At 44.2% G+C, this 144179-nt stretch overlaps 2 protein-coding genes across 2 annotated transcripts in view; one reads left to right on the top strand and one right to left on the bottom strand.

The window, feature by feature from the left end:
* The first annotated feature begins 18201 nt into the window (after positions 1–18201).
* On the top strand, positions 18202–87590 carry TNFRSF25 (TNF receptor superfamily member 25). The gene is made up of 10 exons (XM_075327295.1): positions 18202–18477; positions 34457–34646; positions 44311–44439; positions 48596–48727; positions 62685–62766; positions 68315–68379; positions 70915–71019; positions 74225–74244; positions 84050–84122; positions 86406–87590. Exons 1-10 carry the CDS (start codon positions 18202–18204, stop codon positions 86687–86689), a joined length of 1356 nt encoding a protein of 451 aa, XP_075183410.1. The 3' UTR covers positions 86690–87590.
* Positions 87591–101284: 13694 nt separating this feature from the next.
* The window catches only part of ESPN (espin), a 304695-nt gene continuing 261800 nt past the window's right edge, over positions 101285–144179 (bottom strand). The window contains exons 11-15 of the mRNA XM_075328416.1: positions 135724–135869; positions 127695–127973; positions 107099–107178; positions 106969–106980; positions 101285–103678 (exon numbers count right to left, since the gene is read on the bottom strand). Of these exons, the coding sequence (XP_075184531.1) occupies positions 103531–103678; positions 106969–106980; positions 107099–107178; positions 127695–127973; positions 135724–135869 (665 nt within the window). The 3' untranslated portion in view covers positions 101285–103530. The remainder of the gene's footprint in view (positions 103679–106968; positions 106981–107098; positions 107179–127694; positions 127974–135723; positions 135870–144179) is intronic.

Genomic DNA, 144179 nt, shown 5'->3' on the forward strand with positions numbered 1-144179 from the left:
CAGCAGCAGCACTGATCTAAACCCCGTGCCCCCTGCACACTATACGCTGAATTTTGATAATATCATGATTCACAGTGACTCACACTATTACAGTGAAAAGCCAGCTAGTAACTAGCTAGGCTTTTTGTTGATCAAACCGTTCTCGAACGTAACTCGAACTATCGAACTTTTACCAAATCGTTCGAGTTCGTTGAACGACTCGAACACCCCCCAAAATCACTCGAAGATGAAATTGGCGAACCTCGAACATCGGTCATCTCTAGTAGTTATATATTTTGCTGTTCTCCACGTCAGGTGTTGCAGATGGACCTGCTTGATCCTATGTGATTATCTACACCTGGACCTATACAAAGCTCACCCACACACACCTGTGTTATGTAATTATGACTGTAGTGTTCTTGATTCCTGTCTGCCTGTAGCTTCCAGTACCTCTGCTACCTGTCAGTGGTCTCCAAAACCCTTGTTACCTGTCTGCAGTCCCATACTACCTATCTACAGTACCTCTGCTACCTGCCTGCGATCTCCAGGACCCATACTACCTGGCTGCAGTCTCTGGGAGCTCTGCTACTTGTCTGTGGTCTCCAGGACCCATACCACCTATCTATGGTCTCCAGGACCTCTGCTACCCGTCAGTGGTCTCCAGAACCTTTGTTATCTGTCTGCGGTCTCCAGGACCCATACTACCTATCTGTGGTCTCCAGAACTTCTGTTACCTGTCTGAGGTCTCCAGGACCCATACTACATATCTGCAGTCTCCAGAACCTGTGTTATCTGTCTGAGGTCTTCAGGTCCCATACTACCTGTCTGCAGTCTCTGGAACCTCTGTTGCCTGTCTGAGGTCTCGAGGATCCATACTACCTATCTGAGGTCTCCAGAACCTCTGTTACCTGTCTAAGGTTTCCAGGATCCATACTACCTATCTGCCGTCTCCAGAACCTTTGTTACCTGCCTGAGATCTCCACGACCCATACTACCTATCTACCGTCTCCAGGACCTCTGCTACGTTCCTGTGGCTTCAATTACCTCTGCTACCTGCCTGTGACCTCTAGTACATCTGCTACCTGTCTGCGGTCTCCAGCACATCTCGTGTCTGCATGCGGCTTCTGGTACCTCTGATACCAGCCTCCTGCCTGTCTGCGGTTTTTAGTATCTCTTCTACTGGCCTCCTTCCTGCCTGCACTTCCAGTACCATTACTCCCCAATTCCAATATGCCTCACGTGCCAACTGCACCAATGCCCATGACCCATGCGCCCACGCGGACCTTGTGCTCGGTAGATCCACCTTACCAGGTGCAACTAACATATTTATTATCTCTAATATGATGAGATGATCCAAAACTACTTGAGAGAAGGGAATTTGCCTCTTAGAGGGATGTTTTAGCCCAAACGGGCAATTTAAATGAAGCACATAGCCTTGTACGGGATATAGCCACTTTATGAATGCCTTGAAGGCTGTAAGTTTATACTGTAAGGCTGCGTTGCGTTTTTATGTGCAGATAATCTACACATACAAAACGCATGGTTTGGTAGGAAAAGAAGACCTGAAAACAACGTGCATTTTTTATTGCGTTTGTGCGTTTTTTCAAATGCTTTTTTCAGTGTGTTTTTTATTCATGGCGATCGCGCGGGTTCAGGTGATATACCCCCACAGTCGCTGCCGGGCCACCAGGGACCTGGCTCTCGCTGCCAGAAGCAGTGCCTACGCTGCTACCGGCAGTTTAACCCCCTAAATGCTGCGATCAGTGCGATCGCAGCATTTAGAGGCAGGGAGAGGAATCGCTTACCACTCCCTGGTGATCAGGTGCTGTAATGCGATTACAAGGACCCGATCGCTCTCATGGTAACCCTGGGTCGTCATCATGATGACCCCAGGTTACTAATGTATGGATCGCCTCACAGACCAGGGCACCTATGTCACCGGATTTCCCTGCAGCAAGCTCCCGCGGTAATGTCCGCAAGATGAGGAAATGGCTACAGGGAGCCCCAGTGACATCAAAAGTGCACATAAAAACACAAAAATAAAGCAACGTGTTGTTTCCTGCGTTTTTCACTGACTCCATTGAAGTCAATGGGTGAAAAAAGCAGGAAAAAACCACAGAAACAATTGACACGCTGCTTCTTTTTTTCAGCAAAAAAACAGCAAGGAAAAAAGAAGCAACGTGTGCACAGCAAGTCAGGATTCTCATTGACTTTGGTGGGATGATTTTTTGTTGCTTTTGTTGATTTGATTAAAAGAAGCAAGGAAAAAAGCAGGAAAAAAGCAATGTGGGCACAAGGCCTTTGTTTGGTCTGACAGTTTCCATTTAAATGATTCAGATCCTGCTAAAATCTTGAATTCTGGTCAAATTCTTCTATGTCATGCTGATTTTTATTAATCGCTTTGTATTGTGAGTAGATTCTGCAGTGACTCACAGGGCACGTCAGCGTGTGTTTGCATCGATGAGAGCCTCAGTCAGTTCCATAGGCAATACTTGAATAACATTGTGTGCATCTTTCTCTGTCTGGCACACAGAAGACAGCAGCTTCAGTATGGAAGACATTATATAGCACTACTGAGCTCTGTGGCTGTGAATCCAGCTCTGGAATAATCTAAACTACTTAGGCCTCTTCCACACATCAGTTTTTTGCCATCAGGCACAATCCGACGAATTGTGAATAAAATGGATCTGGCGTCTGATGCTGCCGATCTGTTTTTTCCCTCATTATAATAATATTTATTCATTTATATAGCGCTATTAATTCCACAGCGCTTTACATACATTGGCAATACTGTCCCCATTGGGGCTCACAATCTAAATTCCCTATCAGTATGTCTTTGGTGTGTGGCAGGAAACCCACGCAAACACGGGGAGAACATACAAACTCCTTGCAGATAGTGTCCTTGGTGGGATTTGAACACAGGACCCCAGCGCTGCAAGACTGCAGTGCTAACCACTGAGCCACCGTGCTGCCACTATTGACTTATATTAGCGGCGGATTGTGCCACATAGCCTCGCGTTTCATCTGGCATGTGCCGGATCCGGCAAAATGTGTGTGTGCGGCTGCCGGAAGGAACGTTTAAAGGAACTTTTTTTGTGACCGGAGAAAAACCGGAAGGCAACGGATCCGGTGCCGTCCGTCTTTTTTTAGAATGAAAGCCTATGGTCACTGGATCTGTCATCATCCGGCAAATGACGAAATCAGGCGACGGATCCGTTTTTGTTTCTGGGCATGGCCAGACGTTGTATGAACTTACTTCTGGTCACAAAAAATCTCTCTCTCTCTCCTCCATAGCAAATAACCTTCGGCCTGAAGGGAAAAAATGACACGGATCCGTTTTTTTACCGGATCCGTCGCATCAGTTTTCACACTATCTCTGACGGATCCATTGCATCAGGCACAAACCGGATTGTGCCTAATGGCAAAAAACTGATGTGTAAAAGAGGCCTTAGTAGAAGCTGCAGAAGGAATATTTTTCTATGTCTTTGTAAGTGCAGAGATCTTGACACTGGTAGGAAGTGAAAAACAAAGTTAATAAAACAAAGTAAAAAAAAGTTACAAAATTTTAACTTTTCTGTTGTCCATGTTTTAGGCTTGTTTGCACAAAAAACACACCTTCCATAGCGTGTAACATTAAAACAGAGGCTGACATGTCAATGGGTTGTATAGTTAATTTATATCTCTATGCTGTAAGATTTTCAGAAGGATTTGCTATACAGGGTTCTGTCTCCAGAATTATGGCTCAAGCAGATCAAAAACTGACAAGAAGGTCACTTACGTTCCTTGGGGGAGGAGCCATGTGAGTGTGAGTAACTAACACCTTTCTTAACCACTAAAAGGAAAAACAAAGACAACCCCTGGCAGAGCCATGAGCGTAATGACCCATGACTCAACGTTGTAGAGAAAGCAGGGGTTACATTAATAAATGGTAAAGAGTGGGTTTTGTGGGGTCGAAAGATTAAGGGAGTTGGGACAAAGTGGGTGTGGTTGATTGTTTGTGCAGACTTATATACAGAGACAAGCTAAGGGTAACAATGTTTGTAACTTGAAGAGCAGTGAGGCTATGGAAGTCTCTGTAATGGTTGATTCATTACTAAAATTTAAGAAAGGCCTGGATGTCTTTCTGGAAAAATATAATATTACTGGTTATTGTCTCTGGATTCTGTGATGGGGCGTTGATCCAGGGAACTCGTCTGATTGCCGTACGTGGAGTTGGGAAGTGTGGAGTGGTAATTTTCTTCTAATATGGTGTTTATAGTTTCTGCCCCATGGGGTTTTTGCCTTGCTCTGGATCAATATGTTAGGCCTAAAACACACTTCCGCAAAAAAAATGTCCGTGTGACACGGTCTGTTTTTCGGGTCCGTGTTCCGTTTTTTTGGGGCGTTTCTCCGGTACGTATGGCATCCGTGTGATGGCGTATGCGAGCCATGTGTACGTGTAAAATGTCCGTGTTTGTGTGTAAAATGCCCGTGTATGTGTACATGGAATGTCCGTGTGGAATGTCCGTTTGTGTGTTGCACAATGTCGTTGATACATGTCGGCTGACAGCAGACAGAGTTGCGCGATGAGAATGAACTCGGGTGAACTTCACCCGACTTCATTGTCATGCCGCGGCTCTGTCTGTGTGCCGCGTACTGATTAGCAGTCACCTGTGAAGGATTCACCAGTGACCGCTAATCCCCCGAGTGACTGAAGTGAGCAGCCCTCTCTCATACTTACCACTCCCCGATCACCAGTGTCGCGGGCAGAGGAGGGGACGCTACGCTCTCCCACTGCTCGGGTCCGGCTGCCGCTGCTGCTGCGGCTGCTACTTCTGCTCGGTGGTGGCTCGAGCGGTGGGCCGGATCCCGGGGACTCGAGCGGCGCTCCTCACCCGTGAGTGAAAAGGGGGGATGATTGGTTGTGGGGGTGTTGATTATGGATATTGTCCGTGACGCCACCCACGGTTGTGGTGATTTTGGTGACACCACCGCTGCTCTGAATGGGGATCCCGGGAGCGGTGACAGGGAGCAGCTGAGTTGTTATTTCTCCCCTCCGTGGGTAGGGGGTTGGTTGTCCCAGGGCCCGGTGATGGGGTAGGGCTGGATGGCAGGCGGGTTGCGGGGCCTGGTGAGGTTCAGGGTCGCAGGGGCAGCGCTGTGCCGTACGGCACGGGGGTACTCACTCAGCCTGAGACGATGACACAGTTCTCGGTAAAACACACGGCTGGATGGACGGGTCCCCCAGACGGCTGCGGTTGTTTCTTCCCCGTAGGTTAGTGATGACTGTCTCTCCCTGCACCTATGTTCTATGTTGATTCCGATGGGTTCCCACCGGTAACCTGCTCCCCGACTTGGATATGGGCCGGAGGAGCCCCTTTTGCCCGCAGGCGCCGGCCCTGGGAAACGGTTGCCCTTGGCGGTGGCGGTGTCTCCCCTTCACGGTTGGACGGTTGCCTTCTGTCGTGACTTGACTGTTTGGAAACCCAGGAGGTCCCCTTCACTAACGGATTTGGCAAATTCACGGCGACTCCTAGCCTTGCCGGGGTCCGAAAAGCCCCTGCCAATGGTGCTGGCTTCTCCTTGTGTAACGGTCCGGTACCGCCGGGCCACCGCCCGTCCACGGTCCTTACGGCAAACTCCGATAGGCCACTCCTGCAGACGGTCACCACCGTCTGCCAACCTTGCTGCTCCGTCCGGGCCACACACCCGGACTCACTTCAGTCTGCTCTCTTGCCACTTCACTACTGATCACTTTTCCTCCTTCCACTTTCACTGTCCAAGCTAATCTGCTCCTTTTCCCTCCTCCAGGACTGTGAACTCCTTGGTGGGTGGAGACCAACCGCCTGGCTCCACCCCCTGGTGTGAATATCAGCCCCTGGGGAAGGCAACAAGGGTTTTGTGTCTGGCTTAGATGTGCCTAATCGGGGTGTAGGGTGTGGTGGTGTAGTTACCTGTGGCCCCTGGCTTGTCCAGGGCGCCACACCAGCGCGGCGAGGAACAGCTGTGCAGAGAATACGCGGCAACAATTCATTTGAATATGCCGGCCGCTCATTAATCAATCTCGTATTCCCTGCTTTCCCCACCCACAGGCGCCTGTGATTGGTTGCAGTCAAACACGCCCCCCACGCTGAGTGACAGCTGTCTCACTGCAACCAATTACAGCAGCTGGTGGGCGTGTCTATATTGTGCAGTAAAATAAATAAATAAATAATTTAAAAAAACGGCGTGCGGTCCCCCCCAATTTTAATACCAGCCAGATAAAGCCATACGGCTGATGACTGGTATTCTCAGCATGGGGAGCTCCACGTTATGGGGAGCCCCCCAGCCTAACAATATCAGTCAGCAGCCGCCCAGAATTGCCGCATACATTATATGCGACAGTTCTGGGACTGTACCCGGCTCTTCCCGATTTGCCCTGGTGCGTTGGCAAATCGGGGTAATAAGGAGTTTTTGGCAGCCCATAGCTGCCAATAACTCCTAGATTAATCATGTCAGGCGTCTCCCCGAGATACCTTCCATGATTAATCTGTAAATTACAGTAAATAAACACACACACACCTGAAAAAATCCTTTATTAGAAATAAAAAACACTAACAAATTCCCTCATCATGACCAATTTAATAAGCCCGAAAAAGCCCTCAATGTCCGGCGTACTCCAGGATGGTCTAGCGTCGCATCCAGCTCTGCTGCATAAAGGTGACCGGAGCTGCAGAAGACACCGCGGCTCCTGACAGCTCCACGCAGCTAATGAAGGGAATAGCGCGATCAGCTGTATTCAGCGTTGGCTGCGAGTAACCTCAGTGACAGCTCAGCTGATCGCGCTATTCCCTTCATTAGCTGCGTGGAGCTGACAGGAGCGGCGGTGTCTTCTGCAGCTCCGGTCACCTTCATGCAGCACAGCTGGATGCGATGCTGGACCATCCTGGAGTACGCCGGACATGGAGGGCTTTTTCGGGCTTATTAAATTGGTGAACAAGGCAATTTGTTAGTGTTTTTTTTTTCTAATATTGTTCGGGTGTGTGTGTGTTTATTTACTGTAATTTACAGATTAATCATGGAAGGTTTCTCGGGGAGACGCCTGACATGATTAATCTAGGACTTATTGGCAGCTATGGGCTGCCAAAAACTCCTTATTACCCCGATTTGCCAATGCACCAGGGCAAATCGGGAAGAGCTGGGTACAGTCCCAGAACTGTCGCATATAATGTATGCGGCAATTCTGGGCGGCTGCTGACTGATATTGTTAGGCTGGGGGGCTCCCCATAACGTGGAGCTCCCCATCCTGAGAATACCAGCCTTCAGCCGTATGGCTTTATCTGGCTGGTATTAAAATTGGGGGGGGACCGCACGCCGTTTTTTTTATTTATTTATTTATTTTACTGCACATTATAGACACGCCCACCGGCTGCTGTGATTGGGTGCAGTGAGACACCTGTCACTCAGCGTGGGGGGCGTGTCTGACTGCAACCAATCACAGGCGCCTGTGGGTGGGGAAAGCAGGGAATACGAGATTGATTAATGAGCGGCCGGCATATTCAAAGTAATTGTTGCCACGTATTCTCTGCACAGCTGTTCCTCGCAGCGCTGGTGATCGGGGAGCGGTATGAGCCGGGGGAAGAAAAAAAACGAGCGCCAATGTAAGTATGACTGAGAACAGCAGAAAAAAAAAGGTAAGTGTACTGAATTTAATTTAAAAAACCCAAAAAATAAGATCGCTAGTGTGAAAACGCACACGCACGAAACGTGCTGAACACGGACATACTCCGTGTGCGGTACATGCAGGCACGGACCCATAGACTAAAGCGGGTCCGTGCCTGCGTGCTGCCGGCCAAAAACGGACATGTTGTCCGTGCAGAAAAGCGCACACACGTACTTACCACATGGACACACGTTCCGTGTGATTTTACGTGTGTGTGCCATCTACCGTAGAATAACATGGGTCTCCGTGTGTATGAGTCTCTGGTACGTGCAAATACGTACCGCACACGTACAAATAAAACGGATGTGTGTTGCGGGTCTTAGGCAATGGACTTAAGTCTAGCTTCAACCTTAAAAACTATGAAACTTTTGACTTTCAGGCTTCATATCTCACCATCCAATACAGCTGTGAACATGAGACGACCTTCATTTTATAGACAATCATCTTGGCTATCCCATACATAAATTTGACATGTAACTATTTTAGCATATGATTAGTTCTGCAGATTCTTGTCATGTCCCTGCATTGTTACTGTTTTGGCTCCTAAAAATAAAAAAGTTAATTTTTATTACTATATTAGTATTTTTTAAATCCACCTTTGGCTTTCAAAATTGCCTGATCCTTCTGGGCATGTTCTTAATCAGCTTCAGTTACAAGAGAAAAAGTTTTGATACTGTGTTAGCCAGTTGAAAAATGACTGATTGTTCTCAGCGAAACAAAATTATAATTTTGTAGTTGTAATACCTTTTAATGGCTAACTAAAATAAAATATGATAATGATGCAAAGCAAGCTTTTGAGACATCTCAGGTCCCTTCATCAGGCATGGTATGACAAAATATCTGAAGAAACACAAATATATACACAGAGCAGAGGGATGGCATAATAAAAGGACATTTAAATAAACAAACACTGAGCTTAGAGAGTGAATCCTTAATTAGCTTTGATTAGTGGTGTGAAAGGTTTATTGTCCCAATATCCATGTAGGATCAGAGGCATGGTGCCCTAGCAGTCTCTGGAACAGACTCCTCAGATTTTGTAGTGGGTCATAAATCCTCTTGACAGGGTGAGTCCTGTGTCCACAGAGTTAAACATTTTAATTAATTTGTATTCCCAGACCCTTAATCTCCTTACTCCAAGTCACCCGTTTCCAATCTTCCATTTTTCGTACTTTTTTTGCAAACCCGAGCCAGTGCTTCTTATGATGATATTGAAGGTAAGGCTTGTTCGCTTTTTTTCGAGACACCATTCCAGACTTGTGTAACGTGCATCGCATGGTGCTTGCATGGACTTCTGTGATCTCACTATTATGAAGCATACAAGCCGCCTCTACTGCCGTGTTTGTCACTCCAGAGATAGATCTTGTGAAGAGCCAACTTGTTGACTCCGATATATTTCCTGGGCATCCAACTCTTGGGTTTTGAATGGACGGACTTAATTTCATATTCTTCCAACTATCATGGTCTCACATGATGTAGTTTGGCAATTTTCTTGAGGAGAGACCACTATCGATGAGCTGGATGATGCTATTTCTCTTTTTTTGGGAAATCTTCTTCATGGCTGCTCCTTGATTTGAACCAGTGACCTTTTGGGTTTTACCATTAATACTGTGGGTTTGGAGTGCAGGTTACCCGAGCTAAAAATTGTGGCTTTGCGCCCAGATGTTTGAAGGGTGGCCTGGGTTAGAAAAATCCAGTTGAAGGAACTTCAGTCATTGCTAGGGAAGCTTAATTTTGCTTATCGGTTTATGCCCAGGGGCCGAGTTTTTTGCTTGCATTGCTTGGCGGCATCAACAGCAGTGGGATTGTTTCTGTTTTTTTGGAGTCAGAGGTACAGTCCATGGGCTGCAACTGGCCAGAGGAGCTCTTAGGAGCTGGGATTTGAGAGCTGGGTTCTCCTGGTAGACAGTAAATTGGTAGTATATGAAGCAGCTTGGAAAGAGTGGGAGGACTGGAGACAGGAATTCGACAAAGTGGGGACAGAGGAGGAACTTATAGGTGCATTGCTTTGCTTGTCAAGTCAGGTGGCGGCTAAAAGGTTAATCGTTTTATGGTGAGGATAGCATTTGGTTGTAAGATTAGGGGGTTCCCAGATATTACGAAGCATTTCCTGTTGGGTCAAGCACTGAATGTTTTTTAGGAAAGGGCTCACCCGTACAGATACTCGTAGGTCAGGTTAATTAAACTTTTGGAGGAATTGGGGGCACGGGTGGTGCATGCGTGGAATTCTCAGTTCGAGTAGACATTATGGCTGTTTTTATCATAGTCATTTTTTGGGGGGGGCATGAGAATAGGGGAATTACTGTCTCCATCATCAGTAAAAGAGGGTGGTGTATTGGGTCAGGATCAGGAGCCTGTCAATTTTTTTGGGAACATCGGTCCAAAACACATCTAGTTAGAAGAGGGAAAGGGGTTATATTGGAGGCATAGAAGGGGTCCCTAATATGTTCGGTGGAGTGTTTTAAAAGATATTTAGGCTTGGGGGGGTGGATCATTTGGGCCCATTGTTAAAGCCAATGAAGGGTCTATCTTTCTCGGTATCAGTTGGTGGCAGTTTTAAGCAATTGCCTGGAATCTTTGGGGTTGGAGGCGGAAAGGTTCTCCTCTTAATCCTTCAGAATCAACTACAGCAGAAAAATGGGAACTTCCAGATGAGGTGATTAAAAAAAATAGGAGGATCACAGCTAGTGTGAATTTTGGGGCATTCTTTGGAGTATTGGAGGCGTTGAGGTTTAATGGGGAAAAAATGGGCATCAGTTGGGTTTTTCTTTTCCGAAGACTGAAGTAGTAGGGAGGTGGATTGCGGTTTGAGGCATGAATTGGTGATGGGTTGCCAGATTTTCACCATTTTGATTGGTTAGATTGTTCCCTCTATGTACTGGTGCTGCACTTGGAGGAAAATGATCCTGGGATTTGCCCATGTAGTGATTTGATTAGGGACATCTGCCACCGTTTTTTGCGTTTATGGACAGCTTATCCAATAGACTAGTATGGTCAGATATTGTGCCAGAAAAACTAGTTGCGCTGCTTGGTCAGTGGACAGGATTAATAAGATCAAGATAAAAGTGAATAGGGGGAAAAACTGTGGTGAGAGGTTGTTCATTGGGTGAATGGTAACCCCCTCCTTTATGTTTTTGGATTTTGGCTAATTGCCTGGCAGATTTTGGGACTCTTCATGGTGGGATCCCTGGGGGTCGGTGAAATAGAGGCGCCCCCGAGCCTGTGGTCGCAGCTGGGAGTAATGCTGGATGGCTTACTTATTATTGTATTGGTTTCGACCAGGTTTTGGAATTCCAAGAATATCCTTACGTTCCAATTATTTATTATTGGTATTGTTGTTTGTACTGTATAATAAAGGCCGATTTGGTAATTTGATCCAAAAATGGTGGTATGTGTAGTTATTGGTAAGGGATCAGTGGGTGATGGGGAATGGTGTGAAATAGTTTGGGGGGGTAGAAGGGTCAGTTGGAGGGGAAGCCGGTACCTATCAGGAGCCATTCATTTTAATTTTTTTATATTCAAATAGCCAAAATAAATAACAAAACTGAATATGAAACATAGTAACAAAAAAGAGACAGTTGAACTCTACAGCACTTCAGAGCTGCACTCACTATTCTGTTGGTGCAGTCACTGTGTACATACAATACATTACTTATCCTGTACTGATCCTGAGTTACATCCTGTATTAAACTCCAGAGCTGCACTCACCAGGGCCGGCGTCAGCACCCGGCATACCCGGGCAAATGCCGGGGCCCTGGAGAGCCGGGGGGGCCCACTCGGCCTCGTCAGCTCTGGTGCACCTTGGCCGGGGCCCACTCTCCTTAGTTCTGCGGTCCCCGAGCCGAGTTCCGGGGACCTCAGTCCTCGGCAGGAATCTGCGGCGCCATCTCTTTAAGGCGCGCAGACTTCCTGGTTTGAACTTCATCTGTGGGCGGAGCTACAGACCGGCATCCTGCTCAGTCCCACAGATGAGAGTTGCAGTGCCAGCCAGCGACCCCCAGCACAGCGTGTCCCTCCGGCGCTGTGTGGGCCCCCTCTCCACCGTGACCTGAGCGGTATGTGCCCTCCCCAACCCCGATTTATGCCCCCCCCCGGAGCCGCGCATGTCTGTCTCTGTCTGTATGTAGCAGAGCTAGGTGTGTATGTATATAGCAGAGCTAGGTGTGTATGTATATAGCAGAGCTAGGTGTGTATGTATATAGCAGAGCTAGGTGTGTATGTATATAGCAGAGCTATGTGTGTATGTATATAGCAGAGCTATGTGTGCATGTATATAGCAGAGCTAGGTGTGTATGTATATAGCAGAGCTATGTGTGTCTGTATATAGCAGAGCTAGGTGTGTATGTATATAGCAGAGCTATGTGTGTATGTATATAGCAGAGCTATGTGTGTATGTATATAGCAGAGCTATGTGTGCATGTATATAGCAGAGCTAGGTGTGTATGTATATAGCAGAGCTATGTGTGTCTGTATATAGCAGAGCTATGTGTGTATGTATATAGCAGAGCTATGTGTGTCTGTATATAGCAGAGCTATGTGTGTATGTATATAGCAGAGCTAGGTGTGTATGTATATAGCAGAGCTATGTGTGTATGTATATAGCAGAGCTATGTGTGTATGTATATAGCAGAGCTAGGTGTGTATGTATATAGCAGAGCTATGTGTGTATGTATATAGCAGAGCTATGTGTGTCTGTATATAGCAGAGCTATGTGTGTATGTATATAGCAGAGCTAGGTGTGTATGTATATAGCAGAGCTATGTGTGTATGTATATAGCAGAGCTAGGTGTGTATGTATATAGCAGAGCTATGTGTGTATGTATATAGCAGAGCTAGGTGTGTATGTATATAGCAGAGCTATGTGTGTATGTATATAGCAGAGCTATGTGTGTATGTATATAGCAGAGCTATGTGTGTATGTATATAGCAGAGCTAGGTGTGTATGTATATAGCAGAGCTAGGTGTGTATGTATATAGCAGAGCTATGTGTGTATGTATATAGCAGAGCTATGTGTGTATGTATATAGCAGAGCTATGTGTGTATGTATATAGCAGAGTTATGTGTGTATGTATATAGCAGAGCTAGGTGTGTATGTATATAGCAGAGCTATGTGTGCATGTATATAGCAGAGCTATGTGTGCATGTATATAGCAGAGCTATGTGTGTATGTATATAGCAGAGCTAGGTGTGTATGTATATAGCAGAGCTATGTGTGTATGTATATAGCAGAGCTAGGTGTGTATGTATATAGCAGAGCTATGTGTGCATGTATATAGCAGAGCTATGTGTGTATGTATATAGCAGAGCTATGTGTGTATGTATATAGCAGAGCTATGTGTGCATGTATATAGCAGAGCTATGTGTGTATGTATGTGGCAGAGCTATGTGTGTATGTATATAGCAGAGCTATGTGTGTATGTATATAGCAGAGCTATGTGTGTATGTATATAGCAGAGCTATGTGTGTATGTATATAGCAGAGCTATGTGTGTATGTATATAGCAGAGCTATGTGTGCATGTATATAGCAGAGCTATGTGTGCATGTATATAGCAGAGCTATGTGTGTATGTATATAGCAGAGCTATGTGTGCATGTATATAGCAGAGCTATGTGTGTATGTATATAGCAGAGCTATGTGTGTATGTATATAGCAGAGCTATGTGTGCATGTGGCAGAGCTATGTGTGCATGTATATAGCAGAGCTATGTGTGTATGTATATAGCAGAGCTATGTGTGTATGTATATAGCAGAGCTAGGTGTGTATGTATATAGCAGAGCTATGTGTGCATGTATATAGCAGAGCTATGTGTGTATGTATATAGCAGAGCTATGTGTGTATGTAGCAGAGCTAGGTGTGTATGTATATAGCAGAGCTATGTGTGTATGTATATAGCAGAGCTAGGTGTGTATGTATATAGCAGAGCTATGTGTGTATGTAGCAGAGCTATGTGTGTATGTATATAGCAGAGCTATGTGTGTATGTATATAGCAGAGCTATGTGTGTATGTATATAGCAGAGCTATGTGTGTATGTACATAGCAGAGCTATGTGTGTATGTAGCAGAGCTATGTGTGTATGTATGTGGCAGAGCTATGTGTGTATGTAGCAGAGCTATGTGTGTATGTATATAGCAGAGCTATGTATGTAGCAGAGCTATGTGTGCATGTATATAGCAGAGCTATGTATATAGCAGAGCTATGTATGTAGCAGAGCTATGTGTGTATGTATGTGGCAGAGCTATGTGTGTATGTATGTAGCAGCGCTGTGTCTGTATGTATGTATCCAGCAGAGCTGTGTGTGTTTGTCTGTATGCATGTATGATGTGTATCTATGTATGTCAGTGTATATGACTGTATAGATGTGTCAGTTCTATATGTATTTTTGTGAGTTTGTCGTTAAATATGTATGTGTACGTATGTGTGTCTGCGTGTGGATGGGGCCCACTGGGACTCTTCCGCCCGGGGCCCACAAAAACCTGGAGCCGGCCCTGGCACTCACTATTCTGTTGGTGCAGTCACTGTGTACATATATTACATTACTTATCCTGTACTGATCCTGAGTTACATCCTGTATTAAACTCCAGAGCTGCACTCACTATTCTGTTGGTGCAGTCACTGTGTACATACATTACATTACTTATCCTGTACTGATCCTGAGTTACATCCTGTATTAAACTCCAGAGCTGCACTCACTATTCTGTTGGTGCAGTCACTGTGTACATATATTACATTACTTATCCTGTACTGATCCTGAGTTACATCCTGTATTAAACTCCAGAGCTGCACTCACTATTCTGTTGGTGCAGTCACTGTGTACATACATTACATTACTTATCCTGTACTGATCCTGAGAGTTACATCCTGTATTATATACTCCAGAGCTGCACTCACTATTCTGTTGGTGCAGTCACTGTGTACATACATTACATTACTTATCCTGTACTGATCCTGAGTTACATCCTGTATTATACTCTAGAGCTGCACTCACTATTCTGTATTCTGCTGGTGGAGTCGCTGTGTACATACATGACATTACTTATCCTGTACTGATCCTGAGTTACATCCTGTATTATACTCTAGAGCTGCACTCACTATTCTGTATTCTGCTGGTGGAGTCGCTGTGTACATACATTACATTACTTATCCTGTACTGATCCTGAGTTACATCCTGTATTATTCTCCAGAGCTGCACTCACTATTCTGCTGGTGCAGTCACTGTGTACATATGTGCCGGCCCCGTGCCAGCAGCTGGCGCTGCTCGGATCCAGACCTGCTGGGGTAGTGGCTTGAGGGTCTCCGGACCCGGGGGTCTCGCGGACGCGCCGAATAAAATGGGGGGACGTAGATGTACAGGCTAGGCCGTATTAAGTTAGTGTCGCCACCCACGGTGTGTGGTGTCCAAACTCACCACCGCTGCTGTGATGTGGCACCCGGGGGAGATGTAGCGGCAGCTGGATGTTAACTCCTCTGTGGGTAGGGATGGTCGCCCCGGGGCCCAGTGTCTGCTGCAGGTTATAGCGACGGCAAGGGGGAGGTTTGATTACTCACAGTCAATAAATCACACAAGTCTCTGGTAAACCAAGGTGTTGGTGGCCCGTGCCGCGGCCGGTTGCATTCGGGTCCCCCACCCGACTGGTGGTTTCTATCCTTTTACTCTGCACTGTTTTGTGTAAGGTGGACTTCCTAGTCTGAAACTCAGGAGTCCGCTCCCAGCTGGATGTGGCCTAAGGAGCCGTGCCCGCAGACGCTGGCCCGTAGGATCTATGGGCCCTGGCGGTGACCTCCCATCCCTATCGGTGGGCTGTTGTCTTCTATGAGGGACTTTGGGTGGGACAGGACCTCTAGTCCTGGCCTCAATCGGTGAATTAAGCAGTCCACTTGCTTCCGGTTCTGGCTTCAGGGTCCGAGTACCCCCCTTTGTGCTCCGGTTTCCAGGTCGGTTCCCCGTGTCGGTACCGGCGGACTACAACCCTGTCCCGGTCCACCTCGGTTCTGTTGAGCCGTCTTCCTGTCTCCTGCTGATGGAGACCACCGTCTACCTCCTGGCCAGTGGCACCAGGGCTCCTACCCTGGTACCGTTCAACTTGAACTTTCCTGCTGGAGCTACATTTAGCTCCAGCCCACACTCCTCTCCAAACTGAACTTCAAACTACTCTGCTTGTTTTCCCGCCCCGGGCTGTCTGGACCCCTGGATGGGCGTGTCCAACCACCTGGTCACGCCCACTGGTGTGTCTATCTTTCCCTAAGGGGGGGTGACTAGGGATTTTAGTTGGCTGTGTGTTTCCTAAGTGAGGGTTGGTGTTGTGTAGGGGCCTATCTGTGACTACCTGGTTTTGCCATTGCATCACATTCCCCCTTGGTTTAATACAGACCGTCCGCGGGCTGTTCGACCACCAACTTTTATTGAACTGGAAAAGATAAAAAAGGTAAAACAGATTACAAGGATACTAACATATTTACATTCAAGCATATTTGTGGTTTCTTCCCTTACGGGAGGCATTTTTCTTAAAAATTGCACATATAAAAACCGGGACGGGACGGACCAGATCCTTCTCACCTCACCCACCCAAAACAACCTGCCCCCTGGTGCCACCGCTAAGCACTGGTGCTCACCCCTTGCCCAAGTCCAGGACAGGGCCGGGTGTTGCCCAAACGGGCTGGGTAAAAAGTTCCTTACCCGGCAGTCCTTTTTCAAGGGCTCCACGTCCAGGGGACCCCTGACCCGGAGGGTAGTCACCGTTTTTTCTGGTGACAGGGCCTCGGCCGACTCTACCGCAGGCCCGTCCTCCAATCAGCCTCTCCAGAGACTGCGGCACGGTGAGAAGGTTGATCAGGGATTATTTACAAGACTCAAAAGTTTATGTGTTGGCCTGCAGGTTCACGGCCATTGTCTTTTTAACTGCAAAATGGGAACTGTAAACTAATGGGATCAACAGACGGTCCCAACGGGGACTTTACAGGGGAGATAGCCGGGGACCGTTTCCTAAACATCATCATCTTCGGGACTGGAGAGTGGTGGAGAGGGGGGGAGGTAGCGCTTTTCTCCCTCACTCATCCAATGCTTCACATCCAGGGCGAACAACCCCCTCTCCCCGCAGTGCGGGTGTATGTTACCAACTCTCCAGGCTCCAGGTCCTGGTCTGGGTGGCCGGCAGGCAGATGCGGGGCCACGTCCCTCCGGTTACACAAAGATTTCGGTATCCAGGCCCGGCTCGTATATGAAGCCCCACCCCTTTTGGGGGTTAAAGTGCCGGACCTGGCCTTGGTATGACGGGCCCAGCACCCGGAAAGTGGCATTCCTCAAATGGTCCTTCTCTGTGTAGGTCCGGGACAGGACCTCCGCCTTCCATTTCTCCTGGGCGGCAATCTCTTTACCCAGCTGGCGCCGCTGCCAGTACGGAGCATCTGCTGGCGGCTCCGTCTCCACTTGCACGGGGGCCGGGCCCAGCCGAAGTCCCTTTGTGCCCGCTACGACCGGCACCTTTGGCAATGGAGGGCCCCGCTGGGATGTGGCAGGCTCTGCTGCCCGGCAGCTACATCCCCGCTGTGCCTCAGCCGAGGCCGAAGTTTGGGAGCGGCCAGCATTGCTTGCGGTGCTATCTTCCGGTCGGGGACCGCCTCTGCTATGGCTGGGCGGATGGCCGGGGCCGCCGTCATCCGGGATCCAGGATCCGGGATCGGGATCGATGTAAGGTTCAGGACCGGACGGGGCACCTTCCGGGCGCTGGTCTGGTGGGGAGCCGGTATGGGTGCCAGGGCGGTGATGGGCTCGTTGCTGGCGGCTACACTTAGCTCCAGCCCACACTCCTCTCCAAACTGAACTTCAAACCACTCTGCTTGTTTTCCCGCCCCAGGCTGTCTGGACCCCTGGGTGGGCGTGTCCAACCGCCTGGTCACGCCCACTGGTGTGTCTATCTTTCCCTAAGGGGGGTGACTAGGGTTTTTGGTTGGCTGTGTGTTTCCTAAGTGAGGGTTGGTGCTGTGTAGGGGCCTATCTGTGACTACCTGGTTTTGCTAGGGCGTCACACATACATTACATTACTTATCCTGTACTGATCCTGAGTTACATCCTGTATTATACTCCAGAGCTGCACTCACTATTCTGCTGGTGCAGTCACTGTGTACATACATTACATTACTTATACTGATCCTGAGTTACGGCCTAGGATTGGTCTCTGCTTCCCGCTTCCTGCAGAAGTCACTTGCTGCAGATTTACAATTTGCATAGTTGTGGTCCTGTGGTGTCTAGAGCCTCAGCTGACTTTCCAAATGACATACTTGCGGTCATGTGTGTGTACAGTTGGCTCTTGTGCTATGAAAGGGGTTTTTCCACTTTAAGGAAAGTGGTCCCCAAAAGCTCTAACAGATACTCGCCCTCCTTGGGTCCAGCGCCAGCTCCCCGCCTGCCTGTGTGTTGGTGTTTTGCCTGCAGCGGTGACATCACACCGGCAGTGCCCATCACTTCTCACTTCAGTATTTGCAATATTTTTACAAAGTAACTCACCATATTATATAGAAACACTTTATGTGTAAACTCGTCATAGATGAATTTGCCCTTTAGAATTTTCCATAAGCTGCTGCGCCGTGTTATTGTACATCTCTCCGCTCTTAAGTATCTAATTACTCAGGAGCTCGGCGGCTTCTACGTTATTGTAGAGACTTTTACCAGAAACAGCTTTGTGTGCTGTGTGGTTTTCCGGTTATCTGTTCTACTTTCTATCTTGTGCCTTACTCAGCTTTTCCTGTCGGTCTCCTTCCCTGAACTCCTTATGCAAAGCATGTCATTGTGGCTCATCTCTGAGAAGACACTTCACAATCCAGTGGGTGTAGTAAATAAATAAAACTGCCTGGAGATTCCGCCAGAACATGGTGGGGTACAGTATTGTTCGGAACATCACCAGATAAATTAGGGGAAACTGTGACAGATATACAAGAGTTTAGAGGAATATCTGCCAGCTAAAGGAGTGTTCACTGGTCACAGGGTGTGTACAGATGGAATAGGGGTTCCTAAGCAGACCCTAAGACTGGGGCCCTGCTGCTGTCCCTTATCTCAAAGGTAGGTTTGATGGTAGCCAGGTTCGAGCCCCCAGCGTGACCCTGTCTCCTGTCCGAGTTCTAATACTACTCCCTCACCAAGGGAGTGGGCCGGAAACCCAGAAACCAAAAATCCCACAAAAAGGCACAGACAAGGGTAACTGAAGACTCGCACACCACACTTAAACATGAAGGAGAGACAGTATGTGAACTGGGGAGTAAAACAAAAGGGGTAGGAAATAAATACACAACTGGAGGACTCACACACCACGCGAATCCGCAACTTGTAGACCACCAAATGATAGGATAACTAGTGGAACCGAGGAAGCAAAGCTATATCCGACACTCAGCCCCAGAATCCAGAACCTTGTAAAGGCGAAGTTAAGCAAGAACCAGTGGATGCCCAAGACAGGCTGTGCACCTTAGTGATCCCAGGCTGTTTGTGAGACTGCAGTGTAAACAGAGTTCGACGCCACCATGACACCCAATGAGTGCCACGCTGAACATCAGATAGCATCACTCTAGAGCTTCTGTTTCCTTAAAGCACCACTCCTGCTTTTTTTATTGCACCGCTGGAATGCTGCTTTAAGTCTTTAAGTGTAAGCCCCCTGTCTGATACTCACCTTCTGGCAGCTTCAGCTTCTTTTCCACCAGTCCGGTCGGTCTTGGTGATTTGCGACCTGCCCGCTCCTCCAGTGTTTCCTGGAGCACACTGGAGGTTACAACTCTATACAAGTCTATGAGAACCTTGTTCTGACCTCATTCTGGCTCTCATAGACTTTTATTGAAAGCTTGTGACTTAACTTCTGATTTCTAGCCAATTAGAAATTACGAGCACAAGATGGCACAGTGGGACTGTAGCAGTGTCAATAGAAGGTGAAGCCCCCCGTAGGTGAGGCAGGGGGCTTACATTTAAAGTGCTACTCCAATGGTGAAAAGAAATACTAAAAAAACGCTGGAGTGGTACTTTAAAGGGAATCAAATCTGTCAGCAGGCTTTTGCTATGTAATCTGAAGATAAGCTGCTATAGGGATAAAACACCAATTGCAGTGATGCATCTCTTATCAAGCTCCATGTCATTGTTTACTTGCAGTAATTGTTTTAATACTAGGAGATTATCATTGGCAGGCAAGCCCTGGTCCAACCCATGTGATAAGCAGCTCCCTGTCTATAGACATTGTACATAGAGAGCTGTGGTATGGGCAAGGTTAGCTTTCCCAACTCGGGTGCATGATGAAGTTAAAATTTAGGGTCGGTTTGCCTAATCATGTTCCTCTCTTTAAGAGATCTTCCTTTAAGAGGTCTAATTATAAGGAGAGACACTGAGGTACAGACATGAATTGCAGTTATGAACAGTATTGGGGAGTAGGCAGATTGAGTCAGCCATGCCGCCAGATTTACAATCAACATTTTAATTAAGCAGAAATCTTGGAGACAGAGGAGCAATGCACTTCTGAAAATAAGAACTGGAGAACACCCCTTTAATTTAATAGAGGGGTCCCTATATTCAGCATTCTCACTTTTTGCCTAAAGTGAAGATCAGCTATAAGGCCCTGTCCTTTCTTAAGAAAATTCCGCAGGCACTGAAAGATTTCCGCACCCGCGGAAAAAAAACGCCAAAAAAAACGCACCGAAATCCGCATGCATTTTGTTGCGGTTTCGTTGCGGTTTTGGTGTGGTTTTTCCGCAGGTTGGTACATGTGTTTTAATGCATTCAATGCAATAAAGCACATTGAAAAAAAAAAGTCATTTCCTTTTGAGATAGATAGATAGATAAATAGATAATGGATAGATAGATAATGGATAGAAGAATAAATAGAGGGATAGATAGATAGATAGTCAATAGATAGAGGACAGTTCAAACAATAGAGTCAGTTCTCCCGAGCGGTAGTGTGTCACATTACCGACCGTGAGAAATGACCTGTAGTTACCTCTCTGCAGTCTCGTTACGAGGCTGCATTGAGCGCTGTGTCAGTCACGGATGGATGCAAGCGCCATGGGACCTGCGAGGATTACGCCGGAGCTGTGTGTTGGGAGGGGTTAATAAAGGGGTAAAAGAGGTGGGCGTTTTTTGTGTTTTATTTAAAATAAAGGATTTTTCGTGGTGAGTGTTTATTCACTTTACTTACGGGTTAATCATGAAAGCTGTCTCATAGACGCTGCCATGATTAAACTATGACTTAGTGGCAGTGATCCGCTGACCGTTAACTCATTATTACCTGGATTGCCACCGCATCACGGCAATCTGGAAAAGCCGGGGACACTCCGGTACTGCCGCATAATGGATGTGACAGTCCCGGGGCAGCTGCGGGCTGATATTCTCAGCTGTGGGGGGGGGCATTAACAATGGCCCTCGCTCTCCCCAGCCTGAGAATACCAGGCTGCCGCTGTGTGTTTACCTCGGCTGGATGATAAAAATACAGCGGAGCCCGCATTGTTTTTTTTTGTTCTTTTATTTTTATATGTACGTTTGATTTCTATGTGTATCCTATATGTCTGTGTGTGTGTGTGATGTGTGTGTGTTCTATGTCTGTGATCTCTGTGTGTTTACTCTCTGCTCCGCTTCCTCTTCCTGTCACAATGACATCATTTCCCTGCAAACCGCAGGGCAGTGATGAACATTATGTCCTGAAACCGCGAAATACCGCAGGGAATAACGCAGGAAAACGCAATGAACCGCACAGAATTTGCTGCCTGCGTTATTCCCTGCAGGATTTCACGATTACATGGCAGTCAATGGAGTGAAATCCCGCAGCGACGTGCGGAAAAGAATTGACATGCAATTGTTTTTGCTGCGGGAATCCCGCAGCAAAACATTCAGCTGTCAAATTCCGCCTAGTGCGCACAGGATTTTTTTTTCCATAGGTTTTGCTGGTGAATCACTGCAGAGATGTTATGAACATCTTCTGCAGCGAAACATGCAGCAAAACCGCAGGAAATCCGCGGCAAAAAACGGCAAGTGCTCACAGGGCCTAAAGCGGGCTTTACACGCTACGATATCGTTAATTAATTATTCTCGGGGTCATGTTGTTTGTGATGCACATCCGGCTTCATTAACGAGATCGCAGCGTGTGACAATTTTGAGCGACCTTAAACGATTGCAAAAACGCTCAAAATCGTTTGCCGCGGAGAGGTCGTCCTGAAACAAAAAATCATTTTAATATTTTTAGCGATGTTGTTCCTCGTTTCTGCGGCAGCACATAACGCTGTGTGTGACACCGCAGGAGCGACGAACATCTCCTTACCTGCGTCCACCGGCAATGAGGAAGGAAGGAGGTGGGCGGGATGTTTACGCTTCTATTGGACGCCTGCCGTGTGACGTTGCTGTGACGCCGATTGAACCGCCCCCTTAGACAGGAGGCGGGTCGCCGGCCAGAGCGGCGTCGCAGAGCAGGTAAGTGCATGTGAAGCTGCTGTAGCGATAATGTTCGCTACTGCAGCTATCACACAATATCGCACGTACGACGGGGGCGGGTGCTATCGCGCTCGACATCGCTAGCATTGGCTAGCGATGTCACAGCGTGTAAAGCCCACTTAAAGGGGGCTTTACACGCTGCAACATCGCTACCGATATATCGTCGGGGTCACGTCGTTAGTGACGCACATCCGGCGCCGGTAGCGACATCGCAGCGTGTGACATCAATGAGTGACGATCAACGAGTGCAAAAACGTGCAAAATCGTTGCTCGTTGACACGTCGTTCATTTCCATAATATTGTTGCTGCTGCAGTAACGATGTTGTTCGTAGTTCCTGCAGCACCACACATCACTGTGTGTGACGCCGCTGGAACGACTAACATCTCCTTACCTGCGTCCCGCCTGCAATGCGGAAGGAGGGAGGTGGGCGGGATGTTCCAGACGCTCATCTCCGCCCCTCCTCTGCTATTGGGCGGCCGCTTAGTGACACCTCAGTGACATCGCTATGACGCTGAACGCACCTTCCCCTTGAAGGAGGGATTGTTCGGCGGTCACAGCGACGTCGGACACAAGGTATGTGCGTGGGACATTGCCGTAGCGATAATGTTCTCTACGGCAACGATCACTAAATGTCATACATACGACGGGGGCGGGCTGCTAGCGCTATCGATGTCGCAACGTGTAAAGCCCCCTTAAGAGTCTCTTGATCTGGATGACTTGTGCTTTCCTGAATCACACTTATATATTTGCAATTCCATATTTCACCAAAGGTGGCGCTGCAGGGAAAATGAACACTTGCTGAAAGCTGATTACTGCGGGCAAAAGGAGAAAACTTTGTGATTTCCTTATTGTCAAGGAACCCCTCTAAGGCTATGTCCGCACGTTGCTTTTTACCTGCTTTTTACCTGCTTTTTTGCTGCTTTTTTGCTGCTTTTTCAACTGCAGCGTTTAATGCCAAAATGGTTGTGTTCTTCTATTCAAGCAAAGTCTATGGGAATTTGGGTTTCTTGTGCGCACTATGCAGTTCAAACTGCAGCCTTTTTGTTGCAGAACTTTGGTCAAAAACTCAGCTTTGCAGTGCAAAGCCCAAATGGCAAAAACAATTGACATGTCAGTTGTTTTTGCCATTTGGGCTTTGCACTGCAAAGCTGAGTGAGGGGCACTGCAGCCAGAAACTTGAGATGCTGCCCCCTGACTGCTGGCCCCTATGCATGTTTAAATAGAGGTCTCCCCCTAGAAAGACACTGACCTGCCGCCCCCGCCTCCTGTGGTGTGACTGGCCTAAGCCCCGCCTCCTGGATACATATCACTGTGCTGCCCTGCTTCCGGCCTCTCTGCTGCAGGACCCGGACCTGTTTGGACAGCCGGACACAGGGACCCGCTCCTGGAGGCGGAATGAGAGCTATCAGCAGGGAGGTAAGCGTTTCAGCTCACAGCACTGTTAGCTGTGAGCAGCTCCCTCTCTGCTGAGGCACAAGCGATGTGTGCCGGTGAGCGCGGCGTTCTATGGGAACGACCCGCCCGCTGGTCCGCTTGTGCTCGTCATTCTTTGAACACCCTTAACCCCCTCCCTCCCTCCAGCCTCCCCAAAAATCAGCATGGAGGAAAGCGTCCTGCTCACGGCGTTTTTAGCTGTGAGCGGCTCCCTCCATGCTGAGGCTCAAGCTATGTGCGCCGGCGAGCGGCGTTCTGAGGGAACTACCCGCCCGCCGGTCAGTTTGAGCCGCCATTAAGTTTTAAAAAAGAGCGCTTCGCGCTTTTTGTCTTTGGCCCCGCCTACCTGCCGCCCAGCCACCGCCGCCCAGCCACCGCCGCCAGTACTGAGAAGGAGCAGGGTAGGGCTGTGTGCGCTCTGCACGGCACCTAAAAGGTGTGCCTCAGAGTGCAGCTGAAAAGCTCCGTTCTGAGGCGCATTGGTGCCGGCAGAGAACGTGCGCTCAGCCTGCAGCTCCTGCCATAGACAGAGCAGGGGCTGCCGGCGGAGCGCACGGAAGAAGTGACATGTCACTTCTTAGAACACAGGGATTCGGGCAACAGCTGAATCGCTGCGTTCTACTATGCAACGTGCGTACGGCCTCTGCACAGTCTCCATAGACTGTGCAGGGGACGCAGGACGCATGAATTAGGCACACAGCCTAATTGAAGTGCAGACTCAGTGCAGTCCCTGTCACAGCGCAGGTTGGAGGCACGGTGGGGGGGAATGTAGTATGCAGGCACTAACCTGCAAGAGTTCAAATCACCCCATCCCACACGCACTGAACTTCCCCTCCCCTCCGTTTGTATGCCCGGGAATGCCAAGGGGGCTAGCCTGGGAATGAACCAGGGACCATGTGGGTCTCCCAGTGAGCGGGCGGGTTAAGGGATTCTGTTAGGACTTCATTGTTCAAATTGAGGGGGGCTGGTAGTGAACAGGGGCAAGAAGCAACAGTCAGCAGGTGGCATGTTTTCCCTCCTGCTGATACCACACCTACACCAAGCCCCCTCCCAGGCCAAAACACACCCCATTTGACATTATGACAATGGTGACTGTTAACAGCCCCTCCCCGTTGTCACACAGTGGATTTTAGCATGTTATGGCGGCGGTGGGTGCGGTGCCGACTATCGCGTTGTACGGTCATGTGCAGGGGTCACGGTAGCAAGCTTTGGCATGGGTAGCCACCATGTCCAGAGTCTGTCATCTTAACCCTTGGATACGTGTGAGCGTCGTTTTAGCAGGCGTTACGTGGGTAGAGCTAGATCCAGTCGTCTTGCCATTTCTTGAATCACCAGGTGAGTACCCTGATGGGGAATGCGGGGTGGGATAAGTCCCCCTAGGGAGGATAACGTGATGTCACAGGTAACAGGCTTCCCGCCCAGCTCTACATGTTGTCACTAAGTTAGTTATAACAATCAATGTTATTGGTGCTGAGGGAATCGCCCTTCCCCCGTTTCCGTTAAAAGCTGTGATGGTATCTAGCATTCCTACCCCTTTTAGACAGCATTCCACAATCTACCTGCTCTAACTGTAAAGAAGCCTTCCCTATTTCGGAGGATTAAGTTTGGTGACAGTTTATTTATATTGACCACGAGGGTATTTATACAAATTATTATTATTTATTACAGGGCCATATAATTCATGGCGCTGTACATGTGAAAGGGGTTTTACATAATACGTACCAGTATAATAATCATAGACCATACAAGGCACAGTCTGGTACAGGAGGAGAGAGGACCCTGCCCGCGAGGGCTCACAGTCTACAAGGGATAGGTGAGGATACAGTAGATGAGGGCAGAGCTGATTGTGCGGCGCTGTATCAGACTGAGGGTTACGGCAGCTTGTAGGCTTGTCGGACGAGGTACGAATGAGATCTCCTCTGAGACGTCTTTCCAAAATTAAACATATCTTAATTTTTCAACCTTAGTTTAATACAGGCGGCCTCCATTCCTTGTAATAATCTTGTTGCCACCGGTTAACTGACCCTTCAAGTGATTTAGTGATTAGTGACAATATTATGGGATCACGGGATCTAACACCCCTGTTTTACCCCTAATTTCATGCTGTAATTGAAAGAAGGGATCGATATTGGCCACAGATAGTTTTATCGAAGTGTGAGAAGTATATTTCTGTACAGTTGCATGGTTTGATTGTTTTTCAAAAATTGCTTCTCTTTTGTAGTGAAGTAGTTTTCATCCTTTTGTACTAGATTTTCCCTCTTTGGTTACTTACGTATGTTTTAATTGGTTTTCCTTACCGTAGGAACCGAAAATAAACAAGTGAGATGGGAAAACCGGCAAGGTTAGCTATTCACAGAATAATTAGGCTCGCTAATATTTTCTGGACAATTACTTCCACATAAATATTCTAAAAGGTATAAATTCACTTTTGGTTTTTGTGTGCGTTGCATGGATTGGGGACGCTGCCCCATCGAGGCTTACGGTCTGGATTCCCTATCTGTATGTTTATGGGGGTGTGGGAGGAGGCTAGAGTGCCCGGAGTAGACCCACGCAGTCACGGGGAGAAAGTACAGGCTCCTTGCGGATGGTGTCCTTGGCGGGATTTGGGCCCAGGACCCCAGGGCTGCAGCTAGCCATTGAGCCACCGTGCCATGCCATAATAGTTTCAAGAGCAGGAACAGACAGAGTTGTAGATGGAGTATTACGGCGTTGCAGGGCCAGCTGTTTGGGATCATTTGCGATACAAAGTGTTTATATAGTTATATATAAAAAAAAAAAAAAAAAAAAAAAAAAAAAAAAAAAATGCTCCTTATGCTGGGCCCGGGGGGGGGGGCATGGTCCATTAACCTAACCTTGATTGCGCCTTTCCCCCTATTTCGGTTCCAGCTACACAAAAAGGGGGGTTGACTGGGAAATAGGAGAATGACCAGTGGTCCGACGATGCCGGTGGGTAAAAGCCTTAACCAACTACAGCCCTTTCCTCGAATAAGTAATCAGGCTGATTAGGTTTTTGTGGCTTGGAATTCTTATGGGTCAACGCAGGGTTGAAGGCAAAACAGGCATCTGGGTTCCGGGTTAGTATCGGGCACCTTATTGCAATCCCAATTCCAGGTATTTTGGTAACTCAACCCACCAGCAGGATCAAGGTTTGCAGTTCTCAGCTAGATGGTGGGGTGTTTGGTGAAGTTAGGCCTATGATCCGGGCCTCCATTTTGCATTTACTTGACGGTTCTATGGTACGTTATTCAGCGGGTGTTGCTCTGGTGGTTGAGGTGCGTGACGATTTTACAAGCCACCCTCTAGTAATACACGCCCTGCAGTATTCAGCGAATGTGCACCATTTTCGGTTGCAAGCAAACTGTTACGAGGTCGGTCTTCCCATTTTTAAATTGCGGAACGGTACTGAAGCGATGAGGGTCTTGTGGGGTGAAAGGTATTGAAGGGTTGGATGATTATGGTGAGCGAGTGGAGCACAGTAGGCCTATTCTTTTTTAGCCGAAGATTGTTTGTTTTGTTTTAAAAAAAAAAAAAAAAAAGAAAAAAGTGGGGGTTTGGATTGTTCGCCCCATTGCAAATCTATACATTGATATTTTGGATCTTTTTTCCCTCACTCGGCGGGTGTCCCGACGTTGTCGTTTATGTCTCTTAGGCGAGCGGGTGTATGGGGCCAGTTTTTACCCATGACGACGGCCCTTCATTTTAGCGTCACGTAGTTGGTCCTCCAATTTGTGGGCTGGTTTTTGGTTGGTAATGCGACGGTTACTCGTTATTTTGGTGTTTGCCAGCCGTGGTCCCCGGCACGTACTCTCCCAGAGTTGGGGTGCTACAAGGCTTAAGGAGCCAGCATATATGAGCACAGTTTCAGGGGATCAGGTGACGACAATGGAAATGCATTATGAGGGACGTCAGGTCGGAGTTGGTTTTTTCTTTTGAAATCGGGTTTTTATTCGACACGTAAGGAGATTCAGAACAGCGTACAGGGCTAATGTAAAATGACATGATTGTGATTTGTTTATCCAAAAAAAAAAAAAAAGTTTTGTGGGTTTTGTCAGTACCGCCTTGGAGAGAAGAGGTGTTTGATGGTTACGAGAATTCTCTGTTCTGACAGTGTTTTCCTTTCAGATCTAAGTCGGCCTAGTGATTGGGTCCGAGGTTACTTCCATGTATGTTGTCTGCGAGGAGAGCGGATCTTCGCCTCTTCGCCTTGGTGGTCGGTTCTTTGTTCCTGTTACAGTGAAAGTAATTGGAAAGGTTGCCGGAGCTTGGCTCAGCTGTGGGTTTATCAGAGGCGATCAAGATTGCGTGAGCTCTCTTTTCTACAACTGACTTGGTGATACACATAGGCTTCAAGTATCTGGTCCAAGGCCGTCTAGCTAGGCCTCTTACCCTTATCCGGTCGGAGAGGTACAAGTTTCCCTGTTTTAGTGCGGAGTGTTACAACGATCCAGCCGAAGGTTACCCTCTGGCCCAGGGGGCTGGGAGCTATGGAAGAATGTGATAAGGATCTCTCCTGGCGCATGGTCGATCAGGGCCTACCCAAGTTGTGCTGTTAATAAAGTGTTTTTAAAAAAAAACAAAAAAAACAAGAGGTTGTTGGTCTGGCACCGCCAGCTGGAAGGCAATATTTGGCTGTCCTTAAGCTCGGATGGGTACACCCCAAATGATGATGATGTGGATATGGTGGTTTCGGAAATGCCTGGGACGGCTCAGGTATTTCAGTTTTTGGGGGGGGTCGCAGCTTGCTGGCGCGGTGCTGCTCCTTGGCGGAAGGGGTAGAAAAAGTGGTGGTGAAATACCCGCGCCGGACGGCCGGAAGGCGGTACATTTACCTGAACCCCGTGATGTTGGCAAGTTAATGCCTGGTTTAAAGCTGCGACCAAATTTTATGCCAAAAGATGAGAGTGGTTTTTTCTCCATGCCTCTCTCCAAAAATGGAAAATTCAAATAAAAGTATTTTAATTTATAAGAGAACGGTGTCGTGCTTTCTAGGGGGGAAAATGGTGGTTGTTGGGTCCTGGCAGTCTGAGGGGCACTGCAGCCAGAAACTTGAGATGCTGCCCCCTGACTGCTGGCCCCTATGCATGTTTAAATAGAGGTCTCCCCCTAGAAAGACACTGACCTGCCGCCCCCGCCTCCTGTGGTGTGACTGGCCTAAGCCCCGCCTCCTGGATACATATCACTGTGCTGCCCTGCTTCCGGCCTCTCTGCTGCAGGACCCGAACCTGTTTCCCACCCTCCCTCCCTTTTTGTTTTCCAAGTTGATGGAGTTTTTCTGTGTTTAAGTCGCAGCAGCGGAAGGGGTAGAAAAAGTGGTGGTGAAATACCCGCGCCGGACGGCCGGAAGGCGGTACATTTACCTGAACCCCGTGATGTTGGCAAGTTAATGCCTGGTTTAAAGCTGCGACCAAATTTTATGCCAAAAGATGAGAGTGGTTTTTTCTCCATGCCTCTCTCCAAAAATGGAAAATTCAAATAAAAGTATTTTAATTTATAAGAGAACGGTGTCGTGCTTTCTAGGGGGGAAAATGGTGGTTGTTGGGTCCTGGCAGTCTTTTTGACCAAAGTTCTGCAACAAAAAGGCTGCAGTTTGAACTGCATAGTGCGGACAAGAAACCCAAATTCCCATAGACTTTGCTTGAAAAGCAGAACACAACCATTTTGGCATTAAACGCTGCAGTTGAAAAAGCAGCAAAAAAGCAGGTAAAAAGCAGGTAAAAAGCAACGTGCGGACATAGCCTAACAGTCAACTCCGATTATTCTAATACATAGTAAACGGCCCCGTAAGCAAAAGCAGCTGAATCCCATTATCCAGATGTGATATGAATATAAAAAACATAGCAAAAAAATAAAAGTTTTAAAAAGTGTAAAAAAATTAACAATTAATAAAATTGAAATAAAACAAACAAACAAAACAAAAAACATCTGGTATAGCTGCATCCGTAAAAGTCCAGCCTACTAAAATATTAATATAATTAACCATATGCCATAAGGAGAAAAAAATAAATTTGCATTTTTTTATCAAACTTTTGATTATTTTTTCTTGTCACGACTTAACTAATAAAAAAAAAAATCTTGTGTGTTTGGTATCTCTGTATTTGTCCTGACCTGGAGAATCAGATTGCCAGGTAATGTTTCTGTACAATGAACACTAAAAAAAAGCAAAAAAGCCCCAAATAGTTGCAGTATTATATTATTTACACATACGGTAGCACTTGATATTTTTTTCCCTTTTTTCCAGTACATATTGAATATTGAAGTGAATTACAGGTGCATCTCAATAAATTATAACTCAATACAAAAAGGGAAACACATATTATATAGAGTCATTACACACAGAGAGATCTATTCCTATATATTATATAGAGTCATTACACACAGAGGGATCTATTCCTATATATTATGTAAAGTCATTACACACAGAGGGATCTATTTCTATATATTATGTAAAGTCATTACACACAGAGGGATCTATTTCTATATATTATATATAGTCATTACACACAGAGAGATCTATTCCTATATATTATATAGAGTCATTACACACAGAGAGATCTATTTCTATATATTATATAGAGTCATTACACACAGAGGGATCTATTCCTATATATTATGTAAAGTCATTACACACAGAGGGATCTATTTCTATATATTATGTAAAGTCATTACACACAGAGGGATCTATTTCTATATATTATGTAAAGTCATTACACACAGAGGGATCTATTTCTATATATTATATAGAGTCATTACACACAGAGAGATCTATTTCTATATAAAATATAGAGTCATTACACACAGAGAGATCTATTTCTATATATTATATAGAGTCATTACACACAGAGAGATCTATTCCTATTTATTATAAGAGTCATTACACACAGAGGGATCTATTTCAATATCTTATATAGAGTCATTACACACAGAGAGATCTATTTCAATATATTATATAGAGTCATTACACCCAGAGGGATCTATTTCTATATATTATATAGAGTCATTACACACAGAGAGATCTATTTCTATATATTATATAGAGTCATTACACACAGAGAGATCTATTCCTATATATTATATAGAGTCATTACACACAGAGAGATCTATTTCTATATATTATATAGAGTCATTACACACAGAGAGATCTATTCCTATATATTATATAGAGTCATTACACACAGAGCGATCTATTTCATGTGTTTAGTTCTGTTAATGTTGATGGTTATGGCTTACAGCCAATGAAAACTCAAAAGTCGTTATCTCAGAAAATTAGAATAATTACCAGAAAACACCTGCAAAGGCTTCCTAAAATAGTCCATTAGTCTGGTTCAGTAGGCTACACAATTATGGGGAAGACTTTTGACTTGACAGATGTCCAGAAGGCAGTCACTGGCACACACCACAAGGAGGGTAAGCCACAAAAGGTCATTGCTAAAGAAGCTGGCTGTTCACAGAGTGCTGTATGCAAGCATATTAATGGAAAGTTGAGTGGAAGGAAAAAGTGTGGTAGAAAAAAGTGCACAAACATTTCTTCCAGAAAATTATTGCAATTACACATCTTTTGTTATGGACATGTTTATTTCTTTTGTTTGTATTGGAACAACACAAAAAAAACAAAGATAAAAAGGCAAATTGAACATAATTCTACACAAAACCTTAAAAATGGTCCAAACAAAATTGTTGTCCCCCTCAACTTAATATTTGGTTGCACACTCTTTGGAATAAATAACTGCAATCAATCGCTTCCTATAACCATCCACAAGCTTCTTACTGCTCTCACCTTGTATCTTTGATTCTTCTTTTCAGTCCTCTCATATGACATAGGCTAAATTTTTTTTTTTTTTGTCTGGAGAGACCCCTTTAAGGTTCTGATCATACACAGTATGTGCACAGTGCGTGTTAAAGTCCAGTCACACTAAGCAACTTACCAGCGATCCCAACAACGATAGGGATCGCTGGTAAGTTGCTAGGAGGTTGCTGGTGAGATGTCACACTGCGACGCTCCAGCGATCCCACCAGCAACCTGACCTGGCAGGAATCGCTGGAGCGTGGCTACACGAGTTGCTGGTGAGCTCACCAGCAACCAGTGACCAGCCCCCAGCGCCGCGTGGAAGATGCTGCGCTTGGTAACTAAGGTAAATATCGGGTAACCAACCCGATATTTACCTTGGTTACCACCGCACGGAGCTACACGTGCAGAGAGCAGGGAGCAGCGCACACTGAGCGCTGGCTCCTTGCTCTCCTAGTTACAGCACACATCGGGTTAATTAACCCGATGTGTGCTGCAGCTAAATGTGCACAGAGCAGGGAGCAGCGCACAATGCTTAGCGCTGGCTCCTTGCTCTCCTAGTTACAGCACACATCGGGTTAATTAACCCGATGTGTGCTGCAGCTACATGTGCACAGAGCAGGAGCCGGCACTGACAGTGAGAGCGGCGGAGGCTGGTAACAAAGGTAAATATCGGGTAACCAAGGACAGGGCTTCTTGGTTACCCGATGTTTACATTGGTTACCAGCCTCCGCAGAAGCCGGCTCCTGCTGCCTGCACATTTAGTTGTTGCTGTCTCGCTGTCACACACAGCGATCTGTGCTTCACAGCGGGACAGCAACAACTAAAAAATGGCCCAGGACATTCAGCAACAACCAACGACCTCACAGCAGGGGCCAGGTTGTTGCTGGATGTCACACACAGCAACATCGCTAGCAACGTCACAAAAGTTGTTCGTTAGCAGCGATGTTGCTAGCGATGTTGCTTAGTGTGACGGGGCCTTTACTCACTTGTTACATTATCCATGGAGACCTTAGATTTCAAAAATGTCCCTGAGTTGTCACTGTAAAATGGTGGTTTCTTCCTAAAACGAAGGTGCTTACGTTGTCTCATGGACAGTGCCGCCTCTTGGGGCACACCGTTATGATGGTGTATAATGTCCATGATGCACATTCTGTCATAACACAGAGAGATTGCTGATTGGGTTTCAATGAAGATTTTCTGTTCTAGTCTCTACTCCTGCACAGTAGAGCTGTGGACATGCACAGAACAGTGGTGAACCTGACACAAAGGTCAGGCACGAGACACCTATGGTGTCTGTGGCGAGGATAAGATTAGCACAAGGGATTGCTCACATGGCTAAAGATTCTCTAATGTGAATGAACAGTGGCGTAACTAGAGTTCGATGGGCCCCGGTGCAAGATTTGAACCTGGGCCTCCCCATCCCTGCATGTTGGTCAGATGTATGTATATTTATGGATACATTTAGCCTTTCAAATCCTATAAAGATATACGAATTGCCCTCTCCCCATTATGTAGTAATGTCCCTCATCCTGTTCTAATGTACCCCATCCCGGGCTACTTCCTGGTGTATATATACCCCTCAGTTTGGGTTACTTCCTGGTATATATACCCCTCATCCTGAGTTACTTCCTGGTATATATGCCCCTCATCCGATGCTACTTCCTGGTAAATATGTTTCCATCCTGGTATATCCCCATCCTACTAAATATCTCCCCCATCCTGGTATATACTACCCCCCTCCAGATATATATGTTCCTTTCCTGGGGCTCTCCTGGCATATACTGTCCCTTTCCTAGTATATACTGTCCCCCTCTTGGTATATATGTTCCTCTCCTGGGCCCTTCCTAGTATATCCTGTCCCCCTCCCGGTACTCACTCGCACCGGCTCCCGACTCCCATGTTGCGCGGCATCCTACTCTGTAGCGGATCCGCAGTGGCTGGTAACGCGAGCTTTACACATTGCGATATCGGTCCCGATATCGCTAGTGTGGGTACCCGCCCCCATCTGTTGCGCGACACGGGCAAATCGCTGCCCGTGCCGCACAACATCGCCCAGACCCGTCACACATACTTACTTGCCCGGCGACGTCGCTGTGACCGGCAAACCGCCTCCTTTCTAAGGGGGCGGTCCGTGCGGCGTCACAGCGACGTCACTGAGCGGCCGCCCAATAGAAGCGGAGGGGCGGAGATGAGCGGGACGTAACATCCCGCCCACCTCCTTCCTTCCGCATAGCGGAGTCACACGTTTCTGCGGTGTCACACGGAGCGATGTGTGCTGCCGCAGGAATGAGGAACAACCTCGTTACTGCTGCAGTAACGATTTTTGAGAATGGACCCCCATGTCACCGATGAGCGATTTTGCACGTTTTTGCAACGATGCAAAATCGCTCATCGGTGTCACACGCAACGGCATCGCTAATGCGGCCGGATGTGCGTCACCAATTCCGTGACCCCAACGAGTTCGCATTAGCGATGTCGTAGCGTGTAAAGCCCCCTTTACTGTCATCGGTATTAGTGCTATGGTAACACATGATGTCATGGCCCGCATCAGTCACGGGAACACCGCTGAAAGCTGCAGGCGTCTGTTTTGTTGTCAGTGTGTATCGCAGTGCAGGGACCTGATTAGTCTCTGCACCGTGATCCATTTCAGCTGGATGTGCAGCCGCAGACGCACATCCAGCTGAAGCAGTGGCTGGAGTCGGCAGGCCCCCTGCACTCCTGGGCCTGGTCGCAATCACGATCTCTGCAACTGCGATCGTTCCGCCCCTGCAAGCGAATCAGGTCGGTTATCCAAATAACACTCTGATCAAACTCACGAGTACCCCATAACCCTGGGCGTCACACTAACAATGCATTCCCTGCTTGCAATGACACTAACACCTCTTGTCGTCACTGGGGTCAGGGCATAAAGATTTATAAAGCTCCCATTCAGGTCAATGCTGCATTTATAAATTAATATACATTTAACTCCACCTACTGGTGACTACTGGAAGCCAAAATTATACCATCTATCACTTTTCATTTTTTCCACATATAGGACCATGCTAAAATTGGCCATGGTTTCAGTAGAATAAAGTAGACGTTAACCAAATCTAAACCATTATGTACAATTTTCTATTTCTTTCCTAGGTTTATTACACAGAATCTGTTAATTATAGAAGCAAAAATACACTAGAAAAACGCAGAACATTTAACTCCAGTAATGATGAAATAGAGCAACCAATCAAGAGATCCCGACGCTACAAACGGTCAAACTGCGGAAGTGACGATATGGTTTATGATGATGGCGAAAAACATTGTTGCATGAAATGTCGTGAAGGTGAGCTCCCTGTCAGTATTATAGTCATTATATACTTATAGATCTGGGGAAGATTTGTAGTACGGTAGTTATACAGTTAGGTCCAGAAATATTTGGACAGTGACACAAGTTTTGTTATTTTAGCTGTTTACAAAAACATGTTCAGAAATACAATTATATATATAATATGGGCTGAAAGTGCACACTCCCAGCTGCAATATGAGAGTTTTTGACTCGCCCACCCCAGGGCTATGGGACACCCGGTGCCGGGCCGGACTAGTCCGGTGGTAGTCAGTGGTGGCTGGGCCCGGCTCCGTGGCCCTGGTGGGTGTCAGTAGAATATGTGGCTTGCTGAATAAAGGTTGTGTTCGTGACGCCACCTGTGATATGCGGCTATTAGGCCGCCGCTGCTATGTGAGGCCTCCGGGATGATGTTATGGCAGCAATGGTGGTACTGCTCCCCACAGGTGGAGCAATGCCCGGGGCACAGTTGGTGCTTGTGAATGTCTATGCAGCTGAAATAACAGAGACCACTCCGAGGGTGCAGTTCAAGTTCTTTACTCACACTTCTTGTCACAGCGCTGTAGGGACCCTTGGACTGCTGGGACCACTGTCAGGGACCTCCGCCGTTTCTGGGTGATTCTGAGAGTGAAAGCCGGTACCCTTCTCTTAGTGTCTCTTTCTTCTGCTGTCTTCCTTAGCCTTGCCTTTGATAGGATAAACCTGGCTTGGCCTCCACTACAGCCTCCAGGCTGGGGGGTCACCTGTCGGCTGATTACCCCTTTTCTGGAAGTTCTGCTATGGGTTCTGGCCCTGGGAGTCTACAACGTTCCCTGGGCCTCGGTTTTTACTGTTTGGAGATGATCTTTGCACTCCTCCAGTCTCTAGGGACCGTCCCCTGTCGCAGCTTGATCCTTCCACCGATGTTACTGTGGAACAGGCCACCGTAGCTCTAAACTGCCCCGACAGCTATACAGACTACCCGTGGCCCTGTGACTCCTTCTGTCTTCTACGTGGTGTCACCTGGACCTCTGGGTCCCAGGATCTTCACCAGGAAGCGTCTCCTTCTGTTTCTCTGCTCCTGTCTGACTTGGAGCTTTCTTTCTTTCTTTCTTTCTTTCTCCTTGCCTGCCTCCAGCAGGCCTCCTCCTCCCTCCTTTCTCTCGTTCTTCTTCCCCAACTAAATGCTGGCTCCTCACACTCTCCCTCCCTGAGGTAGACTCGCTAAACTTGACCTTCCTTTCTGTGTCTGCTCTCAGATGGCTCCTCCCACCTCCCCAGTTGCTAAGCTGTACCCTATAGGAGCAGGGATGGGTCTTACGGCCCCTCCCAGCATGCAGCATGGGGGGTAACTGCCACTTTCCCTGGTCCCAGTATGTACCTAACAATGGGTGTAGTGTAGATTTACCAGGGGACCGGAGTTCACTCTCTTCCTCTCCCAGAATGGGGCATCACACCGCTGGATGGGGTGCAATGACCTGTGGCGACGGAAGCCTCAGCGGCGCCACACTCCCCCACAGCAAATCCCAGCACGTCCTCGGGCTGAAAAACAACAAAAACATGTGGAAGAACTGCAAAACATTTTGTTATGAACAACATAAAACAATAAAACATTTCTTCCCTTTATGGGAGGCACAATGATTCGAACGTTACGAACTTCTTATAAAGAAAACTATGTGTGCACTTCCAGTTCATTGCACGGTTTGGGCACATCCCCCCTAATTCTAGTAGGGGGCACAACGGGTGCAACTATATACATTTCTTTGCTACAACAAGTCCAGTAGCCTGGCAGTTCGTTTCTTTTCAAACAACAATGGGGCTAATACTCAACCAGCCACTAAGTCCAGTGGCCTGGTTACACAGGACACAAGACATCACATTTACCAGGGACCACATTCCAGTCTAGTGGCCCGGTACACATAAACATGGGGGTGACATCTTCGAAAAGCATGAGGGTCAGTACAGCAGAAAAGGGTGTCATCTTCGAAAAGAACATTGGGGCAGAACACAAGGGACTTCTTCAAAAAGAATGAGGGGCGGACAGGGGTTATGTACAGTTCAGCTGCTTCTTACTTCTTTACATGTAGGGATTCTTCTCTGGCTTCCCACCTGGCAGCAGGTAGACAGCAGTCAGCACAGTCTGCGTCTGCTGGTCTTGGCGGGCCGCGCCTGGCATGGCGGCGGCCTGTATTGGAGTCGCTGCTGTGACCGATTCTTGACGGGCCGCACCTGGCGTGGCTGCGGCCTGGGCTTGGCGGGCCGCATCTGCGGCGTGGATTAATGTCGCCGCTGCGACGGAATCTTGCTTGTCCGAGCGGGGTATCGCTGCTGGGGCCTGAGCTGGACGGGCCGGGCTTGGCATCGCTGCTGCGGTGTGGATGGGCGTCGCTCCGGCGGCGAAATCTTGGCGGGCCGCACCTGGCGTGGCTGCGGCCCGGATCGGCGTCGCCATGCCGGGCATCTCTCCAGGGACCGCGGGCATGGTAGCGGGGGTTGGGGCACTCGCGCCGGCAGGGGCATTAAATGACTCACCCCTCAGTAGCATCTCCGGTGTTCTGGCGGTCGCTGCTCCGCGCGTCGCTTGCCGGATCTGCTGCATCACCTCCGCCTGCAGCCTTTCACACCACTGGTCCATCTCCCAGCCCCACCAGTCAGCGGAGTCTAGCTCTGGATCGCTGCGTGTGGACGCCATTCTCTCTGCGTCTCCTTCTGCACGATCTCCCAGCAGCAGGCTCGTCGCTTCTTCTAGTAGCAGACTTTTGATGTTGCTCAGCAGCAGGCTGGTAACTTCCCGCTCCTTCATCCTGTCAGCCATCCTCCCGACCTCAGCCTTCAGCTCAGCGGCGGTCACAGGCCTGATCCAGGTGAGCTCTTCCTGGCCTCCGCTTACAGGAGGCATTTTCTCTCTCTGCTGGTCTGGCATTTTGACTTGTTCTGCCAGCCGGCCAGCTTTTCTAGGCGCCATTTCTTCTTCTTCCGCCTTCCATGGCGGGCACCGCTTCGCGCTCTTTTCTTGGACAAGGGGGCGGGGCTTCTCTTCGCGCCCTTTCTTCTTTCACGCCCCCCTTCTTCCCGCGCTCAGTGGCTTCAATGGCGACAGTTTCTCACAGTAGACACAGGCTATTTCACGATTCTTCAGGCGCACAGTACCCGGTGTGACCGGGCACGAAATCCTGTTCGTGACGCCAAAGTTGACTCGCCCACCCCAGGGCTATGGGGCACCCGGTGCCGGGCCGGACTAGTCCGGTGGTAGTCAGTGGTGGCTGGGCCCGGCTCCGTGGCCCTGGTGGGTGTCAGTAGACTATGTGGCTTGCTGAATAAAGGTTGTGTTCGTGACGCCACCTGTGGTATGCGGCTATTAAGCCGCCGCTGCTGTGTGAGGCCACCGGGGTGATGTTATAGCAGCAATGGTGGTACTGCTCCCCACAGGTGGAGCAATGCCCCGGGGCACAGTTGGTGCTTGGGAATGTCTATGCAGCTGAAATAACAGAGACCACTCCAAGGGTGCAGTTCAAGTTCTTTACTCACAATTCTTGTCGGGGCCCAGGGGCCCTTGGACTGCTGGGACCACTGTCAGGGACCTCCGCCGTTTCTGGGTGATTCTGAGAGTAAAGGCCGGTACCCTTCTCTTAGTGTCTCTTTCTTCTGCTGTCTTCCTTAGCCTTGCCTTTGATAGGATAAACCTGGCTTGGCCTCCACTACAGCCTCCAGGCTGGGGGGTCACCTGTCGGCTGATTACCCCTTTTCTGGAAGTTCTGCTATGGGTTCTGGCCCGGGGAGTCTACAACATTCCCTGGGCCTCGGTTTTTACTGTTTGGAGATGATCTTTGCACTCCTCCAGTCTCTAGGGACCGTCCCCTGTCGCAGCTTGATCCCTCCACCGATGTTACTGTGGAACAGGCCACCGTAGCTCTAAACTGCCCCGACAGCTATACAGACTACCCGTGGCCCTGCGACTCCTTCTGTCTTCTACGTGGTGTCACCTGGACCTCTGGGTCCCAGGATCTTCACCAGGAAGCGTCTCCTTCTGTTTCTCTGCTCCTGTCTGACTTGGAGCTTTCTTTCCTTCTTTCTTTCTTTCTCTTTCTTTCTTTCTTTCTTTCTTTCCTTCTCCTTGCCTGCCTCCAGCAGGCCTCCTCCTCCATCCTTTCTCTCGTTCTTCTTCCCCAACTACATGCTGGCTCCTCACACTCTCCGTCCCTGAGGTAGACTCGCTAAACTTGACCTTCCTTTCTGTGTCTGCTCTCAGATGGCTCCTCCCACCTCCCCAGTTGCTAAGCTGTACCCTATAGGAGCAGGGATGGGTCTTACGGCCCCTCCCAGCATGCAGCATGGGGGGTAACTGCCACTTTCCCTGGTCCCAGTATGTACCTAACAATGGGTGTAGTGTGGATTTACCAGGGGACCGGAGTTCACTCTCTTCCTCTCCCAGAATGGGGCATCACACCGCTGGATGGGGTACAATGACCTGTGGCGACGGAAGCCTCAGGGGCGCCACATTTTCACATCCAAATCGGAGAAAGGGTTTAGGAATCATAGCTCTGTAATGCATAGCCTCCTCTTTTTCAAGGGAACAAAAGTAATTGGACAAGGGACTCTAAGGGCTGCAATTAACTCTGAAGGCGTCTCCCTCGTTAACCTGTAATCAATGAAGTAGTTAAAAGGTCTGGGGTCGATTACAGGTGTGTGGTTTTGCATTTGGAAGCTGTTGCTGTGACCAGACAACATGCGGTCTAAGGAACTCTCAATTGAGGTGAAGCAGAACATCCTGAGGCTGAAAAAAAAGAAAAAATCCATCAGAGAGATAGCAGACATGCTTGGAGTAGCAAAATCAACAATCGGGTACATTCTGAGAAAAAAGGAATTGACTGGTGAGCTTGGGAACTCAAAAAGGCCTGGGCGTCCACGGATGACAACAGTGGTGGATGATCGCCGCATACTTTCTTTGGTGAAGAAGAACCCGTTCACAACATCAACTGAAGTCCAGAACACTCTCAGTGAAGTAGGTGTATCTGTCTCTAAGTCAACAGTAAAGAGAAGACTCAATGAAAGTAAATACAAAGGGTTCACATCTAGATGCAAACCATTCATCAATTCCAAAAATAGACAGGCCAGAGTTAAATTTGCTGAAAAACACCTCATGAGGCCAGCTCAGTTCTGGAAAAGTATTCTATGGACAGATGAGACCAAGATCAACCTGTACCAGAAAGATGGGAAGAAAAAAGTTTGGAGAAGAAAGGGAACGGCACATGATCCAAGGCACACCACATCCTCTGTAAAACATGGTGGAGGCAATGTGGTGGCATGGGCATGCATGGCTTTCAATGGCACTGGATCACTTGTGTTTATTGATGACATAACAGCAGACAAGAGTAGCCGGATGAATTCTGAAGTGTACCGGGATATACTTTCAGCCCAGATTCAGCCAAATGCCGCAAAGTTGATCGGACGGCGCTTCATAGTACAGATGGACAATGACCCCAAGCATACAGCCAAAGCTACCCAGGAGTTCATGAGTGCAAAAAAGTGGAACATTCTGCAATGGCCAAGTCAATCACCAGATCTTAACCCAATTGAGCATGCATTTCACTTGCTCAAATCCAGACTTAAGACAGAAAGACCCACAAACAAGCAAGACCTGAAGGCTGCGGCTGTAAAGGCCTGGCAAAGCATTAAGAAGGAGGAAACCCAGCGTTTGGTGATGTCCATGGGTTCCAGACTTAAGGCAGTGATTGCCTCCAAAGGATTCGCAACAAAATATTGAAAATAAAAATATTTTGTTTGGGTTTGGTGTATTTGTCCAATTACTTTTGACCTCCTAAAATGTGGAGTGTTTGTAAAGAAATGTGTACAATTCCTACAATTTCTATCAGATATTTTTGTTCAAACCTTCAAATTAAACGTTACAATCTGCATTTGAATTCTGTTGTAGAGGTTTCAATTAAAATCCAATGTGGTGGCATGCAGAGCCCAACTCGCGAAAATTGTGTCACTGTCCAAATATTTCTGGACCTAACTGTATTCTTGTACAAAGGAGCAGTATTATAGTACTTATATTCTTGTACATAGGAGCAGTATTATAGTAGTTATATTCTTGTACATATGAGCAGTATTATAGTAGTTATATTCTTGTACATAGGAGCAGTATTATAGTAGTTATATTCTTTTACATAACAGCAGTATTATAGTAGTTATATTCTTGTACATAGGGGCAGTATTATAGTAGTTATATTCTTGTACATATGAGCAGTATTATAGTAGTTATATTCTTGTACATAACAGCAGTATTATAGTAGTTATATTCTTGTACATAGGGGCAGTATTATAGTAGTTATATTCTTGTACATAGGAGCAGTATTATAGTAGTTATATTCTTGTACAAAGGAGCAGTATTATAGTACTTATATTCTTGTACATAGGAGCAGTATTATAGTAGTTATATTCTTGCACAAAGGAGCAGTATTATAGTAGTTATATTCTTGTACATAGGAGCAGTATTATAGTAGTTATATTCTTGTACAAAGGAGAAGTATTATAGTACTTATATTCTTGTACATAGGGGCAGTATTATAGTAGTTATATTCTTGTACATAGGAGCAGTATTATAGTAGTTATATTCTTGTACATAAGAGCAGTATTATAGTAGTTATATTCTTATACATAGGGGCAGTATTATAGTAGTTATATTCTTGTACAAAGGAGCAGTATTATAGTAGTTATATTCTTATACATAGGAGCAGTATTATAGTAGTTATATTCTTGTACAAAGGAGCAGTATTATAGTAGTTATATTCTTATACATAGGGGCAGTATTATAGTAGTTAAATTCTTGACCATATGATGCAGTGTTATAGTAGTTATATTCTTGTACATAGGGGGCAGTATTATAGTAGCTATATTGTTGTACATAGGAGCAGTATTATAGTAGTTATATTCTTGTACATAGGGGGCAGTGTTATAGTAGTTATATTCTTGCCCATATGATGGAGTATTATAGCAGTTATATTCTTGTACATAGGAGCAGTATTATAGTAGTGATATTCTTGTACATAGGGGCAGTATTATAGTAGTTATATTCTTGTACATAGGGACAGTATTATAGTAGTTATATTCTTGTACATAGGGGGCAGTATTATAGTAGTTATATTCTTGTACATAGGGGGCCGTATTATAGTAGTTATATTCTTGTACATAAGGGTAGTATTATAGTAGTTATATTCTTGTACATAGGGACAGTATTATAGTAGTTATATTCTTGTACATAGGAGCAGTATTATAGTAGTTATATTCTTGTACATAGGAGCAGTATTATAGTAGTTATATTCTTGTACATAGGGGCAGAATTATAGTAGTTATATTCTTGTATAGGAGCAGTATTATAGTAGTTATATTCTTGTACATAGGGGCAGTATTATAGTAGTTATATTCTTGTACATAGGGGCAGTATTATAGTAGTTATATTCTTGTACATAGGGGCAGTATTATAGTAGTTATATTCTTGTACATATGAGCAGTATTATAGTAGTTATATTCTTGTACATAGGGGCAGTATTATAGTAGTTATATTCTTGTACATAGGGGCAGTATTATAGTAGTTATATTCTTGTATAGGAGCAGTATTATAGTAGTGATATTCTTGTACATAGGGGGCGGTATTATAGTAGTTATATTCTTGTACATAGGGGCAGTATTATAGTAGTTATATTCTTGTACATAGGGGCAGTATTATAGTAGTTATATTCTTGTATAGGAGCAGTATTATAGTAGTGATATTCTTGTACATAGGGGGCGGTATTATAGTAGTTATATTCTTGTACATAGGGGGCAGTATTAAAGTAGTTATATTCTTGTACATAGGGGGCAGTATTATAGTAGTTATATTCTTGTACATAGGAGCAGTATTATAGTAGTTATATTCTTGTACATAGGGGCAGTATTATAGTAGTTATATTCTTGTATAGGAGCAGTATTATAGTAGTTATATTCTTGTACATAGGGGGCAGTATTATAGTAGTTATATTCTTGTACATAGAGGGCAGTATTATAGTAGTTATATTCTTGTACATAGGGGCAGTATTATAGTAGTTATATTCTTGTACATAGGGGCAGTATTGTAGTAGTTATATTCTTGTATAGGAGCAGTATTATAGTAGTTATATTCTTGTACATAGGGGCAGTATTATAGTAGTTATATTCTTGTACATAGGAGCAGTATTATAGTAGTTATATTCTTGTACTTAGGGGGCAGTTTTATAGTAATTATATTCTTGTATAGAAGCAGTATTATAGTAGTTATATTCTTGTACATAGGAGCAGTATTATAGTAGTTATATTCTTGTTCATAGGGGCAGTATTATAGTAGTTATATTCTTGTATAGGAGCAGTATTATAGTAGTTATATTCTTGTACATAGGGGGCAGTATTATAGTAGTTATATTCTTGTACATAGAGGGCAGTATTATAGTAGTTATATTCTTGTACATAAGAGCAGTATTATAGTAGTTATATTCTTGGACATGGGGCAGTATTATAGTAGCTATATTCTTGTACATAGGAGCAGTATTATAGTAGTTATATTCTTGTACATAGGAGCAGTACTATAGTAGTTATATTCTTGTACATAGAGGGCAGTATTATAGTAGTTATATTCTTGTACATAGGAGCAGTATTATAGTAGTTATATTCCTGTACATAGGGGCAGTACTATAGTAGTTATATTCTTGTACATAGGGGCAGTACTATAGTAGTTATATTCTTGTACATAGAGGGCAGTATTATAGTAGTTATATTCTTGTACATAAGGGTAGTATTATGTACATAGTGGCAGTTGTTAGGGCCAGGTGGACGGGCAGACCCAGAAGGTGAATCCACTGGGCTGAACACCTCACCGAGGGCAAGGTGCCCGGTAGCCGGGGCACTAGCAGGACAGTCCGTTTAGAGGAGTGGAGTAAAGAAGTCCCTGGGACCACGGGGTCTCTGAAGGTAGTCCGGGTGACGGAGCTCAGGTTCGGAGGCCGAGATGTCGTCAGGCAGAGTCCGGAACCAATGGAGCGAGAAGACGGGTCACCACAGGGATCGGAGATGGCAGTAGCTGACTGGATGGCAGGCCGTGACCGTTCGGGGTTCGGGTATTGTCAGGACCAGTTGGCGAGGCAGGATCGGCTCTACGAGAGAGATAGGTGAGTATATCACAGACACAAGGAGACCTGACTCCTAGCTTAGAAAACACGAAGAACAGGCCCCGCCCACTTGGAAAGGATCCCCCTATATACCCAGTACCTGATCCTTCAATATCCTGTTGGAGGACACTGGCCCTTTAAGAAAGGGTCAATGACCGTGCGCGCGCCCTAATGCGCATGCGCGAGGCCCGGGTGCCAGAAGCCAGGGCAGAGAGCGGTGAACAGGAGGCAGGGGAGCCGGCCTGGAGCAGAGCTGCCGACGGGCGCCGGGAGCGGGGACCGAGCCGCCTGGGGAGCGCAGGTGATGGGGGCTGGAGGCTGTGGAGCGGGGAACGCCTGATAGAGGAGCCGGGGAGCGAGGCAGGGAAGCCGGGGAGCGTGGCAGGGGAGCCGGGAAGCAAGGCAGGGGACCCGGGGAGCGTGACAGCAGTATTATAATAGTTATATTATTGTCACAGTGCTCTTTTGGGGTATTTAAAATGTTGCTGTATTTTTTTGTCTTTCAGGAGAATATTGGGAGAAGGCTTGTACCACTCCTCGGCAATATCCTGTATGTAAACCCTGTGAGGAGGGAACATTTCTTGCATTCAGAAACTATTCACCTAAGTGCAAACGATGCACCAGTTGTCATCTAGGTAAAGTGCAGAACTACATTATGGCAAGTTATCAATAATAAGTGACAGCCTCACAGGGGAAAACATGTGTAGAGGATCCAGTATTCTGTTGTTGGAGACAGTACTAGGAGGGAATGTGATTTTCCTGTTACCTCTGACTCTCCTGGCACAATTGCTCCTCCTGGAACCTTTGCTTGTAGTCCAGTCATTGAAAGATGTGTTTTTTTTCTCTACACGTTTCAAAGCCATCTGACTTCTTCACTAGGATGCCACCATAGTTGACTGAGGGTGTAGCCTGATAAAGAAGTCAGATGGCTTTGAAACGCGTAGATAATAAAAAAGGCATCATTTATTGAATCTCCTGGAGGTTTCTCATAGTGCCATCCCCTTATATGTAGGTGAATCTTCCCTTTTTTTCCCAGTAAACATTTTGATGACATACAGTACATTATAGAGTCATGAGAATAACTATGAATTCTGTGGTTTTAGATATCAGGACATAATAATAATAATAATAATAATAATAATAATAATAATAATAATAATAATATTAATAATAATAATAATAATAAAATGGTCCTTAGATTTTCTAAAAAAATTAGGTAAATATGGAAGCCAAAGTGCATAAGCAGTGTGTGAAAAATTAAGTACACCCCATGCATCAATAGCATGTTAATACTACTTTTACCAGCAACAATAATTTTCTGTGTTACTTTATCTTTTTGTCACATCATTCTGGAGGGATTTTGGCCATCGCTTCTTTATAAGATTATTGGGCATTTGTTTATATACAGCACTCTTAATCCCTTAACACTATGCACTGTATATAGCCGTCATGACTAGAGATGAGCGAACATGAACTGTAAAGTTTGGGGTTCGTTTCGGACACCGGGTGTCCGGTGCACAAACGCGAAAGTCTGTGTCCGAGTTCAGCGTTCATGTTCTGTTCGTATGCTAATAAAGTTTATTGAAAGGCTGCAGGGCAGCCAATCAACAATCTTTATTGCATCGGGAAGATCCCTTTATGCTGCTGTGAACAAAATCAATCAATTAAAAAAAAAAATATGACGTGGGCTACCTACTTATTTTTCATCAAAAGCGGGGGTAAAGCAGACAACTGTGGGCTGTACTCCACAGCTGTCTGCTTTACCTTGCTTAATTATCAAAAATAGAGGAGATCCCAGAGTGTTTTTTTGTTTCAATTATTAAATTATTTAAAAAACCAGTAGGGTCACCCCCTTATTTTTGATAAACAGCCAAGGTAAAGTATACAGCTGGGGGCTGGTATTATCTGACTGAGGGGGCCCATGGTTATTTGGCCCTTCCCAGTCTAAAAATAGCAGCTGCCCCAGAAGTGGTGCATACAATAGATGTGCCAGTTGTGGAGCTTTACCCAGCTCTTTCCGATTGCCCTGGTGTGGTAGCAATTGGGATAATACTTTTTGAGGTTGATTTCAGCTGTGAATTGACAGATGATATTACCGTAAGCCCAGAGGTTATTAATGGATTGGCGTCTATCAGACACCCCCATTACTAACCCCTCAAGAGTAAACTTAAAAAATATACACACAGGAAAAAAATAATTTATTTGAATAAAGACTCCTCCACCCTCCCTCATTCACCAATTTATTAATTAAAAATAAATCACCAAAATTTCAACGTAATCCAGTGGATTAATGTCCCACAATGCCCATCAATTCTTATGGAGCTTTGTTATGAGAATGTTCTGAGAACGAGGCTCCATAGGTCACTTCCAGGCAGTGGCAGGTAAGAAATTTCTCACACTGACCTATGGAGCCTTGTTCTGAGAACGTTCTCCGAATAAAGCTCCATAGGAATCGATGGACATTGTGTGATATTACAAGAATGGATTGCGTCGTAACTTCAAGAATTTATTTTAAAACCAGTGTGTGGTCCCCTCAATTTTGATAATCAGCCAAAGTAAAGCAGACAGCTGAGGGCTGCAGTCACCAGCTATCTGCTTTACCTGCATTAGTTGTCAAAAATAGGGGGGACGTAATTTTTGCTTTTTGATTTATTTTCTATCCACATTTGTTTGCAAGGCAATTTCCCTGCTCTTCCCCCATTTTGCTTCCTTTGGCAACCTCCGTGCCCTTACTATAACCATTTTACAGAATGACATACATATCATGACCAAAGGACGAGTGGACCTGTGCAACTTCGGGTTTGGTTGGCACCAAAGTTAGGGTCCCCATTGACTTATATGGGGTTCGGGGTCTGAGGTCAAGTTTGTGCCAATTCCAGGTCCCGAACTGAACTTTTCACTTAAGTCCATCTGAACCTTAGTCATCCTAACATGCTAATGAGCGCAGGAACTCACAACCTTGTGGCTAGTTCCCTCGCTCATTAGCATATCATAAAGGATTTTTAGAAATACTTTTTCTAAAGATCTCTTTATCTATGCTACTAGATAGAGGGACAGTTAGACAGGGATTAGCAATATACACCCAGAACTGCTCGTGGGTCTGGGTGCATACTGCACCTGACAGGTTTCCTTTAACATGTTAACTGAGGCCTTTAGAGGCTAAGCTGCAGCTCTTGTTTTTTTTCTATTTCTATGAATATTGCAAGGTCTGACCTTGGGGTGAATTGATGGAACGTCCACTGCTAGGAAGACTTGAATGTATTCAATAAGCTTTCTTCCTGTAGAATGATTACCCGCAAATTTAGTTAGAAATGATCATTGAGGATGTATTTCCTATTTGACATTGTGGTAACACTCGCCTGAATATTCTAGAGCAGCAAACTGCAAAAACTTCTGCTTTTATAGAGGTGGTCACACTTGCTAGTGAGAAATTAGTCCTGGCTGTAGCGTACCCTTTTATTTGTTAGAAGCAGTAGGAAGGTAGTTCAGTTTTTTTTACACACTGCTTCTGAATTTTGGGCTAGTTTTGTTTAATAACTAGTGACAAAGCAAAACAACCAAGGAAAAAAAGCAAAAGTGAGCAAATACCCTAAAATAAATAAATAAATAAATAAATAAATCACAATAGTGCAAAAAAACAAAATAGGGTACTTAGTTAACATTATTTTGATAAAAATAAATGTAAAAGCCATCCCACCATGTCAAGGTGACCCATATCAGGATGGTCCTGGCATTGTCATCTAAATCTTTAAAAACTTACCATATGTCTCGTGATGTAAAGGTAAATATGGACTGAGCAGGATCGAGGCCCAACATAGACACCGAGCAATGGGAAGCTTTATAAGCGTAATGTCCAGCTCAAAGAATGGGAGACCTCTCATGGTGACTATGGGATATCGGGGATCCAGAGCTCCTAAGCTGTCCCTCAAGCTAAGAGGCCTTATGGTATTCCTAATCTCAGGGATACTCCTGTTGGTGGAGAGGCCTGAGTTTCCTTCCTGGCCCTGCTCTTGACCAGTCCTGATCTGATCTCCCTACCCTTCCCCCTAGGGAGGGATGGGACAGGAGTGTGATCAGATAAAGACAGAGAGGAGAAAACCAAAACTCTGTCACACACACACACACACACATACACACACACACACGATAAGACAATAAGAGATTCAGGAGGAAAACAAGAGCAGGAAGGAAGTACAAAACAACAAGGGGTAAACTCCACAACCGTACCAAGTAAAAAGTACAATTATCACCAGAGAGAGTCTGGGACACAACACCTCACAGACCAACATAGAATAAACTATAACTGGCATGGGTTTAAGGTTTCAACCAGCATAAATAGGAGGGGAGCAGATGTAATAGGCGTCCCCACAACATATAATCAAGGAGCAAGCAGACCAGCAGAGATTAACTCTTGCTAGCCTGCCTATGAATCAGTACACACAAGTCGACACCCGAATCTGCCTGTTTAGATCCCAGGCACCAGAGAAACCACTGGGCAAAGTGTCAGAATCTGCAATCTGAACAGCACCCAAAGCCGCTATGACAGTCGATGCAAAACTCTGCGTGACATGATCACACCCTAACTAATGACACGGTGTAATCTGTCAGGTGTTGTTGTTCCTCTGAGGCTGCACTTAACTCATGTTAATTATTATGTCCTGATACCTAAAAGCCAGAATTCAAAGACGGTGTACTTAGCATTTCTAGACCAGTTCAGTTAAGTGGTAGACATACTGTATAATAATATAAGATTTGCACAGAGTTTAGCCTGTCTCTATCTTTCTTTAACAGACATAGAAGTTGAAGAGGTGAAATGCTCTGCAAAAACAGATGCAAAGTGTGTGTGTAAAGCAGGTTATTACCGGGATCAGGATGACTGCAGAGTTTGTAGAGCATGTCACAATCGGAGAATAATCAGCAATTGTGAGTAGAAATCTTCTTATTATCATCTCAGATCAGTCAAAATAATTGTCACGGGGTATGTAATGCTAGGGTCTCCTAGCCTGCATTAAGACTGGGGCCCCTGCACTGTCCCTTATCTCGAAGGTAGGCTTGATGGTAGCCAGGTCCGAGCCCCCAGTGTGACCCTGTTTCCTGTCCGAGCCCTGATACTACTCTACCCCCAATCAGGGTGTGGGCCGGAATCCCAGTAAAGAAAATGCCACAAATAGGCACAGACAAGGGTAAATGAAAACTCGTGCACACTGCACTGAAACACAAAAGAGGGAAAATATGTGCACTGGGGAGTAACACAAAAAGGGGTAGGAACTAAATGCACAACTGGAGGACTCACACACCAAGCAGAACCGCAACTGTAGATCACCACATGGCTGGATAACCATCGGAACCAAGGAAGCAAAGCTATATCCGGCAAACAGCCCCAGAATCCAAAATCTTATAAAGGCTGGAGATGGTGTTCAGCAGCCATGACACCCAGCGAGTGCAACGCAGAACACTGCTCGACAACAATTGTCTGGTTTAAATTAAAAAACATATCAACAAATGCCTTCTTACTAATTTCAGCGAGGACCAGGTACGTCCGTGCATCACATTGAGAGCTGCCTTCAGTGACAAATTAAGGGGGCAAATTAAACAGGGACAAATTAAGAGTAGCCAGGACTCAGTTTAGAGGCTGTGGCCCCCCAGCAGCCAATGTATAATGACACATGTTACATAATTCCGTTGACAGGTCACATGATTAACACACAGAAGCTCTAGTGCACACTGCAGATGCAAAACGATAGACAGCAGCGTGCTATGCGCCGCACAAGTTCTTTCTCTTATGTACAGCATTATACATCACATAATGCTATGAATAATATAGGCTACTATGTTATAAGAAACGTTGCTATATAAAACAAGAGGACGCTATATAATACAGGATGGAGCTATAAATAACAAAAGGGAATGCTGTGTAATAAGGGAGGACACTATACATAATGACATGGGATGTAATGTAATAGGGGATCGATTGCTCAATGTGCATTGTTCAATAGCCTGTTTAAACAGACAGACTGCAGTAAATGACTTCTGATCATTAATGGTTTACAGTCAGTCCATGTAAACATTCCCCTATACAGTACCCCTATACATTATCTCTATACAAAATAAATGTTTAGATCCAGTAACGTACCGCTGATGCCTCACTCGATTACAGCTTTTTTTTCCTCCATCTTGTCAAACCTTCTTATTGACATCCTAACTCCATGACTTGGTCACTGCAAAGATTGCCGCACTGATCACCGCACCCCTAAAAATAAAAAAGTCATATATATATATATATATATATATATATATATATATATATATATATATAAAAACATAAACATATGTTTCCTGAATAAGAAATCCCCCCACACTGCACCACTGAATACAGGATGCACCACACCATTAACATATAATAAGTTATTATGCTGCCCACCATTACAAATATAAATTGATAATCCACCACTATGCCCCCAATTAACTATAATTATCCGTGTTTAAATATATAAATTAACTAGCTGTACTACCCGGCTTCACATGGGTTAATAACTGCTATTAACAAAATAGAATGTATTAACAAAAATGTATTCTGCACACAAAAAACACAAAACAAATAGATATAAATGTAATTATTAAAAGGCAAAAACTAAGCTAATAGAAGCATTTTACAACATATATTTCAATACCACAGATATATCTCACACAGATTTAACTAAATTGGCCAAGTAATGTGCTCCGTCTGTCTCTTATCAGGTCTGTCTCTTTCCAGGTCTGTCACTTTCCAGGTCTGTCTCTTTCCAGGTCTGCCTCTTTCCAGGTCTGCCTCTTTCCAGGTCTGCCTCTTTCCCGGTCTGCCTGTCTCTGTCTCTTTGTTTCTTTCCCCATCTGTCTCTTTCCCCGTCTGTCTCCCCGTCTTTTTGTCTGTGTCTTTTCCTGTCTGTCTCTTTCCATGTCTGCCTGTCTTTGTCTCTATTTCTCTTTCTCTTTCCCCATCTGTCTCTATCAAGGTCTGTGTCTTTCCCCACCTATCTTTGTCTGTCTTTCTGGCTGTCTCCTCCTTCCCTGTCTGCCTGTCTCTGTCTGCATGTCTGTCTGTCTGTCTCTTTCCCCATCTGTCTCTTTCCAGGTCTGTCTCTGTCTGTCTCTTTCCCCGTCTGTCTCTGTCTGTCTCTTTCACCGTTTGTCTCTGTCTGTTTCTTTCCTTGTCTGTCTCTATCTCTCTGTCTCTTTCCCTGTCTGTCTCTCTCTGTCTCTCTCTATCCGTCTCCCCACTGACATCTTATTACCTCACACATAAGCTTCTTACACTATGAATGTCTTTTGTTCCTATAGCAACCAATCACAGCTCCTACTAATAACCTGTAGTTCCAGCCTCCATTTACTTTAATGAAGGCATGTTTTTTGGAGAGTAACTGTAAAGCGCGGGGTTAAATTTTCCTGTCAAAACATAGTCTATGACATTCCCTGGGTCACATGACGTGTCTGTGCAAACTTTTGTGATTGTAAATGCGACGGTGCGGATACACTTTTCGTTTCACTTTTCCCCCATTATGTAGATAGGGCCAAAATTGATTGGTAAATTGGAACACGCAGGGTTAAAATTTTGCCTCACAACATAGCCTATGACGCTCTCGGGGTCCAGACGTGTGAGTGTGCAAAATTTTGTGGCTGTAGCTGCGACGGTGCAGATGCCAATCCTGGACATACACACACACATTCAGCTTTATATATTAGATTAGCTACTGTGCTGTTTCCCCCAACTCATTACCAGTCATTGTCTTGAGTCCTCAATGACCCATCACTGTGCACCTCCAGCTCCCCTGATTCATATAATTATGTTCTCCTCCAATTCATTACATTTACATGCCCATCTCAACCCCAACTCATTATAATGTCCTCTCCCTATGCCCCCCTCTATTCATTATAATACAGTGAGGTCCAGAAATATTTAGACAGTGACCGAATCTTTGTGACTTCAGCTCTTGATATTATGAAGGGTTTTTCTTCACCATGGAAAGGACTCTGTGATCATTCATCACTGTTGTCTTCTTTAGACATGCAGGCCTTTTTGAGTTCCTAATCTCACCAGTACACTATTATTTATTGCAGAATGTACCAAACTGTTGATTTGACAACTCCTAACACTTCTGCTACCTCTGTGATGGATTTGTGGGTTTTTTTTTTGTTTTTTTTTCAGTCTAATAATGGTCTGCTTCTCTTCCATTGAGAGCTCCTTTGGCTGCATGTTGTGAATTCACTGGTTCCAAATGTAAATGCCACACCTGGAATCAGCTCCAGACCTCCTTAATTGATGATGGATTAACGATGCAATCGCCCATTAAAGAGCTTTTTAAATAACTGTCCAATTACTTTTAGTCCCTTGAAAAAGAGGCAGCTAGCTATTAAAGAACTACAAATTCCTAAAATCTTACTCAAATTAGGAAGTGAATACCTCTAATTAAAGCTGAGTCTCCATTTTACACCCATATTGATTCTATAACTGTATCTTGAATATATTTTTGGAAACAGCTAAAATGCCAAAACATGTGTCGTTGTCCAAATATTTACGGACTTAACTGTATTTTTTTTGAAGTTTTTGATACTTACCTCTCCATATGATCTCCAGCTGCTCCACTTTTTTTTGCAGCCGGAGCATACAACTCTCTCAAGCTGTAATTGTAGCTCAATAAACCTCTTGCTCGAGTCTCTACAGAATGTCTGCTCTGCCTTCTCCATCAGTCTCTATACTTGGCTCTCCCAGGCAGGACAGTGACATTAGGAACATTGTTTTGCAGAAGTCTCTTTCCTTATGTCAGGGGTCAGTATCTTTTTTTCTGCCCAGGGCCATTTGGATATTTATACTATTAGTCAGGGACCATACAAAATTATCAACTTGAAATTTATCCTGGTATATTTGGTCAAACATTTAATTAACTCTCGCCTAATGTGAAGGCGGGAGATGATGTTGCTTTTCCAGATTTGCATCAATCTGGACTGCAGTCGACTCTTTGCAATGATAAGTTTTGTAAATAACTCACATTTATAAAACCCAAACAGTGGGAGGTCTACTGTATATACATCACATAGGAGACACTGAGACTGCTTGACATACATCACATAGGAGACACCGAGACTGCTATACATACATCACATACGAGACACCGAGACTGCTATACATACATCACATAGGAGACACCGAGACTGCTATACATATATCACATAAGAGACACTCACTGAGGCTGATGTGCATACATGACTTAAGAGACAGACTGCTGTATATACATCACATAAGAGACACTGAGTCTGCTTTATACTTTACATAGGAGATACTGAGATTGCTGTGTAATCATATAGGAGGCACCAAGACTGCCTCATATACATCACGTAGGAGGCACCGAGACTGCCCTATATACATCACATAGGCAATACTTAGGCTGATGTGTATACATCACATACATCACATAAGAGACACTGTGCGTGCTGTATATACATCACATAGGAGATACTGAGACTGCTGTATACAACACATAGGAAAGACTGAGCCTGCCCTATATATATCACATAGGAGACACCGAAACTACTGTAGTTTCATCACATAAGAAACACTGAGACTGCTGTATATTGTGAGATGCCGAGGGGAGAAGTACTAGAGAACAGGTATGTTTCCCCTCGGTTCATTTCATATGTCTCCATGTATTGATTGTGGAGCGGTCGGCCCATGCAAATGGGCTGGAAAAAGCTGGGAACATTATATCTGGCTCAGCAATAAGTTAGTCACTGAAGCCTGTTTATTTCAGTGTAATTTTGGGTTCGGTTTTTCCTGGAGCAATCAGTAGGAATGGCAGTGGGACTGGTTGCTCCCTTCTCCACATTCAATCCAGGGTTTTGATTCCTCACTGGATCAGCTGAAATAATCAGGAGGCATTCAGAACAGGGAACCTGCTGAGGAGAGGGACAGGCTTATGGCTGCTGGGGCTGAGACTCCATACCTCCACTGGCTGTGCTGAGGAACCCACACAGTAAGAGAATACTGTTTTGTTTGTTACATAGGTTTATTTTGTAGTTAGCATTCTGTTGTTAGTTAGTGGCCAGACGGCCTTAGACATTTATTTTCCTGTTTTTGCATGTGTAACACTGAGGCATAAGTGTACACAATAAACACGGCAGTGGCCGTATCTGTTTGGAACCTGCCAGTCTGCCGCTGTCATCTGTGAATCCATAGCCACTCGCTTGGACCAAAGAAAAGATCCCAGCTGAGCTATATTCCCTGTCTCACAAATGGTGTCTCGAATGCGGGCATTAGTGGCTATTGGACTGTGACTGCAGATAAACCGTTCTATGGGCATTGTCTCTTGTTAATGTCCTGGCTGAAAGCTCCTGTGCTGCTGAAGAGCCAAGAGACCAGCAATATGGAGGAGCTGCTGAAACAGTTGGTGCAGACCAATACCCAGCTACAACAGGCCAATGTCCACCAACAACAGGCCAATGCCCAGCTACAACAGGCCAATGTCCAGCAACAACAGACCAATGCCCAGCTACAACAGGCCAATGTCCACCAACAACAGGCCAATGTCCACCAACAACAGGCCAATGTCCACCAACAACAGGCCAATGTCCAGCAACAACAGACCAATGCCCAGCTACAACAGGCCAGTGCCCGGCAACAACAGACCAATGCTTACCTCCAGAAGGCGCTGGAGCAGCAGCATCAAATGCACCAAGAGCAGTTAAATGCAATAAAGGAGGCCTTGGTTCGGCAGCCGCGAGACACAGAGGACTGTGCACAAAGCCCTGCCAGTGCGCGGAAAGCTGTACAAAAGACTTTGCTTAAAATGACTGCTGATGATGATGTGGAATCATATCTGGCAGTGTTTGAACGTATTGCAGAACGTGAGCGCCTACCGGTGGACGAATGGGCTGAAGTGGTCGCTCCATTCCTGATTGGAGATCCGCAAAAGGCATATAATGATCTAAGTGGAGCTGATGCTATGGACTATAGTAAACTAAAAGGCGAAATCCTGGCAAGGCTGGGAGTAAACACATATGTACGGGCACAGCGGGTACGTCTATGGACTTTTGTGGCACATCAGCCAGCTCGTTCACAAATGCATGACCTCATCCTTCTGGTAAAAAAATGGCTGCAACCGGAAACTTTGACGCCTGCACAGATGGTGGAACGTGTTGTCCTAGACAAGTACCTGCGAACCTTACCGGCTAAGATCCAGAGGTGGGTCGGACAGGGTGACCCAACTAGCGCTGACCAGTTGGTGAATAAGGTCGAGCGTTACAACGCTTCTGAAAGCCTACTCCAGGTAACGCTTTCACCTTGCTGGGGTTCTAGGAAATCGCCTGAAAGTCCTGCTAAAACTACTCCTTTTCCAAAAGAGAATGTCGCAACTAGGGGTAGCAGGTCCACAAAGGACTATGTTAGTGGTGCAATTTCTCAGCAAGTCACCAGGCCCATACTGAGGTCCCCAACTGGAAGGCAAGGGCCCATACAGTGTTGGCGATGTCGTGGGCTCAGCCACGTAGCTGCTAACTGCCCATTAACTACAGAGCCTATGGACTGTAACACTACAAGGCGTCTGTCATTATACGTACAGTCAGTCTGTGCTGCGGAGATCCTCACAGGAAATGAACAACATGTGTGTTGCATTGAGGCCAACGGCTATAGTGTGAATGCCATCTTAGACTCTGGCAGTCAAGTAACCTTGGTACATGCTAGCTTGGTGGACCCTGGAGTAATAACAGGTTCAACTGTGGGCATTAGTTGCATACATGGCGATACTAAAAACTACCCCACAGCCTGAGTAACTCTTGCCACGCCCTTGGGGGCCAAAAGACATCAGGCGGTGTTTGTAAAGACTATGTTGCATAGTGTAATCCTGGGGAGAGACTTTCCCTTATTCTGGGACTTGTGGAATATTAAAAATGGCGTGAACACCCCGGTTGAAGAAAAACTGGTGAACGATACCCTGGGGTTAGCCCCTGAGCCAGTGGAACAAGATGATAAGGGACCCAACACAGGGGTAGGCCAGAATCTGTAGACTCTCCTCTGGCTGTGTTTGCAGGCGATGCGGACACGCTAGAGGATGTTATAGAGATGCCAGGTCTTGAGGTGGCCCGTGATAATTTCGGGACCGCTCAACACCAAGATCCAACTTTAACAAGGGCATGAGAAAATGTGAAGGTCGCTGAGGGAAACCCAGTGTACCCAGGGGCTCAAAATGTGTTTCCACATGTGGCAGTGCAACAGGGCATGCTATACCACATTGACAAGATGCGAGGAGTGGTGGTGGAACAGCTAGTGGTACCCAAATCCTTTCGTCAGGTGGTTTTAGACCTGGCACATAAACATCCCTTGGGGGGCCACCTGGCGGGAGAAAAGACAAAAGACCGTATTCTGCAACGTTTCTTTTGGCCGGGTCTGACGGGAGATGTAACTCGGTACTGTCAATCCTGTCCTACATGTCAGTTGACTGCGCCTATGACACATTTTAGAAGCCCCCTGGTACCCTTGCCAATAATAGAGGTGCCCTTTGAGAGGATAGCAATGGATATAGTCGGTCCATTAGTTAAATCTGCCAGGGGTCATCAATACATTTTGGTGGTACTGGATTACGCCACCCGTTATCCGGAGGCTGTACCCTTACGGAATGCCAATGCAAAAGCAATTTCAAAGTTAAATCTGCCAGGGGTCATCAATACATTTTGGTGGTACTGGATTACGCCACCCGTTATCCGGAGGCTGTACCCTTACGGAATGCCAATGCAAAAGCAATTTCAAAGGAGCTTTTGAACATGTTTTCTCGCACAGGCATTCCGAAAGAGATACTTACGGATCAGGGGACCCCCTTTATGTCTCGTATTCTCAAAGAACTATGTAAATTACTAAAAATCTCCCACCTGCGTACCTCAGTGTATCACCCTCAGACTGACGGTCTGGTCGAGCGCTTCAATAAAACCCTAAAGGGGATGTTGAAAAGGGTAGTGGATAAGGACGGGAGGGATTGGGATATTCTCCTGCCATATCTCTTGTTCGCCATACGAGAGGTACCCCAATCCTCCACGGGCTTTTCACCTTTTGAATTGGTCTATGGGCGGTGTCCCAGAGGCCTGTTGGATATTGCCAAGGAGACTTGGGAGCAAGAGGTGACTCCTTACCGCAGTGTAGTTGAACATATAACACTTATGCAGGACAGAATTGCGGCAGTTATGCCAATAGTCAAAGAATGTTTGGAGCGCGCACAACGCGCCCAAAGCAGGGTGTACAACCGGGCGGCTATAACACAAGTTTTTCAACCCGGGGATCGAGTGTTAGTCTTGGTACCTACTGTAGAAAATAAATTTCTTGCAAAATGGCAGGGGCCATACGAGGTGCTGGAAAGAATAGGTGAAGTGAATTATAAGGTACACCAACCAGACAAGAGAAAACCCCAACAAATCTACCACGTAAACTTGCTTAAGTCCTGGCGGGACAGAGAGAGTCTGGTAGTGGAAACTACCCTTGATAGTGGGCCTCGAGTGGCACCAACATCTGAGGTAAGTGACCCCCAGATAGTACCACCATAGGTGGGTATTGCAGACACGCTATCCAAGACCCAAATACAAGAAACCAAGGAGTTTGTACAGAGAAATGCAGATATTTTTTCAGAACTACCTGGCCGTACTCACCTAATTAAACATGACATTGTCACCGACCCTCAGACACGTGTACGGTTAAAACCGTATCGAATTCCTGAGGCTCAGAGACAAGCCATTGCCTGGGAAGTAGAGAAAATGCTGGCGCTCGGGGTTATTGAGGAGTCCCAGAGTGAGTGGGCTAGTCCTATCGTGCTGGTGCCCAAGCCCGATGGGACTATCCGGTTCTGTAACGATTTTTGCAAGTTGAATGAGGTATTGAAATTCGATGCCTACCCCATGCCAAGAGTTGATGAACTTATAGAGAGACTAGGTTCAGCCAGATACATATCCACTATTGACTTAACAAAAGGATATTGGCAGATTCCCCTCACTGACTCTGCCAAAGAGAAAACTGCCTTTGTTACGCCACAGGGACTGTTCCAGTACCGGGATATGCCATTTGGTTTGCATGGAGCCCCAGCCACCTTCCAACGACTAATGGATATTGTCCTAAAGCCCCATGTCCAGTATGCATCCGCATATTTGGACGATATCATTATCTTTAGTGATAACTAGGAAACTCATTTGCCAAAGGTGCAAGCTGTCTTGGACTCTCTAAGGGCTGCCGGGTTGACTGCCAATCCCAAGAAGTGTACATTGGGGTTGGAAGAAGCTCGCTATCTGGGATACATCATTGGTAGAGGAGTTATAAAACCTCAGGTAAACAAGGTGGACGCCATTCAGAATTGGCCACAACCGGTCACCAAAAGACAGGTCAGAGCCTTTTTGGGGATCGTTGGTTATTACCGGCGGTTCATCAAAAATGTTGCTACCATCGCAGCCCCACTCACGAATCTTACGAAAGGGGTCAACCTCTGTCTCAATAAAGTGGAACGCAGAAGCAGAGGACGCCTTTCAAAGGTTGAAAAAGGCTTTATGTGACCAACCAGTGTTGGTTACCCCAAACTTTACACGGGAGTTTATTGTTCAAACAGATGCCTCTGGTGTTGGCCTCGGCGCGGTGTTTTCACAAGAAGTGAACGGCGAGGAACACCCAGTGGGCTATCTAAGCAGAAAACTTACGGAGGCAGAACAAAAATACAGTGTGGTTGAGCGAGAAGCCTTAGCTGTGAAGTGGGCCCTGGAAACCCTGCGCTATTATTTACTAGGGCGCCGATTTAGGTTAGTGACGGACCATTCACCCCTGACATGGATGTCCCAGGCAAAAGAGGGCAATGCGCGGGTGACACGCTGGTTCTTCGCGTTACAAAATTTAAAATTTTCAGTGGAGCACAGAGCAGGCACGGCGCATGGGAATGCGGACGCGTTGTCTAGAACGCACTGCTTGCTAAGTCATTGTGTCCGACCCCACGGGCTCGAGCAGAGGGGGGGAGTATACATCACATAAGAGACACTGTGCGTGCTGTATATACATCACATAGGAGATACTGAGACTGCTGTATACAAAACATAGGAAAGACTGAGCCAGCCTGCCCTATATATATCATATAGGAGACACCGAAACTACTGTAGTTTCATCACATAAGAAACACTGAGACTGCTGTATATTGTGAGATGCCGAGGGGAGAAGTACTAGAGAACAGGTATGTTTCCCCTCGGTTAATTTCATATGTCTCCATGTATTGATTGTGGAGCGGTTTGGCCCATGCAAATGGGCTGGGAAAAGCTGGGAACATTATATCTGGCTCAGCAATAAGTTAGTCACTGAAGCCTGTTTATTTCAGTGTAATTTTGGGCTCGGTTTTTCCTGGAGCAATCAGTAGGAATGGCAGTGGGACTGGTGGCTCCCTTCTCCACATTCAATCCAGGGTTTTGATTCCTCACTGGATCAGCTGAAATAATCAGGAGGCATTCAGAACAGGGAGGCTGTTGAGGAGAGGGACAGGCTCATGGCTGCTGGGGCTGAGACTCCATACCTCCACTGGCTGTGCTGAGGAACCCACACAGTAAGAGAATACTGTTTTGTTTGTTACATAGGTTTATTTTGTAGTTAGCATTCTGTTGTTAGTTAGTGGCCAGACGGCCTTAGACATTTATTTTCCTGTTTTTTGCATGTGTAACACTGAGGCATAAGTGTACACAATAAACACGGCAGTGGCCGTATCTGTTTTGAACCTGCCAGTCTGCCGCTGCCATCTGTGAATCCATAGCCACTCGCTTGGACCAAAGCAAAGATCCCAACTGAGCTATATCATCATACAGGATATACTGAGACTGCAGTGTATACATCACATTGAAGACTCTAATACTGCTGTGCATGCATCACATAGGAGACACTTAGGCTGCTATATATACATCACATAAGAGACACTAAATAAATCACACTAAAGGATACTTTACACACTGCGATATCGGTCCCGATATCGCTAGTGTGGGTACCCGCCCCCATCTGTTGCGCGACACGGGCAAATCGCTGCCCGTGCCGCACAACATTTCCCAGAACCGTCACACATACTTACCTGCCCGGCGACGGCGCTGTGACCGGCGAACCGCCTCCTTTCTAAGGGGGCGGTCCGTGCGGCGTCACAGCGACGTCACTGAAGCGTCACTGAACCGCCGCCCAATAGCAGCGGAGGGGCGGAGATGAGCGGGACGTAACATCCCGCCCACCTCCTTCCTTCTGCATAGCAGCCGGGAGGCAGGTAAGGGGAGCTTCCTCGTTCCTGCGGCGTCACACGCAGCGATGTGTGCTGCCGCAGGAACGAGGAACAACTTCGTTACTGCTGCAGTAACGATTTTTAAGAATGGACCCACATGTCACCGATTAGCGATTTTGCACGTTTTTGCAACGATGCAAAATCGCTTATCGGTGTCACACGCAACGGCATCGCTAATGCGGCCGGATGTGCGTCACAAATTCCGTGACCCCAACGACTCCGCATTAGCGATGTCGCAGCGTGTAAAGCCCCCTTAAGGCTGCTTTCACACATCCGGCTTGAGCTGTGCGGCTCAATCCGGCTGTGCAAGCTATGCAACGGATGCAGTGAAAACACCGCATCCTTTGCATAAGTTTTTCCCATGCAGCCCGTCCGGTTTGTGCCACTTGCGGCATGCTACTGAGCATGCGCAGTGGCAAAAACCGCATGCGGCGGCCGGATGCGGTTTTTGCCGTATCGCGCCGCATCTGGCCGCCATAGGCATGCATTGAAAAATGTGCCGCATCAGCCATATGCGGCGCGATGCGTTTTTTTTTGCCGCACGAAAAAACGTGCCAGGCAACGTTCCATCCGGCTGCCGCATCGGCTAAATCTGCCGCATGTGGCAAAAAACGGATGGAACGCAAGCCCATGCGGCACAATGCGGCACTAATTAAAGTCTATGTAGAAAAAACGCAACCGGCAGCAAAAAAAAAACGGTTGCAATTTTCCTGCAAAGTGCCGGATTGTGCCACATTGCAGAAACCGGATGTGTGAAAGCAGCCTAATTCTACTAAGAATACTGTCTATACATCACATATGAGAGATTAAGACTGCCATATATGCATCATATAGGAAACACCAAGAGAGTTGTGTATACCTCACATAGGAGACTGCCGTATACATCACATAGGAGACACCAAGACAGTTTTATCAGCAGAAAATTATAACTAGAGGCCTAGTAAACTTGCTGCCAGGTAGTCCTCCATACCCATGAGACTCCTCCACCATTGATTACTAGCTTTCCGTCTATGCACATTGCATATAGAAAGCTGTCAGTTACTGGCGTGGGTGGCTGTTATGATCTGGTCACTGTGGGCGATCACAAAAATCCCATCAGCAGAAAAACACAAGAGTAGTTGGAACCTGAACTGACTGCAATCCCCTATCTGTCAGACCACACTAGAAGTAGCTGTGGAGCATTCCTAAACACACCTAGACGCCTCATCACAGCCAGAGAATCTTACTACACCTCACAGATAGTAATGAGGAAACCTATCTTGCCTCAGAATAGTCCCCAAAGGAATAGCAAGCCCCCAACATATAAAGCCAACGGTGATATAAGAAAACACAATACATAGATAGGAAATTAGCAAAGGCGAGGCCTGACTTCCTAGATAGAACAGGACAGGACAGATAACTGATTGCGACCAGCAAAAAACTCTGCAAAAAATACCAATCTCCTGATAATAAAAAATACTGAGACCACACGGACTCTCCCCAACTATATCAGGTACTCTTGTAAATAATGGGAGAAACAAAATACCAAAAAAAAACAAGAAATACAAAAGTGCAAATAATCATATAGAACAGGGAGAATCTCCCTTTTCTTGCAGTGGGGCCTGCAGAGGGGGAACCCCCATGCTCATCAAAACAGAAAGACAATTCCTCTACTGCAAGAAAACAGACTTAAAGCAAAAGTAAAAGAAATACTAACACCCTTAGGTGTGGATCAGGCAAAAAAAGCAAAGAACTTGCAACTTATCTGGAATGGTACAGGCACAGGATAAATGGAAGGACAAACTCCAAGCCAATTCAGAGACTGAAAATAAACATCTATCACCGGCCCCAGCCAGCAGACACTGCTCTACTATATAGCCCAGGCTGATCTGCAATTGGGCCTCCCAAACTCCCAATTAACTCCCACACCTGTTGAGTCACAGTCAGCTTCATCCCCAGTCCAGACCACCAGAGAGAGCTCCAAAAAATCACCCCCTCGGATGACATTCACAGCAGGGGCATTATACAGGGCTCCACATTCAGAGAACTACTCGATCTGTAACAAACAGAGGGATTTTTATCAAAATTACAGCAAGCTGTCAAGTAAGTGACACATTGCTGGATTAATGGGCTCTATCTCTACATCATGTTGGTGTCAGATGAGGAAGCAAAAATCTGGCGACAGATTCCCTTTAAGAGATTATGTCATTGTGGTCAGGCATCTAAATGTCAATGTACTAAGAAAGTTTATGGGGGGAAAAGTGGGCGATTTGGTGAATAGGTCAAATCAGATTACACTTGCACAAACTAGTACATTGTCTTCCTATGCTATATCTTTATAGTAATAAAAATGTGGGGTGGTGGAGTGTAGATAAGGAGGATCTGTATTCTGCCCAGAACTTTTGAGCAGAACAGATAGGATGTGATCTTTTTTAGTCAGTGATAACTATGGAAAATGTCATTGTCTCTTCTGCCACCTAGTGGACAAATAACATATTACATGCTGTGTACGGTTCTGTACATATATAAACTCTTGAAATTTCTTTCAGTTTTCAGAGTGAGGCAAAAATCTATGTATATAAAATATTCATATATATATATATTTATCCATATAGGCACGGCAACAAACAATGCACAGTGTGGTGACTGCCTGCCTGGTTTCTACGAAGATAAAAGTGAATGCCAGGCCTGTCCTCCGTAAGTCATAAGAATCATTATGAATTTTGTCCCTCAAAAGTAATCTGTAATGTCAAAAATCCAGTATGTGTCCTCCTGGAAGGATGTAATAGAGCAGGACGAGCCAATCAGACTGATTTTATTTATATCTATACACAGTATATATATCTGATATATAAAGCTGAGTATATGTGTGTATGTATGTATGTGTGTGTGTGTATGTCCGCTAAAGGAATCCGCACCGTCACATTTACAATCACAAAATTTTGCACAAACACCCTATGTGACTCAGGGAATGTCATAGACTATGTTTTGACGGGAAAATTTAACACCGTGCTTTACAGTTACGCTCCAAAAAACCTGGCTCCATTAAACTGAATGGAGGTGGGAACTACAAGCTATTAATAGCAACTGTCAGTGGTTGCTATAAGAACAAAATAAACTGTTAGTATAAGAAGCTTATGTGTGAGGTAATAAGATGTCAGTGGGGAGACTGATAGAGAGAGACAGAAAGAGACAGACAGACATAGAGAGACAGAGAGGGAGACAGGGAAAGAGAGGATAGACAGACAGGGAAAGAGACAGAGAGAGAGAGACAGACAGAGGCCGACAGGGAAAGAGACAGGCAGACAGGAAAAGAAACAGAGACAAGGAAAAAGACAGGGAAAGAGACAAAAACAGATGGGGAAAGAGACAGATACAGACAGGGAAAAAGACAAATGAGGAAAGACACAGAAAGACAGGGAAAGAGACAGACGAGGAAAGAGGCAGGGAAAGAGACAGGGAAAGACACAGGGAAAGAGAAAAAAACAGGGAAAGAGACAGAGACAAGGAAAAAGATAAGGAAAGAGACAGACAAGGAAAGAGAAAAAGACAGACGGGGAATGAGACAGACGAGGAAAGAGACAGGTGGGGAAAGAGACAGATGGGGAAAGAGACAGACGGGGAAAGAGACAGATGGGGAAAGAGACAGACGGGTAAAGAGACAGACGGGGAAAGAAACTGACAGACAGACACAGAGATTAAGAGAAAGACACAGACAGACACAGAGATAAAGAGAGAGACAAACAGACACAGAGATAGAGAGAGACAGACAGAGACTGATACAGAGACAGAGAGATAGACACAGACAGATAGAGAGATAGACACAGACATACAGAAATGGATAGAGAGAGAAACACATGGATAGAGAAAGACACACAGACAGACAGAGACAGACAGAGAAAGGGACAGACAGACACACAGAGACAGACAGGGAAAGAGACAGACAGAGACAGACACACAGAAAGAGACAGAAACAGACACACAGTGACAGACACACAGAGACAGACAGAAACAGACAGAGACAGATGGACAGAGACAGACAAAAAGACAGAGACAGACGACAGAGACAGACAGACACAGACAGAAACAGACATATATAGTATATATAGTGGAAACGTTTCAGTAAACCTCGTGCTTTATTAATTGAAATCCCTGGTGTTTATGTGTTTGCCCTCCCCTCACTCTATAACAAAATTCCACTACAGATAAAATATATAAATCTCATAGAAAACACAGCTCACAAGATCATTTTCTGTGTAAAACCTCTAAGTGGTAGTTATACAGTTACCAAATAGCAAATACTACTTGTTACGGAACAAGTCCGATGTACAAAAATTAATATACCAACAATAAACCATATAAAGGGGATAAATACCGCCACACAGTGATTATTTATTATCACCACATAGCGTCTGAATATAACCAACATCATGTTACTGGACAAAGTCAACAATACAAAGACCAATATGCCTATAATATCACATATTAGAGATAAATACCTACTCAACATGACCAGATCACACATTACCACCACATAGTAACTAAATAGCACCACCATACTGACCATCATCAGATGCCACTCTACTGACACTGATAATAACCCCACTGACATTATACAAAGGAGCTCTGCATATCATATAAGTCTCTTATAGTACAGATAAATCCACTGACACATTCAGTTAAATTAATTTTGACTTTTCTTCTTCATGTGGTGCAGGCCCCTATCTCTTCTTCCAGCCAGGATTCATCTCTGCAGAAAGTAACACACAGACATTTATGATTGATCACTTGTACAGCCGACTGCACACTTTCCCCCCCACTGCTACACTGTGCCAGATGAACAAAAAAAAGTGCCATAGAACAGTCCTGGTGCTCTGCACAATAACAGTGCCTCCATGGTGCCCTGCACAGTATCACTGCCTCCCTGGTGCCCTGCACTGTAATAGTGTCTCCCTGGTGCACTGAAAAGCAACAGTGCCTCCCTTTTTCCCCCTCAGTCTCCTCAAAAATAAAATATATTATAGAAGTAATGTGTCCATTTGTTACCCCCTAACAGTAGAAATCCTCCCTGTGAGCCTCCCATACACTATTAAAGGAGTTATCCGGCTTATTTTGCTTTTTTCTTTTTCATTTCATTATTGGGTAAACATTGGGGCAGGTAAGTAGATACTTACTACCTACCTGCGCTGCTGTCAGCCCCTCTCCTCCGGCTCAGAGTGGTCATGTGACCGCTCCTGACGGGATTTTGCTGCTTCCTGTGACATCACGTCGACAGGGGAAGGATGTTGTTGAGGGGCATCACAGCCAACTTCATGTTGCCGCCCTGCTTGATGGGTACGATGCGTGGAGTCCCCGCCCCCTTCCCCGCACCCTCCCACATATCCAGTAGTGCAGTGGTCTCAAAGATGCTGCCGGTATGCTGCATGCATGTGGCCCCTGATGCTGCTTGCGGTGTGCAGGCCCATGGCACCGTTGCTGATCGCTGCTTGTGCTGGTGCCACGCAGTCAGCACTTTATAGCAAATGACAGATTTCCGGGGGCTGTGCAGATACGAGCTCTGTATACAGCTACTGCAATGATCAGCCGCCGTCCAATCAGAGGCCAGCAACAGATCACTGGAGAAGCTGCATAGTGGGCTTCCATCTGCACAGCGCCCGGGAGTCTGTCCTCTGATATAAAGCGCTGTCAGCAGCGGCCCTTGATGCTGCTTGCGGCGTGCAGGCCTGTGGCCCTTGCTGATTACTGCCTGTGCTGGGGGCTGTGCAGTCAGCACTTTATATCAGAGGACAGAATCCCGGGCTCTGTGCAGGACCGAGTTTTGTATACAGCTATGGTCAGCCGTCGGCCAATCAGAGGCCAGCAGCGGATCACTGGAGAAGCTGTATACAGAGCTTGGCTCTGCGCAGTGCCTGGGAATCTGTCCTCTGATATAAAGCGCTGTCAGCGGCGACATCGGCAATGTTCATCAAGGGGACTGCAGCCGCAAGAAGCAGGACACCGAGGGAACAAGGACAGGTGAGAAGGATTTGTGTCTGGTTTTTTTTTGCGTGTGCCTAGACTGGCACAATATGAGACAATTCTACAGCAAGGAGCACTGCTACAAGAAGAAGAGCTCAAGGGGACATTACTAGAGGATTAACAGAAGGATGGGGCACAATACTATAGGATAGGCACATTTAGTACAAGATGGGCATTATTATACGATTGGCATATTACTACCTTATATGTGCCCATATTGTCCTCTGCTAGAGGTCTGTGCAGAATACTGACAGCTAATGAGTGTGCAGAGGGCGGGGCTGGACACTGAGGCCGGGCGGTGCCAGCTCGGACTGTGAGGTTTGGCAACCAAGGAAAGGAAAAAGTCAAGTTTGCTTGAGCTGCACGTAAATAAAGAGGCTGCAGAAATAAAGGGATAATTCAAGAGGAACAAAAGTTAGAAAAAAAATAAAAAAAATAATGCAGGGGTGTTTTATATGACAATACAGCACAGATTAGCTTAAACATTTTTGGAGTTTATGTCGGAAAACCCCTTTAATGAATATGTCTCCTTGTGTGCCCCCATGCATCTTTATGATTCCATTCAGCAGTAATGTCCATCTTTGTTCTCAAATACAACAGTAATTCCCCCTCCCAAGTGGTAACAATACAGTAGCATCCTACGCCATTCTATATTTCCCATCACTATGTTTTTTGTGGGGGGAATCTGAAGTAAACCCACACAAACACGGGGGAGAACATACAGACTCCTTGGTGGGATTAGAACCCAGAACCCCAACGCTGTCAATCAACAACACTATCCACTGAGCCACCATACTGAATGTTAGTAATGTAAGGGCCACAATGGGGAATATCATTAGAGTCCCCTATTGTGGAGTAATAATGTCCTCTATTCTGGCCAATAATAATGTCCCCCATCTTGGGACTCTTCTTCACATTTAAAAAAACAACAATTCTTCTCACCTGTTCCTGCTCCCATAATGAGCATCCTCCTCCTCCTGCACTATAGCGGGGCTGCACGTGGTAGTACTGTCATTCACCACTAGTGACCGGTATACCAATGTCAGCCTCCGGCCTTTCATTGGCCATTGCTCTGTATAGCCATTGCGGCGTAGGGAGCCGGAGGCTCTCTGCTCCACAATGCATTTCAACTGAAAAAACACATCTAGCTGAAAAAGTCATTGATGTTGATGGTTTCCCTTCCTCTATAAGCTAAGGGGTACTTTTCACGCTGCGACATCGTTAGCCGATGCTAGCGATGCCGAGCGCGATAGCACCCGCCCCCGTCGCACATGTGATATCTTGTGATAGCTGCCGTAGCGAACATTATCGCTACGGCAGCTTCACACGAACTTACCTGCCCTGCGACGTCGCTGTGGCCGTCGAGCCACCTCCTTCCTAAGGGGGCGTGTCGTGCGGCGTCACAGCGATGTCACACGGCAGCCGTCCAATAGAAGGGGCGGAGATGAGCGGGACGTAAACATCCCGCCCACCTCCTTCCTTCCGCATAGCCGGTGGAGGCAGGTAAGGAGATGTTCCTTGCTCCTGCGGCTTCACACACAGCGATGTGTGCTGCCGCAGGAACGAGGAACAACATCGTATCTCCTATTGGTGCGACATTATGAAAATGACCGACATTACACAGATCACCGATTTTCGATGCTTTTGCGATCGTTTATCAGTGCTTCTAGGCTTTACACGTTGCGACGTCGTTACCGGCGCCGGATGTGCGTCACTTTCGATTTGACCCCGACGATATCGCAGTAGCAATGTCGCAACATGCAAAGTACCCCTTAGTCACAGTCGCATCCACTACATATTTATGCAAACACCATGGATTTCAATGAATAAAATGCAAGATATACTTAAAATTTTCCCACAATAATGTATATCACTCTGCCCAGCTTCTACTTCTATATACCTTGCTGTCTACAGATTGTTCTGCACGTAGAACATGACAGGGGCCCTTTAAGCCAGGTACTGATGAGTGTTTTAGAAGTGTATTCACATTAAGATTTTGGGTCCCAACCAGACTCTGATTTTAAAAAAAAAAAAAAAGGCGCCTCTGTGGCTGCATTTGGTACTGCAGCTCTTCCTATGCACAAGAGTAGAAAGCTGCCATGTTTTCTAACCCTTTAAAAGACTTCTGCATTGCTGTGTCTTGTTCGCGTGCACATACCGATCAGAGAAATATATTGCATGTTGCTGTTTCCATTATACTTGGTTCACTCTTCTTTTATTTCCCCAGATCAATTAAACAATGTGAATTTACTAACACGAGCTGCTCCCCTGTGTGCACACCAGTAGAATCAAGTAAGTCAAACAGATAGGATGTACTGTATATGATAGATACCGTTTCCCCGAAAAAAGGACCTACCCCAAAAATAAACCATAGTAGTATTTTTGGGGCTGTTTTGAGGATGCTTGAACTATAAGCCCTACTCCAAAAATAAGCCCTAGTTGCAGTTCCATAAAGAAGTGTCCAAGCAGCAAAAAAAGTTAAAGGATAAAGGAGGACTCTTCATCAAAGAAAGCAGATAACCCCAAAAGAAAGCAGGCACCACCAAAAGAAAGCAGGCACCACCAAAAGAAAGCAGGCACCACCAAAAGAAAGCAGGCACCACCAAAAGAAAGCAGGCACCACCAAAAGAAAACAGGCAGCACCAAAAGAAAGCAGGCAGCACCAAAGAAAGCAGGCACCACCAAAAGATAGCAGGCAGCACCAAAAGAAAGCAGGCAGCACCAAAAGAAAGCAGGCAGCACCAAAGAAAGCAGGCACCACCAAAAGATAGCAGGCAGCACCAAAAGAAAGCAGGCAGCACCAAAAGATAGCAGGCAGCACCAAAGAAAGCAGGCAGCACCAAAAGATAGCAGGCAGCACCAAAGAAAGCAGGCAGCACCAAAAGAAAGCAGGCAGCACCAAAAGAAAGCAGGCACCACCAAAAGATAGCAGGCAGCACCAAAAGATAGCAGGCAGCACCAAAGAAAGCAGGCACCACCAAAAGAAAGCAGGCACCACCAAAAGAAAGCAGGCAGCACCAAAGAAAGCAGGCACCACCAAAAGATAGCAGGCAGCACCAAAAGAAAGCAGGCAGCACCAAAAGAAAGCAGGCAGCACCAAAGAAAGCAGGCACCACCAAAAGATAGCAGGCAGCACCAAAAGAAAGCAGGCAGCACCAAAAGATAGCAGGCAGCACCAAAGAAAGCAGGCAGCACCAAAAGATAGCAGGCAGCACCAAAGAAAGCAGGCAGCACCAAAAGAAAGCAGGCAGCACCAAAAGAAAGCAGGCACCACCAAAAGATAGCAGGCAGCACCAAAAGATAGCAGGCAGCACCAAAGAAAGCAGGCACCACCAAAAGAAAGCAGGCACCACCAAAAGAAAGCCGGGACCACCAAAGAAAGCAGGTAGCAACAAAAGAAAGCGGGCACCACCAAAAGAAAGCAGGCACCACCTAAAGAAAGCAGGCACCACCAAAAGAAAGGAGGCACCACCAAAAGAAAGCAGGCACCACCAAAAGAAAGCAGGCACCACCAAAAGAAAGCAGGCTCCACCAAAAGAAAGCAGGCACCACCAAAAGAAAGCCGGGACCACCAAAAGAAAGCAGGGACCACCAAAAGAAAGCAGGCTCCACCAAAAGAAAGCAGGCAGCACCAAAAGAAAGCAGGTAGCACCAAAAGAAAGCAGGCAGCACCAAAAGAAAGCAGGCACCACCTAAAGAAAGCAGGCACCACCAAAAGAAAGCAGGCACTACCAAAAGAAAGGAGGCACCACCAAAAGAAAGGAGGCAGCACCAATGAAAGCAGGCACCACCAAAAGAAAGCAGACACCACCAAAAGAAAGCAGGTAGCACCAAAAGAAAGGAGGCACCACCAAAAAAAAGGAGGCACCACCAAAAGAAAGCAGGCACCACCAAAAGAAAGAAGGCACCACCAAAGAAAGCAGGCACCACCAAAGAAAGCAGACAACCCCTCCCCCCTCCCAAAAAAAACGCACTCACGAGACCCCAAAAAACTACAATTGGCAAGTGCCGATGGTGGATGGGCTCTCACACAGAGATCTGTGTCGCTGTCAGTTCCCTCGCCGTTCCAGCTACATTGTACTGCCGTTCTCACAAACAGATCGGGTACCAGTATCACTCCGTGCGAGTGATACTGCAACCAGTCACCAGGGGGAGCCAACCGCTGTAGAACACATGAGGACCTGACAGTGACGCAGATCTGTATGTGAGAGTCCATTCACTTGCCAACTCTCATTGTTTGGGGTCTGGTTAGTGCGATTCTTTTAGGGGGTATCTGCTTTCTTTTGGGGTAAACTTAGCAGTACATAGAGAATAATAAATGTAAGCAGGTAATTTAACCCTTTGTAAATATGGTGTGTACACACCACTAAAGGGCTGGTTCTGCACCATGAGAATAGCAGAGCAGATGAGAAAATATCCATCTGACCCAGTAATAGGAGAAACAGAAAATGTTGATGTTCCAGAATGTGATGACTGATTATATATGAATAAATGTTGATTTTTTTTGTTCAAGAATAAATGTGGATTGTTGTTCATGGGAAAATATAAGACATCCCCTGAAAATAAACCCTAGAACATCTTTCAGCAAAAAAATAATATAAGGCCCTGTGTTATTTTTGGGGAAACGCAGTAGCATCCCATTTTATTTCTGTTTGCTAAAATGTTAGGTTCCTGCAGCCACCACTAGAGGGAGCTTAAGAGCTTACTGCATACTGTTTATACACTGAGCTCAGTAATAACACAGTCTGCAGAAGGCTCCCTCTAGTGGTTTCTGCATTCTCTATGCTTATACGTATTTTTGTATTAATCCCGTTATTACTTATTTAGAAATATCCGTGGCATATATACTGACTGGAGCCTTCCTGCTTCTTCTCCTACCATTTGGTGGTCTTCTTATTCACAAGCACAAGAGAAAGAAGAAAAACCAAAAAGGTCAGTCTATGACGGACATATTACAAATGATTGCTTATACTGTGTGCACTAATACACCACCCCCTGGTCAGTCATAATAGTGCAGTAACTGTAAATTCCAAATTCAAGTATTGAAACTCTAACCTATTAATTTATAATAGTAAAAAAGAAATAAAAAATTACGGTACTCAGGCATCCAAGAATTTTACCATTATCGTTACCATGTCTCTGGCAGCCATTGCAGAAGAGTCTTACAGTATAACAGACTCCTCTCTCTAGTTTTCACAATACAAAATACATACGTTATGAAATAGATCTCTTGGACCTGGTGAGGCTGGGGTACTTACTCTGACAATTCATGGCAAAATCACCATAATTCTAAAATCTTAATTAGCATCCTAAGAGTTTAGCTAGAGAAAGACTCCTAGCGCATTCAATCTCCACCCACCCAGTGTGACAGCTGCAGCTTGTACTGAGCAGTGTGAGATCTCAACTGTGAGGGGGGGCACTGAGAGCTGCTGATCTGGCTAAATAAGACAAAACAATCACTGATCTCGGGGAGACCAGCCAGAGAAAACACTGCCGGCAGCCAGCAAAGGCGCTCAACACAGTGAAATCCTAGGTGCATTGCCGCCTGGGAAGTATGCAAATCAAAAAAGGTCCGTGGAGCCTCGGTTAGGAGTCTCGACACAAAAAATAGACAGATATGCCTCCAGGAAGGACCTAGCCAGGGAGTGGCTCTTTTTAAGGAGACCACCATAACCACCATATTAAGTGGTCCTTTTAGTCAATATCCAACTCATTGACGAGTTTAAAGATATGACAAGGGAAATTGCACCTAGGATTTCACTGTGTTGAGCGCCCTCGTTGGCTGCCGGCAGTGTTTTCTCTGGCTGGTCTCCCCGAGATCAGTGATTGTTTTGTTTTGTTGGTCTACTAGGCATTGCTCCCACATGGCCAGAATCCTACTCCACACTGATGAGGGGCAACACCCCGAAACAGCTGTCTGTGGATGGATGCCTAGTCTTGGTATTCCTCTTGTCATATCTTTAAACTTGTCAAAGAGTTGGATATTGACTAAAAGGGCCACTTAATATGGTGGTTATGGTAGTCTCCTAAAAAGAGCCTTTCCGTGACTAGGTCCTTCCCGGAGGGATATCTGGCTATTTTTTGTGTTGAGACTCCTAACAGAGGCTCCATGGCCTTTATTGATCTGGCTAAATGGGAGAAGAATAAGATAAAACCTTCATAAAGGCTCATATGGCCATTCTGACATGGATTTTTTTAAAGTAAGTACACCAGTCTCATCAGGTCTAAGATATTTATTGTGTATTTTAAAATCTGGCCCAATGGTTCTCTTAGAGCAGAAAAAGATCTCACAATTTGCATTTTTAATCCCTTGATCTTCCGGGATATAGACAGCATCACTTATTTATTGCACCCACTTATCTATATATCTTTGCTGAAACAGAAATGTAGTCTTAAAAAATGGTAATAGCATTATTACGAAGGCGTCCAATAGGGTAGCTGTCTATTAAAAAAGCCAGGAGATCGCAGCTGTTAGCGGACACAGTCAGTAGAGTGCCAGCTTTTTCTCCGTTCCCCCCCAATTAATCTATTAAGGGGGATACTAGTGATTTTAAGAAGGCAGCCACCAGGAGTTTTTTTTTTTTGCACCAAACCACATAGGAAAACAATAGCAAGAGTTACAACATTGAAATTGCAACATCCAGAATGAACAGTCATGAAATTATGGAAATCACAGAATGCCATGTTGATGATCCGCAAATGGTGGAGAAAAGGAGAAAATATATTTAAAGCATCTTGATTTATTCAGTATGAAGTATGAGCTCCACGTCCAGAAATCCCGGCACTTACAGACTGCACTGCCATCACTGAGATGTCACGTTCCTCTCTGCTTGAGAGTTTTGACAGGCTCAGGCCACACACATTAAATGGGTTTTGTTTCTTTTTGGCACACTGGGGGTTACTATCAGTTATTGTGGCAGCAGCAGACTCTCCAAGGCCGCTCAGCTGTTCCTGTTGATGTCCACTTCCTGCCTGAATAAAACCCTCTGCCTCCAGCAGGGGGTGCCAGTTATTCAGTATCATTCTGGAGCTGGGCTTGGAGGTGGACGCATTTCTTACTGCTGCTATAGTCTGGTGCTTTGTTGTGTAAAAGTGTTATCCCAGTGTTAGTCCTTTCCCTTTACTCTTCTCGGTACCTTTCCCCTGTTGTTAAGAGTTATTACCCCCCTGTCTGTTGTTTGTTTAGGTGGGGTTTTTTGGGGTTCTTCATCCCAGTCTGTCCTCTTGGATGGTGGGTGAGGAGGGCACATTACTATCAAGGTCAGGACAAGAGATAGGGAGAGGCTGGGGGCTCAGACGTCACTACCTTCCAAAGTAATTCTAGGTTGAGGGCAAGCCCATGTTACCTCCCTAGCTTGAGGGTAAGCGGCAGGGCTCCCCCTTGCACTCAATCTCCCAATATCGTCAAGTAAGCCGTGACGGGAGGTCTTTACTGGTTTGAAGGTTCTTCGCTGAATGCACTTGGGCAAATTATCAAGATCTGCCGCTGGCAGCTGTTTTGCAATTGCCCATCAATGTGTTTATGGGAGACAAGTCTGGAGATGCAGCAGCCATGGTAGAAAATTTAGGCAACGTGGAGCCTGGCATTGGGCCATTAACAGCTCCTGTGATTCCATAATTCCACAACTTTTCTTTCTTGCGCTATATTGCCATGATGTCACAAAACTTTTTGTGTTTTTGATGTCACAAAACTTCTTCAACATTTGGGCTTCTATTATGGAAATTAAGTTATGTGCATTTTTTCATTGCATTTTTAGTACTTTTTTAACATGCGTTTTATGGCATTTTTGACTTTGTGTTTTTTGTCTCTCCTTGGTGTGTCATGTTTTAATTAAAACTGCTTTGTTTTTGATACTTTCTGGTATTTGGCTTTGACTAAACTTTATTGATGTAGTCTTTTGCAGATCTTATGTGTTTTTAGTGTATTTTTCCCTTGTGGATTTTCTGCAGCTAATGCGAGTTGATCTTACAGTAGTTGACAAAGGTTGCGTCTTCACTTATTTAGCACTTACTGAAGAATACAAACAGATGAGTTTTTCATTTTTCGATTGCAGTGTGTTTATTTTCAGTACTTTATTGTTATTTGATATTTCATATTTTACTATGATTTATAACATTTTCTATTCTTGATTTTTAGGAGAACACGTCTTCACAGTGGTAAGATCACATTATCTGTTACAATATTACAGTAGATGAGCTTTTAAGAGGTGTCTAGTGTGAATTCACCTGTCACAGAAATGTTTACAACTGAAAATCAGCTTTATACATCTGAAAAATTTAATTTTGGAGACAAGCGCATGGATAGGTTCAATGCAGGTGAATGGAAAGTTGCAGAAAATCTGCAGCATGAGAATACAGCATTAGGCCCGTTTCACAGTCAGTGAAAAACACAGACGTTCTTCACTGACGTGTAAAACACGCACATGTCCCTCCATGTGCCGTGAATCACGGCACACGTGGGTTGTCTAAGTGCAATCCGGGCTCCGTTCTCCGTAGCCCGTGATTGCACTTAGAGATCAACTCACCTGTGCCCGCTCCCGCTGTCCATGGTGCTGATCGCTCCCGTGGTGCAGCATTCGGCCGGCGCTGACCCCCGCAGTAGCTGCTTCCGGGTCGGCTGTGTCGTGCATTCATGAATATGCGCGACAGTAATGAGCCGGCTCAGAAGCAGCAGGGAGAACGGGCTGCAGAGAGCGTCGCTGGAGCCAGGTGAGTAAAAATGATTTTTATTTTATATGCAGGTTTTTTCCTGACACGTGTCTCACGGATCTCACCACTGGGTGGTCCGTGGGACATCAGTGATGCCAGAAAAAATGGACATGTCTCCGTGCGGCAATCACGGACACAGGTGTATGCCGCACGGAGACACGTGCAGTGAAAAATCACTGATGTGTGAGCAGACCCATTCATTATAATGGGTCTGCGTATGTCCGTGATTCTGGTACGTTTAAAAAAAAACACAAACGTACCAGAATCACTGACGTGTGAAACAGGCCTTAAAGGGAATCTGTCAGTAAGAGCAACCTTTCTAAGCCGTCTATATGGTTACACGGGTCAAAGAGAGCTGAATAAAATGATACCTTGATATCTGCGATCCGATGTTTTATTCCTGAGAAATCCACATTTTTCTTATATGTAAATGAGCTCTTCCAGGCTATGGGGCAGATGCTGCCTGGAAGATAACTCCACCTCCAGAGCTTATTTTATATAGAAGGGGCGCCACCAGTGAGACATGTAACTAAATCAGGAGAGGACACATTAACTTTTTCTTCTTACAAACACATTTTTTGCAGCTCCCACAGCTCTGCTGTATTGCAATAATATTGTCAGACTGTCTACCTGTGAGACGAAGGCTGAAGCTGAGAGGAACCTGCAGATGTGTCAGTTATAATCACTCACAGCTCAGCAGTGGGATCAGGAGGGCAGAGAGAGGCCATTAAAACGCACTGATTTATAGGAAGGAGATTATCATTACAGGACTAGTAAACCTACTGCAAGTAGTCAGGTAGTCCTCCATATTCATCAGCTCTGTATAACCGCACCCCCAACACTGCTAGGTAGTGGCAAACTAGAGACTGTTGGGCCATGATGCAAAATTGGGACCTGCCCCACCCCCGCATGTTGGTCTGATGTACAGATGTATGGGCCATCGTAGTGTTCTAAATCCTATACAGACATAAGTGTTGTTCTCTCATCCTTCATAACGTAGTAATGGCCCCATCCTTGTCCCCTTCCTGGTACATATGTCCCCATCTTGGAACATGTCCCCCATTCTAATATATTTGTCCCATCCTGGGCCACTTCCTGATAAATATGTCACCCAACCTAGAACACATGTACTTGTCCGGGACCGCTTCTGTTATAAATGTCCCCATCATAGTATATACAGTATATCACAAAAGTGAGTACACCCCTCAAATTTGTGTACAATTTTTATTATATATTTTCATGAAACAACACTGAAGTTATGACACTTTGATACAATGTACAGTAGTCAGTGTATAGCTTGTGTAAACTTAGTGTGTCCTCTAAATAACTCAGCACACAGCCATTATTGCCTAAAGAACTTGCAAAAAAGTGAGTACACCTCTAAGTGAAAAATGCCAACTTGTTCCCCGGTATCATGTGACTCATTAGTGCTAAAAGGTCTCAGGTGTGAATGGTGAACAGGTGTGTTACATTTGGTGTTATCTCTCACACACTCTCTCATACTGGTCACTGGAAGTTCAGCATGGTATCACATGGCAAAGAATTCTCTGAGGATCTGAATAAAAGAATTGTTGCTCTCCATAAAGATGGCCGAGGCTATAAGAAGATTGTCAACGCCCTGACACTGAGCAGCAGCACGGTGGCCAAGACCATACAGTGGTATAACAAGACAAGTTCCACTCAGAACAGACCTCACCATGGCCAACCACAGAAGCTGAATGCACGTGCTCAGTGTCATATCCAGAGGTCGCCTTTTCATAATAGTCGTAAGAGTGCTGCCAGCATTGCTGCAGTGTTTACAGGGGTGGGTAGTCCGCCTTGTCAGTACTCAGACCATACGCCACACACTGTATCACATTACTCCTGCATGGCTGTCGTCCCAGAAGGAAGTGTCTTCTAAAGTTGATGCAAAAGAAAGACTGCAGTTTGCTCATGACAAGCACACTAAGGACATAGATTACTGAAACCATGTCCTGTGGTCTGATGAGAGCAAGATAAAACTATTTGCTTCAGATGGTGTCAAGAGTGTGTGGCAGCAACCAGGTGAGTAGTACAAAGACAAGTGTGTCCTGCCTACAGTCAGGCATGGTGGTAGGAGTGTCATGGTTTGGTGCTGCATGAGTGCTGCAGGCTATGGGCAGCTACAGTTCATTGAGGGAACCATTAATGGCAACATCTGTGACATACTGAGGCAGAGCATGATCCCCTCCTATTGGAAACTGGGCCGCAGGGCGGTATTCCAAAATGATAATAACCCCAAGACACACCTCCAAGACGGCCATTGCCTCGCTAAAGAAACTGACGGTAAAGGTGCTGCACTGGCCAAGCGTCTCCAGACCTAAACCCTATCAAGCATCTGTGGGACCTCCTAAAACGGAAGGTGGATGAGGACAAAGTCTCTAACATCCACCAGCTCTGTGATGTCATCATGGAGGAAGGAAGAGGATCCAGTGGCTCTTGTGAATCTCTAGTGACCTCCATGCTCAAGAGAGTTAAGGCAGTGCTTAAAAATAATTATGACCACACAAAATATTATCACTTTGGACCAATTTAGCAATTTTCACTTAGGGGTGTACTCACTTTTGTTGCCAGTGGTTTAGACATTAATGGCTGTGTGTTTAGTTAGTTAAAGGGCACCACATTTACAAGCTGTACACTGACTACGGTACATTGTATCAAAGTGTCAGATCTTCAGTGTTTTCTCATGAAACGATATAGTAAAATATTTACAAAAATGTGAAGGGTGTACTCACTTTTGTGATATACTGAATCCAGGGTCCATCCTGGTATATATGTCAAGATCCTCGTAAATATGTCCTCATCCTGATATGTATGTCCTTATCCTAAGGGTATGTGCCCACGATCAGGATTCACTGTGTCTTGGACACGGCGGGGCCGTGCGTCTCCTCTGCAGGAGAACGCAGGAGACCGCAGCTGCTTATACCCACCATCAGGGTTCAGTGCGCTGCGGTCTCTCGCTTGTGTTCTCCCTATGGAGGACGCATGCAAATCCGCAGCAAACAATTGACATGCTGTGGTCTGGAAAGCCGCACCGCAGGTCAGTGTTTGCTGTGGAAAAAACAAGCACAGTGGGCACGGGATTTCTAGAAATCTCATCCACTGTGCTTGTACTGTACAACGCAGCATTTTGGATGCAGCGAAAACACTCTACATCCAAAACGCTGCAAACACTGATTGCGGGCACACACACTTAGCCCCTTCATGGTATACAGTATATGTCCCCCATCCTGGTATACATATCCCCATCCTGGTATGTATGTACCTATCCTTAGCCCCTTCATGGTATACATGTCCCCCATCCTGATATATATGTCCTTATCCTGGGCCCCTCTTGGTATACAAAGTATTTTGCATCTGACATATAAAAAAACCAAAAACATTCATCTCACCTTCCCCCGCTCCCACGTCGCGCAGCTTCCTCCTCTGTAGCCAGGGCAGTGGCCAGCAGCTGACATTGGCATGCCTACTATGGCGACACATGACGTCACTAGCCAGCCACTGTTTGGCCAACAGCGTGTATTGCAGTGCAAGGACCCGACAGGTCTCTGTGCTGCAATGCATTTTATCTAGCTGTGCATCCTTGGACACACATTCAGCTAAAAAAGGCACTGGGGTCGACCACAATCGTTACACCCCAGCTGATAGGCAGCTTTCTGTGTACAGAGCTCAACATTCAGAGAACTGCTACCGGTAGATCTGCAACAGATAAAACAGTGATTTTATCAAAACGACAGCAACCTGCCAAGTACGTAACACATCCCTGGAATCAGGGTCTCTGCCCTTACATTATGCTGGGATAGCAAAAAACCTGGTGACAACTTTTGTGGTAAGTGTGCCACGTGACCTCACGGCTCTGGTGACTGGCTGAGCTTTCATTTTAAGCTCTCATCAGCATGCCCATGATGTGATCGCGGGTCACTGATGAATAGTAGGGGGTCTTCTGAAGACCTCCATGCTTGTCATAACAGCGCTCCTCTGAAACCTGCCTATGGCCGGACTTTAAAGAAGACCGTGATCTTTGCCTATATAGAGCAATGCTATGGTACTGCTGTATATAGCACAAGAAATCAGACGATCACAGGTTATAGTCACCTATGGGAACTATAAAGATCAGTGAAAAATAAAAGGAAAAAATGAAAAAAATTGAACATAAACATTAAAGTTCGAGTCACATCCCTTTTGCCCTATTAAAAATAAAGATAATTGAAAAAATACACCTATGCGGTATAGCTGTGTTCCAAAACAATCTGATCTACCAAAATGTAAACAATTACCACGATCGGTAAAGACTGTAAACAAAAAAAATTAAAAAGCACCAAAAGTGAGTTTTTTGGGTCACTGCAATAGCAAAAAAAATGCTGTAACAAGCGATCAAAATGTCATATCTATCCCAAAATAAGCCATCGCACAGCTTCATCAACTGAAAAATTAAAAAGTTACAGATCTTGGAAAATGGTAACCCAAATTTTTCAGATTTTTTTTTTACCTTAGTATATTAACATAATAAAAAGACTGGACATGTTTGGTATTGCCGTAATCGTACTGATGAGGAAAATCCAATTGCCAGGTTATTTTGACCACAAAATGTACATAGTAAAAACAATTGTGACTTTTCTATTTTCTACAATTTCTCCCCATTTGGATTTTTTTTCCCCATTTTACAGTATATTGTTTGGTAAAATGAATGGTGTCATTCAAAAGTACAACTCGTCCCGCAATAAGAAGCCCTTGTCTACGTGGACAGAAAAATAAAAAGTTATGGATCTGGAAAGAAGGGGAGGAAAAACGCAAAAATAAAAATTGCCAGGGGGTGAAGGGGTTACTATACTGGTTCCATTGATGACAGTGATCTGTATACGGCACATTTCGGGCTCTTTAGTATATAGGAGATTTGTTTACATCCCTGTTTCTTCCAATCATCTAGCAACAGAGGACATGATGAAACATTCAGAGCTGTATGCATTAAATATGTGCACCATGAATACTTCATGACGTTTTCTTTGTCCGTGAGTCAGACAGGAACATCGGGCCCTTTATGCAAAGTTTATTGTCTGTGTGGAGATGACAATGGCGCAAACACTAGTTCCCAAAACAGAGAGGACAATACAGGGGAATGAATCACCCCCCTTGTGTCAGGCCGCCGGCGGGAGAAAGTGAAGGATAAAGTGAGACTCCGCCTTTCGTTCTTTGTCATTCTCTATAGTGTCCACAAATCTATTTCTTACAGCTTTTGCATATTTTTAAGTTAGTTTTCCCTTTTCGGCCCTGATAGTTCTTTTTTTTTTTTTCTACATGGAAACCATCAGCATGCAGGGGTACTTTGCACACTACGACATCGCAGGTGCGATGTCGGTGGGGGTCAAATTGAAAGTGACGCACATCCGGCATCGCATGCGATATCATAGTGCGTAAAGCCTAGATGATACGATTAACGAGCGCAAAAGCGTCGTAATCGTATCATCGGTGCAGCGTCGGCGTAATCCATAATTATGCTGATGCGACGGTCCGATGTAGTTCCTCGTTCCTGCGGCCGCACACATCGCTGTGTGTGAAGTCTCAGGAGCGAAGAACATCTCCTACCGGCGTCACCGCGCCTCCCGTAGGATATGCGGAAGGGAGAAGGTGGGCGGGATGTTTACATCCCGCTCATCTCGGCCGCCTGCCGTGTGACGTCGCAGTGACGCCGTACGACCCGCCCCCTTAATAAGGAGGCAGGTCGCCGGCCAGAGCGACGTCCCAGGACAGGTGAGTCCATGTGAAGCTGCCGTAGCGATAATGTTAGCTACGGCAACTATCACAAGGATATCGCAGCTGCGACGGGGGCGGGGACTATCGCGCTCGGCATCGCAGCATCGGCTTGCGATGTTGCAGCGTGCAAAGCCCACCTAAAAGTGTAGGCATACCAAGATCTGTCAGCCTGCTTGCTGATGTTTTCCAGGTTATAATAAATCAACAAGTAGGTAAACCAAAAAGAGAGAGTGGAGATATATTAGACAGATGCAAGATTTCACATTCACTGAATACAGATCTAACATCAAGCAACTTTGCCTGTAGACATAAAAAAAAATAGTCTAAGAAATCCACATATAGGAAACATTGGTTTCTTAAAAGGTTTATATAGTTTTCCGACTAATATTTTTTGTTATTGAATCTGAAACTTAAAAAGAAGTAATGTTGCAAATCTTTTCAATTCAAAATGTCTTACCGCTTTGCAGGGGAGTAACGATCGCGGCCTCAGAGGTCGCGACTGGGCCCGAATGTGGGGCCAGCGCATATTTCAGCTAGATGTGTGCCCTAGTCTTCTCAAGTGTATTGTTGCACAGAGACCTGTCAGGTCCCTGCACAGCAATATAAGCTGCCAGCCAATCAGAGGCCAGCAGCTTAAGTCAGGGCACCTGTGTTTGGGGGCGCATCACAGTGACATCATGCACTGTCCGTTGCTTACACAACAAAATCAGTTGTCGGCTTCAGAAGAGGACCCCACGCTCTGAGGGAGTGGAAGGAAGGTGAGTAGAATCATTTTTTTTTTTTTATGCATTAAAACACAGCGGCAGAATAGGAGGCATATGTACAAGAATAAGGGACATATATATCAGGATGAGGACATATATACCAGGATGAGGACATATATACCAGTATAAGGGACATAAATACTAGGATGAGGACATATATATCAGGATAAGGACATATATACCTGTATAAGAAATAGATATACCAGGATGAGGACATATATACCAGGATGAGAAATATATTTACCAGAATGGGCTCAGGATGAGGACATATAAACCAGGATGAGGACATATATACCAGTATAAGAAACAGATATACCAGGATGAGGACATATATACCAGGATGGGCCCAGGATGGGAAACATATTCAACAGGATGGGCCCTGGATGAGGACATATAGACCAGAATGAGGACATATATACCAGGATGGGCCCAGGATGGGAAACATATTCAACAGGATGGGCCCTGTATCAGGACATATAGACCAGGATGAGGACATATATACTAGGATGGAGAACATATATACTAGGATGAGGGACATATTCATGGGTGCTGGGTAGTGACTACAACTCTAATCAGAGTTGCCGGCTCAATGTTGTGCTCAGCGAGACCTGGCGATGAGAGTTGTTGTCACTACCAGGCACCTGTGAATAGCTTTATGTTACTACTATTCATAGTCGCCAGAGCTGCATTCAGGGAATGTGTACTACGACGGAGGAGCTTCATGGAAACATATTTGACAATAAATTGGTGAAGGAGGGATAGTGTGGGGGAATCTTTATTCAAATACACAATTTTTTCTTGTGTGTGTTTTTATCTTTACACTTACTGGGTTCTTAGTGGGGGTGTCTGATAAACGCCTCTCCCTTACTAATCCCTGGGCTAGATGCCAGCTGACAATTCAACCCCAAAAATATTACCCTGATTGCCACCACACCAGGGCAATCTGGAAGAGCCTGAATTGGTGCAAGTAATGGATATGTCAATTCTGGGGCAGCTGTGGGCTGTTATTTTTAGGCTGGGAAAGGCCAAATAACCATGGCCCACTAGCCCCCAGCTTTCTGCATTACCATGGTTTGTTGTAAAAAAAAGGGAGCTCAAAAGTAATTTCTTAAAATTATTTAGTTCCTTGCAGCGGCCTGGGAGTCACAGATGCGTCCAGACGTCTATCCCATGTTGTTCCCATTCTATCTGAACGCTGTTTCCATCTACCTCAGTGATTTACTCCCCCCCCCCCCCCCCCCAACAGTCCTCCTGTTAGGATCTTCTGGAAAAATACTTGAGTTCCCCATTGGCTTCCATTATACTTGGTACTTGAGTCAAGCTCGTCTGAGCATCCGACCTACTCGATTCGAGTACTGAGCGAGCACTCAAGCATTTTAGTGCTTGCTCATGCTTAGTACTTAAACCTGCAAAAGAGGTAAGGGATCTAATTCTACTTCTTCTAAATCAAGAAGCAGCTTCCGTCCAGGGACATAAAAACTATGTTCACACGTTGCATTTTTGCAGCTTTTTGTTTCTGCTGCCAAAACCTTACCTCTTGGTAATAACAACACAAATATTTTCGGTACTTTTTTGTGTGGATTTGTTCATAGTACATTTAATGAAATTAGTTTTAGTCACCAAAAGCACGGCAAAAAACACTGGAAAAACGCAGCAAAACCTGTTCTTGTTTTTTTGTTTGTAGCGCATTTTTAACTGTCTCATTGGTTTCTAGTTAATGAAAAAAATGCTGCAAAAACACACTGAAAGAACTGACGGTGCAGATTTAAAAAGTGCTATAGTTTTCTAAATCAGTAGTGAAAAAAAACCACAAGATTTCTGAAATATCATGGCTTTTGCTGGTACTGTAAGACGCAGCTTCTTCTTTACAGAAAAAAAAGCTGTGTAAAAATGCCAAGTGTGAACATAGCCAAAGATCTGCATTGCAATGAGCCCATACACTGTTCTTGCATAGATGGCTCTTGTGTCTATGTCCACTCCTGTTTCATAAAATCAGGACATGAACATGGGCATGTAAACTATAGCCGCTTTATACGCAGCGACTTGAAAGCACCCGCCCCCGTCGTTTGTGCGTCACGGGCAAATCGCTGCCTGTGGCGCACAATATCGCTCGCTAGCACCCGTCACACATACTTACCTTCCTAGCGACGTTGCTGTGGCCGGCAAACCGCCTCCTTTCTAAGGGGGCGGTTCGTGCAGCGTCACAGTGACGTCACACAGCAGCCGTCCAATTGAAGCGGAGGGGCGGAGAGCAGCCGCAGGAAAGTCACGCCCACCTCGTTGCCGGAGGACACAGGTACAGTGTTGTTCGTCATTCCTGGGGTGTCACACGTAGCGATTTGTGCTGCCTCAGGAGCGAAGAACAACCTGCGTCCAGAACGAGCAACGATATTTGGGATTAGAACGACGTGTCAATGATCAACGATTAGGTGAGTATTTTTGATCGTTAGCGGTCGTTCATACATTTCACGCGCAACGACGTCGCTAACGAGGCCGGATGTGCGTCACGAATTCCGTGACCCCAACGACATCTCGTTAGCGATGTCGTTGCGTGTAACGGGGCCTTAACGCACATGTGTTATGCAAAGGACAGTTTCTGAAATCTATGCCCAAACTGACCCAAAAAGGTAAAACCTTTTTAAAGATTGTCACATGTAAATGAAAAGTCACCTGTACAATTAGAAATGTCATCATTTACCTTTTTGTTTTTTTTCATTTAGATTGGAGGAGGAGAAGTGCCTGGTTTAACAGACCTAAACCAAGAAACAAAAGTATTTTCTCCATATACACCAGGTAATAAGCGAAGTGTTTGAAGGAGCTGGGAAACTTACACTAACATGGAAAGTTCAAAATATTCATTTACATCTCATGTGACGGCTTTATTATGAATAGATAGACAAAAGTGTTGGCACCCTTGAAAATGTTCCAGAAAATGAAGTATTTCTCTAAAGTATTTCTCCCAAAACATTATTGCAGTTACACTTGTTTTCTGATACACACGTTTATTTCTTTTGTGTGTATTGGAACAGCACAAAGGCAAATTGGACATAATGCCACACAAAACCCCAAAAATAGGTTGGACAAAATTGTTCTCCCTTTCAACTTAATATTTGTTTGCACGCCCTTTTGAATAAATAACTGCAATCAATCGCTTCCTATAACCATCTACAAGTTTCTTATGCCGGCATCACACGGTACGATCTATCGTGCGATTGCACGAGCGATTGCACCCGCCCCCGTCGTTTGTGCGTCACGGGCAATTAGTTTCCCGTGGAGCACAAAGTCGTTAACCCCCGTCACACGTATTTACCACCCGCACGACCTCGAAGTGGGCGGCGAACATCCTCTTCCTGAAGGGGGAGGGACGTTCGGCGTCACAGCGACATCACACAGCCGCCGGCCAATAGACGCGGATGGCCAGAGATGAGCGGGACGTAAACATCCCACCCACCTCCTTCCTTCCTCATTGCCGGCGGCCGCAGGTAAGCTGCAGTTCATCGTTCCTGGGGTGTCACACGGAGCGATGTGTGCTGCCTCGGGAACAATGAACAACCGGAGCACAGAAGGACCGACATTTTGAAAATGAACGACGTGTCAACGAGCAACGATAAGGTGAGTATTTTTCTCGTTCACAGTCGTTCGGAGGTGTCACATGGTACGACATCTCTAACGATGTCAGATGTGCGTCACGAATTTCGTGACCCCGCTGACATATCGCACGATATATCGTACCGTGTGACGCCGGCATTACTCCTCTCAGCTGGAATTTTGGACTCTTCTTTATAAATGCTGCAGGGCTCTCATATATGAAGGTGCCTTCTCCCAACAGCAATTTTAAAATCTCTCCACAGGTGTCAATGGGATTTAGAATCAGACTCATTGCTGCCACTTCAGAACTCTCCAGCACTTTGTTTCCATCCTTTTCTGGGGGCTTCTTGAAGAATGTTTGGGGTCATTGTCCTGCAGGAAGACCCATGACTAAGGACACAAACCCAGCTTTGTAACACTGTGCACTACATCCTTTGGTGATCTTCAGCTTGCATGATACTTTGCACACAATCAAGGCCCCCAGTGCCAGAGTAAGCAAAACAACCCCAAAACATCTTTGATACTCCACCATATTTGATTGTAGGTGCTGTGTTCTTTTCTTTGAAGGCCTCATTCCGTTTTCAGTAAACAGTAGAATGATATTCTTTACCAAAAAGCTCTATCTTGGTCTCATCTGTCCACAAGATGCTTTCCCAGAAGGGTTTTGACTTACGTAGATTTTGGCAAACTGCAATTGGCTACAGTGCCATGGGTTGTCAACTTCCGGATTATGTTGCGCACCATGGACAAAGGAACATCAAGATCTATGGAGATGGACTTGTAACCTTGAGATTGTTGATATTTTTCAACAATTTTGGTTTTCAAGTTCTCAGACATTTCTCTTCTCTTTCTGTTCTCCATGCTTATTGTGGCACATGCAGACAAACAATGCAAAGATTGAGTCAACGTCTTCCTTTTTTATCTGGTTTCAGGTGTGATTTTCATATTGCACATGCCTGTTACTTGTCACAGGTGAGTTTGAACGAGCATCATATGCTTGAAACAAAGTTGTTTACCCAGAATTTTGGAAAGGTGCCAACAATTTTGTCCTGCCCATTTTGTTTTTTTGTTTGAAATTGTCCAATTTGCCTTTTTTCTGTTTTTTTTTTCATGTTGTTCCAATATACACAAAAGAACGAAGTGTGTATGGCAAAACATGTAATTGCCATAGTTTTCTAGGAGAAATACTTAATTTTCCTGGAACAATTTCAAGGGTGCCAACACTTTTGGCCATGAATGTAGATAGATACTATTACATATAGAAAAAAATGGCTTAGTTGTTCAGCTCAAAGTACAGCCTTTTACTAACAAAACCACAAGGTCTGTAGCTCATGAAATATTGAGTCTGATATTTCTCGGTGTTGTCCGCTTTCCTTGTTGCTGCAATACAATCTAATTCAATGACTTCATTAAATATTCAGGGGGATAAATAGTGACTGTACCAATGCAGGTAAACACTGACACAGAAATACATTGAATCCTCAGCAGGTCATGTTCCTTCAGTTCTCCAGAAAAGCTGCACGCTGTATGACATCATTGACTGTGTTCCAGTAAGACGATGGAAGGAGTTTATGAGGACCCTGGAACTTCCTGACAAAGTGATTGAGATCGTGGAAGTGGAGATCTCCAACTTTCGAGACCAGCAGTACGAGATGCTCAAAAGATGGTGCCAGTTAAAATTGGCTTCTCTAGATGCCATTTACCTGACCTTGGAGAGGATGAACCTATCGAGGTGCGCAGAGGAACTTAAAGCAAAGATAGAACATTACTAATAATGCCGACGAAGTACTAGAAAAGAACGATGGTGAAACTATGGAACCAAGCACTACATGAACGTTGGCACCATCTTCGGGATCAATACCACTCGGTTCTTTGGAAAAACCTGTTAGTTATTCATAACGTTAGGTAAAATTACAAAAACATTATACAAATTAGTTGGGACCCCAATGCCCAGTGAGCGATTTGTCAATGATCTGGAACCCAGTGGAAGACAGTTGCTCACATTACATATTGTGTCTAACCCTACAAGTAGGATCCTTTCGGTGTTGACCTACAGAAGCACAGCTCTGCAGTAAATAGGTCATGATCCTTTATGGAAGACCGCTTGTCTTTTGTAATTTCTTCCCTAATGTAGGAACCAAAAATCAGGACCAGTCAGAAGGACGTTAGCCATAGCATACTGGCAAAATCACCTCTGGTAAAGCAGAGCTTGCGTTCCGATATCAGGGGATTATTTCTAGTCGACGAAGTAGAGTAATTTCTAAATTAAGAAATAAAGATGTAAGAAATATTTTTCAATTAAAGCACACCAATCACCAGGATTTTCCTATATAACCTAAAGCTAGTGCTATACTGGTGCTATAAGGATGATTATCTACATAACTTTAGTTGTCCGCTAGGATATATAGGTTTTGAAACACAAGCAAGTAAAGTTTGTAAATTGAGCAGCTTTTTGATTGGCAGCAGCTGCTGGCTGGGGGGTATTCATAGTGATTCCCGCCACCCTGCTTGTCTGTCCTCCCCCTGTTATTTATGCTAATTCTATAATAGAATCATTTTACTAAGTGACTAGAAGGACCTGTGCTATCTTGCTATAAGAGAACTCAGTGTCTCACACCGGCTAGTCAAAAATATGTAAATCCAAACTGACAATGCACTATTCTCCATGCCAACCTGTCTACAGTGATAGTAAATGACAGTTAGGCTATGTGCCCACGCTAGAATGTCCCTGCGGATTTTTTTGCCTGAAAATCCGCGGGTGCGGATTTGCCGCGGATTTGCCGCGGATTTGCCGCGGATTTTGATGCGGATTTTTTTTTTTTTTTTTTTCCCCATTCAAAGCCAAAAATCCGCACCAAATCTGCACCAAACAATTGACATGCTGCAGATTTTTCCAGATCAAAATCCGCGGCAAATCCGCCGCGGAAAAATCCGCAGCATGGGCACAGCATTTCCAAAATGCCATTGAAATGGCTTGGAAGTGCTGCTGCTGCAGATTTTCGGCAAATCCGCGGTAAATCCGCGGCAAAATCCGCGGTAAATCCTGTAGCGTGGGCACATAGCCTTAAGATTTTTACTATCACTGATGTCAGCAAGGGAGAGGTGGGCATAATCAGTTTGGATTTACATATGCCTGATTAGCAGGATCAGTTACTTTTATTGCTCTACCTTATCCTGTTATCTTGTGATAACAAAATTCAGTGTCCCACGCCAGATAGTCAAGTATATGTAAAAATCCAAACTGACTATGCACTGCTCTCTATGGCCATCTCTCTACAGTGATAGTAAAAATCTTCACTGTCATTTACTATCACTGATGCCAGCATGGGAGAGCATGGGGAGCAGTGCATAAATCAGTTTGGATTTACATATGCTTGACTAGCCACTGCTTGACACTGAATTTTAGAGCTTACAGTAAGATAACAGGATAAGGTAGAGCAATAAATGTTACTGATCCTGAAACATCTGCCCAAGTCCTATTCCAGAATACCATTAGTTTGTACTAGAAAGCCATCTGACAAATTCCCTTTAAGGGTAGCACTGGCTCACAAAAAAATTAAGAGGATCCTCCGGTGGGTCCAGACTTGACCCCCATAGACAATAGATAACTGTTGACTAAACAATCAGCTGGCAGTTATTGCTTTGAACCCCCATTCACAGGAATACTGGCTCGTCCTTGTGTTATCTATGAGAGCCACTGCATGATTCCTCTAGGAGCACTTACCACCTGATCTAACATTCCAGATCCTTGTCTTCTCCGACATTATTGGAAGTCCCCAATGCATATTGGACAATCAGACAATACCGATATTTGTCTAATGTGTATGGAGGTCTTTACACAATTATGAGACCTGAAGGTCCAGTAGAAAACTCACATTTGGTGATGAGTTTGAAGCCAATCTCTTACCGCTTAGGATCTATTTATATTGGTAGATTAACAAATAACCAGTTTGATTTTGATTTTTCTTTTATTATGTGATGTCTTGTGTATACAATGATAACAAATTTCAATAAAATTGATGGTGGATGTTGGGTGTCATCTAACTCATGTCCTCTTGTAGTCCGAAGAATTCCCAGTCTGACGCTGCCTCTACTCATTACATCTAGAGGTATCCACTTTATCACCACTATCTAAACACTCGTAACATTTGCTTCATCTGGTGACTTGGGCATTTGTGCCTTGAACCTCACTTATATCACAATCTTCTGCTATTGTCCTGAGTTCTCCCTGACCCACCCAGTGGTCTCACCTACAGCAACCTTCCCATACAGAAGCCATGTCAATACTATGTGATGTGGAATGTGGAAATCAGAATTACAATGGAACTATATATTCATATGTATCTGAGTTTGTCTTGTTCTTTTACATAATGGTGATAGCCCAAAATGTAGCAACTAATGGCAACATAAAGTGTCATGGGAGCTCATGCATGATTGGATGGGAACGTTTTATTCTGTAATTTTTAAATCTGATCCGTGTCATTTCAAGTCATAGACAACTCGCTAATTAAATGTTTCATCTTAGTTATTTGTTTTTAAAAATGTAGAATTTTATAGATCATTATAAATGGAAACATTTTTTTACTAGTGATGAGCGAGCACTACCATACTCGGGGGCTCGTAATGAGCAGTTGGGTGCTCCGACGGGCTCTTCACTTGTACTGAGTATAATGGAAGTCAATGGGGAACTCGAGCATTTTCCAGAAGATATTACAGAAAAATGGTCGAGTTCCCCATTGACTTCCATTATACTCGGTTACGCAAGTCTCGCCCATCTGAGCATTCAACTGCTCTTATCAAGAACCGAGCACCCGAGCATGGTAGTGCTCACTCATCACTAATTACGAGTACTGAGCACCAGAGCATGGTAGTGCTCACTTATAACTAGTTACGAGTACAGAGCACCCGAGCATGGTAGTGCTCACTCATCACTAGTTACGAGTACTGAGCACCAGAGCATGGTAGTGCTCACTCATCACTAGTTACGAGTACTGAGCACCCGAGCATGGTAGTGCTCACTCATCACTAGTTACGAGTACTGAGCACCCGAGCATGGTAGTGCTCACTCATCACTAGTTACAAGTACAGAGCACCCGAGCATGGTAGTGCCCGCTAATCACTAGTTACGAGTACAGAGCACCCGAGCATGGTAGTGCCCGCTCATCACTAGTTACAAGTACAGAGCACCCGAGCATGGTAGTGCCCGCTCATCACTAGTTACGAGTACTAAGCACCTGAGCATGGTAGTGCTCACTCATCACTAGCTACGAGTACTAAGCACCTGAGCATGGTAGTGCTCACTCATCACTAGTTACGAGTACTGAGCACCCGAGCATGGTAGTGCTTTCTCATCACTAATCACGAGTACTGAGCACCCGAGCATGGTAGTGCCCGCTCATCACTAGTTACGAGTACAGAACACCCGAGCATGGTAGTGCCCACTCATCACTAGTTACGAGTACTGAGCACCTGAGCATGGTAGTGCCCGCTCATCACTAGTTACGAGTACTGAGCACCTGAGCATGGTAGTGCCCACTCATCACTAGTTACGAGTATCAAGCACCGGAGCATGGTAGTGCCCGCTCATCACTAGTTACCAGTACTGAGCACCGGAGCATGGTAGTGCTCGCTTATCATTAGTTATGAGTACTGAGTACCCGAGCATGGTAGTGCCCGCTCATCACTAGTTACGAGTACTGAGCACCTGAGCATGGTAGTGCCCGCTCATCACTAGTTACAAGTACTGAGCACCCGAGCATGGTAGTGCCCACTCATCACTAGTTACGAGTACCAAGCACCGGAGCATGGTAGTGCCCACTCATCACTAGTTACGAGTATCAAGCACCGGAGCATGGTAGTACCCACTCATTACTAGTTACCAGTACTGAGCACCGGAGCATGGTAGTGCTCACTCATTACTAGTTACCAGTACTGAGCACCTGAGCATGGTAGTGCCCACTCATCACTAGTTACGAGTACCAAGCACCGGAGCATGGTAGTGCCCACTCATCACTAGTTACGAGTACCAAGCACCGGAGCATGGTAGTGCCCGCTCATCACTAGTTACAAGTACAGAGCACCCGAGCATGGTAGTGCCCGCTCATCACTAGTTACGAGTACTAAGCACCTGAGCATGGTAGTGCTCACTCATCACTAGTTACGAGTACTGAGCACCCGAGCATGGTAGTGCTTTCTCATCACTAATCACGAGTACTGAGCACCCAGGCATGGTAGTGCTTTCTCATCACTAGTTACGAGTACAGAACACCCGAGCATGGTAGTGCCCGCTCATCACTAGTTACGAGTACAGAACACCCGAGCATGGTAGTGCCCGCTCATCACTAGTTACGAGTACTGAGCACCTGAGCATGGTAGTGCTCGCTTATCATTAGTTATGAGTACTGAGTACCCGAGCATGGTAGTGCCCGCTCATCACTAGTTACGAGTACTGAGCACCTGAGCATGGTAGTGCCCGCTCATCACTAGTTACAAGTACTGAGCACCCGAGCATGGTAGTGCCCACTCATCACTAGTTACGAGTACCAAGCACCGGAGCATGGTAGTGCCCACTCATCACTAGTTACGAGTATCAAGCACCGGAGAATGGTAGTGCCCACTCATTACTAGTTACCAGTACTGAGCACCGGAGCATGGTAGTGCTCACTCATTACTAGTTACCAGTACTGAGCACCTGAGCATGGTAGTGCCCACTCATCACTAGTTACGAGTACCAAGCACCGGAGCATGGTAGTGCCCACTCATCACTAGTTACGAGTACCAAGCACCGGAGCATGGTAGTGCCCACTCATCACTAGTTACCACTACTGAGTACCGGAGCATGGTAGTGCCCGCTTATCATTAGTTATGAGTACTGAGTACCCGAGCATGGTAGTGCCCGCTCATCACTAGTTACATATACTGAGCACCCGAGCATGGTAGTGCCCGCTCATCACTAGTTACATATACTGAGCACCCGAGCATGGTAGTGCCCGCTTATCATTAGTTATGAGTACTGAGCACTGGAGCATGGTAGTGCCCGCTCAGCACCAGTTACGACTACTGAGCACTCGAGCATGGTAGTGCCCGCTCATCACTAGTTACGAGTACTGAGCACCCGAGCATGGTAGTGCCCGCTCACTAGTTACGAGTATCAAGCACCGGAGCATGGTAGTGCTTACTCATCTCTAACTGAGTACCGAGCACCTGACCATGATAGTGCTCGCTCATCACAATTCACCAGCCATACTTTTCATTAGAACCCACCTTGGGTATACATACAATGTAAAATGTTGAAATGATGGTAATGATTATTCATGTGTACAATTGTTCCATAGATTGCAAATGTAGTTTAAGTACATGGCTGAATCATATTTCCTCAAAGAGTTTTCATTTTTTTATTTTCCACAAATGAATAATACATGTGAAAATAAGAAGCTTTATAATATATCTTATTAGACAAATCAGCTTCGTTCTACTCTTGGACTGTTAGGGGTACTTTTCACGTTGCGACATCGCTACTACGATATCGTCGGGGTCAAATCGAAAGTGACGCACATCCGGCGCCGGTAATGACGTCGCAACGTGTAAAGCTTAGAAGCACCGATAAACGATCGCAAAAGCATCGTAAATCGGTGATCTGTGTAGTGTCGGTCATTTCCATAATGTCGCACCAATAGGAGATACGATGTTGTTCCTCGTTCCTGCGGTAGTACACATCGCTGTGTGTGAAGCCGCAGGAGCGAGGAACATCTTCTACCTGCCTCCACCGGCAATGCGGAAGGAAGGAAGTGGGCGGGATGTTTACGTCCCGCTCATCTCCGCCCCTCCGCTTCTATTGGCCGCCTGCCGTGTGACGTCGCAGTGACGTCGCACGACCCGCCCCCTTAGGAAGGAGGCGGGTCGCCGGCCAGAGCGACGTTTCAGGGCAGGTAAGTGCGTGTGAAGCTGCCGTAGCGATAATGTTCGCTACGGCAGCTATCACAAGATATCGCATGTGCGACGGGGGCGGGGACTATCGCGCTCGGCATCGCTATCATTGGCTAGCGATGTCGCAGCGTGCAAAGTACCCCTAAATGTGGTTTCAGGAGAACTTGCAGCAGATTGTCTGTCTCTAGCTCCTCCCTCCTTTTCAACTCTGCATAGAAATTTATGAGCACCAACTGTCATCTCCTATCTCAATAATGTGAAAATCTACAGATTTTACCCACGAGTTAATGGAAAATCAGTCCAAGAGGCTAAAGTAGCAAATGTATTTGATAAGATATCTTACAAAGTTGCTTATTTTCATGTGTACTATTGATTTATGAACTAAAAATTACTTTTTAAGGATCACAATTTCAATATATAGCAACCTGGCTTTGAAACATTCAATTCACATGGCAATCATACGGTGGCTACATTTAGCATAACCATCTTCCAACAGAGTATAACATTTTTTTATTATTTTTTTTAATGAACGCAAACCTTTTGACAACATTCGTTTTGGAAAATATCATTTCTAGAGGAATTGTAAGAAACGATATTTTTCTTTAGTTGTTCCAAATGAATGCTTTTGGGACAGCAGCGAAAAAGGATGGATTATCTCTTATCCATTATACTTTAAAGTGACAATCTTTAGGCGTTTTATGAATTCTGTTACACTAGCATCTTCAGATTGATAGGCTAAGATGGAATTTTTTTTGTTCTAGTGAAGGCAGCTATTTTAATAATATACTTAGGATAAGACCAAACAGTCTTTGAAGCCTCAGGTACTTTATCAACATATTTAGCAATATTAACCCCTTCAGCCCCCGGGCATTTTGTGTTTTTCCGTTTTTTTTTTTTGCTACCCTTCTTCCGAGAGCCGTTACCTTTTTATTTTTCCGTCAATCTTGCCATATGAGGGCTTGTTTTTTGAGGGACAAGTTGTACTTTTAAATGAAACCATAAGTTTTACCATATAGTGTACTGGAAAACGGCAAACAAATTCCAAGTGTGGAAAAATTGCAAAAACAGTGTGATCGCACAATAGTTTTTGGGATATTTTATTCAGTGTTCACTATATGGTAAAATTGATGTGTCATTGTGATGCCTGAGGTCAGTGCGAGTTTGTAGACACCAAACATGAATAGGTTTACTTGTATTTAAGGGGTTAAAAAAAATTCACAAGCTTGTCCAAAAAAAGTGGCGCATGTTTTGCGCTATTTTCCAAAACCCATAGCGTTCTCATTTTTCGGGATCTGAGGCTTAGTGACAGCTTATTTTTTGCATCCTGAGCTGACGTTTTTAACAGTACCATTTTTGCGCAGATGCTATGTTTTGATCGCCTGTTGTTGCATTTTGCACAAAATTTGCGGAGATCAAAAAACGTAATTTTGGCGTTTGGAATTTTTTTGACGCTACGCAGTTTACTGGTTAGATTAATTGATTTTATATTTTGATAGATCGGGCATTTCTGAATGCGGCGATACCAAATATGTGTATATTTATTTATTTTTTTAACCCTTTAATTTTCAATGGGGTGAAAGGGGGTTAATTTGAACTTTTATGTTTATTTTTTTTTACTTTTTAAAACTTTTTTTAACTTTTTTTTTTTATTTTACTAGTCCCCCTAGGGAGCTATAGCGATCAGCAATCCGATCGCTCTTATCTATCTGCTGATCACAGCTACAGAGCTGAGAACTGCAGATTTGGTGCTTTACTTTCAATGCCGGCTGTATTGCTGTATTCCGGCATTGAGAGGAAGTGACTCATGTTAGCTACAGGCGTCATCACATGACCCTGTGCTACCATGGCAACCACCGAAAGTCAAGTGATCATGTCACGTGACTTCCGATGGGGGCGGGGTAAGTCACTGTCATGGCGGCGCGCATATACATCTCTCTGCCAGATTTTGGCAGCGAGATGTAAGGGGTTAATGGTCACTGGTGGAAGCGATTCCACCCGCGACTAGCAGGCAAACATGTCAGCTGTTGAAAACAGCTGAAATGTGCGCGGATCGCCGCGACCTGCTCACGGCAGGGGGCGGGGATTAACTGCACACGATCCATGACGTACCTAGTACGTCATCGGTTGTTAAGGGGTTAATATACAGTGAGGAATAAAAGTATTTAGTCAGCCACCACGTGTGCAAGTTCTCCCACTTAAAAAGATGAGAGGCCTGTAATTGACATCATAGGTGACCACAACTATGAGAGACAAAATGAGAAAACAAATCCAGAAAATCACCGCGTCTGATTTGGCAAGATTTTTTTTGCAAATATGGATCTTGGGGTTCCCGCTGCCTGGACTTTTTGTCATAGAGTTCAGCTAAGACCTCTTTCACACGTCAATGAAAAACACAGATGTTTTTCACTGACGTGTTAAAAATGCGTATGTCCCTCTGTGTGTCGTGATTTCAAACTCACCTGTCCCCGCTCCTGCTCTCCGTGGTGCTGAATCTCTGGCTCTGCTGTGTCCGGCCGCCGCTGTCTCCCTCTGCAGCTACTTCTGGGTTGCAGTGCAGTGCATATTCATGAGCATAATTAGCTGGCTTGGAAGCAGCAGCCAGCAGAGGCCGTAGACAGCAGTGCTGGAGAAGGTGAGTATAAAAATAATTTTATTTCAAAGATACATTTTTTTGCTGGTATGTGTTACACGGATCACACCATTATGTGATACTAGAAAAATAACGGACTTTTCTCTGTTCGGAAACATGGACACGCATGTGCACCACACAGAAACACGGTCAGTGAAAAATCACTGATGTTTGTGCAGACCCATTGATTTTAATGGGTCTGCGTATGTCCGTGATTCTGGTACATATAAAAACTGCAACATACGTACCAGAATCACTGACGTGTGAAGGAGGCCTAACACTGATGGGCAGGGAAGTTTCACATTTCTATACACACCCATACTGCTCTTATTGGTGCATAGTTCAGAGGGACAAGGGCTTTAGGCCGCTTTACACGCTGCGACATTGCTAGCATTTGGTGGCGATGCCGAGCGTGATAGCACCCGCCCCCGTCGTACGGCCGATATGTGGTGATCGCTGCTGTAGCGAACATTATCGCTACGGCAGCGTCACACGCACATACCTGCTCTGCGACGTCGCTGTGACCAGCGAACCGCCTCCTTACTAAGAGGGCGGTTCGTTCAGCGTCACAGCAGCGTCACTGAGCTGCCGCCCAATAGAAAAGGAGGGGCGGAGATGAGCAGGACGTAACATCCTGCCCACTTCCTTCCTTCCTCATTGCGGGCGGCCGCAGGAAAGGTGAGGTTCCTCGTTCCTGCGGTGTCACACATAGCGATGTACGCTGCCGCAGGAATGACGAACAACATCGTACCTGCAGCAGCAGCGATAATTGGGAATAGGGGGTGATGTCACCGATTAGCGATTTTGAACATTTTTGCGACGATTCAAAATAGCTCATAGGTGTCACACGCAACGACATCGCTAACGCGGCCGTTTGTGCGTCACAAATTCCGTGACCCCAACGACATTGCTTTAGCGATCTCATTTCGTGTAAAGCGGCCTTTTGTCTGTGACCTTATATAAACTGGTCACATGTACCAATAACGGAGAATTCTCTGCGTACACCATACTAAGCGTGTGCGCTGTATTGGTTTGCCGAGCGCTTGTAAAACAAATTTTATTAATTTGGAGTTCAAAAGGCACACCCCACCTTCATATATATTCTGTTGCTTTACTACAGCATAGATTCACATTGTTAAGACATACGTGGGTTCCAAACTATATGGATCTTGGGGTTCAGGCTGCCTGGACTTTTAGGAATTTTTTGGGTTCTTTTCCACAACATGAAGTGGAGATAATTGGATCACTCAATCTCCAACCAGCCAAATAAACAAGTTGCAGTCTAATGATATAAAATAAATTATTTGCCATTCAATCCTTTAATAAATAATTTATTTGCAAAAGAACAAAAATACGATGACATCATCAACGTCGACAGCCATGTGTCCACAACAACCACACGTATGATGCGTTGTATGTTTGAAAACATACTATATATATTTATTTTCTTCAGCGTTTACACAATATAGATTTCTCATTTATATGTATATATTTATATATATATGTATATGCCAGACATTGCTAGAAGGAAGCAGGAAAAAAACATGACAAATGTGTAGAAAATATTGCTAACATGGCAATGGCAATGAGTATGGCATCTGTGTATTATATATATATAGACTTTATAAACCAAATATGTTAATATATTATTTACTGTATCTCTTCTTTAAAATAGGTTTTTCTTTAAAAAAAAAAAATATTGCACACAGAACGCATCTGACATCCTCTAATATCTAACATTCATTAAACATGTATGGAATATATCCTGTATATACAATATGTAAAAATCCCTACAAACATGACACTTCATGGTGGAAATTTTGTCTTGTTTTTACCTAGAGGCGAAAGACTGTCCGCAACTTAAAAATGGCGGTATTTCTATAAACGGCGGGGATGAAGTCGCTTTTTCATGTATAGCTCTTCGGAGTGGAATGTATACTGTATGGATTTTAGGGTTCACATTGATTGTTAATATATGGATTTTGTGGGTCCACCACACTGTATAAATCATGGGATAAAGACAGTATTGGGGCCTTCAACTATATATACAGTATATACTGCTCAAAAAAAATAAAGGGAACACTTAAACAACAAAATGGTATTTTAGTGTTCCCTTTATTTTTCTGAGCAATATATTTTGGGTTCCGATCTTGGACCTATATGGTTCCTGGGGACTAACTGGAATGGACGTGTGCAAATCTCCCAGCTCACAATTTACAGGCGTTAATATTTATTTTAACATTATGCTTTGCTTATATAACACCATTCACACAGCGCTTTTCAGATATCATCGTCACTGTCCCCATTGGGGCTCACAATCTACATTAGCTATTACTATGTCTTTGGAGGGTAGGAGAAAACCAACACAAACATGGGGAGAATGGACAAGCTACTTGCAGACATTGTCCTTGGTAAGATTTGAACCCAGGACTCCAGAGTTGAAAAGCAACAGTGCTAACCACTGAGCCACCATGTACAGTGCTAAACACTGAGCCACCATGCTGCCGTAAAGCCCTCAAAACGTTTTGGATCTTGGGGTCCACAGAGTATATGTTCCCAGTCTATGGATATGCATGGATATTGGAACCCATAATGGTTGAATTTTGGGGTGAACACTTCAGTGCCCAATGTGTATAGATTTTAGATTTCACGATGTATGGATATGAATGGATTTTGATCAGAACATTGTATAGAAATTAATGGATCTTAGTCTGAACACAGAATGTACATAAATGGATCTTGGTCATCACAATGTATGGACATGAATAGATCTTTGTCAGCACACAGTATGGACATGAATGGATCTTGGTCAGAACACAGTATGGACATGAATGGATCTTGGTCAGAACACAGTATGGACATGAATGGATCTTGGTCAGAACACAGTATGGACATGAATGGATCTTGGTCAGAACACAGTATGGACATGAATGGATCTTGGTCAGAACACAGTATGGACATGAATGGATCTTGGTCATCACAATGTATGGACATGAATGGATCTTGGTCATCACAATGTATGGACATGAATGGATCTTGGTCATCACAATGTATGGACATGAATGGATCTTGGTCAGAACACAGTATGGACATGAATGGATCTTGGTCATCACAATGTATGGACATGAATGGATCTTGGTCATCACAATGTATGGACATGAATGGATCTTGGTCATCACAATGTATGGACATGAATGGATCTTGGTCAGAACACAGTATGGACATGAATGGATCTTTGTCAGCACACAGTATGGACATGAATGGATCTTTGTCAGCACACAGTATGGACATGAATGGATCTTTGTCAGCACACAGTATGGACATGAATGGATCTTGGTCAGAACACAGTATGGACATGAATGGATCTTGGTCAGAACACAGTATGGATATGAATGGATCTTGGTCATAATACAGTATGGACATGAATGGATCTTGGTCAGAACACAGTATGGACATGAATGGATCTTGGTCAGAATAAAGTATGGACATGAATGGATCTTGGTCAGAATACAGTATGGACATGAATGGATCTTGGTCATCACAATGTATGGACATGAATGGATCTTGGTCATCACAATGTATGGACATGAATGGATCTTGGTCATCACAATGTATGGACATGAATGGATCTTGGTCATCACAATGTATGGACATGAATGGATCTTGGTCATCACAATGAATGAACATGAATGGATATTGGTCAGAATACAGTATGGGCATGAATGGATTATAGTCTGCACACTGCATGAACCTGAATGGATTGTGGTCATCACAAAGTATGGACATGAATGGATCTTGGTCATCACATTGTATGGACATGAATAGATCTTGGTCATCAAAATGTATGGACATGAATGGATCTTGGTCATCACAATTTATGGACATTAATGGATCTTGGTCATCACAATGAATGAATATGAATGGATCTTGGTCAGAATAGAGTATGGACATGAATGGATCGTGGTCTGCACACTGTATGAACCTGAATGGATCTTGGTCATCACAAAGTATGGACATGAATGGATCTTGGTCATCACAATGTATGGACATGAATGGATCTTGGTCATCACAATATATAGAAATGAATGGATATTGGTCAGAACACAGTATGGACATGAATGGATCTTGGTCATCACAATATATAGAAATGAATGGATATTGGTCAGAACACAGTATGGACATGAATGGATCTTGGTCATCACAATATATAGAAATGAATGGATATTGGTCAGAACACAGTATGGACATGAATGGATCTTGGTCAGAATACTGTATAAACCTGAATGGATCTTGGTCATCACAATGTAAGGACATGAATGGATATTGGTCATCACAATGTAAGGACATGAATGGATCTTGGTCATCACAATATATAGAAATGAATGGATATTGGTCAGAACACAGTATGGACATGAATGGATCTTGGTCAGAATACTGTATAAACCTGAATGGATCTTGGTCATCACAATGTAAGGACATGAATGGATATTGGTCATCACAATGTAAGGACATGAATGGATCTTGGTCATCACAATATATAGAAATGAATGGATATTGGTCAGAACACAGTATGGACATGAATGGATCTTGGTAAGCATACTGTATGAACCTGAATGGATCTTGGTCATCACAATGTAAGGACATGAATGGATCTTGGTGATCACAATGTATTGACATGAATGGATCTTAGTCAGAACACAGTATGGACATGACTGGATCATGGTCTGCACACTGTAGGAACCTGAATGGATCGTGGTCATCACAATGTATGGACATGAATGGATCTTGCTCATCACAATGTATGGACATGAAAGGATCTTGGTCAGAACACAGTATGGACATGAATGGATCTTGGTAAGCAAACTGTATGAACCTGAATGGATCATGGTAATCAAGCTGTATGGAAATAAATAGATCATGGTCATTCCCATTAATTTCCATTGAAAGTAGAAAAGTGATGCCTAGCAAATTATGAAATAAAATGAAAATGAAACAATTCATAAAAGTGTACACAGGTCCAAGACTTGAGGCCAACTTTATATGTTCCCCCTTCTTCACAAATAATCCTGATGTTAAATCAAAGTAAAACTGGTTTCACACTTTCAAAATACAGTATATAAGTAATGCGTGGACTGTAATACCCAGTCCAACCTCAAGGTGTCCCGACGAGCTAACTTCTCATATATATGCCTATAAAACAGTTAGCTCAGGTCAGGACACCTGGTGGTCAGGCTGAGTATTACAATTTGAGCACAGTCTGTATTTCACGGACGTGTGGAACTTTCCTACGCAATCATGAGCTACAAGGTAAACAGGATTACTAGTGCGGGTTCATTACTAAAATAAAGGCCCTATAATGTTTCTGGGATGACTTTGTGACAATTATTATTATTGTGACATGTAGTTTTTGGTGCACTTTTCGATGCAGTTTTTTAAGCCAAAGCAAAAGTCGATATAAAAGCAATGGGAAATATGAAGTGAGGACTTGTAGGAGGTGAGGCTGCTCCTTACAAAATCTCCAAAGGTGTACCTGTCCCCCATGTTCTGTGTCCCCTGTGTCTTATTCCTGTGACTGCAGAAGATGAAATCCAAAAGCCACATCAAGGTAAGGCTTTATAAAACGGGTTCCTGACCCCCCATTCATGATCAGGCGCATGTTTTTTTGTAGTACATTCGGATTTAAGACCTGTCAAGTTTTTTTGCTGCCCAGTTATTTAAATAATTTTTGCCATTTTATTTGATTCATTGTGCCTAATTTTTGTCATTTCTATATATTTTTGCCTCAAATTGGTGAAAATGTAATGAAAAAAAATTTAGATAAATGCCTGCTTTTATTTTTTTTCTTTATAACTACAAAGGGCATTGGACATATGATGCTTTATTTTATTTTTCTATTGGGGTTGGGGAACAGTGTTTTGAAATATCAGATTCTTTCTTCTTGTTTGATTTTGCGTTTTTTTACACCTCGTGAACCCTGCCCATGATGAAGTGATTAAAGACCTTTGGTACTAGAACATTAGCCCTGAGCCTTCTAAGTCCTATCAGACTGGAGGGGGAAGCGCTGTTAGTGCTTTCTAAACTGTGTATATATCACCAATTCAGTGCTCTGTATACAGCGATCAGAGAAGAGGTCTCAGGCGGAGCTCCCCTTACATATTCTCCCTGCTCCCCTTACTTGTTCTTCTCTCCTTACACCTTCTTTCTGCTCACCTTACCTCTCTCAAGCACCTGTAAATTCTCCCCACTTTCCTAGTTCTTCTCCTTGCTTCCATTACTCCTTCTTTCCCTTCTTATTTCTCCTTCCTGTTCCACTAACTTATTGTTTCTGATCTGCTTGCTTCTCCTTCACACTCTCCTTACTACTTCATTCCTTCTTCCTCTAATTCTTCTTGCTTCCCTTACTTTTTCTCTGAGCTCCCTTTAATTATCGTTCTTGCTCCATATACTTCTCCTATCTGCTCCCCTCACTTATTCTCCCTGCTACCATTTGTTTCTCCTTCCTACTGCCCTTAATTCTGATTCCTGCTGCCTTTACTTCTCCTTCATGTTCCCCTTACATTTCCTTCTTCTTCCCCTTACTTCTCCTTCCTGCTCTGCTAAATTCTCCCTGCTCCCCTTATGTCTCCTTCCTGCTCTCCTTCTTCTCCCTTCTGTTCCTCTTATTTCTCCTTCCTCTTCCTCCTCCTTCCTGCTCCCCTTTCTTCTCCTTTTTCTCCTTATTTCTTCTTTCTCATGCCCTTACTTTTCTTTCCTGCTCTTCTTCTCTTTCCTGGTCCTCTTATTTCTTCTTCCTGCTCCCCTTCATCTGTCTGCTCCTGTTATTTCTCTTTCCTGCTGTCCTTACTTTTCCGTGGTCCTCTTACTTCTTCTTGTTCCCCTTTCTTCTAATTTCTGTTCCCCTTCTGTTCCCCTTATTTCTTCTCCCTTAACCCCTTACTTTTCTTTCCTGCTCTTCTTTCTTCTAATTCCTACTCCCCTTATTTCTCTTTCCTGCTCTCCTTACTTCTCCCTGTTCCCCTTATATCTCCTTCCTGCTCCTCTTCTTAACCCTTCTGTTCCACTTGTTTCTCCTTCCTCTTCCTTCTCTTAGCTGCTCCCCTTACTTCTTCTTTCTGCTCCCCTTACTTCTTCTTCCTGCTCCCCTTTCTTCTCATTTTTCTTCCTCTTATTTCTTCTTCCTCTTACTTTTCTTTCCTGCACTTCGCTCTTATCCTTCATTGTCCCCTTACTTCTTCTTCCTGCTCCCCTTTCTTTTCACTAATGTTCCCCTTATTTCTTCTTTTCTCTTACTTTTCTTTCCTGCTCTTCTTTCTTCTCCTTCCTGCTCCCCTAACTTTGTCAGCCTGCTCCCTTTATTTCTCTTTCCTGTTCTCCTTAACTCTAATTTGGGGTTAAAAACTGAATTAAAACCTGCATGTTTGATTCCACTCTTACAGTTTGAAGGAGTGTGTTTTATATAGAATACCCACTGCTTTGCAGACAGAAAAAGGCCCAAATGTTACCCCTAAGGCCACACGAAGCTGTGAGTGTCATGGATAAACTACTATTTTCAATGTTACACGTAATTTTATATTTCTTCCGTGGGGGTCTGCTGCCAAGTTGCCACATATTACAGCCCAGGAATGGGACACCATGTATTCCCCCTATCATTGGGGACCTCTCTAAGATGAAAAAAATATGATCAACAGCATTTTTACTCCTAAGTAGTAAAAGCATGGTCTAAAAAATAATAAAACAAATCCCTGCGAACTAAAAGACATTATGGTTTCCACATTTTTCTCCTTCACTGCGTAGAGATTAATGGTGAGGGATGAGGAATCCAATAGCAATATATATATACGGTATATAATCGGAGGTGTCTAGACATTTTTTATTTCATATTAGCCCCCTGTTAGAGATATAATCTTGTTTCAGTCCATACAGAATTACAGTTTCCCTCCCGCGATGGGTTGCAGCTTCCCAGCTGTCTGGTTGATAATGTTTCCTCTGTAAACCGAATGGCGGACAATATAAACTCTGAGGTGACATGAATGATGAAGGATGGAAAATTGAATAAACCTAATGTTTTGCTATGTCCCCTTTCTTTAGGATAATTTGCCTTTGCCAAGGCGCTAACTTGGATTCATCGTAACCCAGTGTTCTTAGCTTTTCTGACTGCTCTCTTTCTCGTTCCTCGTCTTCTTTCTTTTGTTTCTCTTGATCTTTTCTGGAAAACAACAATGAAGGTGGTGAAGGTTAGAAACCTAAGTCAACAAATGTCTCCCTAATTTAATTTTCTTGTACCATTTTTCATTTTCCTGGCTGCTTGTTCTATGAAAATGAGATGAGCCTTTATGAGGAGTTTGGATAGTCATCCTCAAGAAAGCTCGTGGACTGACATGTGGGCAATCTTACCTTAGCGGAAGAGTGTTTGTCCCTTGTCCTCTTTAGGGAGTAACATAAAGAAGATTGACGGACATGAAGAAAGATGAGGAGGAGGAGGAAGGGGAGAATAGAGTAGACTTGTAAGTAGGTAAGCGATGGGGCAATCAAAGATACCTCTATAACCCTTAAAATGGCTCCTTAGTAAGCTGAAGTATGGTTACCCAACTGCACACTATGAGAAATGTGTCCAATAATTAAAAAAAACTTCTCCCCTAAAACATTAAAGGGAACCTGTCATCAGAAATTTAGCTTTAAACCTAAAAGTTCCCCCCTCTGCAGCTCGTGGGCTGCATTCTAGCAAGGTTCCTGTAGTTTTTGTGCCCCCTTTGAAACCAAATTAAACACTTTATAAAGTTGTACTTTTTTGTCTGCAATTCTTGTAAATTCTCCATGGGGGCGGGCTCTCTTGCGTCCGTCCGTTGCTGTCCCTCCTGCAGATTGACGATGTCCCCCATTGCTCCATTTCATATCTCAGGATGCCGCCCAATGCGCCCGAGGTCCTGTGCACGCGAGGACCGCTGGTGACGTGGTCGCAGGCACGAGATTATGGGCGACGCTGTGATTGCATCGCAAGTGCCCGCCCATAATCTCATGACCGCGATCTCCCCTCTGCCTCCAGCGTTCTGCGCAAGCGCTGGAAGATGACCTGACGTCACCTTCTTCCCATCCTGCCCTGCAGCAGGAAATAGATGGGAGGAGCGGAGCAGCACAGCACAGGATACGAGGAGACGCGGAGAGGATCTGAGCGACGTACACAGTAAAAAAACATGTAAAATCAAACAAAGACACACATTGTCTTCTGAAAAGTGAAAAGCACTAAACGGTTTTTGGTTTTTTTTTGTAACCTGTGCTGTGCTGCTCCGCTCCTCCCATCCCATCCTGCCCTGCAGCAGGAAATAGAAGGAGGTGACGTCGGGTCATCTTCCAGCGCTTGCGCAGAACGCTGGAGGCAGAGGGGAGATCGCGGTCACGAGATTATGGGCGGGCACTTGCGATGCAATCACAGCGCCGCCAATAATCTCGTGCCTGCGACCACATCACCAGCGATCCTGGTGTGGGCGGCACCTCGGGCGCAGTGGGCGGCGTCCTGGGATATGAAATGGAGCAATGGGGGATGGCGTCAATCTGCAGGAGGGACAGCAACGGACGCAAGAGAGCCCGCCCCCATGGATAATTTACAAGAATTGCAGACAAAAAGGTACAACTTTATAAAGTGTTTAATTTGGTTACAAAGGGGGCACAAAAAGTACAGGAACCTTGCTAGAATGCAGCCCACGAGCTGCAGAGGGGCAAACTTTTAGGTTTAAAGCTAAATTTCTGATGACAGGATCCCTTTAAGGGTGAATGCCGCTGTTCTATTTTGGTGTTTTTGTCTTCCTATACCTCTTTATTCCTGAGATTTGGCCCCCTTTTCATCTAGTCTTGTTAGTCAAGGGGACAAGATACTCATGAAGATGCTCATAGAGACATAACAAGACTAGATTTATGTGGCAACAGTACCACCTAACAACATTAAGGGCTCGTGCGCACGTTGCTTAATTTCATGCATTTACGCTGCGTTTAGCACTGCAGCGTAAATGCATGCGTCCTGCGTCCCCTGCACAATCTATGTAGATTGTGCTTCATAGGTGCGCATGATGCTTTTTTGAGCGCAGTGATTTGGATGTTAAAATTTTGACCCAAATCCATGCATTCAAAAATGCAGCATGTCAATTAATTTGTGTGCTTTGGATGCAGCTCCCGCTCTATGGGAGAGGCAGCATCCAGAGCGCATGAAATCAGCATCTAATCTGCTAAAACACTGCATCCATTATGCAGTGTTTCTGCAGCGATTTGAAGCGCACATGTGCTGTCAAATCGCTGCAGAAATTTCAGCAGGTACTGTACGTGCGAACAAGTTCTTAAAAATAACTTTCACTTGTTAAAAAAAAGTTAAATACCTTGTACAAATCTCTGAACTGCCCCGATTCTGTTGCTCTTTTCCATTTTGTGCTGTGTTGCTCCATTGCAGAGATATTCATATTTGTTGCTTTTGGACTGTATGTGAAATCTCTGCTTGCTGTCCAACTGGGCTTCTCATCAGAGTCTAATCTGGGGGCAGGCGCTTGCATTTCATAGCATTGTGTACGGGAGGGCGGAAAGCAAACGCCCCTCAGAAAACTCTAGAGAAATGTCCAGTTGGTCTGCAAGCAGAGATTTCACACATTGTGCTCCAAAAGCAACAAATATGAATATCTTTGCAATGAAGCAATGCAGCGCAAAACGGAAAAAAGTGGCAGACTCAGGGGAGCCCAGGGATTTTTACAAGGTGTTTTAACTCAGTTTTTAGCAAGTTAAAGGCCCTCTTTAAAGGTACCTTTTAATTCATCAAATTGCCTGCTACACCTATATCTGCCTGAGACAAATCTGGGTAACTACCAATATGGAGTCAGAAACTGTACCTACATACAGAATGTCAAAAGATCTTTTCATAACCCTATATGTTTGGATCATCCAAAAGTGTTTGTTTGTGGATGTGAGTAGTAGCCACACAAGATTTGGCTAATGCTAGAAGAATCTTTCTCGGCTGATTACAAGAAGACTTCCATTGAGATCTTTTACAATTAGATTCAAGAAGACGTCCATTAAGATCTTATACAATTAGATTCAATCTGATATAAAATATATGGGCTTATACATACAAAAGGTTGTAATCTTGACAGTCATATTTAAGTGGTAATATTCTGAAAAGAGTAAAAGTAGAAATATACATTAAATGAACATCGACCGGACCAAAAGATATCGACCGGACCAAAAGATATCGACCGGACCAAAAGATTTCGGACAGATATCTAATAAGTATTGGGGTTCCCTGACTCTCCTCCAAATTCAAATTTCAAAAGTAAGAAGAATCAATTATGTTGCATTTCAACCCTTTGTATTCACAGAAGATAAGCCTCCGCCTGAGAAATCTGGCAGTGGCCTATTCCCCTCTTCCTATCTAGAAAATGGACAACAAGCCATTGGAAGTAATAGATGTGACAACTATTGAAAGCATACGGCCACCCTTACAAAATAAATCAAGACACTCACCTTTTCTGTTCTCTGTCACATTAATGTTTGCAAAGGGAAAAAGAAAAAAATAACATTGAATTATATAAAAAAAGACAACAAAATAAATAAATATTCAACATGTAGTGATTTAAATTGTATCCAGTCTTACTTCTCGTCCTCCATTTTCTTCCTCAGGATTTCCCTCCGCCATGCTGGCATGGTAGATAACTTTGCAGCTTCTTCCTGCTCCTGTATGAGAAATAGGCAACTATGAATAGATACATGAATCCAACTATTACGTCAATGAAAATCTGTAATACAACCGAGGATTAACTCACTTATTATCCGTAAGAGGTTCCCATCGGCATCGATAAAATACTTACCTTGGTCATTTCTAATAGGTACACAAAAGGAAGAGGAAAAAGTTCAGGTAGATTAATCTATACCGAGAGTTAGTATAGAAGGATGTAACTATGGATGCCCTTCCAGCGTTGTCCAGGATCGGTAAAATAATAAAGACTATATTCACCTACCATTCCACCTGTGTCTGGGACCGTGGTACCGGGGCTTACGTGGGGTTGTGATGCCATGTGACCTTTGCGTCCAATCAGTACAGGCTTCCTTCCTCCCGCCTTCGGACCAAACGAACAATCAACAGGAAGTGAGAGGAGCACTGCGCTTACTACCGGTTGATTAACTCGTTTGGTTTGAAGGTGGGGAGAAGGAAGCCGGCACTAATGAACATGGTGCTCGCATTGCATCACATCCCCAAGTGAGGCCCGGCATCGCGATCCCGGACACCACTGGAATGGCTGCGGACCGGGAGGTGAGTATAGGCTTTATTATTTTACCTGGGCAAAACGTCAAATGGGGGTAGCCTAGTAGTGGATAATCCTTTTAAGGCACCATTGCCATTTTTTTTATTAAGGATACATGTTTGTCTCCAGCATATGTCCTTTCCAGAAAACACCTCTGAAAATTGTTTACACTTCCTACTTTTAACCCAACATTGGCACCTATTACACCCTTTTGTATATAACATCTTTGGCTAAAAGGTAACAGATGTAATAAATACTACTGCAAAGTGAAAAAATGGGGGCGAAAAGAAAAAAAATGCAACAAATAGAGAAAAAAAAGAGGTGAAGGAAAGAGAAGCAAAGAAAGAAAAGGATAAAAGAATAAAAGAGAAGAGATAATAGAAGGAGAGAAGGAGAGCTCGGGAGAGATGAAAAAGGTGCAAAGGAGAATAGTAAAGTATAGAAAAGAAGAAAAGATAGAGTAAGATAATAAAAGTGAAGAGATGAGAAGTAGAGACAAAAGGAACCAAGGAAACAAAAGAAGAGATGAGATCAGAGGTGAACTGGAGAGAATAAAAGATATGTAAACAAGAAAAAGAACAAAACCATGGAAAAAGAAAAAAAAAAAGGAAAATATGAAAAGAGAAGGGTAGAAAGCACTAGAGAAAAAGACAGATAAGAAGAGAGCAAAAAGGAAAAGACAAAAAAAGAACAAAAGAAATCGGAGAAGAGAAAGAGTGAAGACGAGAGAGGCAAACTGCAGAAAAGAAACGAAAACAAAAGAGAGGAGAACAGAAAAAATATGATAAAGTAGGGGAAAAAACGAAGAGAGAAGAGGGAATAAAAGAAGCGAGAAACAGAAATGAAAGGAAAGAAAGAGATGAGAAGAAATTAGTACAAATTACAGAAAGAAGAAAAGGAGGAAGAGGAAGCCGAACAGAAAGAAGGAAAGAGCAGAAGAAATGTAAAAGGGGAAGAGTAAAAATAGAATACAGGAACGTAAAAGTAGAGTTAAGAAAGGAGATGAAGAGAACAGGGAAAGCAGAATACATAATGTGGGGGGAATTTTTTTTATCTCATTGCAAAGTAAACCAAATATTTTATTCAATATAGTAACAACAAAAAAACCAACAATGTGAAACTGTTTAAGATTGTCTGTTCAGTGTATATGAGGGTTATATTAGACTATGAAGAATGGAGCATTTTATTTTATTTGGAATCATTAAACAAAACCTTTGTGAAGGTGTTCCTGTTACATATTAGGATATCCGTTTTTTAGATTTTATCATTCGGAACAACAATCATGTGTGTCCATTGCTGGTTACATAAAGTGACAAATCGTGAGCGGATACCTACTGTTTGGCTACATCTAAACTCCATCGCTCATGTACAGAATATTCCAGAGTAATGGCACTTAAATGGTTATTCCCATTTCCAAGTTCCAATCCCAATATGTAGTAGATGTAATAATAATAATACTGGCAAATACCTCCAATTAGAAATATAGTATAGTTCACCTGATTCACTTAATCACTTACCTCATGTTCAGGGCATTGAAGGACCTTAGGTAACCATTGTTATGACCTCGCAAATAGTGACAGTTAGTTAGTTGCTCGTCATCGTAACCATGGATACCTAAGGTCCTGCAATGCCCTGAACATAAGTTAAGAGACATAGAAATGTAGTATAGTTCTCCTAACTAACTATGTATCTTACCTCATGTTCAGGGCATTGCAGGTACTTAGGTATCCATGGTTATGACCTTGCATATAGTGACAGTAAGTTAGTTGCTCGTCGTCGTAACCATGGATAACTGTTGTTATGACCTTGCATACAGTGACAGTTAGTTGCTTGTGGTCATAGCCATGGATACCTAAGGTCCTCCAATGCCCTGAACATGAGGTAAAAGATATAGCTAATCAGGAGAACTATACTACATTTCTATGTCTCTTACCTCATGTTCGGGGCATTGCAGGACCTTAGGTATCCATGGTTATAACCACGCGCTAGTAACTAACTAATTAAACTAAGTAACTAACTGACACTATATGTGTGGTCATAACCATGGATACCTAAGGTCCTGCAATGACCTGCACATGATGTAAGCAATAAAGCTAATCAGGAGAACTATATTACATTTCTAATTGGAGGTATTTGTTAATATTATTAATATTGCACCTACTACATATTGGGATAGGATCTTGGAGATGGGAATAACCCTTTAACTACTAAGCTTACGTAATCAACAGTACTGGCTGGACACATTGGATGGATGCTCTGGGAGATCAATAGAACACCGGGGTATCTCATCACAAGTATAACAAGTACAAGTCACCTATTTAGTTGTGGAATAACCCCTTTATTCCGTGATCTATAGCACGCTTGATAGCATACATCCTATGCTGATGTGTTTGGAAAATGCATAATGGAAGAAAAAGATGCAAGGATGACAGTTTTTTAGCTGTTGAAATTATAATAAAAGTTATCATAACTTGGCTGTATTTCTTAAGAGGTATGTAATATTTGTGGCAACATTTCAAATAAAAATAAATGATACATGGTTAAGAATAGATTACAATAAATGTTTCCATGGCTACAGACTACAAACAAACCATGTGTAGTCAGATCCTGCCAACATGTTGACCTCTTTTTCTACTGTATCATGTGGACATATACTGACCATCTTCCATTATTATAAAATTTAGATAAGTCCAGCCTTTTATCCTCTCCTTCTACAGTATCTTGTGATAATATTCTCACTGTCTTCTACTTTAAAATGATAGATAGATAGATAGATAGAGGGATAGATAGACAGATAGATAGAGGGATAGATAGATAGATAGATAGATAGATAGATAGATAGATAGATAGATAGATAGATAGATAGATAGATAGATGGATAGATAGATAGAGGGATAGATAGATAGAGGGATAGATAGATAGAGGGATAGATAGATAGAGGGATAGATGGATAGATAGATAATAGATAGATAGATAGATAGAGGGATAGATAGATAGATAGTGGGATAGATAGTGGGATAGACAGAGGGATACATAGATAGAGGGATAGATAGATGGATAGATAGATAGATAGATAGATAGATAGATAGATAGAGGGAAAAATAGATAGATAGATAGGATAGATAGAACGATAGATAGATACATAGATAGATAGATAGATAGATAGATAGATAGATAGATAGATAGATAGATAGATAGAAGGATAGATAGATAGAAGGATAGATAGATAGAAGGATAGATAGATAGAAGGATAGATAGATAGAAGGATAGATAGATAGAGGGATAGATAGAGGGATAGATAGATATATAGAAGGATAGATAGATGGATAGATAGTGGGATAGATAGAGGGATAGATAGATAGATAGATAGAGGGATAGATAGATAGAGGGAAAGATAGATAGAAGGATAGATAGATAGATAGAAGGATAGATAGAAGGATAGATAGAGGGATAGATAGAGGGATAGATAGATATAGATAGATAGATAGATAGAGGGAAAGATAGATAGATAGAGGGAAAGATAGATAGATGATAGATAGATGATAGATAGAAGGATAGATAGATAGAGGGATAGATAGAGGGATAGATAGATAGAGGGAAAGATAGATAGATAGATGATAGATAGATGATAGATAGAAGGATAGATAGATAGATAGAAGGATAGATAGATAGAGGGATAGATAGAGGGATAATAGATAGATAGATAGAGGGAAAGATAGATAGATAGATGATAGATAGATGATAGATAGAAGGATGGATAGATAGATACATAGAAGGATAGATAGATAGAGGTATAGCTAGATAGAGGGATAGATAGATAGATGGATAGATAGAGGGAAAGATGGATAGATAGAGGGAAAGATAGAGGGATAGATAGATAGATAGATAGATAGATAGATAGATAGATAGATGGATAGATAGAAGGATAGATAGAGGGATAGATAGATAGGTAGATAGATAGATAGCTAGATAGAGGGAAAGATGGATAGATAGAGGGAAAGATAGATAGATAGATAGATAGACAGATAGAAAGATAGATAGATGATAGAAGGATAGATAGGATAGATAGATAGATAGAAGGATAGATAGATAGATAGAAGGATAGATAGATAGAGGGATAGATAGAGGGATAGATAGAGGGAAAGATAGATAGATAGAGGGAAAGATAGATAGATAGATAGATAGATAGAGGGATAGATAGATAGATAGATAGATAGATAGAGGGATAGATAGATAGAGGGATAGATAGATAGATAGATAGATAGATAGATAGATAGATAGAGGGATAGATAGATAGAGGGATAGATAGATAGATAGATAGATAGATAGAGGGATAGATAGATAGATAGATAGATAGAGGGATAGATAGATAGATAGATAGATAGATAGATAGATGGATAGATAGATAGATAGATAGACAGATAGATAGAGGGATAGATAGATAGATAGAGGGATAGATAGAGGGATAGATAGATAGATAGTTAGTTATAATATTCCAACTTTTCTAAAATGAAAAAAATAAGCAATGATCAAACTGGATACATTTTTGAGCAAGTTTATTAAAAGCCGAAGAAAAGTCATCTACACAAACATATTTTAACTAAAATTGAACTACAAAGAATACTGAAAGGCCAAAAACACACATAAAACACGGCGACAACCTGTTGGCTCCTAATTTTAAAAAATCCCAAAAATATTGCGTTATATATAATGTGTCTGATGTCTCAGAACTGTATTATATGGTATCAAGCAGACAGAATTCAGATTTAGTTCTGGATGGAATATGGACGCTAAGTGGTCAATTAGTCTCTGAGACAGTTTTGATACATGCGGCCCAATATATATGTATTTGAAAAAAAAACCAAACCCCAAAATATAATAAAAGAAATGAAATCCGCATGCATGATCTATCTATGCAGTGCTAGAAAGTGTGTGACTGTCTTTAACTAAGCAGTAAATTCTAAATAGACCTAGCGTAAAATAAAAAAAAGCTTCTGGCTTCACTCGGGGAAGGGGATGCAGGTAAAGGGGGCTTACGAATCTACAACACACTATATACCGTAATTAAAGGTCACCTAAGGTAAACACTGTAGGTAGTAAAACCTGTAGATTACAAAAAAAAGAAAACATAAAAAGTGACTGTGGATTAAATTATAAGACTTTTCTCAAATATATGTCATTAGCTAATCAGATGATTTTGCCTAGCCTGGGCGCTATTTGGCTTGTTTTCATTGTTTTTTTGATTGCTGGTCCATAGAGAGAAGCTATGGGTCTCATAACTCACCACAGGACAATCACAAATATGCTGAATTAATTCGCCAATTCATCCCAGTGGGGAGTGATTCAGTGAAACAAAATTGGGGGACAATTTGTAAGAGGAGGACAAAGCTGCCTGTAAAGGGTTAAATTGCTAAAAAGGAATGAGCTGCCTGTAAAGGGTAGATCTGAATTTGTAACTTTTATTTCCCACAGACAGCCAAGCACAACACAATGATGAGAAGATGTGATAGGATTTACCTCAGTTGCTGTTTCCAGCCTCCTGCTGCTGCTTCATACACAGGAATCCATCTTATATTTCTTCAGACATACATTAACTACATCCAGCATGAAGTATGAAAGGAGCACAGATCTTCACTGTACTCCAATTCCATGCTTCCATCTTAGGGTGATTTCACACTGGGTTCCTTTCCCCGTTCAGTGGTTCCGTCGGGGCTTCCATCTGAACTCCCCGCAAAACGGGATTCGGACGTATGCACCGACGGGGCTACTGACTGTAATGATGCAGACGGAGTCATTGTGTGTTCTGTCGTGCACCATTTTCGGGGGCACACGCTTACTGGAGGCGGACACCCAGATGCAGCAGACTACGTCTAGGTATTCACCTCTAGTAATTGTATATCCCCAAAAATGGTGCACGACAGAGCACACGGTGACTTTACTTGCGCCATTATAGTCAGTGGCCCGGTCGGCATATACGTTCGAATCCCATTTTGCAATAAAAAAAAAGCAGCAAAAAAATGTTGCAAAAATAGCACGTGTGAACTTAGCCTAAAGGGGGCTTTATACACAACGACATCGCTAACAAGATGTCGTTGGGGTCACGGAATTCGTGACGCACATCCAGCCTCATTAGCGACGTCGTTGCGTGTGAAACGTACGAACGACTGCTAACGATCAAAATTACTCACTTGATCGTTGACACGTCGTTCTATTCCCAAATATCGTTGCTGGTGCTGGATATAGGTTGTTTGTCGTTCCTGAGGCAGCACACATCGCTACGTGTGACACCCAGGAACAAGAAACAACAGCTTACCTGCGTCCTCCGGCAACGAGGTGGGCGTCACTTTCTTTTAGCTGCTCTCCGCCCCTCCGCTTCTATTGGACGGCTGCCGTGTGACGTCGCTGTGACGCTGCACGAACCGCCCCCTTAGAAAGGTGGCGGATCACCGGCCACAGCGACGTCGCTAGGCAGGTAAGTCCATGTGACGGGTCCTAGCGATGTTGTGAGCCACGGGCAGCGATTTGCCGGTGACGCACAACCGACGGGGGCGGGTGCTTTCACCAGCGACATCACTAGTGATGTCGCTGCGTGTAAAGCAGCCTTAACACAGCTGTCAAAATAATGTCACAGAAGGGAGCCCCAACTTTATCTGACTTCAGTCTCCTTATTTGAGAAAGGTTTAATATTTTGGTCTCATTTAATTTAATATTTTTTTTTAGGAGGTGATACGTCCTTTTTAAGCTCCCCAAATAGTTAATGGGATTATAGCCTTAATCAAAATTATATTTTAATGTGCATGAAATAAAAAAAGTATACAACTTCAAGGCAGACTTAAAGATTCTCCTATGAAATAAGAAAATATTTTAAACAAAAATAAAACTTGAATATCAAACTATGAGACTAGTATGTACTGAAACAAAATCTACTAATTAAAACTAAATGTAATAATAAAGTATTTCAAATCTAGAAGTATGGAAATTATTAACCCTTCTATATCACTTATATGTTTTTGTCATTGGTGTCATGATGGAGGGGATATCTGAGATAATGCACCCATTTTAAAGTTGTATAATGTACAAATACAATGGGCTGCTGATAAGTCTTTGGCTTTGTGATTTTTTTTGTTTCCATGGTAACGAATGTTAGATTACAGGAAAGCCTTATGTGTCTAATATATGTTTTCAAAATTTTGTGTTTGTTGCTTATGGCAATAGTGTTCTACGCACGCGGGAAAACAAAATGGTGGAGTCTAATGCGATATTCACAGCAACTGAGAGCAGAGGAGTGATAAAATTCTTGTTTCTGCAAGGAAAGTCCACAAAGGATATTCACGGTGATATGTCACAGACATTGGGGGATCAATGCCCTTCATATTCCACAGTGAAGAACTGGGTTGTCAAATTTAAAACGGGCCACTTCAGCACCAATGATGAGGAACGTCCCGGACGACCGAGAGTGGTTGTTGTTCAGAAGATTGTCGATGCTGTGCACAAACCCATACTGGTTTCAGCTAAAGCAATAGCAGACATCATGGGGATTTCCCGTGAACGTGTTTGTGTCATTACCCATGAACATTTGGACATGAGGAAGCGATCTGCAAAGTGGGTCCCTAAATGTTTGACAACAGATCAGAGAAGCATGCGAGTGAAAACTTCCCAGTCCATTTGTCAGCGTTTCCAGACTAATAAGAACTTCCTGGATCGACCGGTCACTATGGATGAGACCTGGATTTATTTGTATGACCCTGAAAACAAGGAGCAGTTAATAGAGTGGAGGCACAGTGGTTCTCCTTGTCCAAAGAAGTTCAGGGTCCAAAAATCTGCCACTAAGGTGATGGCGTCTGTGTTCTGAGCTAAGGCGGGCGTGATGCTAGTGGACTACCTTCAAAAGGGTTCCACCATCAATGCAAAGTATTGTATTGAACTGTTGGACCAATTGAAAGTGGCTCTGAAGGCCAAAAGGCGCGGCAAGCTGTCCAAAGGAATCTTGTTCCTGCAAGACGATGCCACCGCTCACCCTGCACAAGCGACCACGGCAAAACTGACAGAGGTGGGCTTCCAGCTGGCTGACCACCCACCTTATTCACCAGATCTAGCTCCCTCCGACTATCATCTGTTTCCAAACCTGAAGAAACACCTCAAGGGAACCAAATTTCACACCATTTCTGATGCCATAGCTGCTACGCTGGTTTAAAATCCTTCTTTTTGCTAGGCTTACAGAACTTTGAATACCGATGTAAGAAGTGTGATGACATCAGTAGAGAGTATGTGGAATAAATGTAAAGTTTCATCATCCTATCTCGTTCTTTCTGGGTAAAGCCAAAGACTTATCAGCAGCCCCTCGTATACACAGATTTAGGTGTAATTTTATGTCTATGCAGGCCATTTGGAGCCTTATTTTAAAAAAAAAAAAAGAAAAAAAACCCCAAAAAACTAGTTCTATAATAATATGTTGCGAAATTAATTAGACTAGAATTTTGGACATTCACTTCAAGCTTTTTAGATGAATTAAAAGTAATCTTGCAGTCAAAAAACTAGCAATTTTGGAATCCAGTATGTCGCTGCATATAAATTGGTTTCTTGAGATATAGATATAGATATTAATGTGATTCCACTATCAAACATATAAACAATGAGGAAAAATGTTATCCAGTGATAACTGGTTGGGTAACTACACTGGGTACATTAGTTCTACTTTACTCTATAGATAATGTGCAACAACAATACAAAGAGTTTAAAGGTTTCTGTAAAGACCACAACATCTTTCTATGTGACCCATTAGGGCATATGAACATAATAGAGGGGGGTTTGATTTCAACCCCTTTTTGCTTTAGCACTGATTCTCTGTAAAAACGCCTCCCATTTTGGTGGCCCATCTTATCCATACCTTCCATGGATAGTCATTTATTTATGCCAGAGGTTAAGTACCATCTAATAGCTTTATAGGGGTGTCAAATTTTGCTGACTAAACAAAAAATAATTCTGTTTTACTTAAAAGGCTTTATAATTAAACCCAACCCATACATATAACTCTTGAAGAGGACCTGTGGCTTGCTGAAAGAAAATTGAGGTCAATACATTTTAAAATTCCCTGATCTCCTCCGAGTCTGCTGCTTTTTTCCATTTTTTTCTGCATCGCTCCATTACAGAGATATTCACATTTGTTTCCTTTGAAGTGCACTATGTGAAATCTCTTGTTTGCAGTCCGGCTGGGTGTTTGATTTCAGTCTTCTCTTTCACCCCATCCTCCCAGATGCAGCCAATCACAACTCAGCAGCTGATCTAGCGGTCTAGCAATCTCAGATGCTAGTTGGCAGTGATTGGCGGCATCTGGGAGGGAGGGGTGTAGTCCACCCAGCTTGGCTACAAAGCAGAGATTTCACATACTTTTTCCAGAAGAAACAAATATGAATATCTCTGTAATGAAGTGATGCAGCACAATTTTGAAAAGTGCAGCTAAATCAGGGGAATTCAGGGATCTGTAAAAGGAATTCAACTTAATTTTGTGAGTAACTGATAGATCCTCTTTAAAGGATAGAACCAGCCTTTAACGGGTTGCGCATGAAGAATATTTTTCTATAATTAAAGCCAACCCATAAATATGAACAGTTTTATAAGTACAAACACTTTTACATCACCAGATATTCCAGGAATAAATTTAGCATATTTTGTAAATCCAAAAATGTTCATAACTACGGATTGGCGCACCTGTGGATGTTCGGGTTCACCGGCCTTGGCCGGACTTTAGTTAAAAGTTTGGTTCGGGATCCAGACTTGATTCCGGAGCCCATATAAGTCAATGGGGACCCAGACTTTGGTGTTGTAATATAGCTGTTAAAATGGTCATACTAAGGGCTAAGAGGCTGTAAAGGAAGCAAAAGAAGGGTAAGAGCAGGACAATTGCCCTGCAAACAAATGTGGATAGTGAATAAATATAAAAGAAAATGACGTGGGGTCCCCCTATTTTTGATAACCAGTCAAGGTAAACCAGACAGCTGGGGGCTAGTATTATCAGGCTGGGAAGACCCAAGGTTATTTGGCCCTTAACAGCTTAAAAATAGCAGCCTGCAGCTGCCCCAGAAGTGGTGCACTTATTAGCATGAGAAATTCTGTGACTGCCGCTTTCTGACCGTGACCTATGGAGCGTTGTTTGGAGAATGTTCTCAGAACTACACTCCATAGGATTCAATAGACGTTGTGGGACATTACACTATTGGATTACATCAGAATTTTGAGGATTTTTTAAAATTAATTAATTGGTAAACGAGGGAGTGTGGGGGAGTCTTTATTCAAATAGGCTATTTTTTCCAGTGTTTGTATGTTTGTTTAACTGTATACTTACTGGGTTAGGAATAGGGGTGTCTAATAGATGCATATCCATTACTAACCCCTGGTGTCAAACAGAGTTTTGCACAAACGTCACTGACTGTTTTGGCGGCATTGGACTCTGTTCAGATTGCAGATTCTGACACACTGCCTAATGGTTTCTCTGATGTCTGGGATCAATACAGGCAGATTTGGGCATTGACTTGCTGTGTGCTGAGTTAATCTCTGCTAGTCTGCTTGCTCCTCTAATCACATGTTGTGGGAAGACTTATCACATCTGCTCTCCTCCTATTTATGTTACTGGACTCCTTCTACCCATGCCAGGTATAGTTTATTCTATGTTGGTCTGTGAGGTCTTGTGTCCCAAGCTCTCAGGTGAAAGTTATGCTGTAGTTGTGGCTATTGCTCTGAGCGATTGTGAAGATTCTGTTTTGCACTTCCTTCCTGTTCTTGTTTTTCTTCCTGAATATCTTATTATCTTTACCTTTGTGTGTGGGTGCTGTGTGACAGAGTTTTGTTTTTACCCTTGTCTGTTTTTATGTGTGGTTACCATCACACTCCTGTCCTGTCGTTCTCTGGTGGGAGGGGGAGAGGGAATAAGATGAGGACTGGTAAGGAACAGGGCCAGGAAGGAGACTCAGGCCTCTCCACCATCGGGACTATCCCTGAGATTAGGGATAGCGTAGGGTCTCCTATCTTAAGGAAGAGCTTAGGAGCCCCAGTCCCTCACTATCACAAACTCATCGTGAAGTATTACTTCTATTGTCACCACACCATGGCAATCGGGAAAACCCAGGCAAAACCTCAGAATTGGCACATCTAAAGGATGTGCCACTTCTGGAGCGGCTTTGGGCTGCTATTTTTAGGTTGGGAAGGGTCAAATAACTATGGGCCTTCCCAGCCTGATAATACCAGCCCCCAGCTGTCTGCTTTACCTTAGTTGATTATCAAAAATATGCGGGACCCCACATCCTTTGTTTTTATTATTATTTATTTTGCTCCTGTCAGCATCCAGGCATCTTCCCCATGCTGAAAGCTTGTTGACTGGCTGCACTGCAGTCTTTCAACAAACTTTATTCAGCATCCGTACTCCAAACTTGGACATGGACTCCCTTGTTTGATTTTGTGCTCCGGGCACTTTACCATTCGAATTCGCTCATCCCTATAATCATGGGTTGGATTTACCTGTAAACAATATTCTCCATGAGACAACCCATTAAAAGCTGACTAAATCTTGTCTGTCACTATTAACTTCCTAATACCATTTTGATGGAAGACACACAGTGTATATATATTTTGCTACATTACATTTTTGCCATGTTAGACCTCATTGCCTAGTTTTCTTAATTACTAACATTCTCCCATATAATAGGATATAAAAATCATTTTATACCCTCAAAAAATAAATCAAACAAATGAAACATATGTTTATGCATTACGCCCATTTAACGGCTTAGTCAATCCCTCTTTTCCACAGCGAACAAATGTGCACCTGCTGCTATGTCAATTCAGTTGTTCCATATGGATTTACTCATTATCCATTAAAGGCGGCAGCCTTTTGTTGCCATATTTATCCTGGTAAAGTGTTATTTACCATCAGCCTCTTGCGTACTGGAACAAGTGATAGAAATGAATTCATATGTCAAACATCTCTGCTTCTTTTTCTTTCCAAAATGAAAAACTACGATCTATATAACGACAAATGTCATCATTGGTAAATTCCCCCAGTTCTGACACCAGCTGAATAGAGTCTTTCCTACATTTGGGGAGTGGAGTCAGTTCATCAGAGGTCACAACACTTTGCTTAGGATTGGGGTCCATCACAACTTTGGGCTCATCACACGATATATTTGGAATCACAGTCTCTTCTAACTGATCAGTTACTTTTACACCATCCACCTCTCGCGCTATACTGTCCCCAAAGAACTGCTGCTTAAGGTCTTCAAATCCATCAGTCCAATCCCTCTTGCCAGCTTCAATCTCTTCCATGACAGCCTTATGAAATTTACGAATGAGTTCCCAGCTGTGACTACCCAGCCGGTCAAACATTTCATAGCATAGAATGTGACGGAACTTTCTCTCTTCTCGTGACATAGTCATTTCTAATAACTGGAAGTAACCTAACATGAAAAGGTCCAAGGTAAGGCTTGAGTACTCGACAGGTGAACCATTCACATGTGGTAGAAAGTGTTCTGGCCAATAAAGCATATTAGCCCTACTCAGACGTCGAATTTGCCTTGTAGGAACCTGACAAATGATGCTTCTCCAATGACTGATCAACTTTCCAACAACTTGTCTTTGCTTCATGAAGTATAAAAGGCGGTCATCATCACTTTGTCCTTTGGCCATTTTGATATTGTTCTCTTCATTTTCCATCTTCTTCTTCTCAGTCTCTAATTCGCTGCTAATGGAACCACTGGTGGGCTTCTTTTTTGGATTGCTGTTTTTGACAGACTCTGTAAATGTCCATTTTTTCCAATGCTCAAGGAAAAGAAACACAATCCTTTCCTTTCTCATGTCTATGTAGTCCTGTACACAGCTGAGTTCTGTTTGTACAGGTAGGCTTCGAGTCATGTGGTCTGCACTAAACAATGGCTCTCCTAACGCATCCATTATGTTGCCTTGGTTGGTAGAGTCTATGTCTCTTGGGTAGACATCTTCATCATTATATGTTAACTGGGCATGGGACAGCATGATAGGTGGCTCTTCAAGTGGTCTTGATATTCCATCATTCAAGATGCTGAATTGCTCATTGCTTGTAATGTAGTCCTCCTCTAAGATGGGTTCCCTTCTGTAACCATAAGCCGTCGTCCCCACTGGTAAAGATCTTTTCCTTTTATAGATTCTGTTGGATGCATCATAATCAATTTGGGGTCTTGTGTACAGTTCATAATTAGCTTTTAGGTTTTTGACAGATACACCAAACTGCTTAATTTCTTTCTCAACTTCTTCTCTGGTGGAACTGAAGGACTGAGATCTGCCAATATTTGCACCACCATCTTTTGTTGTGTTTTGAGACAGTTCAGTGGTCTCTCTTGCCACCAAATCTTGAAGATCAACTTCTTTACCTCCAAGAGTTGCCAAGAGGATAGCCATGCTTTTTAAGAGGGTGGAGATTTTGGAACACCAAGCTGGAAGGTCATCAGCTCTGCCTTGCATTTGCTTTGGGTTAACGGTGAAATGCTCTTGTGATAAGGCTGCCGATACCGGTAGGAGTTGCTGTAGTTCATGCTCCAGCTGCTCAAGTTCAGTTTCCACTTTTTGGACTTTATGCATCACTTGAAGGTTCTCAATCTGCTTCTCAATACGATTGATATCATCTTCAGTCATGAGTTCACCAAATGGTCCCAAAATTGCATTGTGCGCATGAGAGTATCTCCATCCTTCTGGGTGGTAGTAACTACCGGCCTCACACTAGTGCAAAAATAAATAAAAAAGGAGGGAACATGTCCCTCAGGATACAAAGCCAAATAGTCCGTTCGTTGCACTCTTTTCAAAAAATACATGTTTTAGTGGTGTAATGGTATATTGGGATAGCACTAACAGATATAGAGTTCTCAATTAAGGACTGAATGAAACTCCAAAGAAACAGGAGCAAAGAACATAACATAATATGGAACATACAGGTGGCAATCCCTTTGATCAAGCATGCTGTCAACTATTTTCATCAGCAATAAGATAAAATTCATCACTGAAAGGATGACTAATGATGAAGATATTACAGGACAGAACACTCATTACACCACTAAATGTCCATGTAAAACATTTAAACGTGCAGTATGGAGTATACGCATATATATAATCTATCATTATCTACATTTATAACAAAAAGTCAGGTGTTTTGTCCATGGAAATTGCCGTGCCTGGTGAACTTGTCATAATTCTCTATACTAGATACTGCAGTTTAAATGTATCACGAGAAGAGGAAAACAAAGCACACAAACACCATGCAGATATATGTTTAGAGATAGGTTTCATGTTCAGTACTACTAAACAGGAGATATTACAAATGTACCCCTATTTGACTAACCCCGCACCCCCCCCAACTTCTTCCGCAGACTTCTGCTGATTATGTCTATATTTAAGCTCCTGGAACCCAGTGCAAAATGTGTGGTAGAGGGGCTGTTAGGCCAACACCTACACCCCCAGCAGCTATACCTTATCTTCTGGACAAAACCCCAAGACACATACATCTACAGCTCAAAAACAAGAGGCACCAGTAGGACAGAGTTTCTGCTATATACGTGCCCCCTGCACCTGGAGAATCAGTTGAAGGGAACCTGTCAAGTGGAATATGCACCCAGAGCTACGAGCCGTTCTGGGTGCATATGGAAGAACAGGCAGCTAGTTAGCAAAAACCTGCCTGTTAATTTTTAGGCTAAAAGTAAATAAATAAAAAATAGTTCCCCTTTAAAGCTGAATTCAGACATCAGTATACCACTGTTCGAGGAAGGACCACAACTTCAGGATTGATCACAAGAGGCCGGACTGGGCCCAGCCTTATAAGGGAGGCCGACATGACTGGGTTAGGACGGGAATAAAAGGGGGATTAAGTGATTGGGTTAGGCAGGGGTTAAAGATATTTAGAGGGGGCGGAAATAGAGGATTTTGAATTGTGCATTGTGGGTGTAGTTAGTGGGGGCGGGAACAATAAGGGGTTTATAAGGGGTGGTCAGTTAGTGGGGTCATCCAATTTGGGCACAGAAAACAGAACAATCTCCCACCCACCCTCCCAATTTTCATTTTCTTGTCACAGCAGCATAGCGAAGGGGAGTAGGGTCCTCGAAGTTGGAATTTGGGGTTTGTGGCGGAACGGTGGGGGGGGGCCCGTAAGGTTCTGGACCCCTCATGTGGGCTCTTTACATGCCGGCGGGTAGAAGAATCCCGTGGTAGGCCTGGTGGGCCGCGGGTCGGGGGCGTGTGTTCAGATGAGGCCAGGTTGTTGGTTAACTGGTGCCTCCTAGCCGGTGCTTGAGCGGCTGGGGGTAAAACATCAGTCTGGCTACAGATTGGGTAGAATACCCGTCGGCAGGTCTTGGGGCTTCGAGGACCACCCTCCGGTTCTGTTGAGTATATTTCTGTTATATATGTTGTTTTGTTACAATAAAGGCTGCTGTGGCCAATAAAATCCATATTGGTGTGCAGTCTGTTTATTTTAGGGAAGGTAAGGTTGGGGGGTTTATTTACAGTCTTCATTAATGACTCGACCATACCCGTGGTCATGAGTCTTCTGACTTGAACGCAAACACTTCATATGTGCCTATGAGGCTGTAGAGTTTGGTTCGGGAGCCCTACGGCCAGCCTGTAAATAATGAAAATCCAGTACCAGTACCTGGACCGTGATATTCGGACTTCTGAATTCAATGCTTGACCTTTCAAACCTTCAAGAGAAACTGGCTTGGGAATAAACTGTAAAGCTTACGATAATGCTACATTTCCCTCTATTTTTAGGGATACTATGTTTAGTTCTTTCCTACAATCAGAAACATTTTTTAAAAAATGTTTTGTCTTAAAAAAAAACCTTAAGGATTGGTAAGTATGCAGGAGATAGATTACAAATTATGACATTGCAATAAATCTAATATCTAAAGCTGAGTGTGTGTATGTGTGTGTGTGTGTGTGTGTGTGTGTGTGTGTCTATGTATGTCCACTAAAGGAATGGGCACAGTTGCATTTAGAATCACGAAATTTTGCACAGATGCCTCATGTGACTCAGGGAATGTCATAGTCTATGTTTTGAGGGGAAAATGTAACCCTGCACTTTACAATTATTTGCCAAAAACATGCTTCCATTAAATTCAATGGAGCTGAGAGCTACAGGTCATTAATAGGAGCTGTGATTGGCTGCTATAGGCAATGAAGGACATTCTTAGAATAAAAATCTTCTGTGTGAGGTAATATGATTGTGGTGGACAGAGAAAGAGAGACAGAGAAGAGACAGAGAGAAGAACAGACAGAGATAGAGAGATAGAGATAGAGAGACACAGAGAGAAGCAGGTAAAGAGAGCGAGGCAGACTGGGAGAGAGACAAACAGAGAGAGAGGCAGACCGGAAGAGAGACAGACAGAGAGAGAGGCAGACAGGGAGAGAGACAAACAGAGAGAGAGGCAGACCGGAAGAGAGACAGACAGAGAGAGAGGCAGACAGGGAAAGAGACAAAGAGACAGACAGAGAGACGGATAGAGAGACAGACAGATGGATAGAGAGACAGAGAGAAACAGAGACAGACATAGAGAGAGAGACAGAGCGATAAAGAGACCGACAGACAGAGGCAGACAGACAGAGAGAGATGGATACAGAGAGAGACCGACAGACCGAGAGAGACAGAGAAAGAAACAGAGAGACAGACAGAGAGAGAGAGCAAGGCAAATAGAGTGAGAGGCAGACAGGGAAAGAGACAGACAGAGAGAGAGACAAAGAGAGAGGGAGACAGACAGAAACAGAGAGACAGGGAGATAGACAGAAAGAGAGAGATGGATAGAGACAGACAGGGAAAGAGACAGAAAGAGACAGACAGAGAGGGACAGTGGGAGACAGACTTAGAGACAGTTACTATCCCGCGTACTACAGCTAGTAAATTGTAAAGACACTAGAGTCCTAGGCCCTGATTCATCAAGACCGGCGATGTCCACACCAGTCTTTAATGAGGTGGTGTGTTGGAATCAAGCACCAATAATCATGTGTCATTCTACAGAAGGCTCCGGTATAAATATAGAAACGTGTTGCATCTAATGTAAAGAGATTCTGCATAGGAATGTCATGCAAATTCCCACTATTTGTCTACTTTTTTTCTGATTTGCATTCACCTCCATAGGTGTCACTCGTAAAATGGTGTTACGTAACAAAAAAACAGACCTGGAAAGATGAAAGTCTATGGTAATATGTATGCATCTGGAATGGTGATGAGGCGGAGAGCAGGAGAAAATCCCTATACCGCAGGGGGACCCGGGCTTACCCAGGCATAGAAGGGCCTTGACTAAATGCCCTCAGGGTAGAAGTCAGGTACCACTCCTAGTACAGAGTCCGGCATTGTGGCAGCTGACCCCCAGGGCAGGGACAGACCAAGGTACGGACAGGCAGAGACACTAGTTCTGGCAGGGGCAGCCAGGGCAACTGAGGCAGACTGTATGGCTAGGTGGACTGGCCAGAGGGGTACAGCAGGGACCAGGTGACAGGTACAGATAAATGGACACAAGAACAGGTAACAGACTATGGACAACAGGACCTCACAAATTAGTCAAAACAGGGACCAAACTGAAACACCTCCTGGTTATAATAACTGAAGCTAAACCTCTCAGCTATCCCCAACAGGTCAGGACATGAGGATGTCACACACATGGAATATCTATGTCTTCTTCTAGGGCATTCATGACAATTACATGACTTGTACAATACTAGTTAAATCCTGAGAACCTATTTATGGAATTGTTATGGACTTCTTAGTTAGAAAATTGGGCTAGCCATGACAGGGTTTTGATGTGGTGGTCCTTCATCCACACATTGATTGACCTAGCTGTGTAGCATGGCGCATTGTCCTGCTGGAAAAAACAGTCGTTAGAGTTGGGGAACATTGCGTGAGCAGAAGGAAGCAACTGTTTTTCCAGGATAATCTTGTATGTGGCTTGAATCATACGTCCTTCGCAAAGTTTAATCTACCCAATTTCTAGTGTAAAGTAATCTTCTCTAATGAGTCTAATGTTCAGCTTTTCCCCACACCTGGTCGTCTAATGGTTAGACGGAGACCTGGAGAGGCGTACAAGTCACAGTGTCTTGCACCCACTGTGAAATTTGGTGGAGGATCGGTGAAAATCTGGGGATGCTTCAGCAAGGTTGGAATTGGGCAGATTAAACTTTGTGAAGGACGTATACAAGGTTATCCTGGAAAAACAGTTGCTTCCTTCTGCTCAGGCAATGTTCCCCTGAGGACTGTTTTTTTCAGTTACTGTTACTCTGAGGACTGGTTTTTCCAGCAGGACAATGCGCCATGCCACACAGCTAGGTCAATCAATGTGTGGATGAAGGACCACCACATCAAAACCCTGTCATGGTCAGCCCAATCTCCAAACCTGAACCCCATTGAAAACCTCTGGAATGTAATCAAAAGGAAGATGGAGAGTCAAAAGCCATCAAATAAAGAAGAACTGCTTACATTTTTGCATCAGGAGTGCTCAGGATATGCTCAGGGCAGTTCAAAGTGCGCCTGCGCAGGACCTCACTGCTGGCTAGTGTGGATGACGTAGGACGCGTCATGCACCCAGGCTTCAGAAAAAGGAGGACAAAGATGACCGATAGAGGAGGCGCTGGACCCGGAGAACGGAGACACCCATCCGACCAGTCTGGCTACACCGCACGACCCCTTAGGTGAGTATTATAAAAAGTGATTTTTACGTTCTACACAACGGCCTGGGCTCTTATATACAGCATGTTAGAATGCTGTATATAAAAGCCAGTGGTGGCCACAACTTATAGTCACCAAATCTGGTGACAGGTTCCCTTTAATAGTGGTGACTATCCAAACTTGAGAAACCCTCTTATATGTAAAGTCCAGTGAACACTGATGTTTTGGGTAATTCTTCCTAAGTATATACCTTGTGATTTACATCCATATCTCTGCTTGTAGTTAGTGAATGCGGACAGTGCAATAACTGTTCTTGTTGAACTGAACATGTGCTACAATTGTAAAATTAAAAAAAAAATCTGATATGTTTTATCAGCAATGAAAAACGGTAACAAACTATTGGGAAACGGGGAGATTTGCTGATGATGTTCTCAGAGTTTGCTATATCTGTATCCATTCTAGGCAATCCGCTGTGAGCTAAACACATACAATGCTGATAACTTGCTACAATGTATCAGTTCAGCTAAACTGGATAAATCCTCAGCCCAGTCTGTTTAGCTCAGCGACGATTGTATAGATCGGATACAATTGTAGCAAACACTGATCTTGCAATAATAGAATAAAGCATATTCACTTTTTCCAGGAAAACTCCTTTCAGCACAGAATATCTGATTAATACCTAATTCAAATATTAAAATCCTCCAAGTCTAAACTAATTTGGTGACTGAGAAATGAGGAATTATACTCTACATGCGCCAGGTCGTACGCACTTTAAAGGGGTATTCAAGATTCGTCAAATAAATATTTGTTGTATAATGAAAGTTATACAATTTCTGCATCTGTATTTCACGTTCTTAAGATCTCTGCTTGCTGCCAATAAATAGGAGCATTCATTAATGACTTTACAGTGGTAAAAAATGTCTACTGATCATAAGGACAATGCTCCGACATTAGTTTTGTATCAAGCTGTGCACCTATGTGACATGATTTGGACGGAGTTTTATGTAACAAGTTTCCCATAAAATGACAGCAAACAGGATTAACATAAAGAATGTTGTAAAAATGTAATACTTTTCATTATACACAAAAAAAACCCCTTTATTCATAAGCTGGAATACCCGTTTTAGGAACATCAGAATGGATATTTTTTACTATAGCGGAAATATAAAAGAAATGTGATAGAAGCAAATCACACAGATTATTTGTAATCAATGCAGTCACAACAAGCCAAGCCGAAACTCGTAAAAAAAGCACCCCAAAGTGTATCAGGAGCGTCTTCTCACCGTGCGCTTTCTTTCCTCCTCCTCCTGTATTTTCAGCTGTAGTTTTCGGACCATGACCTGTCGCTTCCATTCCGGGATGGGTCTTCCCTGCTCGTCATGTGTAGGGATCAATGACTCAATGTCAAGCTGGTTGTTCTGTGCCATGGCTGGCGGGGTGGAATTGCCATTCATCAGAGGCTCAGAAGACTTTGCTGCTCCCTTGTTGGGGAGAACCGTAGAGTTCACAGGTGATGAAGCAGGAGAAGCTGGAGGAGGAGTAGCCGGAGAGGGAACCTCTGCCTGAAGAGGAAGCGAGAAGTAATGAATATGGCAAATATAAAAACAAAAAACAAACGGCAAAATATGGGGGCAGAGCTCCAAAGTCAGATGATGAAAAGATAGATTAGCTCATGAATGGGCTGATCAAAATCCTTTGTTTTCTATCATCTGACATTGGAGCTGACATTGGAGCGCTGCCCCCATTTTTGGACTTTTTGTGCATACAAGAGGTTTTTGGTGATAATTAGACATGATTGAATCCAAACTGTAAAGTTCGGGATTCGTATTGAGCACTGAGTGTCCGGGTCTCTGACTCGAACATGGACCTTTAAAACAAGGTTATGTCCGAGTTTGGGTGCTCGGGCATGCTCGGTGCATAGCCCAGTGCGAGCCCCTTAAAGTCTTTGAATGGCTCTCACTGGGGGTAACAACAATATTTTCGGATGCTGTGCAAAAAACCACCCAAAACTGCCCCCTTCCCCTGGATTTGCTCTATTTATGGCTGGCTGTAGGTTGGTAGTGAGCCGAACTGGTCAATCATTGACTTCCATCATACTCGTTACTCATGTCAACCCTGTTATTTTGGGTCTCCATAGACTTTTTTGGGGTTTCGGAACAATTTCAGGTCAATTACCCATTTTTACTCAATTGCTGCATTCATTATCTATCTATCTATCTATCTACTAATATCGATCTTTAATCTACTAATAGCTATTTTTATTTATGTTTTATACATTAACTAGCTGTAGTACCCGGCGTACCCAGGATAGTAACGGTCTCTATGTCCCTCTCCCTGGCTCTCTATGTCTGTCTGTCTCGTTCTCTCTGTCTCTGTGTGTCTGTCTCTTTCCCTGTCTGTTTGTTTCTTTCCTTGTATCTCTTTGTCTGTCTGTCTCTCTCTATCTCTGTCTGTCTCTTTCCCTGTTTGTCTCTGTCTATCTGTGTGTTTGTCTGTGTCTGTCTCTATCCGTGTCTGTCTCTGTCTGTCTGTCTGTCTCTGTATCAGTCTCTCTCTATCTCTTTCTCTGTCTGTCTCTGTGTTTGTCTTTGTGTTTCTGTCTGTCTCTTTCCTTGCCTGTCTATTTCTCTATCTCTCTGTCTGTCTCGGTTTGTCTCTCTCTAGCTGTCTCTTTCTGTCTGTCTCTATCTGTCTCTCTGTCTCTTTCCCTGTCTTTTTGTCTCTTTCCCTGTCTGTCTCTTTGTCTCTGTCTGTCTCTTTCCCTGTTTGTCTCTTTCCCTGTCTGACTCTCTGTTTTCTTCTGTCTGTCTCTTTCCCTGTCTGTCTTTCCCTGCCTCTTTCCCTGTCTTCCTGTCTCTGTCTGTCTGTGCCTATGTCTGTCTATCTCTTTCCCTGTTTGCCTCTTTCTCTGTTTGTCTGTGCCTATCTGTCTCTCTATCTCTATCTGTCTATCCATCGAATCATATTACCTCACACATAAGCTTCTTATACTATGAATGTCCTTTGCTCCTATAGCAACCAATCACAGCTCCTATTAATGACCTGTAGCTCCCAGCTCCATTGACTTTAATGGAGGCAGGGTTTTTTTAAAGTAACTGTAAAGCGTGGGATTCAATTTTCCTGTCAAAACATAGTCTATGATGTTCCCTGAGTCACATGGGGTGTCTGTGCAAAATTTCGCCATTGTAAATGCGACGATGCGGATACCTTTATTGGACATACATACAGACACATACACACAAACTCAGACATTAGATATTTATATTTCTAGCTATCTGCATTATCATTTAATATCTATTAGTCTCTCTCTCTCTCTTATATATATATATAATACAGTATATATATATATATATGTTTTATGCAATATCTATCTATCTACCTACCTAGGTTAGTGACCTGCCTTCGTTTAGGCATATTAGCTTTAATCTTTCTTTCCATCTCTCTGTCTGTCGGATAACCCTTTTAAAGCTTGATATGAACAGATGTCTCCCGCGCACCACTCTAACCGTTCGTGGAACTTGGTGCAGCCCTCCAAATGCTGCAGAGCAAATCCAATATAGCAGTATCCAAGGAACACAGGGCCTTTATCAAGCCTGTACACCTTTTATGGCTTGATAAAGGCCTGCGTTGGGTGAAACATTGCTGTTTTTATCCCCTCGTGTACATTGGGACCAATAAAGATTTTTCTATTTTATGAAGGACTTTTTGGTGCCTTTGATACTACTATATTCCTTTTAAGGGTAATTTCACACAGTGCGTTCTTCGAGGCGTTTTTGCGCAGTTTTCGGGTGCGTTTTTGCTCAGAAAACTGCATGACTTTGCTTCCCCAGCAAAGTCTATGAGTTTTCATTTTTGCTGTCTGCACACAGCGTTTTTTTTCAGCTGCGTTTTTGTGGTGCCACAAAAACACAGCATGTCAATTATTCCCGCGTTTTTCACTGCGCTTTTCATCCATTGAGTGCAATGGGATGTTGAAAGACGCAATGAGAAACGCAAATAGCTGCGTTTTGGTGCGTTTTGGTGCGTTTCTAAGACCAAAAACGCAGCTATAAACGCAGGAGGTGGGTAGTAAAGTGACGTGTACAGGAAGAGGATTCCTTCTGTCAGTAAACACAGAAGCGTGAATCCTCCCGGTACCGTCACCACCGCTTCCACCTCCCGTCCTGGGCATGTATGCTGCCGTGCGGCGCCATGTTCGGGCGGGAGGTGGAAGCGGCTGCGAAAACAAAAGTGAACAGTAGAAAAAAAAAAAAAGTTATACTCACCTGTCTGCAGACTCCCGGTGCCATGCCCGCTCCCATCTCCTCCTACCGGTACCGCCGCTCCGGGTGTGTGCAGTCTCCCCGGGTACGTATGCCTGCAGGATGCAGGACCTGGCAATGGATCACCTAATGCAGTCACCTGACGCATCAGCTGATCGTAAGTCTCGGGCTGACGCCGGCGCCCAGCCGGTTATCAGCGGATGCGTCAGGAGACTTCATCCCTGATTACCAGCAGCTGCTGCAGCGATCGGACAGGATCAGACTCCCGCCCCATCGCTCCAGGAGCTGCCGGTAATCAGCACATAAGTGAGTATTTTTTTTTTTTTTTTGCACCGATGCATCAGCTGATTGTATAATCGGCTTTTATACAATCAGCTGATGTGTGATGTGCTTCAGCCCCTAGAACCTGACACATCATCTGATCGCTTTGCCTTCCAGCAAACCGATCAGATGATATTGGATCCGGATTGGACGGCGCGGTACCCTTGACCCAGGATTACTGCGGAGGGGGGGTTCTTTATTTCAATAAAGATGGAGTCACTAATTGTGTTGTGTTTTATTTCTAATAAAAATATTTTTCTGTGTGTTGTGTTTTTTTTTATCTTTACTAGAAATTCATGGTGGCCATGTCTAATATTGGCGTGACACCATGAATTTTCGGGCTTAGGGCCAGCTATACAGCTAGCCCTAACCCCATTATTACCCAGCGAGCCACCCGGCATCAGGGCAGCTGGAAGAGTTGGATACAGCGCCAGAAGATGGCGCTTCTATGAAAGCGCCATTTTCTGGGGTGGCTGCGGGACTACAATTCACAGCGGGGGTGCCCAGAAAGCATGGGCACCCTGCACTGTGGATTCCAATCCCCAGCTGCCTAGTTGTACCCGGCTGGACTCAAAAATTGGGCGAAGCTCACGTCATTTTTTTTTTAAAATTATTTCATGAAATTCATGAAATAATTAAAAAAAAAAGGGCTTCCCTATATTTTTGGTTCCCAGCCGGGTACAAATAGGCAGCTGGGGGTTGGGGGCAGCCCGTACCTGCCTGCTGTACCTGGCTAGCATACAAAAATATGGCGAAGCCCACGTCATTTTTTTTGTTTGGGGGGGGCAAAGAAATCCTGCATACAGTCCTGGAAGGAGGATGCTGAGCCTTGTAGTTCGACAGCTGCTGTCTGCTCTCCTGCATACACTATTGGATGGAGGATGCTGAGCCTTGTAGTTCGACAGCTGCTGTCTGCTCTCCTGCATACACTATTGGATGGAGGATGCTGAGCCTTGTAGGTCTGCTCCCCCTGACTCTCCCTCAAGCATACAGTCCTGGATGGAGCATGCTGAGCCTTGTAGTTCTGCAGCTGCTGTTTGCTCTCCTGCATACACTATTGGATGGAGTATGCTGAGCCTTATAGTTCTGAAGCGGTCTGCTCTTTTGCATACACTAGTGGAGAATGAAGAACACATTGAAGAAGGAAATGACATCAGACCTTTTTTTTTTGTTCACTGATAAAAAACGCATAAAGACGCAGTGAGCAAAAACGCAGCAAAACGCAGCAAAAAAACGCGGCAAAACGCGTGCGTTTTTTTGACGCAGGTGCGTTTTTTGCCGCAAAAAACGCACAAAAACGCAGCGTCAAAAAAACGCAGTGTGTGAACCTAGCCTTAAGCTTGAGTTTGTTAGTATCTCACAACAACCTCAAATCGATGCCCATGACCAATCTAATCTGTGTTCAATATGGATATTACTTATCAGGAAAAAAACAAAATAGTTTCTACAGAAGTAATAATATAATGATTGTGCTCCCATCCTAACAAAGGGCGGGTTATCTGCTGAGGCCTGGTATATGGAAATTCATCACCATGACTAATTTGCTTTTAAAATTATATTTGATAGAGAAGTCAGATACTCATCAAAGTGATACAACCGCACAATGGTGGCAGATAATCATTAAAATCCTCCATTGTAGACCACTGGAAATAACAAAGTGAGTGCTGTCTATGAGGGACTATCTAGGAATCAGTGATCGATCCACTTCTCATGACCCGCAGAACCATCCGCTGAAATGAACAACCTCAATTATAAAAACTGATCAATAACAATTGTTTGTTATGGCCGATGGACATCCCCACAAATGGCTATTCTCATTCACAAGACTAATTGGGAAGGTTGGACTTCTTTTGGGCTGATAAACACCGGCTGTATCATAGCCAAAAAATCTAAGATGACAGGACCAAAGCAGACAGGTGTTTTTATACCTGCAAATAAGAGACTGTCGGCCCATATTTATCTCACGTGTATGAGGGCCATCAGCCAAAAAGAAGAGCTGCTTTTTTGGCTGAGAAAATGAGAAATTAGCTTTTAATAATGATTATGAAGTTGAGGAGGATCTGAGCCGCGTCCCCTCACTCCTCCCATCAGGCCTGTACGGACTGGGACATCCTACATAACTGAGTGTAAACTGTACCAAACAACCAGTGGAGAAACTGGAGGAGAATGGATGCCAATAACAGATGAGCCCTCTCACTCTCATAAGGGGCTAAGGCTCATTTCACATCTGTTGTCATAAATGTATAGTGATGTGTAGACCTCACTGGCTTATGGTGGTGTCCTCTGGGGACCATCGATGGTAAGACCTGCAACATGCTGCACTAGTATTGCCATCACTGGAACATCGATGGACCCCTGATCAAACATAATGGCTTATACGTGCAAATAGCCTCACAGGCTTCCTCTATCTATCTATCTATCTATCTATCCCTCTATCTATCTATCTATCTATCTATCTATCTATCCCTCTATCTATCTATCTATCTATTATATATCTATCTATCCCTCTATCTATCTATCTATCTATCTATCCCTCTATCTATCTATCTATCTATCTATCCCTCTATCTATCTATCTATCTATCTATTATATATCTATCTATCCCTCTATCTATCTATCTATCTATCCCTCTATCTATCTATCTATCCCTCTATCTATCTATCTATCCCTCTATCTATCTATCTATCCCTCTATCTATCTATCTATCTATCCCTCTATCTATCTATCTATCTATTATATATCTAGCTATCCCTCTATCTATCTATCTATCCCTCTATCTATCTATCTATCCCTCTATCTATCTATCCCTCTATCTATCTATCCATCTATCTATCTATCTATCTATCTATCTATCTATCTATCTATCCCTCTATCTATCTATCCCTCTATCTATCCCTCTATCTATCTATCTATCTATCTATCTATCCCTCTATCTATCTATCTATCTATCTATCTATCTATCTATCTATCTATCCCTCTATCTATCTATCTATCTATCCCTCTATCTATCTATCTATCCCTCTATCTATCTATCTATCTATCTATCCATCTATTCCATAGTCTTGCTTTGGCTGACTGGTAGGGCCACACAGGTTGCTAGCGATGTCATGTATTGTGCCCTTAGCAACCAGTCAGTCTGAGATTCCTTGGGTCCTCAGGACACTTTGCAGCTCTGACGTCATGGTCTCTCTATATCACTTATGCAACATTTCTTGCCAGTTCAATGTAGACAATGAACCTCTACAATATATAGAAGTTTGCCCACTATACTGTAGATATTTCTCTTACTTCTCTTGATCATACAATGAACACAAATGAACACATAACACATTGATATGCATCTAAACATTCATATTTTCAAATAAAAATGTGTGTGTATATATATTACATTACTTATCCTGTACTGATCCTGAGTTACATCCTGTATTATACTCCAGAGCTGCACTCACTATTCTGCTGGTGGAGTCACTGTATACATACATTACATTACTTATCCTGTACTGATCCTTAGTTACATCCTGTATTATACACCAGAGCTGCACTCACTATTCTGCTGGTGCAGTCACTGTGTACCTACATTACATTACTTATCCTGTGCTGATCCTGAGTTATATCCTGTATTATACTCCAGAGCTGCACTCACTATTCTGCTGGTGCAATCACTGTGTACATATATTACATTGCTTATCCTGTACTGATCCTGAGTTACATCCTGTATTATACTTCAGAGCTGCATTCATTATTCTCCTGGTGCAGTCACTGTGTACCTACATTACATTACTTATCCTGTACTGATCCTGAGTTACATCCTGTATTATAATCCAGAGCTGCACTCACTATTCTGCTGGTGGAGTCACTGTGTACATACATTACATTACTTATCCTGTACTGATCCTGAGTTACATCCTGTATTATACTTCAGAGCTGCACTCACTATTCTGCTGGTGGAGTCACTGTGTACATACATCACATTACTTATCCTGTACTGATCCTGAGTTACATCCTGTATTATACTTCAGAGCTGCACTCACTATTCTGCTGGTGGAGTCACTGTGTACATACATTACATTACTTATCCTGTACTAATCCTGAGTTACATTTTGTATTATATTCCAGAGCTGCAATCACTATTCTGCTGGTGGAGTCACCCTGTACATAATTTACATCCAGTATTATATGCTAAAGCTGCACTATGGACTATTCTAATGGTGTAGTGCAGGGGTGGGTAATTCATATTCCCAAAGGACCACATGATAAACTAAGACTGCCATGGAGGCTAAACTTAATTCTGTATAATATGAATCTCATTGCTTTAGAAAAAGCAATAAATTATATGCTTTGAGCTCTTATGCTCTAATGAGTGCAGAGTTGTGAATGCAGCTCTGGAGAATAATTCAGGCAGTAAAGGAACAATAGTATAAGTAACATATTTATACACCATATAGGAGCTCAACTAAGCTTGATAACTATTTCCCTGTGAACAGCTCTAGAGTATAATGTAATATGTACATCATGATCATTTCAAAATAAATAATAAATTGTATTCACAAAGTGACTGAAACTTTGAATGTGGATGATACCCATATAAACTGTGGACTGGTGCGCAAAAGGTGGACATCAACTCTGACGCTACGAGACCATAGCGTAAAATGTCTACATAGCATTCCCACCAGTGACCAATGATATCACGTGTGTAATAAAAATGAGACATATGTAATGTCACCCGCACGTTTGTTCCTTGCTGTCCGCTGCCCGAGAAGATGGTGGTTAAACCTTTACTCTGCGGAGTTGGTTTCAGACTTTTTCCAGCTTTAATTTCGGCCAGCAGCTCGGAGTTGTCTCCTGTTGGGGACATCATGTTGAAGGACTTGGTACCTAAGGGACACAATGTCAAACTGTAAATCATCTCGACTGTTCGCTCATGGATCACGCTGGTAGCACGGCAGCATATAAATATCACGCGTACGCATAGTAAAACTTAGAATGAACGCTGTCGACAAAGGTTCTAAGGCCCCGATTCATCATTTGCGTTTTTTTAAACTCGCTTTCCTTTTTTGTCTTGAAGTATTAGTTGCCGTTTTTGGTGCCAAATTCATAAAAAGTAAAGTAAAATATTGCCTTTCTTTTTGTCTTGAAGTTTCTTTGTAAATTTTGGAGTAATTTTTTTTAGAGTACTCAAATATACACTATGGGGGGACTAGAGTGGAGTTACGCGAAATTTCGTAACTCACTACTGTACCCGCAAAGTGGGAAACAAAAAAACACACAAGTGAGCACAATAAAATAGCCTTAAAAAGGCACAAATAGACTAATGAATTGTGTGCAAACAAAAAAGGTGCAAAAGACACTAAAATAGACAAAAAAACAGGTGATGAAGTGGGGCCTTAGTCTTTACTAATGTCCACAGTGCCATTTTTATTCCGAGTTCTGTGATAATTATTATGTATATATATATATATATATATATATATATATATAAATATATACAGTATATCTACATGCGGCTTAAAAAAAATAAAGGAAACACTTATACAAGGATTGTGTATTTTGGTGTTCCCTTTATTTGTTAAGCAGTGTATATATATATATATATATATATATATATATGTATATATATATATATATATACTGTGTGCAGAATTATTGGGCAAATGAGTATTGTGATCACATGATACTTTTTATACACGTTGTCCTACTCCAAGCTTTATAGAGCCAACTACGAATTTAGTAAATCGGGTGATGTGCATCTCTGTAATGAGGAGGGGTGCGGTGGAATGACATCAATACTCTATATAAGGTGTGCTTAATTATTAGGCAACTTCCTTTCCTTGGCAAAATGGGTCAGAAGAGAGATTTGACGGGCTCTGAAAAGTCCAAAATTGTGAGCTGTCTTGCAGAGGGATGCAACAGTCTTGAAATTGTTAACCTTTTGAAGCGAGATCGCAGAACAATCAAGCATTTCATGGTAAATAGCCAACAGGGTCGCAAGAAGCGTGTTGGGCAAAAAAGGCGCAAAATAACTGCCCATGAATTGAAGAAATTCAAGCGTGAAGCTGCCAAGATGCCATTTGCCGCCAGTTTGGCCATATTTCAGAGCTGCAACGTTACTGGAGTATCAAAAAGCACAAGGTGTGCCATACTCAGGGACATGGCCAAGGTAAGGAAGGCTGAAAAACGACCACCTCTGAACAAGAAACATAAGATAAAATGTCAAGACTGGGCCAAGAAATATCTTAAGACTGATTTTTCAAAGGTTTTATGGACTGATGAAATGAGAGTGACTCTTGATGGGCCAGATGGATGGGCCAGAGGCTGAATCAGTAAAGGGCAGAGAGCTCCACTCCGACTCAGACGCCAGCAAGGTGGAGGTGGGTACTGGTATGGGCTGGCATCATCAAAGAGGAACTTGTGGGACCTTTTTGGGTTGAGGATGGAGTGAAGCTCAACTCCCAGACCTACTGCCAGTTTCTGGAAGACAACTTCTTCAAGAAGTGGTGCAGAAAGAAGTCGGTATAGTTTAAGAAAAACATGATTTTCATGCAGGACAATGCTCCATCACATGCATCCAATTACTCCACAGCGTGGCTGGTCAGAAAAAAATAATGACATGGCCCCCTTGTTCACCTGATCTGAACCCCATAGAGAACCTGTGGTCCCTCATATAATGTGAGATCTACAGAGAAGGAAAACAGTACACCTCTCGGAACAGTCTCTGGAGGCTGTGGTGGCTGCTGCACGCAATGTTGATAGTAAACAGATCAAGTAACTGACAGAATCTATGGATGGTAGGCTGCTGAGTGTCATCATAAAGAAAGGTGGCTATATTGGTCATTCTTTTTTGGGGGCTTTGTTTTTGCATGTCAGAAATGTTTATTTCTAAATTTTGTGCAGTTATATTGGTTTACCTGCTGAAAATAAACAAGTGAGATGGGAATATATTTGGTTTTTATTAAGTTGCCTAATAATTCTGCACAGTAATAGTTACCTGCACAAACAGATATCCTCCTAAGATAGCAAAATCTAAAAACAAAACCCACTCCAACTTCCAAAAATATTAAGCTTTGATATTTGAGTCTTTTGGGTTGATTGAGAACATAGTTGTTGATCAATAATAAAAAAATCCTCTAAAATACAACTTGCCTAATAATTCTGCACACGGCGTATATATATATATATATATATATATATATATATATATATATATATATATATATATATATTGTATATACAGTATGCATATATATATATATTTTTTTTATGTATCTGTGTAATTCTATCTACATGCAGCCACCAATACAAGGAGTTAATTGTATATGGATGTAAATTGATTGGACTCAATAGAGCTGTATATCTGTATGCAATGAGATACTTATACTGATGACTACTGGTAGTCACTGAGTTCCACCACTGGTGTCACAGCAGTTCTGTACCTTGCCTTTATGTATGTTTTGTTGATGTATGAGTCTCATTTATGCTACAACAAGGACAACACTAACGATCATAAGAATAATGGAATTTCCCATATAAGACAAAATGGATCTAATTATTAGGCAGTCAGGTGCCAAGTCGGTTCCCATCGTTGTGCCCTTCATTTCAAATAAGGGTAGATAAGGGTAGGTGCACAAGTCCTTGGCAGGCCCCTTTAACACCATGTTTTCCCAAAAATAAGACAGGGTCTTATATCCTTTTTGGCTCCAAAAGATGCACTAGGGCTTATTTTCAGGGAATGTCTTATATCTTGTATTGACGTCAATGATTGGGCTGTTAACGCAAAAATTAATATTTACTCCCTTCCCACTCTCCCACCCCTCTAAGTCGGCGACAGTAATTGGAATGTGTTAATGTTGAAGCCAGGCTGGCAGGCAGTAGTGGATGTGGTTTAAGGGTTCCCAGGCCGCAGCACGGCTGGCGGTTAACCCATGCCTCCCAGTCTGAGCTCCAAAGAAAAGGGGGTATGTGTGTCTTCCATTCAGCACATTACACTCTTTCTGACACAGGAATTGACACACCAGGGAGTTCTTTTTTGCAACTTTAACTTTACTGTTGTCAGGGTATTTCGTCCTCCAACCAACACCAACATCACTTTCTTTAGCATCACCAGACTGAGCAACCAGGGCACCGTATTTGGTCCCACAGGAGTTCTCCACAACTTTCAGATTCCCATATACCAAGGTCTCGGCAAATAGGGCACCAACATTGGTCCCATAGGGGTTATTTACAGTTACAGCATTCTCGGTTACACAGTCTAAATTGGCGGCCGGCAGCTTTCCTGGCACCCATGCACCCTCGGGCATCACCAGGTCCCTCATCCCCCTGACAAACGTCACACTAGCACGGGCCAAGTTATTGTAGCTCCTAAACTTTTCCATCTCACCCACAGGGACTTGCATGCTGCCTGGAAGGGACTTACAGCATATTCCTCGTTGGCTTTGCTCTGGCCGGGACAAGATGTACCCTTCTCCAGAGGGCGCAACCGACCGTAAGTCACCAGGGGGGTTCTCTGAGTATCCACAGCAGGGGAACGGTCACTTTCCCAACCGGCCGGACAGCACCCAAAAAAAAGGACAAGGTCCAAACAATCCCTCACAACAGGATCCCTCATTCCGCCGGTCCAGGATTGGCTCCCAGGGCCCACCAATCCACTGAGATCTGGCCTCCTCTACGCACCTCCCATAGATGTGTTCACATTCACGACTTGGGGACTCTTCTCCTGATTTTCTCCTGAAACTACCTTTTGTCCCCCGTGCTCCTCCCCACTATCCCCTCTCTAACCCACAGGACCAGGGAAGTGGTAGAGCACACCATGACCATCCCGTGGCCAAACAGTAAAATGACATTACACAACAGTGGAACAACAAGTCGCAGCCAGTCTGCAGGTCTGGGGAGGACCGAGCCCTGAACCCCCCCACATTAATAGAATTGAATATTCACTCCCTTTGCTCACCCCATAATCCCGCCCACCCCTCTGTGATGACATCAGTGATTCAGTCCGACTGCTGTATTACTGCCCAAGGATTGCATCGCAATAGCTGGACTAGCAAGGGGCTCTCCTGACCCGAGCATGTCTACATGTATTTCATGCTCAGGTGAGGAGAGCCGCAGACAAGTATGACGATTGTGATGTGATCCTTTGGCAGTAGTAAGTCTGACTGAATCACTGACGCTGGCACAGAGGAGTGGGTGGGAATATGGGTGGGGGAAGGGGGTGAATCTTCATTTGCCATTAACACACGTACTGATCACTGACGCTGACACAGAGGAGCGAGCGGGGGAAGAAGTGAATATTCATTTTTCATTAACTAGCCGACATGTGACTAGAAACTTCTGGGGCTTACAGTAACACAACGGGGCAACGTACACCCATAAAGTTGCATATACTGAAAGGCTTATTTCAGGACAGTATTATGGTATGGCACGTAACTAGGGCTTACTTTTGGATTAGGGCTTATTATAAGCATACTCCAAAAAGGCTGAAAAATCCTGCTAGGGCTTCATTTCGGGGTAGGCCTTATTTTCAGGGAAACTCGGTATATGGTTATGGGGCTACACAGAATTTATTTTGCTTTTGATAGCTGCCAACCAAATGCTTACCATAGGGTAGAAATGAAGGCTGACTGACCCAAACGTGATCGAGGAGTGCTGACAATTTGCCCATATGAGTCACAGATAAGTCTGATTTTTAGCCTTAACATATAAATAGGAATTTTCACCTTCACTGACAGAAAATGGAAATTGTAAAAAGGTGAGAAACTGAATTACAAAGTGTATTAGAAGTTGCTACACTTCTTCTCATAAGATTGGACAATCACTTTGAGATGCTCCTGAGACACATTCATCACTTATGACATAAGCCATTCTTGTTACTGGAACAGAGATGTACTAAATATGTAGCATCCATTGTCTGGGATCCAAACAGCAGGATTGGGCATCCCCATTGTCTGGGATCTATATAATAGGTGTGGGCATCCCTATTGTCTGGGATCCATATAGTAGGTGTTGGCATCCCCATTGTCTGGGATCTACACAGCAGGAGTGGGCATCCCCATTGTCTGGGATCCATATAATAGGTGTGGGCATCCCCATTGTCTGGGATCCATATAGTAGGTGTTGGCATCCCCATTGTCTGGGATCCATACAGCAGGATTGGGCATCCCCATTGTCTGGGATCTATATAATAGGTGTGGGCATCCCCATTGTCTGGGATCCATATAGTAGGTGTTGGCATCCCCATTGTCTGTGATCTACACAGCAGGAGTGGGCATCCCCATTGTCTGGGATCCATATAATAGGTGTGGGCATCCCCATTGTCTGGGATCCATATAGTAGGTGTTGGCATCCCCATTGTCTGGGATCTACACAGCAGGAGTGGGCATCCCCATTGTCTGGGATCCATATAATAGGTGTGGGCATCCCCATTGTCTGGGATCCATATAGTAGGTGTTGGCATCCCCATTGTCTGGGATCCATACAGCAGGATTGGGCATCCCCATTGTCTGGGATCTATATAATAGGTGTGGGCATCCCCATTGTCTGGGATCCATATAGTAGGTGTTGGCATCCCCATTGTCTGTGATCTACACAGCAGGAGTGGGCATCCCCATTGTCTGGGATCCATATAATAGGTGTGGGCATCCCCATTGTCTGGGATCCATATAGTAGGTGTTGGCATCCCCATTGTCTGGGATCTACACAGCAGGAGTGGGCATCCCCATTGTCTGGGATCCATATAATAGGTGTGGGCATCCCCATTGTCTGGGATCCATATAGTAGGTGTTGGCATCCCCATTGTCTGGGATCCATACAGCAGGATTGGGCATCCCCATTGTCTGGGATCCATATAATAGGTGTGGGCATCCCCATTGTCTGGGATCCATATAGTAGGTGTTGGCATCCCCATTGTCTGGGATCTACACAGCAGGAGTGGGCATCCCCATTGTCTGGGATCCATATAATAGGTGTGGGCATCCCCATTGTCTGGGATCCATATAGTAGGTGTTGGCATCCCCATTGTCTGGGATCTACACAGCAGGAGTGGGCATGCCCATTGTCTAGGATCCATATAATAGGTGTGGACATCCCCATTGTCTGGGATCCATATAGTAGGTGTTGGCATCCCCATTGTCTGGGATCTATACAGCAGGAGTGGGCATCCCCATTGTCTGGGATCTATACAGCAGGAGTGGGCATCCCCATTGTCTGGGATCTATACAGCATGAGTGGGCATCCCCATTGTCTGGGATCTATACAGCAGTACTGGCCATCCCCATTGTCTGGGATCCATACAGCAGGATTGGGTTGTCTGGGATCCATACAGCAGGATTGGGCATCCCCACTGTCTGGGATCTATACAGCAGATGTGGGCATCCCCATTGTCTGGGATCTATACAGCAGGATTGGGCATCCCCACTGTCTGGGATCTATACAGCAGTACTGCCCATCCCCATTGTCTGGGATCTATACAGCAGGTGTGGGCATCTCCATTGTCTGGGATCTATACAGCAGGATTGGGCATTCCCATTGTCTGGGATCCATACAGCAGGATTGGGCATCCCCACTGTCTGGGATCTATACAGCAGATGTGGGCATCCCCATTGTCTGGGATCTATACAGCAGGATTGGGCATCCCCACTGTCTGGGATCTATACAGCAGGTGTTGGCCATCCCCATTGTCTGGGATCTATACAGCAGGTGTGGGCATCTCCATTGTCTGGGATCTATACAGCAGGATTGGGCATTCCCATTGTCTGGGATCCATACAGCAGGATTGGGCATTCACATTCTATTCTCTGCACCTTTTGTTACTTTTATTCTCCATGCGATCTGTGGTTGAGGTGTTCCCAAGTGTTAGCACACCCACAGGTTATCCGAAATAATTCACAGCAGACACCCGCCGGCTACTTCAGAGGTAGTATACTACCGGTGTGACAGGTGCAAGCCTTTCCTAATCAATATTTAAAATCACCAACAAAAGCCCCTGCGTCATAACAAATTATAATAATTTCATCTGCACCATTACAAATCCAGCCTGATAAAAGATGAGCCGTTATATTGTTGTGTGCATGCACTATGTGCCAGGACCTCAGCAGTGCCAGCAGCTATGTTATACCCAGTAGCAATGGAGACCCTGCTGGACTAATTAAGTAGGTGACCACAGGGTGCTATATATTCAACCCTAGAAGCAAAAATAGGGAGAAATCCGGGCCCATAGCCGTCCATGCCATATTACCACATAGGAATGGCACGGAATCCTGATGAGTTTTACAACATAATGTTCCATGCAATCACCCCTATTAGTTCATTTGCAGTAGTGCCTCATCATGGACATGTAATAATCCAATTGCCATGATATAAGTGTATCCCAGCAGCTCTTATTACTCACGAATCTGCTGACATCTTGAAGCACTCTTACCTTATGTAGGGGACATATCCTGGAGTACCCGTTTAATACACATATATCTGTACCGCCCCGGGGCTCGGCCGGCTGCCGAGCCGCTCGGATCCGTGCTCGTCGGTGGGTGGCTCGAGCTCCTCCCGTGTAGGGATTTCGGTAGGGAAGGTTCACGGCCGAGGCCGTGGCGTTTAGTGATGTAAGTTCGTGACGCCACCCACGGGTTGTGGTGAATGTGGACACCACCACTGCCGTTAACTAGGCTCCCGGGGACGATGTTATGCAGCCTGGTGTTGACCCCTCTGTGGGCAGGGGGTGATGGTCCCGAGGCCCGGTGGTTGTGAGGTGCAGGCAAGATGGCATGGTGCGGTGCGCGGCCCGAGGGCACTGTTGTACTCACTATGACAGATACACCGGAGTCTCTGGTAAACCAAAAAGGATGGTGGTCGGTGCCCGCAGCCGGCTGCACTTTGCCCCTTTCTCAGGTTGGTGGTTCCCGCCTTTCTCCTGCACCTCTTTGGTAGAACTTGACTGCCTATGCTTCAGCAACGGTAGTCCGCTCCCCGGCTTGTTGTGTCGGGGAACCCATTTGCCCGCAGGCGCTGGCCCATGGGATCTCTCTGCCTGTGTGGTGGCTTTCTATCCCCCTCGGTGGGCTGTTGCCGTCTTTCGGGTCTTGGGATGGGAAAGGACCTAAGGTCCAGACCTCAATCAGTGAATTCGATGTTGTCCAGTGGCTTCTGGACCTCGTTTTGGGTCTGAGTACCCCTCCTGGTGCTCCGGATTCCAGTTGGTCC

This window comes from Anomaloglossus baeobatrachus, chromosome 11 (assembly GCF_048569485.1).
Source record: "Anomaloglossus baeobatrachus isolate aAnoBae1 chromosome 11, aAnoBae1.hap1, whole genome shotgun sequence".
Taxonomy (NCBI): domain Eukaryota; kingdom Metazoa; phylum Chordata; class Amphibia; order Anura; family Aromobatidae; genus Anomaloglossus; species Anomaloglossus baeobatrachus.

Bases quoted from the DNA above. Each gene is read 5' to 3' on its own strand.
- TNFRSF25 (XM_075327295.1), top strand. From the start codon at position 18,202: ATGAATTTGCCCTTTAGAATTTTCCATAAGCTGCTGCGCCGTGTTATT. The intron at 62,767-68,314 runs GTAAGTCATAAG...TTATTTCCCCAG, and splicing joins GAATGCCAGGCCTGTCCTCC to ATCAATTAAACAATGTGAAT. The intron at 71,020-74,224 runs GTCAGTCTATGA...CTTGATTTTTAG, and splicing joins AAAGAAGAAAAACCAAAAAG to GAGAACACGTCTTCACAGTG.